Below are 144179 nucleotides of genomic sequence, written 5' to 3' on the forward strand. Positions count from 1 at the left end.
CACGCAATTTTTCCTGGAATTATCTCGAAATCCTTCCTATTTTTTTTCTGGATTTTCTCATAGGTTCCTTCCAAAATTCTACCAGAAATATTCCAAGCATTCTTCCTGTAATTCTTTGAAGATTGGTCCAGCATTTTTTCCAGAGACCTTCAGGGTTTATTTTCAGAATTCTTCCCTGGATTTCTCTTGGATTTGTTTCATGGTTTTGTCATGAAATCCTATAAAAATCTTAAACGTTGTACCAGAAATTATTTCAGGGATTAATCCAGAATAAATGGAAATTTATATCAGACGGCAGTTTTTCTTCAAGGAATTCGTCCCAAAATTGCTTCTGAAATTGAAATTATCTGCTGAAACAATAAAAGGATTTTCCCAGTAATCTTCCGGGGATTTACCATTGATTTTTTATTTCAAAGCTATTGATTTTGCAGATTTCGGACGTTTTTTCCCAAGCATTGCCACTGGAATTTTTCCAATGCTTTTAATGATATTCTCTCAGGGGTTCCACTTGAAGAATTTCCATAAATTTTACCGGGGGCATTATCATGATATTTTGCAGTCGTCCGCCTACAATTCTATCAAGAAATTCTCCAGGTATTCTTTAAGTGATCACTCTTAGAATTTTCACACACTCTGGAATGATTTCAGGGATTCCTTCCGTTATTGTTCCGGGGAGCAGCTTCGGAATTGTTCCGAATAATTTTCCGTGACACTAATAACGATTCCTTGAAAAAGTATTAATTGGATTCCTTTGGAAATTATCTCAAGATTTTTTTTAAGAACTGTTCCCGGAATCCTCATAATTCCCCATATTTTTCCCGGATTTTTTCTACATTTTATTTCAAGGTTTAAATTTCGGAACTCTTTCAGTTGTTCCTCTCGCAATTCTTAAAGCATTTCTCCCAAAATTCTTCAAGGATTTTTATTCGAAAATTTTCCTCAGATTCCTTTATTCCATCCGGAAATGATCCTTTGATTTTCTGTTTAATCCAATCCAATCCAATCCAGAGAGCATTTCGCGGAGAACATGCTTATCGGAGTTCTTCCAGGGTCTTCTTACAGAAAACATCCAATAATTCTTCTCCGAAGAATTCGGAAGTTTTCTCCGGGATTTTTCAAGAGAAATCCTCAGGCTTTATTTTCGGAAATCTTCCATGGATTTTTCCGGAAATCTTTCGGGAATTTCTCTCATATTTGTTCAGGATTTTTGCAACGAAATTTTACTAAAATTTCTCCAGGAATTCTCCCAGGGATCAATCCCGAAATTCTTATTATTATTATTTTGGGATTTCTTCCTAATATTCTTTCCCATAGAATCGTTTATAGAATACAAACAAGTTTTCTGTCCGGAGTTCTTCCAAGGTCGATTTCCGAAATTATTTAAAGAATTTCTTCTAGAACTTTTCCGGAGATTTATTCTGGATTATTTTCCAGAGATTTCACACGGCATTTTCCATGAATTTCTCCTGGAAATTTTTAAGTTCTTCTTCGTCATTCTCCCAGGTATTCCGCTGGAAGAGTTTTCATTGATTCTTACCAGAACTCTTCCAATAGTGTCATCCAGAAATCATTGCAGAAGTCCTCCCACAATCATTTCAAGAAATTCTTAAGGCATTCTCCCTGTGATTTCTCTCTGAATTCCCAAAGAAGATCCCCGTGGAATTGTGCCACGGATTCCTCCCAGTTTTCTCCTGGAATCAGTCTCGGAATTGTACCACAGATTCTTACAGGAATTCCATCTAGAACTCTAAAAACGATTCCTTGCGAAATAATTCATAGCATTTCTTTTGGAATTCTATCACGGGCTTCTTCCAGGGATTTTTCCCGGAATTTTAAAAATTTTCTGTATTTTTTGTGGAAAGTTCCCAATTTTTTTTCAAATATTTTTCAGTTTATTATGTATTCTGCTCTGAGCAATCTTTTTTTTTCATTTTTGGGTAATTACTCTTTTTCGAATCATTTAAAATATAATGGTTTGGTTATTTTTCAGGTATCATTGTTTCTTTTGGTAGTGAAAAACAACATTTCAATATTTAAAAAATTCCGGAATCATGTCATCATAGTAAAAGAGTAAAGAAGAATTGTTTACAATTTAAAATTGTTTTCCTAAAAATTACACGTGCATGCAAATAAAATAAAAGTGGTCCAATAATAATCATAAAATCTCAAAATGTTTTCATCTTTAAATTCCGTATCCCATAAAGGCTTCTTGGAAAATATAAAATTGTAGGGATGTTCAAACATAAAAAAAATCCTAAACCAAACTATAAAAAAATCACAAATAAAACAGAACCGTTGTTCAAAAGAGGTTAAAATCGATTTCAGATGAGAAAAGATGTCATTTAGATCAAAATAAAAAAAAAAAAAAAACTTAGGTATAAGAGGGTGACTCCAGGAATCAATTCCTCTCGAAAACATCAAAAAAAAAGATTCCACTGGATATATATAATTTACAAAAAATTCTCCCGATTTTTACTGGAACTTTTCCATAGATTTCTCCCGAAGTTGTAGGCATTTATTTCAGAACTCTTACAAAAGTGCAATTCAACTTTTTTTCTAACGGTTTCTTCCTGAATCTGAATCCATTCCAGAGATTAATTCCTGGAATTTCTTCAGGTACTCTTACCGCAATACTTTAAAGAATTTCTCCCAGAATTCTTCAAGAGCTTTTATCCAGAAGCTTTTTCCGTAGTCTTTCTGGAACTCTCCTCACAAATTTACTAAGAAATGCTGGAATTCTTCCAGGGATTTCGTACTGAAATTGTTATAGAAATTCTACAGGAAATCTTTCAAAAAATCCTATTTAATGTTTATTCAACACTTTTTTGGAATTCTTCCAATATTTCTCTCCGGAATCCCTAGATTTTTCCAGGAAAATATCATAGAATTTTACCAGCAATTAAAACTCGTAAAATTCTCAGGAATCTTCTTCTGATTTCTACCAAATTTTGTTTTTTGAAGAGTTTATGTTAGAACTTTTTTTCTCGGACATATTCCTAGACTTCCTCCCGAAATTCTTTCGTGTAATCTTTCTGGAAATTGGTCAAAGGATTCCCCTTGTAGTCCTCTCAAATTTTTTTCAGGAAATTATTCAAGAATTCTAGTGGTTCCTTTCGAAATAATCGAAGAAATTCTTCCAGGAATCCTTGGATTGTTCCCGGCATTTTTCCTAGGATCAAAACCAAAACTATTCCAAGGTTTCCTTCTGTTTCTGTTTCTTTCGAAATCTCAAAGCGATTACTCGCGAAATTCTTCACGGGGTAGCTTCGGAATTATTCCAAAAAATGCTTTCGGGACTATTCCAGAGATTGTGTTTGGAATTTTTAAAAAGGGTCCTTCATGAATTTCCAAGATTTTTTTTCCAAAGTTTCTTCCCAGAAATCATGCAGAACTTTCTAGAAGAATTCTTCTGGAAGTTATTTCAAGATCCTCCAATAGATCTTCATTTCCTTTTTTTTTCAGGGATTTGTCTCAGAATTCTTCCAGCAACTCCTCTAAGAACTCCTGGAAGATATTTCAGGAAACATTAACTTCGGAATTCTTCTAGAAATGTGTCCAGAAATTCTTTTATAGATCCCTTTCCTGTTATGCTTCTTCAAGTGTTTCGGGAATTTTCAAAAGATTCCCTTTGAAATTCTCAAAAAGATTCCTCCCGTAAATTTTTATTCGATTATTTCTGATATTCTTCCAAAGATTTGTCTCGGAATGCCATTTGGGGTTCCTTCTAGAATCCTTGAGGAGATTCCACCTGCTTTTCCCCAGAAATTTCTATTTGTCTACGAAGGATTTTTTCCATCGGTCTTCCGGTTTCTTCAAAAAAACCGGTTGGGTTGAAAACCAAATTTTATTAGCATGAGCAATTAAAAATCTTATACATACAATCAATATTTCTGAAGATGAACACAATATTCCGAAAAGCAGCATACATAGCTTGGATGATGTTTTAACAAGGACTAGTAATGTGCGACGCATTTGTTGCACTCGTCGAAGTCGTCGACGACGACGACAACGTCCGTCCTCCCGAAAGACAGCACACGTTAACGTTGACTAGGTCAGCTAACGGCAACAGGGGCGCCACGTCGCTGCCACGCGAAAGAGAGTGACGAATGCATCTGGTCTGGAATATGGGGTACTTCACGGAACCACTTTAACTGATGAGGGTGCTCACCGTAAATGGCGCTGGGCTGGCCTTGCTACCAACCAACAACGTGTTCTTCAGGTTCTCTACGGCGCAGGTCGGCAGCAGCGGAATTCTGAAAAAAGACAACTCCCCAGTTAGGTGGTTTGTGGTGTGGCGCTGGAGTGCTCCAAATGACGATGCAAATAGACAGATGTTTTCTTTTTTTCCGGCGTTAATAGACGTTAGAGTAATGCGGGAACTATGATGGCGAATGGTAGTGATGGTCGAGTGACAGCGATAGACAAAGTGAGATGTGCGGTTTCTAAGGGACTACTCTGCCGCACTACTGGGCGTTGCTTGCAATTTCAGAATGCCATATTCATTATGTGCATTAAAACGTGTTCTAATGAAACACGGACTTCAAGTTTTGTCTTCTTGTCTTCTTGTCTTCTTGTCTTCTTGTCTTCTTGTCTTCTTGTCTTCTTGTCTTCTTGTCTTCTTGTCTTCTTGTCTTCTTGTCTTCTTGTCTTCTTGTCTTCTTGTCTTCTTGTCTTCTTGTCTTCTTGTCTTCTTGTCTTCTTGTCTTCTTGTCTTCTTGTCTTCTTGTCTTCTTGTCTTCTTGTCTTCTTGTCTTCTTGTCTTCTTGTCTTCTTGTCTTCTTGTCTTCTTGTCTTCTTGTCTTCTTGTCTTCTTGTCTTCTTGTCTTCTTGTCTTCTTGTCTTCTTGTCTTCTTGTCTTCTTGTCTTCTTGTCTTCTTGTCTTCTTGTCTTCTTGTCTTCTTGTCTTCTTGTCTTCTTGTCTTCTTGTCTTCTTGTCTTCTTGTCTTCTTGTCTTCTTGTCTTCTTGTCTTCTTGTCTTCTTGTCTTCTTGTCTTCTTGTCTTCTTGTCTTCTTGTCTTCTTGTCTTCTTGTCTTCTTGTCTTCTTGTCTTCTTGTCTTCTTGTCTTCTTGTCTTCTTGTCTTCTTGTCTTCTTGTCTTCTTGTCTTCTTGTCTTCTTGTCTTCTTGTCTTCTTGTCTTCTTGTCTTCTTGTCTTCTTGTCTTCTTGTCTTCTTGTCTTCTTGTCTTCTTGTCTTCTTGTCTTCTTGTCTTCTTGTCTTCTTGTCTTCTTGTTTGGATTTCATATTTGTAATGCAGCAATCATAAGAATGAAGTCTGTTTCAGCATGAAATTTCTTTGAAATATTCGTCAAGGATTTCTTCTTTTTTCTCCCGCTCATTTTTCAATCAAGCATTCGTCTTGATTAAACAATCAAGTCCAGATTTCCTCTATACAAACAACTTTCATTTTCGGAAACTCAATTCCATAAACCTCAGCCTCAGTTCAAATCCATTTTCTTAGGAAGCCACCTGTTCCATTATTTGATTTGACCAAAGTACTATATATTCTCCCTTCTTTTTTGAAACCGAATTCGTTCCTCGGACAAAAAGCTCCTCAAGCCGCTCACCCTAAATAAAACCGAGGGTACAAAATTGATTGGATATGATGGCAACCATCTATCCTGGCAAAAAGTCCAACCGCCTTCGGTTGGAAAATTGACGACTTTCGCTCGAAGACAATATTGCCCGGGAAGTAAGATGCTAAGTTACTGCACAGCCATAAACTGAGAAAGAGATAGAGCTTCTTTACGGGAATCATCCATTCCACAGTTCTTCGAGAAGGCGTTTTCTTTTGGGGCTGGGTAGGAGGAACCTTAGCTTCTTGATGCTTTGTGGCTGGACCTGTTAGTTCCCTGTCCCGCAACCATTAGTGGAATGGCTGTTGACTGCTGCAGCTTCCTGTAGCTTGCGATATGGGGGAAAGGATTTTGAGACTCATGAATTCTAGGAAAGGTGGAGTTTCTTTTATGAGCTTTTTACCTCTTATTATGAACCCTTAAACATTGTTACGAAAAAATGTAATTTAATATACTCTGGATACTGAGTTTTTCAAGGAAATTTCCTTTACGAAAAGTTCCTGTACTGACCGGGAATCGAATCCGACACCCTCAGCATGGTCATAGCATAGAGAAGCTGATCTAGCAAAACGGTCAAAACTGTAATTCAAGACGTCACTCGATATCCTGCCTGCTGAAGTAACTGCACGCAGATGGAGAGACTGTATCTCACCTTCCCCGCCGTGTCGTCGACACCATCACCACCACCACTGCCACCACCCGAACCCGGACGGGACGGAACGCTTTTATTGTTGTGTGAGGTTTAAGTTTTAATTAAATATTTAATGGAAACTATTTCGCAAACTGAGATAAATCAGATAAACGAGCGAAAGTTTTCCCATGCGGACGTCGGTGGCGGGATGTGGGCGGATAGATGTCTTCTCGGTGGTGGTGGTGGTGGTGCTGACCGGTGGATATCTCGTCGGCTTCTGGTCTTCTTCGCAAAGTGTAATGTACCTTAGTAGTTGGTGAGGTTTGTTGGTTGGTTGGAGGTAGTTTGGTTCATTTTTTCTTCGTTTTCGATCTCCATAAAACTAACTTTGTTCGAGTTTGCTGCAGCCTCCAGAAGTGCAGAGATAATAGCAAAAATGGAGGGGTGGTAAAACTGATTAGAGAAAATTTTGATTTATCGCTCATTAGAAGGAATGTTTCCCACTAAGAGCCGCCTAAAGTAATTAAAAAGCATGATCCAGATTGTTATGTTGTGAAGTAAATGCGCGAGTGGGAGTTTGACTTCTAGAAAGAAGTGTGAATGAACAAATCTCTAGAGAAACCACAGAAACCAAATGCGATTCCTCTAAAAAATCATCTAACGCAGGAGATCCTCCAGGGCTTCTTCCAAGGGATCTTCCAATTTTTTTTCAAGAAACTCTAGGAATTCTTCCAAGGAACCTCTCAGGGACTTCCCAAAGATTTCTCCAGGATGTTTTCCTAAGATTTATCCAGGATTTCTTCCAAAGTAACCTCCATGAATTATTCATTTTTTTTTACTCTTTTTATAGGTGAACTTTAACTTAATAGCTTCCCAAACTATTCAAATGATTTTTGCTCGAATACATTATTGAACGAATCTTGAAAAGTTATCAAAAATTCCTCAAGGAACTCTCCGACTGATTTCTCTAAGAAGGGAGTCCAGGGAGTCCTCCAAATCCGAAACTTTGTACATAATGTCTTCTCGAGTACTTGTAATTAATTCTCCAAATAACTTTCAAAAGGTTTTCTCCTGCAATTCTTTAGTGAATTTTCCTAAGCATTCCACCTATAATGATCCCGGAAATTCTTCCTACAATTTATTCAGGATTTTTTTAAGCGTTTCCCTTGATTTTTTTGTAAAAGTTCGACAAAGATTTTTTCTTGAATCCTTTTATCACACGTAATGAAAACTCGGTAAAGACAGAAGGATTCTTCTATAAATTTCTCTAAGAGGTTTTTTTTTCAGATTCCTCAAGGAAGTCTTGTAAGGATTCTCACAAGTAGTCATGTATAAATCTTTCCAAGCACTTATTCAGAAACTCTTCTAATGACTTTTCTGTTCTTTGATTCTGCAGGATTTTTTTCAAAGACTTTTTTGGGATTTCTTTCCAACATTTCTTAAAAAACTATACCATAGTTTTTCCCGACTTTTTTTTTACTTCAACACTATTTTTCCATGTATACCTCCGGTTACTTTTAATCAGGTTCATCCCAAAACTTTTCCATTGAAGATATTCTCCCAAATATTCATCCAAGGATTCTTCCAATATTTTTTTTCTCCTAGAGATCTCTCAATGAGTTTTTCCTGAATTCTTAAAAGTAACTCTCCTTGATTACTTTTGAGAAATTTTCTAGGGATTTTTCTGCAATTTTTTTTTTTAGAAATTCACCAGTTATTTGTCCAGAGAAATGCTTTACATTAATTTATTTGCATTTATTTCAATAAATTCTACAGGTTTTCAAAAATCTCTCAGAGAATACATTCAAAGATGCATTCAGAAAATCTTGTAATGATGCAAGGGTTTTCCAATGGTTTCTCTTTCGATAGTTCCTCCAGAATTTCTATTGATGATTTCTAAAATATTTAAAAAGGATACATAAATAAGCTAAGAATTAAGAATATCTAAAAGAACTCATTCAAGGATTTTTCCGAAAATTATATCAGTTATGATGGATTTTCAAATATTCATACACAATTTCTCTAATACTTCTCGTAGAAATCTTGCTGTCATTAATCTATTAATGCCTATGAGAGTTTCTATATATTTTTTGGGTAATTGATTAATGATCTTGTTGCCCTAACCCTATCTAACATTTTGAACTTTTAGATTTCCTAGGAATTCTTCCAAGAAATTACCATGGGAACCCTTCACGAATACCTGCTGAGATACCTCTAACAAATGCTTCTGGAAATTGACAGATCAAAACGAGAGTGTGTTGTGGGTTGGCATCAAAGCCGAAAGAGAAATGAGTTTGTGAAATAGGAGTGTTCATGGTGTGGCTTCAAAGTCAGTTTGGCTTTCTCTTCCGCAGAATCATTACTTGTTCTATGGCTAAGTTGGTTAAAAAACCGGTCTAGCGAATACGGAGCCGTGGGTTCGAATCCCACCAGGACACGATTTTTTTCACAAATTCCATCTCTCAATTTGTCAATTAGCAACATTTCGTGCCTTCTAATTACAAATTTCACCAGTATGTTCCAAATTTTGATCTTGGAATTTTCCTGCATTTAAATTAACTAAGCTGGGAAATTCCAAGATCAAAATTTGTAATGGTAGATCTTACGCCGTAACGCACCATTATAAGGTGATCTACCCACGTTGCGGGTTTGGAAATACACTCAAACCTCCATTTAGGTCGAATCCATTAAGGTAAAATCTATTTAGGTCCCTCTATTTAGATAACGTTACCTAAATAGAATCTGATTGTGTTCACAGCAGTTGGAGTGTTTTAGATTAGGGATAAGGTTGGTTTAAGGTTAATAAGTTGCAAGTGCAGTTGAGGGGAGTTCAGGGCGTGCTCACAAGAGAGCAATGAGACCCCGCGAAACCCCCGAAAACGTCTGCTTAACGCCTCTGAAACCCATCAAAAATCATCTGAAGCTTCCTAAAACGCTCTCGAAACCCCCTATCAACTCGGACACCATGTAACGCACCTGATACCCTCTGAAACCCCCCAAAATACCTACGTAACGCCTGAGTAATGCTTCTAAAACTCGCCAAAAATCATCTGAAGTTGTCTGAAATACCTTCGAAATCCCCCTAAAACCCCCTCGGACCCCATGTAACGCACCTCAGACCCTCCGAAACCCCCGAAAACGCCTTCGTAACGCCTCTGAGACTCGCCAAAAATCTACTGAAGCTTTCTGAAATGCCCACGAAATCCCCTTAAAACCCCATCGGATCCCATGTAACGCAACTGAGACCCTTCGAAACTCCCCGAAAATACCTCTGAAGCCACCCCCCCCCCCCCTTCTCATGAAACTCCCTTAAAATCCCTCTGAAATCTCGCATGGCCCCCTTTAAATCTCCACGTCACTCGTCCTTCCTTAACTTCTTTGCAATCTTCAATTCCATTTAGGTAATTAACTAAATCCATTTAGGTAAAAAATCTATTTAGGCAGTCCCGACTCATTACCGAAATGAAGTAAATAGTATAATACTATACTTACTTAAGTAAATACGATACATTAACTTGTACCGACTTTTCGAACCCTCTAAGCAGAATACCCTCCTCGAATGAATGTAATCAGTTTCGTAATTAAAAGGTACGAAACTGATTACACTCATTCGAAGAAGACAATACATAAAGAGAAAACTACTAGGTTATTGGGATGCTTCGTTGGCATGAGGGGACTATGCCCATCTTAACAAAAACCAAAAGCTTAAACAAACACGCATAACGGGAAATCGGAAAAGCTATGCGTCAAACAATTGTAACATTTCAAGTTACGCACTTCAGAGCATAACAATGAAATAAAAAGGCACCTTGTTTAAGGTTTAGTAGCCATGACTCTTATGGCTTAGTGAGTAGTCTATACACATGATCATAAATGGCATGATTCTGGGATAAAACAAATTGACTTATCGATAACTGAACATTTAATGCGACGGTAAAAGACGCTATTTTGAACTTGTAGTTTTTTTTTCAACGAATAACAACTATTTTACAAATTAAATGTTGAGGACATGTTTTTTACAATGTACCCAAATCTTGGCTCATTAAAAACATTGCTTGCGTATGAACCAGAGGGAACGAAATGAAGAAAGATTTTGTGTGCGGTGACTGTAAAAATATAACGCAATAACTTAATTGCGTTGATTTCGTTACTAAATCAATTTAAAAAAAAATTGGTTTAAGTGATTTATTTATAGTTTTGTGAAAATTTGACTATATTTGGCAAATATTTGAAATATTTGAAAGTAATATTAGTGAGTACTTCAGCAGAAATATTGAAAAAAATTAGAGAATAAGTGGTAAGACTAACGTTGCATACCATTCGGGCTGAAAATCTCCATGATAAAGAGTCAATAATAGTAATAGTCAGTTTACTACCAATTGGTGAAACATGCATTACCTAGTATGCAATATAGGGGCAACATATCATTTCTAGTGTCATTAGTTCATGAGTTATTGTCTGTCGAAATAGTCAAGGCGGCTTGCATATTAGGCCAAGGAATGGTACAAATACCCTATATATAATACTCTCCACAGGCGAGGAGTTGCTGAACACAGAGTTAATACCATACGGATAATTAGCAAACTCGATTAACTACCGTAAGTTGTTGTAGCTTTGTAAAATGGTCACTAAATTCTAACCAAACGATACATTGTTTGCGCTTTAGGGTTACCACTGTAGGGAAATAGGATGTTCGTGGGTTGAATTGCTAGGTTCAATACTAAATCTGTAAGTACAATTAACACAGAAATCCGCAGTGTACTTAAATGAATATATTTTTAGTTTTGATTATGCCGATCAACATTATTTCAAAAACGGTGTTTCAATATGCTGCCCCGTACTCCACCCAACATCGGATGTTTGCATTACATGCGACATTATCTTCTAATTATTATAAAAACCGCTTCGATCGCTCCCTATCATTATTTACTATGCACCATGCATTCATTCTTTTTCGATTCAAACTACGAACGAACAGCAACGAATAACAATGCCACGCCAATAGGGCATCGCATCACATTGATGATAGGGTTGCGTATTCGTTCCCGTTTGTTGTATCTTTCTCGACTTGCTTTAGCAAAGAGAAGTGAATATGAATAGAATGAGATGGACATACTGACCCCTGCCTGAAACGATACGTGGAATAGTTCATTGAGAAATCTTTGAAAGAAGAAGAAAGAAAGAAAAAAGCTTTGAGGAATCAACGAAAAACGAAAGCACCCGTCTAGTGAATTGGGAGTTGTGGGAACTTATTACTTTAATGGCAGGTGCTGCTTATGTCATTTAGTGGTCTCGGTATGTTCAACAAGTAGCAATATCTAATACGATGAATCAAGAAGGGTAATCCCTAGTGTAATTAATAATCCAACCTACTAGTGAGTAATTCTTCATCCTATGTTATTTTAATCATAAAAAAAAGTAACACCAGAAGAACAAGAAGGAAAACAACATAATAGGGGGATTCACTTAACAGCGTAAACTGATTAAACTGATTAAACGTCGCAATCACCAAGGCAATCTTTGATTATTTCATTCGCAAAATCACGAAACATTTCAAATAAGCGGAAAAGCATGGCTTACGCAGCAATTTAATCTGTTTAGTGAGTACCCCTAATATAAACTAATATTTACCTGACTTCTTTAAGCTATTGGTTTCCCCCAAATTCCACAGTTTAGATAATTTAAAGTACAGATACCAGATCTCACCTGAAAAGAAAAATTGAAAAGGGGGAGAATTAGTTTTGCATAGAAATTGAAAGCATGTCGCTTTACTTTTCGAAACATCTTTCTGTTTGATCAGGTAATTAAACTTATTTGCCTATCATAAGAGCCCATCTATAAAGAAACTAAACAAACAACCCAGTCCTTCCTGTTCGGTCTGAAACAACATTCATCGTTCGACAAGTTGGTCACTAGAGGAAAATCTGTCCCCTCGCCTGCTGGTAATCACTCATCCCGAGTGAATTCCCTCGGATCATACCTTATCTGTTATCGTCCCAAATCCCCAACGCTGTCCTAGGGAATTCCCTAAATTCCCCGACACAAATGCCACTCAATTTTTCCGATAAACAGCTCTCCCCATCCTGATTCCGGGTTTCCTCCCACCATGCTGAATGAGGTTGGAGGAGTGGGAGCAGTGTACACTAAAACCTCCATTTAGGTAATGAGTCAGGACTGCCTAAATACAATTTTTACCTAAATGGATTCATTACCTAAATGGATTCAGTTTATTACCTAAATGGATTACAAGGTTGCAAAGAAGTTCAACAAGGGAGAGTTACTAGGAGATTTAAAGGAGATCATGCGGAGTTTCAGATGGCTTTCAATGAGTTTCAGGAGGGGGTGGGTTTCAGGAGGGGAGGGGCTTCAGGGGCGTTTTCGGGGGTTTTGGAGGGTCTTAGATCAGAATTGTCATTCAAATGACTAGCTGGGCACGAAACACGAAAAACCTTGCGAAAAACCCTGCAAAATTCCGCCAGACTGAAAAATTATTGAATGTCGGGTCAAAGTCGGGTCAATTTTTATCGTATGTTGGGCCATTGTTGGACCAACATCGAACAACTGTTGAGTCTATATTGGGTTTGGTGGCCAAAAGGTGAATGATAGGTTGATGTCGGGTTTGACGTCATCAATGCTGGAGCTGATATCAATGGAATGATGGAAGGATGGTTGATTATCTCAATTTCAGCTGGAAATTACGCTGGATACTGGCACTTTTCAACACTGCATGGGGGGGGGGGTGTTTAGGGGGCAACATTGCACCCCCCTCCCCCCATACCCACCCCCTAACACCACTCACTACTTCTTTCCCATAATCCAGTCTTATACCTAATCTTAAGTACTCCAACTGATTTGAACACAATCAAATTCCATTTAGGTAACGTTACCTAAATGGAGGGACCTAAATAGATTTTACCTAAATGGATCCTACCTAAATGGAGGTTTGAGTGTAAATCCCGATAAACAGATTAGCCATAATCGAGTGGATGTGGTGTGGAGTTTTTACTTCTGAGCCTTGGCTTACCAGTGCAGTGACTGGCAGTGTTGGTTCGGCTGATCCGATGATGGTTTTAAAAATTCACACGCTGCTACATAGGCTCAGGAAGTTTAGCAATCTCGGTCGGAAAGTATTTCGGTCTCCAGGGTAGGATTCCGTCGTGGCTCCGTTTGTGGGGTGTTTGATTCCAATCGCTTGCTTGGCAAGGAAATGGAAGAGGGGGTTTTATCTTCCCGTGGAGCTGGAGGAAATGGGAATTTGCTTTAGATGTTTTCTTTTCCATGCCAAATGTTTACTTTGGTTTGTTGGCTTTTATCAGGTTCTGTAGGCACAGTGATGGTCTTTCAATGGAATGCTATGGTACAACATGTAAACATGCAAATCGATTCTGGTCGTTGGATTTATTGCCAAAGAAATATGAAGGAAAGTGTTTCAGTAGCTTGACAATCCAATTCGTTATAACTACGCAATGCAATGCAAACAATAAAATAGAAATATGATGAAGAGCAACGAAACAAACAGAAATCGAAATAGCAATACACAGGAACTTCTTTTATGCACTAAGCCAAGAGTGTATAAGTTGAATCTGTGCACACTTAGATTTTTTACGTATTTTGGTAATTTTTTACCGAATTTTTGAAAGCTGATCATTTTTTGGTAATCAGTTCGGTGATCGAAATGAAATTTTCAATGCAATGTTAAAACCTTCCGGATTTCTCCGGTAGTGATCAGCAAGTATTGTTTTTCATTTGCAGGATTTTGCGGATTGTCGGTGATTATTGGGAAAACGTGTAGACGGTATTATTTTTTTTTTTATTCATTTACAGTTTGCAAAGGCTATTGCCCTTGGATGAATTTCGATCTATGGAAGCTACTTCGAATTAAGGAAAATGTTCTGGCCAGCTGCAAACGGCGTCCATCTGCAAGGAGACCGAGGGAACTTTTAGCTCACGTTTCTAAAATGGTGCAAAGAGCTAAAGATAAATGTAAAAAAGAGTACTACGGTAACCTATTTCGCTCCAACAACCACAAAGAAAATTGGAGTAACCTAAACAAAGTCCTTGGAAGATCTACCGGCGACGCAGAAGAAATAAAGTTGATATTGGACGATCAACTAACAACCGGCCGTCCGGTAGCGGATGCGTTTAACAATGTCTTCAGCACTATTGGGCCCAGCTCGCCTCAACGATCAACAGCCGTCGAGAAATAAGCAAATATGATACGCTTATGATACTCTCAACACTTCAATCTTCTTACGACCCGCAAGTAAGCAAGAGGTCGTGGTCGAGATAAAAAACATGGATGCCAAAAAAAAGCAATGGTCCAGATGGAATACCGGCAAAATTCGTCAAGGATCATCATCGGACCCTTCTCAACATTGATTCGGGACGTCTTCAACAAAGCTATTAGCACGGGAGTCTTCCCTGACTGTTTGAAGGTTGCACGTGTGACGCCTATTCATAAATCAGGATCTAAAACTGATATCAACAACTACCGACCTATACCTGTACTGTTTGTCCTGAGCAAACTAATTGAAAAACTACTGGCAACTAGACTGCAAAGCTTCTTACGAACAAACAAAGTCATGTACAGTCACCAATACGGTTTTACACACCAAACGCTTTCAGCAATATTTTGCTGAATTTTGCCGAGCTGAAGAGTCCAGCAAACTTTTTTGGCGAACTTTCAGCAAAGTTTGCTGAATTTCAGCAAAACGTTACTGGTGATCAGCAGAGTTTACTGAACAAATCAGCAAAATTTTGCTGAATTTCAATTTCAATATTATTTCTCCTTTATGTAAACGATCTACCGAAGCTTAACTTGCATGGAAAGCCACGATTATTCGCGGATGATGCATCGCTGTCGTATAAAAGCACCAACCCAAATGACATCGTGCGTCAGATGAAGGAAGACTTGGTAAAGCTTCAGAACTATTTCAATGAAAACCTGTTGTCTACACACCAAATTTTGTTTACTGGTATTCAGCAAACTTTGCTGATTTTTTTTGTGCTGATTTCATTCAGCAATGCGAATTTGCTGAATATCAGCAATTACTTTTGAACTTGCTGAACCATCCAGCAATTTTGACAGTTGATCAGCAACGTTGTGCTGAAATTCAGCAAAAAAATTGCTGTAATTCAGCAATTTATTTTGCTGAATTTTTTTGTGCTGGAAGCGTTTCAAAAAATTTGGTGTGTACCAAAGACGAAATACATGATACTCCTCTCCCATCGCCGGAACATTTTGCCGCACTTGGATCTAACAGCTCAAGCAACTACGATAGAACAAGTAACCAGTTTCAAGCACCTAATAATTGATTCTATTCTTACATGGAGTGATCATCTCAATGCATTGCAAAAAAAAACACGTCAGCTCGACGTGTGGATTACTATGGAAGGTTAGAAAGTTTTTGCCATAAAAATCACTGTTAACAATTTACCATGTCTTTGTTCAATCAAAACTGCAATATCTTGTTTCGCTCTGGGGTGCTGCAGCAAAATCACGATTGAAACCATTGCAAACGCTCCAAAACCGTTGTCTGAAAGCTATTTTCAAGTAACCAAGACTACACTCGACCGTGGATTTATTCAGAAACTGCCCTCCGCCCATACTGCCAATACTTGCCTTGCGAAAACTACAGTGTCTGCTGCAAATACACAATAACATGTTCAACCAAGAGGCGCATCATAATCAGAGCATAGAACGTGTTTCGCATAGATACCTACTACGAGACACATCAAATTTAGTTACCTCGCGCGTTAACACAGAGATGGCCAAGAGATCGGTGTCATACTTCAGTAGGTAATGTTTTAATTCATTACCAGTTGCCCTGAGACTTGAGCGAAACCCAAGTAAATTCAAGCTTGCTGCGAAATCCCTGATGCGTCTCGAGGTACACAGATACGTAATCAAATTTTTCCCAACATCTGGACAACTCCGCTCACCCGTTGGTCAAGGAAAAGCTTCAGAGGTCTTCCAGAATTGGAGAAAAAAAAACACAACTACTTGCTACCAGATCGTGTGAAAATATCACCGAAATTGGGTTCCGTATCTGCAACTCTATTGTTATGTGCTGTTGGACAACCATCCAATGTCCGCTCATCCGTCGGCCGAGAGGATAGTCCAGTTCTTCTAGACCACATGCGCGTCCGAAAGGGGCTCATCTGCCAGCCGAAGAGATTGCAAAACCCGCCAGCCGTATTTCTTCACCACCGTTCCCAACAGCCATCATCATCTCACAAATGAATTTAATATATTTTTCAATAATTGAATTGTAGTAACTTATGCACTTCCTTCAAAGAGATATCATTCTCACTGGAAGTGCCATTGTATTGTATTATTGAATAGAAGAGGAGGTTTTATGCCTCTGGGAGAAGGGATTCAAATGGACATTCCACTCCCAGGGGCTTTTCCCTGCTCCTAATAAAAAAAAAAGTTGGCAATTTTGTATAAACGAAACGTTTGTCAGTTTAGCAAGATTTGAACCAATGTCTGCTCATTGATTAAAAGCGTAAAATCTCAGCTTCTAGACATTTTTTAATCAGAAAATTATACATGTATTTTTGGTCAATTTTTATGAAAAATTAGAAAATTTGCAAACGGTACAAAAACATTATTTCGTCAATATGAACACAATATTTCAAAAACCAATACAATGCTTAATGGTTCCTAGATACAAAAATATATTTAAAAAATAAGAAGTTGGAAAAGTATTTTTTAATTTTTTTTATTACCAATTTTAAATATTCAAATTGCCCTGGCGAAACCTATAAAAATGTTTTGTTCTACAAAAATGCTTATACATATTTGAATTTTTCTTATTAGGGTTGAGCTCCTTGACTATTTTAACATCGATGTTTTTGGGACTGCCTACTATCTACAGGGGATAGACAAAATGATCGGGACAGTCAAAATTATCACTTTCCAAAAAATGTTCAACTAGCTATAACTTTTCGAAAAGTGCATGAAAAATTCTTAAATTTTCACTGTTAGTTGACCAACTAGTTGTGTATCAGTGGGTTCAAATATGAGAAAGTTCGGGCCATTCTGCCCGATGCTATAAAGATTCTTGGAAAATATATAATTATCCGATAGCCAACTTTGAGCTGTTATATCTCCGGATTCAATGGACCGATTGCAATGAAATTTTGACCATTGAAGACATATATAATGAACTCTGAAAAACGTTTAACTTATCCTGAAGTTTTCTACAAGAGAAAAAGTTATAGCAATTTCATTATTTCACGCTTTTTTTAGTAAAATGGTCTATTTTTAACCTTCCGTAACTCGCGCGGTTGACTACCTGCGTCAGCACCACGCTAATGCTGAGTACAAAATGCGAGATTTTTTCAACGTGTTGTACAAAATACAACAGCGCGATCGCTCGTGGGTTAATATGCATCCGATTACTTTTTCAATTGATTGGCGGCTAAGTTGTTACTTTTTATCATATCACATTTATATATAAGTCAATGAGAGGGAAATTAAATGAACTTTAATTTATATCTTGAATTTTGAAACGATGTTGAAGTTTTGGAAATTTTGGTGTTTTATTATAAAATAATCTTATCGTTATTATTTTCTCCCGTTTTAAGAATTTCAAGTTAAGTCAAAGGTTTTTCATAGCTTATTATTCAAGTCATTAATGGTCAAAACTTCATTGCATTTGGTTCATTGAATCCGGAGATATAACAGTTAAAAGTTGGCTATCGGATAATTTACCTTTTTCAAGAATCTTCATGGACCGATTTTTTCCAAATTATACAACTGATACACAACTAGTTGATTAACTTACAAAAAAAATTTAAGAACATTTGGAACACTTTTCAAAGAGTTACAGATAGTTGAACATTTTTTGAAAAGTGAAAATTTTGCCTGTCCCGATCATTTTGTCTATCCCATGTATGTTTTGAAAATTTCCATGAACTATCTTTGGGATCTCTCCAGGTGTTTCGCAAAAAAATATCACAAAAGATTCATCTTTAAATTTGTGCATGGGTTTCCTCCGAAATGCCTTTATAAACTCCTTGGATTCCTTAGAGGATTTTTTTAGTTCAAGTTCAAGGGACTCCTCCAAAAATATTGCCAGAGTTTTCTTCAACAGATGCAATTTTTTCTCAAAGTATCGGAGATTCTTTCTGAAACTCCTCTAGGGTTTTTCCATAGATATTCAATTTTTTTTCAGAATCTTTTCCAGAAATCATTGCTTGAATTTCTTCAGGGGTTGTTACAAAAATTAAAGAAATTAATTATTACAAAGTATTAACACTTCACGATAATCATAGAGCCTTACAAATGCACAAATTAGGAACATCACAAATTGACGCAGCACAACACATAACATAAATGTGCCCTGTTATCCAGATGGATAACTCCTTCCGATCACAGGATGGCGAGGTTTCATGTATTGATTTGGGTCCATCAGTCACCCTGGAATTGTTTTTTAGTTGACAGTTTGCCTTTTAGTTCACAGCATTTGTTGCTGTGTTCATAGCTTGGTTTTGTCTAGGAAAACTAATCCTAATCGGGCATACCGTTTCGGGGTTCGATACTTGAGATCAACAACTTGAAGTCCGTGGCACGGAAAGGTTTACATCTCTAGTACTTGACCGCTGCCAGAAATGGCCTGAAAGCAAGGTTGCAACCATTCATTTGCAAAGATTTACATTCATTTGCTATTATCTCAGTTCAGAATCATGCTATCGAAAAACAATGTATGGATGAATTTAACCTTGTAGTTTTATCTGAAAGTTTGCCGAATAACATTGGGGTCGCACACGCATTCCAAAGTCGTGAGCGAGCTGTGAAGGCAACTTTCCACAGCGTGAATGAAATTTATATTCACCACGTGGAGAGTTGCCTTCACAGCTCGCTCACGACTTTGGCATACATTTGCGACCCCAATGTTATTCGGCAAATTTTCAGATGAAACTACAAGGTTAAATTCATCCATACATTGTTTTTCGATAGCATGCTTCTGAACTGAGATAATAGCAAATGAATGTAAATCTTTGCAAATGAATGGTTGCAACCTTGCCTGAAAGTTGGCAATCAAAGGAGAATAGGACAGGTCGGTGAAGTACTAGATTTGTAGTAATGAGCTGAATTTTAGTATGGTGAGAAAGTCAATTCTCTGTTTCTGCAATTAAATTGTGCAAAAAGCGTAGGTATTATGATTCCTTGCCTAATTTGATGCTGTTTGAGCAAAAGTTTAGGCAACAATGTTGTTGTTTTCTCCATTTCTTGCAACATAAACAACATAGTTATCCAAAGTTTTGCTCAAACAGCATCAAATTAGGTAAGGAATCATAATACCCACGTTTTTTGTACCATTTCATTGCAGACACAGAGAACTGACCTTCTCACCACACTAAAATTCAGCTCATTACTACAAATCTAGTACTACACCGAACGTGCCCCATTGCATCTCATTGGCCTCTCTTTTCAGAACCCTATAAATGTGCATTAAAATTATGGGAATATATACAAGTTAAAATAAAACATATATCACAAAGAACGCACGAATAATAAACTTATAACATATTAAATTTTTTAATTGTAACAAATATTTATACCCGTAACAAGATTCCTCCCGGTATGACTCAATTTATTCAGGGTATCGGCCATTTTTTTTTAATTCTGAAGAAAATTCTTTTGATGAGTTTCTCCTGGTTTTTTTTTTCAATAGTTTCTCCAGGAATTCATTTCTTTCTTTTCTCTCAACAATTTCTATAGAAATCACTCCAGAATCAATTCTTAGGAATTTTTCAAGGTATTTTTGAAGAAATTATTCCATTAAAAACTGCCAGTTCTTCCAGCTATTCTTTCAAATCCTTTGTTATGTATTTTCTCTAGTGACTTCCGAGGAATGTCTTCAGAATTTACTTCAAATATTTCTTTGTTTTTTTTTTCCTGAAATGTATCCAGCATTCTGGAAAAAATTGTAGTTAGAATGTACGAAATGTTGCTAATTGACAAATTGAGAGGTTTTATTTCATTTTATTATCGACACTTTACACATGAAAGTGCATTCGTGTCCGGTTCATCTTCAAATAATAAAACAATTCAAATGATATAATTAATTTTCATACATGGTTTGTCAGCGAATTCACTTATGAATTATTCTACCTAAATCAATCAAAGTTCAATTTTTATCTGTTTCCAACCCGAATCAGAAGATTCACATCGCTCTTTTCCTTCTTGTTCTTCCTGGTTCTTGACATGCGTTTGCTCTACACAGTTAGAAAAAATCACCGACTTCGGTAATGTTTTACCGAAATCTCAACCGTTAAGTTTGTTTTACAGAAAAAAAATCGGTAATGGTAGTAACTTTTACCGAAGCTCGTTAGAGATTGACAGATAAACGATAACATTTTACCGAAATTTGTTAGTTTTTTACAGAATTCCGTTAAAAATCCATTACCGAACGCTCAGCGGTTGAGATTTCGGTAAAAATTACCGAACGCGATTAGCTGTGTACGTCATTATCTTCACTCGATGTTCTGGTGGACAGTCGCCGCTTCGTAGTTGTTTGTAGTTCGTCAGTTTCTCTATAGTCTATTTTACGAAACGACAACAGTGTTGATATTGATATTAACACTCACGGGCTTGGGCGCAACCTCCTGTCAAATTTTCATTCATGAAATGAGCGATCAGCTGATCCGAAACGTCTCGTAAAATGGCTCATTGTCGTTGTCGTCGTCATCATCATCATCATCGATTTCAATCGGCAGTTTTTGTTGATCATCACCGAGATCATCGCCGTTCGCGGGATCGACAGCAGCAGAATTGGACGTTTGTTCTAGGCGTTGCTTTTGTTCTTCTTCCTTCTCGTGGACAGACGGCGATGGTTTGGGTTTCTCGCCGTTCGGGTAGGTGACAAGCGAAGGTTGATCGTCGATTTTGATGTGTGACGGCACCGGCTTCTCCATCCTCATGCGTACCACTCTTACACCGTTTGGTAGTCCAGCAAAATAGTTTTTCCACACTTCGTTGGTGATAGAGATGACTTTGCCGTACTGTTGCAGGTAGTCGGAGATCGTTGTATTGGGCATTTGTGGAGAAAGATCGTGAATCCGAATGGTGGTAGTGGGACCGTCTACATAAACTGGAATGTAGTAGATGGTTCCTTTGTAGTCGATTGAGTGCCGTAGATGGTGTTGTTTTGCCAGGCGAGGAGGAACGCCTGCATTGTGCATTTCGAGGTACACACAGTTCCTTAGAGTATGCAGTTGGACGCTCCTTACATCAGCCATATCGATTTTCACGAAATGCTTGAGGAACTCCTCCACCTTGTCCGTTGGTAAGCGCTTCGGCAAGACACTGAAGTCCACTACAAGAGTATTCTTCCTGTACGAAGACATCTTGTGCTTCAACAGTGATCGCGGGAAGTTTGAGTTGCGTGAACAGACGTCTGTCGCGCGCGAATGGAAACTGTCGACTGAAATTGAGAGGTGAATTTTGTGAAAATAATCGCGTTCTGGTGGGATTCGAACTCACGACTCCGTATTCGCTAGACCGGCGCTTTAAGCCGCAGAACAAGTAATGATTCTGCGGAATAGAAAGCCAAACTGACTTCGAAGCCACACCCTGAGCACTCCTATTTCACAAACTCTACACAAATTTCTACAAAATATTTCAATAGCGTTTTGTCCGTGATTTAACCCGTAAACACCCGGGATGGTCTACTTTTGGTAGAAATGCAATATCTTCTTTGTTTTGAAACATTTTACCCAGGATTATTTTATAGTCAAGGGAACAGTTGTGTTATGAAATGCACCCTCCCCCTTTTGCTGGGAGCCGAAAATACGAGGCTTTTTTTGTATTTTTTATAAATCCTTAAAAAAGGCACTACACCGTCTTCTACCATAGGTTGCACAGACTGAACGGTAACACACGAAACACCCAGTGGTCCAGTGGAGAATTTTCCGTTTGACGAAAAGTTTTCACGGGCTGGAGCGGGAATCGAACCCACACTCCGAGGCTTACGCACGGCCACGAAGCCCAATTCCACATGTTTTTGCTGAAATTTCATCGTTTTGCTAATCATCAATAGTTTTCACTGATCCTTGACATGCAATGTATTACTACCTATCATAGTCTGTTGAAGTTTTGATCCCAGAGCTATTCTAAGGCATCCAAAGTACTCCGAAGTTTGTGACACAAATCCAGCATTCTCGACCAAATTTTATACACGATGAATGATCACAGAACATAGTCTACGGTACTCAAAAAGGCTTTGAGGCTCTAGAAAATTCATGGTACATGAAATGAGTGACCTAGGTCATCCAAACTACTATGGAATTCATTTTCTCAAGATCTAAAACATCTACCAACGTTTGTGTTCACTCTGTTCAAGAAATGAAGTCACGTTGATGTCCATTAGACCTCGCAATGCTATGAGCAACTTGATATTGTGGTAGTTGGACATTCCGTGAAATACAAATGGCCTCCAATACACTTTGAAGTTTGGGTTACGGTATCTACTAGAGGTGGGCAAAACTGCTCACTTCAGTGATCGGAACCGAGTCGGATCAATCACTCTAGTGAACCGGATCTTCTGATCGGATCTGCGGCTCAGTCATGAATGACCGAACCGCCCTGAGCAGGCATAACTTTACGAAACGTGCTTTTTCCTAACGCCAAGCAAACACAGCTAAATAGCCAGCGGTGGCTCCGAACCCTCACCACTACAGTCGTATACAAACCGCGTTCTGTTCCCTACACCCTTGAATGAAACAACACAGCGCACGAGTAACTTTCACACAGCGAGCAAAAAGACAAAGGATTTTTCACTCATATTTGTGTAAGACTGGATCAACACAAAAAATGGTGTTGCACAAATCTGCGTGAAAATTCTTTTGTCTTTTCGGTCGCTGCGTGAAAGTTACTCGTTGCGCTGTGTACATCGAGTTCTGCGTGTAGCGAAGAATTCACGCATGCGGTCCGCTAACAACGCACACGATGCTCAATCGGAAGAGCGCAGATCCGACTGTACTGGGAGGCCTGACTCGAACGACCCAAACACGCTGCTAGGGGGTAAGGTGGATGCGGGAATGCCATAACACATCAAGAGAGTGAGTGTCGTGTGCTGTGTCTGAGAGAATTTGCTGCAAGTAATCCAGAGAGCGATGCAAAGAGGAGCGAACGGTTTTTTTTTTTCGCACCCTTAAATGAAACAACACAGCGCAAGAGTAACTTTCACGCAGCGAGCAAAAAGACAAAAGAATTTTCACGCAGATTTGTGTAACACCGGATCAGCACATATTTTGTGTTGATCCGGTGTTACACAAATCTGCGTGAAAATTATTTTGTCTTTTCGGTCGCTGCGTGAAAGTTACTCGTTGCGCTGTGTACATCGAGTTCTGCGTGCGGGTCTTTCGCACAGAGGCACACGGACGGGTGATCCGGCTCTCTCTGGAAAAGAACCACGGTTCGCTCACTCACTGCACGGATCCGGATCTTTTCAACGGATCCGGATCTGATTGCCCATCTTTAGTATCTACATTAGACCTGTTCACTTTTTTTGACCTACCCGTGTCACATCAAATTATCAATCCACATGCAAAAACAAGTCTTCAGTCCAAAAATGAGCCAAATTGATAAAGGTTTAGAGGTGTATCAAATCGATTTTGTGGTTTATCGAGCATTTTCACGAAAATGTACTCCAATATCCAAAAAATTGCACCGAAAAGGTACCAAAAACACCGTTAAAATATAGTTGGAACAATACTCTACAACTTTGCCGAAGACACTACGGTGTTTAAATTGCTTATTTCAAAGTTATTCAACCATTTTCGTTAAAAAATCGCGAAAAAATACAATATTTTTACGGTTTTTCAGGTCAAAGTCATGTAAATTTACATTGTTTTAAGTAACTAATTTAATTAGCTATTGCTCCTACGTGTTACAAACATTTCCTCCATACATCATTTTAGTGTAGGAATTCGTTTTCATTGACTAATTATCAAAAGTATGTCACGTTGATACTAAAAATCGCATAGAGTTGCCAGCACAAAATTAAACAAAGTTACCCATGATTAAAACGTCATTACATTTCTTTGTCGCATCTGCATCAGTTTCAATTTGGTGTAGATGGTTGAGCATGAGACTGCCGATTCGAAGATTCAAGGTTCGAGCCCTGGAATCTAGCCTGGAATAGGATTTTTTGCGTCTCGATCCAGCTATAAGTTAATGAGACTACGCTCTGCATCTCATTGCAATTTGGCATCATAGCCTTGTTTCGAAACCGTAGAGTGCATAGTAAGATTGAAGTCTCCCTTTATCGTGTAGTTGTGTTGCTTGTGGCTAGATAGATGCAAGTAATCCCCATAGTTGTATGATAAATTTTGCATCCAGAAGCAGTTCCATCATCGTCTCTCTCTCTCTCTCTTCTTGGCGTAACGTCCTCATTGGGACAAAGCCTGCTTCTCAGCTTAGTGTTCTATGAGCACTTCCACAGTTATTAACTGAGAGCTTCCTCTGCCAATGACCATTTTGCATGCGTATATCGTGTGGCAGGCACGAAGATACTCTATGCCCAAGGAAGTCAAAGAAATTTCCATTACGAAAAGACCCTGGACCGACCGGGAATCGAACCCGTCACCCTCAGCATGGTCATGCTGAATACCCGTGCGTTTACCGCCTCGGCTATATGGGCCCTATAGTTCCATATAGTTCCATCATCGTATTGAATTGTTTTAGCTAAATTAATAGGTATCAAACAGATGTCCAATATTTCGTCCAGCTGATCTCGTCGACACGATTTCTTGTCAATAAGTAAACTAAATATCTACACAGATAAAAATAATGAGATTTACAGGCAGTCTTCGCTCACCAGTGATCGTAAGCAGACGTGTTTTCAATCTCTCTCGTGGTCTGTAGTGTGTGCTGATTTATTGTTCACAAACCATTGTTGGAGTATCTTTATTCAAGCTAAGTATTGTTCGATTCGCAGTGAAACAAAAGAAGATTTTGTTAGCTTCCGCTCGTCCATTGCCACAATGGACGGGGACGGAGAAGAAGATGATAGCACTAAAACATCAGACCCACAGCCAAGATTCCCCCGGATCCGGCAATACCCGATTGGTGCGAAAGGCCCTTTCGTGGTAAACTTTCGTAAGATGTCAGTACCGCTCAAAATGTTGCTGATATCAGCTGAATTGTACAGCAAGTTCACTTCTGTCAAAGAAGTGAAGAAAATCAACGAGTTCAAGGTCAGGGTCATCCTTTCAAAACGAGAGGAGGCAAGCGAAGTAGTCAAAATGAAGCGCTTTGAGGGAGTTTACAGGGTTTACATTCCATGTGAAGACGTAGAGATCGATGGGGTCATTTATGACGAAACTCTTTCGCCGGAGGTAGTCATGCAGCACGGTGAGGGGGGGTTCGATAATAGGGCTCTTCCTTCGGTACCTGTGGTCGATTGTGAAAGACTTACTACACTGAGTTCCGACAAATCCAGCAGGGTGAACTCTAGTGCCCTCCGAATAACTTTTGCAGGAACCATGATTCCTGATTTCATCAATGTCAGTAAGGCTATTATTCCGGTTCGGGTTTACACTCCCAAAGTCATGCTCTGCAGTCGTTGCAATACGTTCGGTCACACGGAAAAGTTTTGTTCCAACAAATTGAAGTGCATAAAGTGTGGTCAAGATCACGAGTCCGCAAAATGTCCTGGAAATACAAACACGTGCATTCTATGCAAAGCTAGTCACGATTCGCTCACGACGTGCAAGGTGTACCAAGAAGTAAGAAAGCAGGCTAAGAACAAACTGGTGGTTCGCAGCAGAGCAAACCGCGCTGAGTTGTTAAATGCTGTTCACGGTCCTATCCCTACTTCAAACGTGTTCTCCCCGCTCGGAAATGAATCTGTGGCAGATTCAACCGAGAATGACGTCCAAAATCAAGCTCACTGTAGTTATCGGCCCCCTCTGCGTAAGCGTAAAGCTAATTCAGGAACAACAGGTTTCAAATCTCTATCAGTTGATCATCCAGAGGCTTTCGTTCCATCGCTGAAACATTTCCCTTCGCTTCGTCCTACAAAAGATGTGCCGGGATTCAGGAGGGTAGAACAAACAGAGGTCGCTGCCGATTCGGTGTCCGATATATTGAAGTCGTTATGTCGTCTGTTCGGTGCCAATCCAACGTGGTGTGAGCTCGTTGAATCCGTTGCCCCTGTATTGTCGAAAATCTGGGAAGCTCTCAAGTCTCTTCTGCCCCTCCTCTCGCCGCTCATTGAATTCTTCGGTTGCAAAAATGGAGAGTAGTAACCCTAAGCTCTCTCTTTCCGTTCTTCAGTGGAATGCTAGAAGCATTATTCGAAGATTGACAGGCTTACATGCAATGCTAGCCGAATTCGAGGTTGACGTTTTTTGTATCTGTGAGACATGGCTGACAGATGCTAATTTCCTTAACATCCCTGGGTATCATATACTTCGCAAAGACCGTTCAGAGCCGTACGGAGGTGTTCTAATCGGCATTCGAAGAGGTATTGAATTTCATTCTCTTTCTGTTGCAAACGCAGGGTCAATCGAGGCAGTTGCCTGTTCCATCAAGATGAAAGATTTCACGTGTTCCATTCTTTCGGTGTACATTCCTCCGAATTGTCCGTTTAGTGCAGAGCCATTACGACAAATTCTAAACTCATTACCGCAACCTTGCATGATTCTTGGGGATTTCAATGCGCATGGAGTGGCATGGGGGTCATGCAGAGATGATGGGAGGTCAAAGATCATTATGGAAATTCTAGATGATTTTCGCTTCAGCATTTTGAACGACGGCTCTTATACTCGTATACATCAAATCAACAATCCATCATGTTTAGATCTCTCATTATGTTCTTCAACAATCGCTTTAAATTGCTCGTGGAAAACCGTAAGTGATCCTTTTGGCAGTGATCACCTACCAATTGTGATAAAATATTCCAAATTAGGTCAGATACTACAGGACAGGTGTGTTATGTTTGATTTGACAAAACATGTTAACTGGCAGTTATTCTCCATCAAAGTTTCTAAAGTAATTAACGACATCCAGGACACTATTAATCTCAATGATAGTTACTCCAGATTTGCTCGTGGCATCGTTGATGCCCTTTGCGGCTCCCAAACAAAACCTATTCCAACTGTTCAAAATTTCAAACGGCCCCCAACAATATGGTGGGATGCAGAATGCACAGATGCTTTGCAGGCCAAATCAGAGATGTTCAAAAAATATCGTCGTACTGGATTTCAAAAAGATTACCTTGATTACAAAAGGCTAGAAGCTCGTTTTGTCAGAACTACGAAAAAGAAAAAACGCGGATATTGGAGGTCTTTTGTTGAAAGCCTGGATAAAGATACTGCTTTGGCAACTTTATGGTCGACTGCTCGCAAGCTTAGGAATAGTAGCCTAACATCAACGCCAATTGATAATTATTCCGAAGAATGGATGACACGATTTGCTCAGAAAATTTGTCCCGATTTTGTTTCTACCGATAACATTTACCTTGATGTTGAAAACTCTCATCACTCCATGAACAGTATTGCTTCTCCATTCACGATTCAAGAGTTCGAGTTTGCGCTAGAATCATCGAAAAATTCATGCCCGGGGTTGGATGGCATAAAGTTTAGTGTGTTGGAGAAACTGCCGAAAGAAGTGAAATTATTTTTGCTTCATATATTTAACAGATTCGTCATTGAAAATGTATGCCCAGAGGAGTGGCGGGAGATCAAAGTTATCGGTATTTTGAAACCTAGCAAAGATCCTTCCTCTGAAGATTCGTATCGCCCGATTTGCTTGCTGCCCTGTCCGAGAAAACTGCTAGAAAAAATGATTCTGAATCGTTTAGAACCCTTGATTGAGAAAACAGGTGTGCTGTCTAATACCCAATATGGTTTCCGGCGCGGAAGAGGAACACGGGACTGCCTTGCACTTTTAGCAACAAATGTTCAAATTGCATTCAACAGAAAAGAAGAACTAGCCGCGGTTTTTCTTGATGTCTCCGGAGCCTATGATTCGGTTCGAATCGATAAGCTGTGCTCGAAACTAAACAGTATTGGCGTTCCTATATTAATTTCGAATTTTTTGCTAAATCTCCTTTCAAAAAAGAAAATGACATTTTACTTGAACAACGTCGCTAAGATTTCCAGGGATAGCTTTTTCGGTTTACCGCAAGGCTCATGTTTGAGCCCGTTCCTGTTCAACATATATACGAATGATATGGACAATTGTATAGTAGATGAGTGTTACCTTGTTCAGTATGCTGATGATAGTGTCATTTGGATAACTGGAAATGATAGGATAGCTATGCAAACATCACTTCAACAAACGATGAATAATCTTGTTCTCTGGGGAGACTCGCACGGCTTTTCGTACTCAAACGAAAAAACAGAACTAATGGTTTTCTCACGAAAACGATCGCCTGCTAGCTTGAAAATTTTACTCTACGGCTCAGAAGTTAAACTTGTATACGAAACCAAATATCTTGGCATTTGGTATGATCCTTAAATGACTTGGAAAATTCACATTAATTATTTAATGAAAAAATGCCAAAAACGTGTAAACTTTTTGAGAACCATCACGGGTACCTGGTGGGGTGCTCATCCCAAACTCTTGTTGACGCTATACAAGACTACAATCCTGTCTGTATTGGAATACGGTAGTTTTGTGTTTAATCAAGCTGCAAAGACGCACATGTTGAAGTTATGCAGACTTCAGAATCGCTGCATCCGTATTTCTCTTGGACTGATGCAATCAACTCATACTCAATCGTTGGAGGTTCTAGCTGGAATTCCTTCGCTTTCGCTTAGATATTTTGAACTAAGTTGTCGATTCGTTATTCAGAGCTTCGGTGCTAAAAATGACGTTGAACGTGTTTTGGATAAGCTGTTTGAAATTAATCCCTCAAGTAAGATACTCGCCGCATACAGACACGTAGTTACCATTGATGTTGACAAAACACCCTCACTGGAGTATTTCGATTACGCGATAGACATTCACACTTTTTCTTTGACAGTCGATATTTCCATCCATGAGACAGTACGTGATATACCGGTTTGGTTAATACCTAAATTTGCTGCTTCCGCACTCCGGAGCAAGTTGATGAATGCAGGAAATGCTCAAGTGTTTTATTCTGATGGTTCCAAATCAGGAACTGCTGCCGGTTTTGGTGTATACAATGATCAGAAAGGCCATTCGTTCAAACTAAGTGAACCTTGTTCGGTGTTCTTAACAGAAGTACTTGCCATTTTTTATTGTTGTCAGCTGATAACGCAGAATGCCCCTTCTAAGTATTTTATCTGTTCAGATAGTATGAGTGCTCTAAATGAACTCAGTACTAATCGTTTTGACACAAAGGCGTCCCATTTTCTTTTGAAAATCAAGGAAATCGTATACAATCTGTCTCAGGCAGGATATACAATTGTTTTCTTGTGGGTTCCTGCCCATAGTTCAATCTATGGGAACGAAGAAGCCGATGCACTCGCAAAAGAAGGCGCGGTAAATGGACCTCTATACCAGAGGGAAATTCAAACAAGGGAGTACTTCACTCAAATAAAAGAATATGTTCGTTCAGAGTGGCAACAATCTTGGTGTTCGGATCAGATGAGTAGATGGTGTTTCTCCATCTGCCCAACAGTATCATGGAAACCATGGTTCGATAGTCTTTCCGTCTCTAGAAATTTTATACGTAACATGTCTCGCATAATCTCCAACCATTATGGCTGCAAATCCCATCTGTTTCGCATTAATATTTTACAGGAAAACATATGCTCGTGCGACAAAGCCTACGAAGATATAGACCACAAAGTATGGTCCTGCGAACGTCACAATACCAAAAGGAACGCGTTAATCAACAGTTTGAGGAGAGACAAGATGCCTACTGGAGTGCCCATTCGAGACGTGCTTGGATCCCGTAACATACCGTATTTGAAGCACGTGAATAAGTTTCTTCAATCCATTGATCAAAATATTTGATTCCATACCCTTAGACCCACAGTTATATTTTATCAGTATTTATATTGTAATTTCCCATCCCGTTTCCTAAATTTCCCTTTATAAAATATAATCATTTAAAAATGTTGTAATATAATTGAAAAAATGAAGCACGGCTCCGTGATGGTGCTAATTGTCGCCGAATGAGCCAATTAGGTTAAGGTTGTAGTCAATAGTTAGTAAAAATAAAAAAAAAAATAAAAAAAAAATGAGATTTACACGTCATGTAAACTTCATTTTAGTCATGTAAACTTAGTGCTATAATGGTTTACATGATATATCAAGTAAGTTTATGTTATATGTCATGTAAAAACTCAGAGTCATGTAGAATTACATGACATATAATGGAAATTTACATGATATTTTATGACTTTTACATGATATGTCATGTAAACTTCTGTGATATCCCACGCTCCAAACATGTGCATCATATGACACAGAATTTTACACTCCTTTTTCGATCTGTGTAGCTAGCCCTGGAATGGGCTTAATTGGCAGGTCCCGATCATCATTATTTGGGACATTGCGTGTAAGTCATGGGCCATGGCTCATGGCAAATTCATCATCCTAACTGCTACAAAGAAAGAAAAAAAAGTTTATTATGTATTTGAGCTTGAACCTGGGACCTTCTGATCCGCAGTCTCGAGCCTTATTATCTGCGCCATTTCTGATACTTGAATCAAAAGACATTAGAATACGATGGCATGACGTCTTAATCATGGGTAACTTTGTTTTAATTCGTGCTGGCAACTCTACGCGATTTTTAGTATCAACGTGACATACTTTTGATAATTAGTCATTGAAAACGAATTCCTACACAAAAACAATGTATGGACGAAATGTTCGTTACACAAAGGAGAAATAGCTAATTAATTTAGTCACTCAAAATAATGTAAAATTACATGACTTTTATATGTTAAATCGTAAAAATATCGTGTTTTTTCGTGATTTCTCAACTAAAATTATTGAATAGCTTCGAAATAAGCAATTTTAACACCGTAGTATCTTCGGCAAAGTTGTAGAGCATTGTACTAACTATATCCTAACGGTATTTTCGGCACCCTTTCGGAGCAATTTTCTGGATTTATGAGTTAATTTCTGTGAAAACGGTTAAAAAAACACAAAATCGATTTGATACACCTTTAAATCTTTATCAATTTGGCTCAATTTTGGACTGAAGACTTGTTTTTTCATGTGGATTGATAATTTGATGTGTCACGGAGAATCGGAGAAAAAAAGTTTCAAAGTGAACAGGTCTAATCTACATACTGTATCATGCTTTAATTGTGAAAAAAAAAATCGGATGGAAGCTCAGTGCACATCTATGATGCCTTTGGTACATTCATGGGATATTCCAGGCTTTCCAAACTATTCTGGAATTAGGAACTTCAAGGCTTACAGGCTCTACTCTTGTTCCTCTTCAATCTATCGGCATAATTCTTTCACGATTGTGTCTGTTGCACCTTATTATATTACGAGTATCTCTATTTGTTGCTTTTTGGGTGTCTACTGGCATACAAATGGACCCAATGTATTTTGAGGTATGGGTCGCAATATCTGTAAATCTTAGGATATTTTTATTGTAGCGAATGCTTGCGGAATGTAATCTACGCTACCCTTAGAACCTCAGAGTGCAATTCTGATTACTTAGTAACATTCACTTGGTGACGTAGGTCATCCAAACTATTCTGGAATTAAGACCTTCAAGCTCTAAAAACTCCACTCTTGTGTCTCTTTTCTTTGTCGATGTAATTCTTTCACGATTATTTTTGTTGTATCTCATCATATTTTGGGCATTTCTTTGTGTTACTTGTGCGTCCACTGACATACAAATGGTCTTTATGATATTTTGAAGTGCAGGAAATTACCCAAGAATTCCTTCAGACGTTTCTCGGAAATTCCTCCAGGAGTCTCTTAGAAATTCATCGTAATGTTCTCCGAGAATACCTCTACGAGTTACTATGGAATACCTCAGGACTTCCCGTGAAATTCTTCATGAGTTTCCCAGCAGTTTCTCAAAAATTTCTTCAGCAGCTATGCTGCAATTCCTTTAGGAGTTCCTCAGGAATTACTCTACGAAACTTTCGAAAAATCCTGCAGGAGTTCTTCGGGAACTCCTTCGGGAGTTCTTCAAGTTTCTCAAATTCTACGAGGATTCCACGGGAGTCCCCCAAAGATTTCTCCAGGAGTTCCTTGAAAACTCACCAAGGAAATTTTCCCAAGAGTTCCTCCAGAAATTTCTCCTGGGATTCCCCCAGAAAGTTTTCCTGGAATTCCTCCAGGGATTGTTCCAGCGATTTCTCTAGAAATTCTTCCAGGGATTCCTTAAGTGATTCTTTCAGGGATTCCTTCAGGAATACCCCCAGGGAAAGAGGAGAGAATACATAGGATAGGAAAATTGGATAATGAACATCTTGAAAACAGCAATCAGAATGATTATGTCAATCTGCCTAAATGTTTTAGAGAACAGCCCCATGTAGGCAATCGCAAACTTTTAAGAGAATCCTAAAATTTACTCTCCATTCAAATACTGAAACTGGCCCAAACGTTGCCGTTGTTCTTCTCCGGGACCCAGTACAGGAAACCATAGAATTTGACTTAATTAGCAAATTTACCCATATCAAAGGGCATTCATTGCCTTTCCGAGTCCACCTGCCGCAGCCCCCAAAAGCCATTTGCGTGCAGCCGTGTTCACACATTCAAAAGCCCTCGGAAAACTACGAATCAAATTATATCATTCACCGCGTCCTCAACTAACCCAACCAACCAACCGCTCTTGGGGCCAAACAATTAGAATGCCCTGATTTTCGGGGATGCTGCTGCTGCTGCTGTTGGCGATGCTGCAGGCCTCGATGTGTGTGTTTGTGGGACTGCCCGTCCACCCGGCGTCGACCACGTGTCTGTAACTGAAAAGGCTTAATTAATTGAACGGAGATGTAGCTAAGCGTAAAATTGAAAACGTCATCGCCACCACCAGCAGCAGCAACGGCATTGGTGGACATTGGAGCGCTGATGATGATGGTGATGAAATGGGATTCGTCCTCAATATACGGGAGGGAGCGTGCGGGTCTGTCCGGTAGGTGTGCCAAATGATACGATACGGGTCACTCATGTGCCGGAGGTACGTACCGTAATGTAGCAGACAGAATTCACATTCGCCGGGATGGTGATTTGATGAAGATTAGATGACTACTGTCGGGCTGCTGATGGGGACTATTGAAAATGGTAATGGGCTACTGATGGACGGATACTATTCGTCATGGTGTCTGATAGTTTTCCGGAAGGGTTGGATTCGAGAGGGATGCTTGCCTAATGATGGTCGACATTCATGACAGAGCTGGAGATTCATAAAGGATTCTTGTTATTATGGACAATAGAAGCTCTAGATAGAAAGTATTTCTTGTGAAACTAGGATTGCCCAAGTTATCACGCTGTTGAAGCTGTACGAATTGCAGCTATAACTCACTACCTATAATTATAGGGTGTGTATGCCTATTGGAGATAGTCAAACGATCTCAAATAGGCTTTTCTCTATCAAGCTTCATCAAACTCACAGTAAGATGAAGCATAAAATAAATAAAGTAAAATAAGTGAACTTAATAAAATAGAAAAAAAAATAAAAAAAATAAAACTAATAAAATACCAGACTGAATCAAAAAGGTCGATTTTTTGGAACAAAGCTGAAAAGAGTCGAAATTTCAGCGGGGTGAGAGCGATTGGTTGGCCCGTTTGAGTAACCGGTACATGATTATGTCGAATCACGACCCTCGCCATGTCATATTGAAAACCACACATTCTAAGGACACCACCCAGCTTCATCTAATTTTCCCAGGAAATCGTCTTGAAAACTAAATTATCTCACCCACTTCCACCACTACACTCAGCCAGCACAGCGGCGGCCCAAACCAATCAAAACCACGACAAGAAGCACAGCATCAGCCAGCAGCGGCACAGTAGCGTATAAAAACGTGTGCGCTCTCAAACGATCAACACGGCAAAAGTTGCAACAGTCATTCGATTCGATTTGGGAGCAAAGTTTTCCCAGAGTTTCACTTCACCAGCTAGCACCGTTCAGTTTCCGTGAGGAAAAAGATTCACGAAATGATTTTGTTTATTGTTGGAAAAAGGATTCAGAAAAGTACGGAGTTCTTAGGAAGTCTGGGCTGACTGGAAATTGGAGAAATTTCTTTTATTCTTTCCTGTTTGATTCTTTACTTTGTTTGTTAATTTTGTTTGTTTGCATTGTCAAATTGTTTATTCTTTAGTTTACTTTTCATTTTCTTTCTTTTTTCTCGCAGATTGCTAAAGGAATTGAACATATTCATTAAAATTTATGTATTTCATTGACTTTTTATTGCAGTATTGTATTCATTTTTTTCCGTTTGTTGGTGTCTCCCGCTTTATATGATTATAGTTCGGGCATTGATTTCATCATCTCACTCTAGTGGAATAGATATAAGCTCATGTTTCTTTACGCTTCCCCCAGGATAGCAGCATGAATCGACCTTCTCTACTGCAGTGATTTCCTTAGAAAAACAATTTTCCCAGCGAGAAACAGCTACCGTGCTACCGACAATCGTTTAGCTGGAGCATCCCAACAATAAGGTAGCTGTCTCGTGTACCTCACATATAAAAACAGACATCGAAGCGTAGCGGGTTGAAAACTTTACGCTACATCCGTTTATCGAGATTGGAGATCGAAAACGTTTGCAACGGGAGGTAAGATAGAATAAAAAACGCAAACTTGCTGCTGTGGCCGTTCGTGAAATGGGAAAAAAACTGAATCGCTTCCGAATTTTTCCGTACGCCCCCTGCCTGCTTGATGACATTCACCAGCACCTGTGTGCTGCTGGTAACGCTAACCTAAGGGAAAACTTCTACGGCAAGTGACGCTTACAGGTAACTGCAATTGAAAAGTTTTGACGGAAAAAATCTGGTTCGTAAAATAAAGCAGTAATCGGATTCTGTGAATTTGTCGACGTGGAATTTGTGGCGATGATGGAGTAATAGCTTAATTTAACACAAAAGACTCACAGACAGAACAGACAGAACAGACAGAACAGACAGAACAGACAGAACAGACAGAACAGACAGAACAGACAGAACAGACAGAACAGACAGAACAGACAGAACAGATAGAACAGACAGTACAAATCCAATCCAAATCCAATCCAAATCCAATCCAAATCCAATCCAAATCCAATCCAAATCCAATCCAAATCCAATCCAAATCCAATCCAAATCCAATCCAAATCCAATCCAAATCCAATCCAAATCCAATCCAAATCCAATCCAAATCCAATCCAAATCCAATCCAAATCCAATCCAAATCCAATCCAAATCCAATCCAAATCCAATCCAAATCCAATCCAAATCCAATCCAAATCCAATCCAAATCCAATCCAAATCCAATCCAAATCCAATCCAAATCCAATCCAAATCCAATCCAAATCCAATCCAAATCCAATCCAAATCCAATCCAAATCCAATCCAAATCCAATCCAAATCCAATCCAAATCCAATCCAAATCCAATCCAAATCCAATCAAAATCCAATCCAAATCCAATCCAAATCCAATCCAAATCCAATCCAAATCCAATCCAAATCTAATCAAAATCCAATCCAAATCCAATCCAAATCCAATCCAAATCCAATCCAAATCCAATCCAAATCCATTCCAAATCCAATCCAAATCCAATCCAAATCCAATCCAAATCCAATCCAAATCCAATCCAAATCCAATCCAAATCCAATCCAAATCCAATCCAAATCCAATCCAAATCCAATCCAAATCCAATCCAAATCCAATCCAAATCCAATCCAAATCCAATCCAAATCCAATCCAAATCCAATCCAAATCCAATCCAAATCCAATCCAAATCCAATCCAAATCCAATCCAAATCCAATCCAAATCCAATCCAAATCCAATCCAAATCCAATCCAAATCCAATCCAAATCCAATCGAAATCCAATCCAAATCCAATCCAAATCCAATCAAAATCCAATCCAAATCCAATCCAAATCCAATCCAAATCCAATCCAAATCTAATCCAAATCCAATCCAAATCCAATCCAAATCCAATCCAAATCCAATCGAAATCCAATCCAAATCCAATCCAAATCCAATCCAAATCCAATCCAAATCCAATCCAAATCCAATCCAAATCCAATCCAAATCCAATCCAAATCCAATCGAAATCCAATCCAAATCCAATCCAAATCCAATCAAAATCCAATCCAAATCCAATCCAAATCCAATCCAAATCCAATCCAAATCTAATCCAAATCCAATCCAAATCCAATCCAAATCCAATCCAAATCCAATCCAAATCCAATCCAAATCCAATCCAAATCCAATCCAAATCCAATCCAAATCCAATCCAAATCCAATCCAAATCCAATCCAAATCCAATCCAAATCCAATCCAAATCCAATCCAAATCCAATCCAAATCCAATCCAAATCCAATCCAAATCCAATCCAAATCCAATCCAAATCCAATCCAAATCCAATCCAAATCCAATCCAAATCCAATCCAAATCCAATCCAAATCCAATCCAAATCCAATCCAAATCCAATCCAAATCCAATCCAAATCCAATCCAAATCCAATCCAAATCCAATCCAAATCCAATCCAAATCCAATCCAAATCCAATCCAAATCCAATCCAAATCCAATCCAAATCCAATCCAAATCCAATCCAAATCCAATCCAAATCCAATCCAAATCCAATCCAAATCCAATCCAAATCCAATCCAAATCCAATCCAAATCCAATCCAAATCCAATCCAAATCCAATCCAAATCCAATCCAAATCCAATCCAAATCCAATCCAAATCCAATCCAAATCCAATCCAAATCCAATCCAAATCCAATCCAAATCCAATCCAAATCCAATCCAAATCCAATCCAAAACCAATCCAAATCCAATCCGAACGCACTTTACAACAGTGATCTGGATTGTTAAATTGCTTTTCCTTTCTGTCGGCTGCTGCTCGGAATGTACTTGATCAGCTTAATCTTTTACCCATTTGGGTAAACTTACCAAGCTTTCAGTCTTCCCAATCACAAACAACTATCCTTCGCGCACTTTTCTCTGAATCATTGCCACAGGAATGCTGGAAAGCGCTCTTCTGACCAAACGTTCCAAGATGCTATTAAGGGATTTTTCAATTTTCAATCCCGTAAAACTAGATCTTCATCGTTTTCCCAGCCCACGCACAGGCAGACACACACACACACCTTTTGCATTTCCTCCGCAATGGTTCCAAGAACCGGGGGCTGCAAAAGTGTGTCTAATCTCCAGTTCAACCCCAATGCCAACAACGAACGTCACCATCACCGTCATCATCATCATGGTCGTCCGAGAGCGATAAGGATTTGCTCCTTTCGGCGCTCCTCCAGTCAGTAGTGTCCATTTTGACCAAAGATGGTTACACAGATGAAAATCGGACGATTTACTCTCCAATTTACGGTATTAAAGGAATGTTGATCGTTTGGAATCACTTCCCGCTCGACCCCGACAGTAGGAATAAAAGGACCAACGGAGACCGTTCAAGGGTGGGCACGTGAATGGGTAGCGTGAAAGGTACCGTAGAAAGGGGTATCTTTGACAAGATAGAAAAAAATAAATTAAGAATTTTGTTTAATTTTTTTGGTTTGTCTTCTGGTTTTTTTTTCATCCTATACTCTTCATTCCTGCTCGTGTACTGATCTCACTTAATTTTGGTTTTCTAAATTCCTTTTCGTCTAGCCTACTGGTTGTTTAGCTTTTTCGGGTTTTTTGGTCTTGAGGGCATCTGTTCTCTTGGACATCTGAGCCTTTTTTCTGGATTTATGATCTCATTATATTCTAGGTCTCAGTTTTTTGGTTTCTTGTTTTTGTTTCTGGTTTTCTGATTTTCTTGCCTTTTTTCTCTGGGCTTTGGATCTTCTGCGCTTTCAACCTTCCTGCTGTCAGGTCCTATGGTCTTTGGTTAATTAGTTTTCTGCTTTTCTGATCTACCAATCTTCTTGTTTTTTTTTTGTTTTTTTTTTTTTTGTTATTTAATTCCCCAAAAGGTAATTAATTACATCTCATCTATCGATCTTCTTCTGTTTTGGTTTTCTGAATTTATAATCACATTATCTTCAAGCTTTCTGGTATTTTGGTTTTATTCTGGTTTATGGTTTTCTGGGCGCCCATTTTTCTGGATTTGTGATATTTGAAGCTTCTGGTTCTATGTTATTTGAAGTCTTATTTGGTTTATGACTTTTGGTCTTCTAACTTCTGGTCTTCTGTTCTTCTGCTCCACCGATCTTCTTGTCGTCTGATTTTTTGGTTTTCTTATATTTTGGATGTCCATTCTTCATGTCTTTTCAGCTTCCTGATGAGTACTGGATTTTTGAACTTCTTTTCTTCTGATTTTAAAGTCTTTTGTTTAAGTTATATGGAATCCAGATTTCCCTAGTTTTTAGATCTCCAGGTTTGATTTTATTTTCTATCTTCTTCGCCATAAGTCTTTTGGTCTTCTAGACTTTGTTCTGCAGGTGTTCTAGTCTTCTTGTTTTCTGGTCTTCTGGTCTTCTGGTGTTCTGGTGTTCTGGTCTTCTGGTGTTCTGGTTTTCTGGTTTTCTGGTCTTCTGGTCTTCTGGTCTTCTGGTCTTCTGGTCTTCTGGCCTTCTAGTCTTCTGGTCTTCTGGTCTTCTGGTCTTCTGGTCTTCTGGTCTTCTGGTCTTCTGGTCTTCTGGTCTTCTGGTCTTCTGGTCTTCTGGTCTTCTGGTCTTCTGGTCTTCTGGTCTTCTGGTTTTCTGGTCTTCTGGTCTTCTGGTCTTCTGGTCTTCTGGTCTTCTGGTCTTCTGGTCTTCTGGTCTTCTGGCCTTCTGGCCTTCTGGTCTTCTGGTCTTCTGGCCTTCTGGTCTTCTGGTCTTCTGGTCTTCTGGTCTTCTGGTCTTCTGGTCTTCTGGTCTTCTGGTCTTCTGGTCTTCTGGTCTTCTGGTCTTCTGGTCTTCTGGTCTACTGGCCTTCTGGTCTTCTGGTCTTCTGGTCTTCTGGTCTTCTGGTCTTCTGGCCTTCTGGTCTTCTGGTCTTCTGGTCTTCTGATCTTCTGGTCTTCTGGTCTTCTGGTCTTCTGGTCTTCTGGTCTTCTGGTCTTCTGGTCTTCTGGTCTTCTGGTCTTCTGGTCTTCTGGTCTTCTGGTCTTCTGGTCTTCTGGTCTTCTGGTCTTCTGGTCTTCTGGTCTTCTGGTCTTCTGGTCTTCTGGTCTTCTGGTCTTCTGGTCTTCTGGTCTTCTGGTCTTCTGGTCTTCTGGTCTTCTGGTCTTCTGGTCTTCTGGTCTTCTGGTCTTCTGGTCTTCTGGTCTTCTGGTCTTCTGGTCTTCTGGTCTTCTGGTCTTCTGGTCTTCTGGTCTTCTGGTCTTCTGGTCTTCTGGTCTTCTGGTCTTCTGGTCTTCTGGTCTTCTGGTCTTCTGGTCTTCTGGTCTTCTGGTCTTCTGGTCTTCTGGTCTTCTGGTCTTCTGGTCTTCTGGTCTTCTGGTCTTCTGGTCTTCTGGTCTTCTGGTCTTCTGGTCTTCTGGTCTTCTGGTCTTCTGGTCTTCTGGTCTTCTGGTCTTCTGGTCTTCTGGTCTTCTGGTCTTGTAGTCTTTTGGTCTCCTGGTCTTCTGGTCTTCTGGTCTTCTGGTCTTTTGGTCTTCTGGTCTTGTAGCCTTCTGGTATTCTGGTCTTCTGGTCTTCTGGTCTTCTGGTCTTGTAGCCTTCTGGTATTCTGGTCTACTGGTCTTCTGGTCTTTCTATCTTCTTCGTCACTTAGCCTTCTGGTCATCTGATTTTTTGGTTTTATTGAAGGTTATTTTTTGATCTTTTTGTCCACTAGTCTTCTTTTTTTTTCAGTTTGACACACACCTTCAGTGATATATGCAAAATTACGCCATCTAACGGTAAACTCTTCAAAAGAATTCGGCTATGCTATCTTTGGACGAAAAGTGGCACCCGAAGTCGCTTCCGGACAATCTGTGCCCACACTGTTGCGACGATACTGCTGCTGCTGGCTGGAAAAGTTGCGAGCGCTTAAAGATCGAAAAGGGCGGCGATGATGTCGAATGATGATGCTTCGCTTCCATCGTGTTTCGGTACTGTTGATGCTGTTGTTGTTGTTGTTGCCTTTGTCGGCGAAGGTAGATTAGATGAAAGGAAATCAGTGATTCAGGAGTGGATTTTCCTTTTCTGCTTGAGCACCTTGCCGCTCCGATGATGGTTGCCTGCTTGCTTGCTTGCTAGATCCACGTTGGACCTGGTTAAGGGAATGGGGGCATTGTTGTTCGAAAGCTCTCAACTACGCGCTCGCTGTGTTCGTTGAAGCGCTCGACATTGATTTCGAATCTGTTTTCATCTGGCGTTGTGTATATTCGTTTCTTTTTTGTTTACACGATCCAATCGGAAGGTCATGACAAGGAAAGCGATTTCGATGGTAGATGGTTCGATAGCACGTTTCGGCGTTAGATGAGACGTGATATCGTTAATAGTGCTGCTTGAGTGGAATGAAATATGCGTTTCAAAGAAGTGAATTCTTCCAAAGTTCCGAATTAGCCATCTAGTTTTGATTGTACCCAGGTAACCAATAAGCAGTTAAAATTGCATTTATTTAGCACTATATGCGCCTTTACTGCTGGTTATTAAATGCTTATATGTCGTATATGCGCCATAAGTGCTAAATTAATGCAGGTTTTGGCCCAATATACGGCTGATTAAATGCTTATCTTTCCTATCCCCAAAAAATCGAACATAAACAAAAATATTTTCCCCTGCGCATTTCAGTCGCTTCATATTCTTCCCTTTCTATTTTTACTCACACTCTCCTGTGCGACTTTGGGGCTGTTGTTTATTTTTGCAGTTGTTTTTTGCTGTTCCCGCTGAAATTGGGATTCGATCCCACAATCCTCTGGCAGATGATGATGCTGAGCCGCGCTACAGGATGAGCTATAAACGATCAGATAATGTGCGTTGATTTTTTGATCTATTAAAGGCTTGAGTACCACACCGGCAGTTATTTTGCTGTGCCCGGACAACGGCTCGGACAAGTGCTGATAATTAAACCATCCACATAATACACGATGGCATAATTGGTTTCTTATTCCATGCGATTTATTTGGAAAATATTTGTTCTCTCATTGATTTATTTTGTTGCTACCAGTAAATGATAGGACATCTGAATGGTAATGGATCCTAGATTCTAGATCCTAGATCCTAGTCGTAGTACATGAACTGAAAAGTTGAAATGTGTAACAGTTTTAGCATCGCTCATCTCTTTTAGCAGTTTTTTGGCAATAAAGTAGCAGTTAGGATGCTTGTTAACCAAAAAATATCGTGCATTTGAAATGCTACACAACAGCTGTCAGATTTTAAGAAGCATTTGAATTGCTTATTCAGAGCAAATCAGCAGTCGAACTGCTATGATACAGCAGCAAGCAGATATAATGCAGTTTTATAGCTGAAATACAGCTTATTTAAATGCTTATTGGTTACCTGGGTAATATAACCAATATTTTTGAGTTCAGTTCTAAAATTTGTTTCTCAAACACGTCTTATGTTAAGTTCTTGTCGCTAGAAACATTTCTTTACCTACTGGTACTATTTGTAAAGACAAATTTTCAACTCTCAGAGGAATATATTCAAAGTTTGTTATGACAAAGCTACTGACACAATTTGTAAGGATGAGGACAAATTCTTCGACAATTCCTTGAAGACACTATGTTTAGGAACACCTCCATACGATTGATTTGGTAATTTATTTGGGAATCATATTGAAGAGTTTCGACAGTTTATTTGGAAATGTCTGTGGCAATTGATTTTTGAAATTTTTCTGGAAATTTCTTCTGACATTTGGGGATTTTTTTTATTATCGTCGTACAAACTGGAACGAAAGTTCTAAGAATTTATTGACTTTTTTTTACTCAAGTAGGGTTCACATATATATGAACGAAAACAAAATTGATAAAAATCAGGGTCGCCTAATTTTCCGGAAAAGTACAGTGGAAAACAAACAATTTCCACAGACACCTCCTACTTTGAAAAATCATAACTCAAGAACGAAGCATCGTAGACACATTTTTTTTAAATCGTAAACAAATTTTCTTAAAAAATATACAAAATACAAATTGTTTTCCACAAATTTTTTCACTTTTGAGGAAAATCGGCTGGAAAAGTCGAAAAAACTAGTAAGGAAGGCTGAAAAAATTCTCAAAAAAAAATTGGAATGGAATTACATAAGCTATATTCTGTGATATTTTCAAAATGTGTTTTTTTTTTCATTCCTAGGTTATGAACAATTTTGTGAAAATTGTCCAGATGCTGGTTGATCGTCGACCGTCTTGATTATTAATTTTTATTTCACGCAATTCAGCTTATGTAAATCCCTTCCAAAAATGTTTGTTTGAGAACTTTTCCAGACTTCGATAATTGTTCCGACTTTTCCAAACATCTGGATAATTTCCACAAAATTGGTCATAACTCAGGAAGGGAGGAAAACCATATCTTGAAAACTTTACAAAATATAGCTTATGTAATTTCCTTCAATTTAGTTTTTTGCGAATTTTTCCGAACTTCTTAAATAGTTTTTCCGACTTTTCCAACCGATTTTCCTCAACTGTGGACAATTTTGTGGAAAAAAATTTTCATTTTGTATTTTTTTTTCAATTACTGAGAAAATTTGCTTATGATTTAACAAAAAAATGTGTCTACGATGCTTCGTTCTTGAGTTATGATTTATCAAAAAAGGTGGTGTCTGTGAAAAATGATTGTTTTCTACTGGATTTTTCTGGAAAATTAGGCGACCCTGATTTTTTCATATATATGTGATCCCTATCTGCGAAAAAATTTTCTGAGAACCGCATATTTGCTCCTGTTTCTTTAGGCATTTTTTAAGGTGAGTGATGAACTATAATAAGTGGTTAATGAAAAAATGCATTAAGAAGCACGCCCAGCAGGTTTGTTTACGGGATTCCATCGATAGTTTTTTTTCTTTTTCATTTTTTCCAATTTTTAATCCAAGAGTTTCAAGAATCTCTCCGACAATTTCTTCTGGAATTTCTAATGCAATCTCAAGAGGCATGCCTTTGTCAATTCTTACACAAAATATTCAGACAGGTTTTTGTACTTCCCAACGGTTTGCTGAGACATTCCTCAGGCATTTTTTTTTTTCAAAAATTTCTTCAGAATTTCTTTTTTTTTCTCCATTCATTTTTCTCATGTTTCCTCTAGCCATTTAAAGGAAATTTTTATTCATTTGCTTAGGATTTCCTTCGACTTTTCGTTTTCAAAAAAATCATCCAGTAGCTACTTAAAAAAACCTTCAGCAATTTCATTACGATTTTTTTGACAATTTGTTCAGCAATTCTCTGGATTTTGATATGGATTTTCATCAGCCAATTCTTTAGGAATTACATCAATAACTTCTTGCGATACGCCTCCAGCTATTTTATTGAAAAAAAAACCTAGTCAAACAGTTTCTTAGCCACTTTTCTGTGAAATTCCGGAAATGGCATTTCGGAGATGTTACGGAAGAAATTTCTTTAACATCTGCTGAATGAATATCCAAAGAAATTGCCGGAAAAAAATCCCAAAATAGGTACCAGAGGATTTCCTGAGGGTATTGTCGGAAGAATCCTTGCATTTATTCCGATCGTAGACATTCCTGTAGGAATGACCAAAAGTTCATATTCCAAAATATACCAATAGAATTTCATAATTAATTGTCTTGGAAATTCTCTTTAAAAATAGCTGCAAAAGATATACCGCATTTAGTTCACCACTGAACTGCGAACTGCGACTTCATAAGTGCGAAAACGTGAATAAAAGTGCGCGATAGTATCAAACCAGGTTGATGTCTTCGGCGCACTATTTCTTCAATCTATGGTGAACAAGTGCTCTGAAGACACCGAGTTGATTTGATGCAATCGCGCACTTTTATTAGCGTTTTCGCACTCGTGAAAACTAGTGCGATAGTCCAGTGGTGAACTAAATGCGCTATATTGTCATAAACTTAAAGAACGAATTGCCGGAGAAATTCTTCGTGGAAATTACTGAAGATTTGCTCACTAATGCAAGAAATTCCTTATGGAATTGTCAGCACAATTCCCAAAGGTTGTATCTAAACTGAACCGGATGTATTTACTCATATTTTGTTTTTTTTTTTTTTTTGTTAAACAACGGAGCAATAATATAAATATCGCTTTTCATACACATTAAGAAGAGGGATGGAGGTATCTCGCATTTTTTTCCTGTTCATAATTTTTCCAGAAATATTGCTCAAACATGGTTTCTGTGGAACCAAAAACATTTTTCACCAAGAAAAAAAAACAAATCTGGAATCTCTGGAAGAATTTTTGTGAAATTTTAGAAAACAGTTCCCGATAAATTTCCGGAGACGATTTACTAAAGGGATTCCAGAAATAGTATTGATGATTTCCTCCTGCATTTTTTGAAGGTATTTCTTTGGTAAACTTCTCAAGAATTCCTCCATAAATTATTTTTTAGGAAGTGATCTCTAAATGTATCTAATTTATCATTAACTTACACTCCCGTTCAAAAGTTTGGGGTCACCCCCTCAAAAACATGTCATTTTTTTAGGCCCATATCTCCGCCAATTTGCGTCCGATTTCAAAACCCTAGGTTTCATTCAAAAGATAATAAGTCAAAGAAACTTTGAACATGATTTAAAAGAAACTTTTTCAAAAAATTTTGTATGTAAACTTAACCCAAAGTTGCCAAATTTTCTAAAAAATGAATATAAACTTACGGCAGTGTCGCTGGAAGTTGGGTCGACCAAATTTTAAGATGAGAGCGGTAATATGACCCATTTTCTATTAGCTTTCAACTGCTTTTTACAGAACTTAGCTAAAAAATCTAGAAAAAAAGTTATTAAGTAAATTAATCCTTGATGTCATCGACCAAAAGTTTGGGGTCACACCTCAATATGATGTATCGGCCAAAAGTTTGGGGTCACTTTCGCAAAACATGGAAAAGTGATTTGATGATATCTTCGTCATCTATAGTTCAATTTTAATTATTTTTGGCTCATTTCAAAGATAATTAACTAAATTTACGTTTGATGTCTTCAACTTAACGTATTTAACGATTTTTGTATATAAAAATGTTATGTAAAGTTAGCACATTTTACCACGCTTCAAAAAATGAGGCAACTTTACGTTAAGTTTTAGTATGTAAATTTCAACAAATATGTGTGGTTCAATGTCTATGCAGTAAGTATCATTCATTTTGTTTCAAATAAGCCAAGAAGAATTAAAATTGAATGAAAGATGACAAAGATATCAACAAATCACTTTTCCATGTTTTACGATAGTGACCCCAAACTTTTGGCCGATACAGCATTTTGAGGGGTGACCCCAAACTTTTGGTCGATGACATCAAGGATTAATTTACTTAATAACTTTTTTTCTAGATTTTTTAGCTAAGTTCTGTAAAAAGCAGTTGGAAGCTAATAGAAAATGGGTCATATTACCGCTTTCATCTTAAAATTTGGTCGACCCAACTTCCAGCGACACTGCCGTATGTTTATATTCATTTTTTAGAAAATTTGGCAACTTTGGGTTAAGTTTACATACAAAATTTTTTGAAAAAGTTTCTTTTAAATCATGTTCAAAGTTTCTTTGACTTATTATCTTTTGAATGAAACCTAGGGTTTTGAAATCGGACGCAAATTGGCGGAGATATGGGCCTAAAAAAATGACATGTTTTTGAGGGGGTGACCCCAAACTTTTGAACGGGAGTGTATCTAGAAATTTGGGAATTTATTTGAAAAGATCTTTCGAATCTCCAATCGGTACATCCTGTGGAAATTCTTTCAGAATTATTTTTTTCTAACAGTAAGAAAACCCTTAGGTAGTTCTATAAGGAACTCAACCTTAAATTACCTGAGAAATCCGTCTAGAACTTTTTTCAACAATTACATTGAAAACTCGGCAATTCATTTAGAAATTTCCTCGAAAAATACTTGAGAAATATCTGAAATGTGCTCCAGAATGCTCAGGAATCAGTTCACAATTTCACTTCCGGTAAGTTCTTTGGGAACTTCTTCAGCAATGCCTGGAAGAAACATACGAAGACATTTTTGAAGAAATAATGCGATTTAAAAAAAATGGCGTATTATTTTAAGATTTTGCCAATTCTGGAACTATTGTAGGAAAAAAGTCAAAACAGTTTTAAGAAATTACAAGGGATACTCCACAAGAAATTGCGAGAAGAACTTCAGAATAACTTGCAGTAAAAAGTTCTTGAAATAGTTGCCTGAGAGATTCCAGAAGAAACTATTGGAGAAAATCATTGAGGAATTTCCCGAGAAAAACCCTGAAAAGTTTAGTGGGGGAATTCAAAAGTAATTGCCGGAAAAAATCCTCAAGAAATTCCAAAGCTCTTAAGGATTTTTTGAAAAATTCCTGAAATTTGTTTGGAGGAAATCCTAAAACACTTGTTTTAGAAATTTCTATGAGAATGGCTGGATAAATTTCTAAAGAATTTATCCCAAAATTTCTCAAGAACATTTCGAAATAGAATTTTTTTCTAAAAAAATCTGGAAAACTTTGAGAGGAATGTTTGAAGCAATCACCGGAGGAGTTTCTAGAGGAATCTCTAACGAAAGTCTCCGAGGAATTTCCGAAGAACTTTTTATAGGATTTCTTCAAATAAATTATCGAAGAAGTTGCTAAAGCATTCCTGAACAAAAAGCCAAAAGAATAAAAAAAAACCTTTCTGAGGAATTCCTGCAGATAATTCCAGAGATGTTTCTGAGGAAATAACGAGGGTCATTCTACAAGAAATTGCAAGAAGAATTTTTAAGAACTTGCAGGAGGAAATCCTTAAAATAATTGCCAGAGAAATTCCGGGAGATACTGTTGGATTACATTTTTACGGAATTTCCCGAGAACACTCTGAAAATAATGGTGGGGAATTTAAAAAGTAATTGCCGAAAACATTCCTTAAGAAATTGCAAATTCTTCAAGAAATTTCTGAAAAAAATCCCAAAAATATTTTTTAGAGCAAATCCTTAAAAACTTGCCGTAGATATTTCTAAAACTTTTTATCCCAAGAATAATTAAAAAAAAAATCTTTTACCCGAGTAGCTGGAAAAATCTGATGAATTGCTTATTCAGTTATGATTGATTGAATTACTGAAGAGCAAAAACTGATATTGGTTTGATTGATATAAGAGGTAAAAGAACAGAAATAATAGCAAAATCTAATATGGTGAACTACTCAATAATAGCTCGTTAAGATATTACAAGATCAAAACAATAGCAGCCAAGATTTGTCACTTTTTTCTTGGAAAAAAAATTCCAGCATCCAGCATCGAACCTACGACCTAAGGATTCACAGGCGGCGATGCTTACCACTCGCTCGCTGGCTCGCTGTTGTAAATCACATAGGAATAAGAGCATGCGGTTCTTCGTTTCCACAGTTAGAAAGGGGCACATGGCATTTCACTAACATCGAGCCATCTCTATCGGTGTATGTGTTCCATTTCGTGCAGAAGAGCTAAACTAGTTCTTATGTTGAAATTTTCAGCTATTTCGACAAGAACAAAAACAGATATCATATCACTTTGAGCTATTCGTGCGATATTCATAGACTTTTGAATAACACATCAAAATCACATCGAGCTATGACAGCAAAAAATGTTTGATTTGAAATATGATTTAGATATTCTCGTTTACCCCACAGTTTTTAATTGAAGGGCTTACTTTGCCTGCCATTGCGTGAATTTGTATATTGTAAGGCAAGTACAACGATACACTATGCCCAGGGAGTCGAGAAAATGTTCCCAACTGGAACGGGTATCGAACCCGCCATCTCCGGATTGGTGATCCGTACCCAGCCAACACACGATCGCATATGATGTTGAATAGGATGCTAAAGTGGAGGCGATATGCGTACATTTTACACACGGTCAAATGGGAGCATGTACGCATATGGCCTCCACTTTAGCATCCTATTCTACATCATATACGACTTCGTGTTAGCTGGGTAGCCTTAACCACTAGGCTAACTGGAGACCCCAGTTCAGGAACTTCTGCAACCCGAATAAACGCTGAGCTTCTACCAAAACTCATAAGGATATTCTTTACAAATTTTTAAAGAAAATTTTAAAGGAGATATTATTGATAGCATCTCCGAAATGTTCTTCAAAATTTCTCAAGAAAATGGCATAGGAATTGTTTCAACTAGTCGTTAAGGAATTTCTCCATTTTTATCAGTAATTCCTATAAAAGCTTTTTTTAGAAATTACACGGCTCAAAAAGGCTTTATTTCAGACATTAATGCAGGGGAAGATTTCTTCAATAATATCTCAACCAATCATGTTTATTCACAAGATACACAGCAGATCCCATAGTAAACCTAATTTCACGGATGCTCATCTCTTGTTTCATCTGCATTCCTTTGTGGTTCCATGTTAGCGAATCAACTATGATCGTGCTTCCGTTCCCGTATAAATAGACCCAACCACGATTGATGACAGTGTCCCTTGGGGCACGTCGTGATCCAAATAGCATTTACTAGGCAACCACCAGACTAGTAGATGTTGCATGTGTTCCGCTGCTAACGTACCGACCAAGTGCTCCCTGGTGGGTAAAATTTGTGTACCGTGACCTGCTCGCCCCCCATCACAAAATTCCAACCAAGAAACGAAAATAGGCAAAAAATTGTTTTTCTCAGCCGGTGCTCAACGGGAGCACTTGAGTGTACTATAACATCAACCGGCGCGGCCTCCCTGGTCGAGACAAATGGAGGGTAATTTTTACCTAAACCTTGGTCATTTGTTTCCCTGTCGAACACCTTCAGGCGGTTTCCCGAAATTGAATAACGCTCTCCTTCCGCGCTCCGGAGACCGTAAATCAATTTTCGATGGTTTAAACAATAGAATTCCTGGACAATTACTTCGGTTTCCAATCCATTGGGAGCTGGCAGCATTAATTCAAATATTCAAGCGCGTAAATTCTCGCAGCAAAAAAAAAAATCATTTCGCCAAAAGAAAACCAAATTGAATTCGATTGGGGCTTTCTGTGCTGCTCCGGTGAAAAGAAAATTGGTCAACCAGCGCTAGCAAATGGTCAGCCCTGAATAAAAGCCGTAGCAGCAGGTGCTATTTTTACGACACCAGTAGCGACTGGATAGTGCTGCACATGGCCTCCGGGGGCATGGGTTTGGAATAATCGATTCAATGGAATTCAGCTGGATCCCAAGAAGGGAACGAGAGCGGTGCAGTTCAACCGGCAAATGGGTTGAAATACGGTTCCGGGGTGGATTTAGGATTAGGCCGGTTCGTTGGTGGAAAAAGTTTGAGAGAAGGTGTTGCTCCAAGCAATGCACATGCCATATAAGAGTCACTTCAGCGCAAGTTTTGGTTGTATTTAAGCGAAGACGGCTAATAACAAGACAGCCAGCTCCCACCCTGTAGCAGGCGACATGGTTGGAACGCCCTCAACGATTCACAGGAACATTAAAACATGATTGTGTGCGAGTACATGCTAATACGTACACGTAAATTGTAGTATCGCACGCACGCTCATTCATGATGTTGTTCCCTGAAGACGTTCGCGGCGCTAGTGTGCTTGTAGCTCCCAAAGTATATGGAGTAAGAGGGTAGATGTATGTCTTGTTATAAGCCGTCTTCGATTTAAGTCACTGTGATTTACTTCCTGCAAACACTGTACTACTACACATCGCTAAAGATCGTTCTTAGCATGCATCACTCGAAAACTCCAAGTTGCCTGAAGGTCCTCCTCGAATTTGGTTCATGTCGTGTGTCCGTAAAGGATCACCAGTCTTTATAAGCGTTTGGAACATGATAAAAGGACATAATAAACAATTGTACACCACAATACTCGGTTCGTGGCTGCCGCTTGTCATCCTCGGTAACGCCCAATGCTCGCCAGATCACGCTGCACCTGGTCCACCCATGGTGCTCTATGCACTTCATGCTTTCTTGTACCAACCGGATCAGTAGCGATCACTAACTTTGTACACACTAAGATTCAGATGTTCCAGCTCAGTAATTTTTTCACTGAATTCAGTAATTTTTCCATCTTTTTACTGAGTTTTCAACAGCAGATTTATTTCGGTACACTCGGTAATCGTATTTACCGTTCACCAGTAACAATATTTAGGGTAATTCGCTAATTGTTGAACACTACCCAAATGTTGAACAGTTTCTGAAAATTTTATTATAAATCTAACTTAAGTAATTTTTGCTCAACGTAAACGTATGATGTAGATGCATATACATGTGTGTCACAATATTGCTTCAATTAAGTTACTAAATTATACATATTTTACGTCAAAAATATTGATTGAAAACTTTGTACCGCTGATGACACGAGAACTGCACAATTCTTAAGATTAATTTTAAGAAATTGCTGTTACGAAATAAGCTTTGCGGGCAAATTGACCACAAATATCAAAGTCACACCGTAGTTACAAGAACTAGAAGGATGTCCTTAACAGTTTAACATTGTTTAAAATCATATTTTCATTGTAATTTAATTTGAAAAAAATATTTTTCTTATTACACTATCATTATGCATCCATGATCCAATTGTTGAACACTGGCATAACCTACCATGTTAGCATGACTGCCAGATTTTTTTTTCACTTTACCTAACCGTGCATTTTATGGGGTTTCAAGGGCGTTCCAGGGATGTTCCAGGGGTGCTCCAGAGGGCTTCAGAAAGGTTCCAGTGGTTTTCAACGGGTTTTAAGGACGTTCCAGAAGTGTTCAAGAGGAATGCAGAGTGTTAAGGGGATCCCAGGAGTATTTTAAGGCGTTTCAGGGGGTTCAGGAGCAACCCACGGATTTTCAAGGGATTTCAAGGACCTTCCATGAGTGTTCTTGGGGGTTGAGTAGATCCCATGGGTTTCCAGGAGTGTTTCAGGAGCTTTCAAAGGCGTACTTTTCTTTTGTCGTTTTCGCTTCTAATCAAATCTTTTCAGCCATGTTTGCATCTAATCATGTTTAAAACGATTTCAGTCCACTAGAGCTGTCTTCAAATCAGTGATTCCTTGTCATTTAAATGAATTGTCACTAGCTGGGACTAGCTGGGCACAAAACACGAAAAACCCGGAAAAATTCCGCCAGAGTGAAAAAAATATCGGATGTCGGGTTAAAGTCGGGTCAAATTTTATCAAATGTTGGACCACTGTTGGACTCATATCGGATAACTGTTGCGTCTATGTTGGGTTTGGTGCCCGAAATAAAAACAGATGAATGATAGGTTGATGTCGGGTTATACGTCCTCAATTACGAACAAAACTTCAACCGTTCAACAATTGGCGAGAACCGTCCAACATTAGGATGAGCTAGCTTAAGGAAGCGTTCAACATTTGGGTTACAGACTTCTCATACAAATGTTCTATTTTCTCTTAGAAAATGGAATTTAAGGGAATACAAATTCAATGGGCAGTATAAGGGATAAGTAGATCTAGACGTTCACTGGATATTTTTCAACTAAAGTGGAATTATGCACGGAAAAACAAACGAAAACCAAAATGCCGGTACTAACCGTTCAACAATTGGCGAATTACCCTACCTTACTTCAGTAACTTTTGACAGTTTGTGAGCTGAGCTCGGTAACTCATTTACAGAATATCCGCAAAATAAATAACCGAGCGTACCGAGTTAAATCTGCTGTTGAGAACTCAGTAAAAAGATGGGGAAAATACCGAGCTGATCTTAGTGTGTAGGGTTCATGTCCGGCATTGGCCTACCAGCGTTGGCCTCTTTCTGGATGCTGGGTTCGCCGTTGAGCGCAATGAGCTCGTGTTTCATCATTCCCTGCCGCACACCGCTGAGGATCATCTTTAGTACACATCTCTCGAAAACTTCGGTAGCTTGCAGGTTATTCTCTAGATCATCTATGCCTCGTGTCCGAAGATGGCTACCGGTCTAATAAGCGCTTTGTATATGGTGAATTTGGTGCAGGGGTGAATCTCTTCTGACCGCAGTTACTTATGGAGCCCGTAGTAGGCACGACTTCAACTGATGATACACATTTGTTGAACTGACAATGTTGTCAGCCGTCAGTAAGGATCCAAAGTGGGCGTATTCCTCTACTACCTTGAAGGTATCCCCGTCTATCGCAACGTTTCATGCTAGATGAATCCTGTCTTGTTAAGTTCCGGTTACTAGCATGTACCTGTGGAGCCTCTTAGATGTGCGGTTAGGGTCACCAAGCTGCTAATCGCACCATGGGGTGAGGGTTCGATTCCCGCTCCGGGCGATGAAACTTTTCGTGAGAATAGTTTCTTCTCCGTAACCACTGGTGCATGCTCCGTGTGTCCCTTGTCTAATGTTAAGTTTCATTCAGTCTGTGCAGCCTCTGGCTGAAGACGGTGCCCGTATCTTTTTCTACTTCATTTTTGGCGCATAATGAAGCGGAAAATCTTCACAAACACACGCTGAGAAATCCGTTCTGTTTTTCGTGAACAAAAAATCATGTGAGGTGGAACAGCCGATTACCTCGATTTTGTGAAATAGTTCTCATTTCCATGATTTGTCGCATCGTAATTTTAAAAATTGATTTCCGTATCTAGGAACATCATTCACGCCTATTTACGAAGAATATAAGAACCGAAATCACGGCTTCGTTATATAAAAACTCATTGCACGTGATATTGTGCGCGTTAATGCGAATGGCGTGAAGGTAGTTCATGGTTGTACCTCGCTGTCACTTTTTGTAACGCTTGCATTGAGAAAAAAGTAAAAAAAAATGAATCATCAGCAAACTGGAGACGGTTCGAAAATGTTCTCCAAGCAGGAAATGCTGGCTGCATTGCTTCAATTTCAATCCGGCGAGATGCCTGAAACAACATCCACGTCGGAACCAGTTCCAGGTTACTCCGGTGGTACAGACAGTGTATAAGATACAATAGGCGCCGATGCGATCATACAGCAACCGTAAGTATAGGGACAAAGTGCCGTACGGGAAATCAACGGAGTGGACAATTTAGGTATCCGTTACGTTGTAGTTGATAAACACGCTATAACGGAAAAATCTGCGGAAGGCAAACAAGCTGGGTCTGTGGGAGAATTTCTCCAATCCGCAGGTCTGGAGATGTAAACACACACCCTGCGAAACGACCACGACGGCATCACAACTTTGCAGATTTTCGCTAAAATGGGCAAGAAAGACGTTCTGCCAAATGATCAGCCATCCAATTACGTTTCGAAAGCTGTTGGTAGAGCTGGTAATCTCCTTCAGTCAATAATGGTGTCATAAGCTTGTCATAAACCATACACACCAAAACCACTAAATGTTTTCTGCTACTACTGGCATTTTTTGCTGATCAAGAACGAATTTCTCCCTGCCGTTAACAGAATCACGACTTTCAGAACTTAGTTCTTGAATCCGTGACATTTTCTCCTGAAATGTCAAACTTTCAACTGCAGACCATGAACTGTGTTCCTGGTGCCGTAATATGAATCACGGCTGTAAGAACAAAAATCACGGTTTAAAGAATGTTGTTCCGCTGTTGCTGCCAGGCACTGCGTTACGTGTAGCAGAACAATGTTCTTGATCCCGTAATTTGGATCCATGGTGTTCGAAATCGGACCACCCTATTCAAACCGAATTTTCAGAGCAGCACTTGTTTGTTGTGTGAAAGCTTGAAACTTTATTCAATGATAGCGAGATACAATCAAACATTTGATTAATATTAATTTCTTTTCAAGCTTATTCCTAATCACTTACATTTAATGATTTTTCTTTGATTTCTCCTTCCAGGTATGGCGGTTTTCTAGCGCGAGGTTGGGTCCAGTAGGATTCTATAAATGGACATCATACATTTCCAATAATAAGCCCCACAAATTTATTTAGTTTTGCTGACCCTGATTATTCAGAAAATAACGAACAAACAGCCACTATATTAACCGCTTTCACTATCAGTTCGATATACAATTTCAACTAATTTAGAACTACACACTGAAAGACGACTTGCGGTTGAAATTACTATTCTGAGGGTCACCATAAATGCACAACGCCATTTGATTTGCAGACTGAGTTTCGTTTCAATTCAACAGATTAATGTTTTCAATTTTACCATGGACCCGATTTACAATTAAAAAAAGCTTCTGTTCTCAACCGGATTCGAACCAAGAACCTTGACATCACCAGGCCCGCACGCTACCACTCGGCTATCGAACCGGTTGATATGAAAATGCACACAAGAAGCGTTTATGGGTTGATGATTATGTTTTGCCATAATAAATTTGAAAACATTTTTGTGCTTGTCATAACCGCAAGCCGTCTTTCAGTGCACTTCACTTTTAAATATCAAATTGGCTTGAACCTAATCTTTCTCTTATTCGCCTTTTAGTCTTCTTCTTCTTCTTCTTCTTATTTCTGGCGAGCCGACACCGTTCGGCATCAGCTCTAGTTTAACGTCCGCCTATTTCTGGTACTAAGCCTAAACACGGACGGTCAGGGAGACATCCACACACACCTGACACCCTACATATCGAACCCATCAACACATGGGCCGGGACCTACGGCTTTACTTCCTATCCGAGGGAAGGCGTGATCAGATATTTTTGTCTCAGAAATACCGACGGCGTCGACTAGGATTGAACCTAGACCGACTGGGGTGAGAGGCAACCACGCTTACCACTACACCACCGACGCCGTTCGCCTTTTAGTCACTACAAACCATTTTGTTTATCGCGAGTCTTTCAATGTTTATATTTACCTTTCGCCTTCTCACTTTCTCTCTCTTCCACACCCGCTGACAGCTATGCTCAGCTCACGGTTCACTCATCAACCGGTGTTGTCTTGTCCTGGTGTGGATCGAATGTTGCGCCCTGGTTGCGCTGTCGAAGGGTGGTACGGAGCTGTGCTAACACATGGTGTATATTGCGAATCTTTTCTGAAATCCACATACTGGCCAACAATTTGTGCGCCGACAGCCCATGCGCCGGGTTGTGTGCCATACAAAATGTAAATAAACAAGTGTCAAAATGGTTCGCGCCAAGAGCTCTATCTCTCTTAAGGTTCGGATCCATTTTTTGTCTAAAACATTGAACTTTCTTATGTCTAGAAATATTGTATGATATTATTGACGGTAACAACGCTTATACTTCATTAAACCACTGAACAATAGTGATTTGGCTAGTTAAAAACTTGGCGCATAGGCAATCGGCGCGCAAATTGTGCGCTGGTGTGTGGATTTGAGTTAATCGTCACAAAGTACCCAACACACATTATACCCTGGCGCGCAACCTAGAGGTCTAAGAGAAACTTGTCGAAATGCTAAAAATTCTCGAGAAGCTCAATATTTGTGAAAAGAGTTCACGTTTGTTCCAGTATACGTGACTGGATATGGACAATTTTCGGAACGGTTTTTTTTTTTTCAGAGTGCAGCACTATCGTAGCCCCTGGCGAGATCTGAATGAAGTCGATGGTTCACCCATAGGTTTTACGCAATTTTACCCACCGTCCATCATTGCCGTTTTCTTTCGTCAATTGATTTGCGCTGAACTCTCCAAAGGTCGGTCTGAAATCCTGCTTCTGGCTTTCCCAAGTGTTCGATCATTTCAGAAGATCTTGACTCCCGCGGAAAAATAAAATCGAATAAAATACTGTTTGGTTCAATTTAAGCTATGTGGTTGCATCCGATGACAAATACGTTTTTCGACCTCATTATTCGGAAAGCACGCAAAATCCAGCCATTCTGAATGTAAGTTATTTTTAGGGAAAATGAAGTGTAAAATACTGAAAACGAATTCTATTTAATATAGCATTGAAGCTGCCGTGAAATACGCTGCTTTCAGTATGTGTTTCGTTAATCTGAAAGAAACTCGCGCCAACACTGAAAGTTGCAAATCAACCCAAAATTTCCTTCACAAAGATATCTCCAGATATTCCTTCAGACAGGCAGAATTTCCAGAATTTCTCAAAAAAGTGTTTTTATTTAAATTTTTTGTTTTTTTTTTCTGGGAATTCCTTTTGTAATTTTGTAAGCCCGAATTCACCTGAAGTAATTCCTGACCTAATTCCTGAAGGAATCTCCGAATAATTTCGGGGTAATCCTGGGAGAAATTCCTGAACGAATCATTGCAGATATTACTAGAGAAATCCCCAAAGAAATTCTGGAATGAATCCCAGAAAGAATCTCTGGGACGGCTCTTGAAAAATTCGTAGTAGAATTTCTAAAAGGAATCCCTAGAGAAATTCCTGGATAAATGCCTAGAGGAATTTCTGAAGGAATCCCTGGAGAGTTTCCCCAACCAATCCCCGGAGGGATTCCTGATGGAATTCCTGGCGGAATTTCTGAAGGAATCCTTGGAAAAATCTCTAGAAAAATTCCCCGGAAATATCCATAGAGGAATTATTTGAGAAGATTCGGGAGGAACTTCTGAAGCAATCCCTGGAGGAATTCTTGAAGGAATCCTTGGAGCAATTCCCGACAAAAAATTCTAAAGGAATTCCTGAAGCCATTACTGGAGAAATGCTTGAAGGGATCCCTAGAGGTATTCCTGAAGAAACCCTGGATAAATTCCAATGGCAAACCCTAGACACACTCCTGAAGCAATCCCTGGAGGAATTCTTGAAGCAAGCAATTCCAGAAGGAATTTCTGAAAGAATCGCTGGAGGAACTTCTGAAAAAATCCCAGGAGGAATCACATGAAGAATCCCTGAAGAACTTCCTGGAAGATTTTTTTTTTTTTTGAATTCCTGTAGGAATTCCTGGAGGAATTTTTGAAGAAAGCCCTGGAGGAATTTTTGAAGCAATCCTGGAATTCCTTAAGGAATCCCTGGAGGAAATCCTGAAAGAATCCCTGGAGGCACTTCTGAAAGAATCCCAGGAGGAACTACATGAAGAATCGCTGAAGAACTTCCTGGAAGAACTTTCTTTGGAATTCCTGTAGGAAATCCTGGAAGAATTTTTGAAGTAATTCTGGAATTCGTTAAGGAAACCCTGGAGGAATTCTTGAAAGAATCCCTGGATGAATCCCTGAATAAACTCCTGATAGAATCCCTGAAGGGATACCTGGACCAATTCCTGGAGAAATTCCTGAAGCAATCTCTGGAGGAATTCCTGAAGGAATCCCTGGAGAAATCCTGAAAGAATCCCTGGAGGCACTTCTGAAAGAATCCCAGGAGGAACTACATGAAGAATCGCTGAAGAACTTCCTGGAAGAACTTTCTTTGGAATTCCTGTAGGAAATCCTGGAAGAATTTTTGAAGTAATTCTGGAATTCGTTAAGGAAACCCTGGAGGAATTCTTGAAAGAATCCCTGGATGAATCCCTGAATAAACTCCTGAAAGAATTCCTGGAGGAATTCCTGAAGCAATCATTGGAGAAATTCTTGAAGGAATTCCTAGAAGTATCCCTGAAAGAACCCCTAAAGGAATTTCTGAAGCAATTCTTGCAGGAATTCTAGGAAGGATTACTGAAAGAATCCTAGGAAGGATTACTGAAGGAATCCCTGGAGGAATTCCTGAAGGAATCTTTGAAGGAATTTCTTAAAGAATCATTGGAGGAACTACTTAAAGAATCCCAGTATGAACTCCTGAAAGAATCACTGGAGGAATTCCTGAAGCAATTCTTGCAGGAATTACTGAAGGTATCCCAGGAGGGATTACTGAAGAAATCTCTGGAGCAATTCCTGACGGAATCTTAGGAGATTTTTTTTAAATAATCCCTGGAGGAACTCCTGAAGCAATCCCTGAAGATATTATTGAAGGAACCCCTAGACGAATTCCTGAAAGAACTGCAGGAGGAATTCCTGTAGTAATCCTTGCAGGGATTCCTGTGGCAATCCCTGGAGATGTTCCTGAACCAATTCCTGGAGGAATTCCTGAAAGAATCCTTGAAAGAACTTTTTTTTTTTATTGTTATTACTTTGTCTTCGATAAAAACCGTACAGACTGATACTTAATCTAATTTGATAACTGATTCCTAAAATTTTGCTTTATCATACCAAATTCAAACAAGCTGCTAACTTCGTTGAATACCCGTATGCAGGAGCTCAAGGGATTATTGTGGCCGTAGTCTGTTCTATGCCCAGGTACAATAAAGAAATCGTTGTGACGTAATTGACGCATCGGTGCATTCAACGAGAGTTGCAGAATATCTGGACGGTCAATATTGTTCTCCAAAATATCGAACACGACTAACTGCTGTAACTTTTTTCGGAGAGCAGTTCAAGATCAATTAAACGGCAACGTGCTGGGTAGTCCGGAAGACGTTCAGGATCGTTCCACGGTAGATTGCGAAGCACAAAGCGTATAAAGCGTCTATGGACACGTTCGATGCGGATTATCTGCGAAGCGTGGTACGGATTCCAAATCGGGGCTGCATATTCCAGGATGCTACGCACCAGGGCACGAAAAAGTGACTTGAGTGTGTATGGATCGGTAAAGCGCGCTGCATTACGGCGTATAAATCCAAGAATGGAGAATGCTTTCGCAGTTGTTACGGGCACGTGATCGTTGAAACGAAGTTGGCTGTCGATGGTCACACCCAGATCACGAATTGACTGCACAGTGCACACGTTCTAACTGCATGGATCCCATCTTGTACTGGTGGATTACTGAGCTGCATTTACGACTAAACGTTTTCTTGGCACCAACACAGCAGCTCGTTTATGTCCATTTGCAGTGCAAGGCAATCTAGAACTGTGGCAATGACTCGGAACATTTTCATATCGTCAGCGAACAGCAGCTTTCCTGAGGAGATCCGAGTGCACAAATCGTTGATGAATAGCACGAAGATTAGGGGACCTAGAACACTACCTTGCGGAACGCCAGAAGGAATGTCAAAGGAATTCGAGCGTGCAGAATTCACTTTAACGAATGCTTTGCGGTCAGAAAGGTACGACAACAGCCATTCAAAAAACCAACCAGGAAAACCAATATGTTTGAGTTTTTCAACGGCGTACCTGTGAGGAACAATGTCGAACGCCTTTGAAAAGTCTATGTAGATTGAGTCAACCTGCATTCGACGTTCCATTTCGTTGAATAGTACGGAAGTGTAGCATAGTAGATTTGTCGTAGTAGAACGATGAGGTACAAATCCATGCTGGAACTCCGAGACTAGCGGTTTAGCCGCATTGATCACAATATCGTGCACTAGAGATTCAAAAACTTTACCCAGGCAGCAAAGAATCGATATACCACGGTAGTTTTCAACATGACTCAGTGTTCCGGTTTTATGAATGGGTATCATGAAGGCGGTTTTCCATAAACTTGGGAAACATTTTTCGTCTATGGAACGGTTGGACAACAGCATTACAGGAACCACCAACGATCTGGCACAATTTTTCAGAAGTAACGGCGGCAGACCGTCAACGCCGGCACCTTTTGAAGCATCCAACTTCGTCGTCAATGCTCGCAGCACATCATCGTAAGAGAAATGGCAAGGCGGTAGATGAACATCGTAAGATGGCACTTGACTAAAGCTTCCTGGATGAGGCTGCGGGGACGTCGCCCTGTACACGCTTTGGAAATAACTGGAGAACAGATTTGCGGCTTTCTCGGGTGTGTTAGCTGTAACATCGCCGTATGTCACATTGATTGGGATGCGATTACCAGATCGTTGGGACTTGACATACTTCCAAAACATCGTTGGGTTTTGCTTGAGGTTGGATTCTAATCTACTTACGTGTCCTTGGTAGGTTATGAAAGAATCCCCGAAGAAATTCTTAAAGGAATCCATAGAAGTATTCTTGAAAGAACCCCTGGAGGAATTCCTGAAGCAATTCTTGAAGGAATTTTTGAGGCAATCCCTGTAGAAGTTCCTGAAACAATTCCTAGAGGAATTGCTGAAAGTATTCCACAAGGGATCCCGTTGGGATCTCTGCCGTTGGGATCTCTGGAGGAATTCTTGAAGGAATTCCAGAAAGAATCCCTGGAGGAACTATATGAAGATTTTCTGAAGAATTTCCTGGAAGAATTCCTTTGGGAACTCCCGTAGAAGATCCTTTAAGAATTCCTTCAAGAATTCCTTAAGGAAGCCCTGGAGGATTTTTTGAAGGAATTCCTGAAAGAATCCCTGGAGGAATTCCCGAAAGAATCCCTGGAGGAGTCCCTGGAAAAAAAAATCTGGAAGAATTCCTGGAGGAATTCCTGGTAGAATCCCTGAATAAATTCCTGAAGCATTTCCTGCAGAAATCCCTGAAGGAGTCCCTGAAAGAATTCCTGAACCAATTCCTGACGAAATTGGTAAAGGAATCCCTGGAGGAATTCCTGAAGGAATTCCTGAAAGAATTCAATATTTATTTTCAGGAGAAATTCCGGATGAATTGCCTTAAAAAATCATGAAACAATCTCTTGACGAATTCCTCATGGAATCTCAAGAATGGTTTTTGAAATAATCCCTGGTAGAATAATTGATGGAATCCCTGGACGAATAACTAAAGTTATCTCCAGAGGGATTCTTGAAGGAATATTCGGAGGAATTTCTGACGACACCCCTGGAAAAATGTCTGAAGCAATCCAGGGCGCAATTAATGAAGGCATGTTTGCTATAACTTCTGGCCGGATTATTAAAGGCATTCGTGGATGAATCCCTCAATAATGTCTTAGAGAAAATTTCAAAGGGATCCTTGGAGGAATTTTGAAATAATTTATGGTGGGATTTCTTAAGGAAATTGTGAAGGATGCTCCTGAAGAATTGATTCGAAAAACTTAAGATATATTTATAGATTTATTGGAGAAATAATGTTAAGGAATCTCTGGAAAGTTTTCCCTGACGAAATATCTGAAAATACACAAATGTCTGTGTTGCGGTGATATTTCGATTTGAAACTGGCAACACTGGTTCGATCGGGAAAGAGTATAGAAGTTTATTATACATGATTGGGTAAAGAGGTGTCTTCGGAAAGGCGTTAGTTAATATACCAAGATGTAAGTTATTTAAAATTATAGCAGCGTTGAGGCTGCTCCAATGAAAAGCTGCTTTAAATGTTTGTATAGTCGTGCCGAAGAAAGTTTTCCACCTCCCAACAGTCTGAAAAAATCTCTGGTAAATCCTCTTGAGAAATTCTAGAGCACATCCTCGTAGAAGTACTGAAATAACCACTGGAGGATCCTCTCATGTGGAATTCTTGAATAAACGCTTGAGGAATTCTTGAATGCATCCCTACAGCCGCATCTGTAAGATTTTTTGATGGAATCGAAGAAGATGGAATTCCTGAAGCATTTCTAGAAAAAAAAATCTATCCAGGTCTTTTTTTTCGTGATAATTAGTTGGAATTCCTTGAAAAAAGATAATTAAGTACAGATGATAGGAATATGATAAATGAGACATGAAGTGCGTGGAGTAGATTTTGTCGCAAGTTGGCTGCATAAGCAGATGGTCATGGGATTGATTGCTATTTTTCGTTAAAGTTACTCTTCCCCGCGCACGACTGACACTGACCCTCTTATAAGCCCATGACTGTTACAAACACAGACCCAGGCAAACGGTACGCATAATCCCTCAATCGGACTTGAATAAGGAAGAATGGAACTTTTTTTTTAATTTTCTAAACCATTCTAATGTGCAAATCCATTCTGTTCCAAGTTCCGTTCCCGGCGCCGGACTCCCAACTCCTGCAGCGATCTGCACTTCACCGAGTAGTTCCCCTCAGTAGCATCGCACGTTTCACTTTCTTCTGCCGCCACCACCACCCGCACCCAAACAGACTGTACCATTATCATGAAAGCGTGGTACTTGCCAGCAACAACGCGCGGGTGGTGGTCCCGGGTATCCTCTTCCCGAGAACCGCTTCGGATTAGCAGTCGCAAATGGTTGGGACTTATTCAAAGCACGAAATTTATTGCTTTCAGTTGTAAATTCGGGGCGCGCTTCATCCCAGTAGCAGCAGTGGGCAGAGGTACTCCCAGTCGGTGCATCTGAACCCGAGTCTGGTCGAACTCTTCTTTTCCGAGGAAGCCCCAGAAATAGCACCGTAATGGAGGCCACAGCCCATCATCCCCGATCTCGCCGGGTCCGGTCCATTGTACGGACCGCCACCACCACACCGTGCCGATGCGATGATAGCAACGAGTGGAATCTTCCTAATACTTAGGGCCTCTGGCTCTAGCTAGCTGGAGCTCAAGTTCGCTTGCGAAGCGAAGGGTCAGAGATTTTATCCCTTCTTCAAATATGAATTTCAAATTTCGGACCTCGGTCTGTCCTCGCGTGTGCTTTTACAATGCAAAGTCCACTTTCACTCCGCAAAATGCAAATTCGGACGCACGTTGATGGGCTGGTTGATGGCGCGACGGAGGTTTTGAGGACGATGAAATCGATTTCCATTTCTGGCGTTCGTTGTTGGTGATTGCCTGGCCCGGTGGTGGTGGACTAAAATTCAACAGTGGAAAATCTTCTGTGGGCCGGCTCTTGAGGGGTAGGTATGTGCATTGGCTGTTAAACCGAGTGCAGTTTTTGAAGAGTCATTCAATTGTGAAGTTGAGTTTAAAAGATACACAAAAAAATTCGAAATGGTGCGAAACAAATGGTAACCAGGGGAAATTATTAACGCAGGCATAATTGTCTTCCATTATTGACTAAAAAAAAATAAACAAAATAAACATATTTTTTCCTGAATATTTAAAAGCTCTAACACATTCAACATTTCGAAGTAGTTTCATTCCATTTAATATCTCATATCATACTTGATATTGAACCAAGTAGGCACAAATCAATAAAAGGTATTAATCAGCATAATGAATCCCATTCGTCTCTGAACCCAGAATTCAATTTCGCCTAAAACCAGAAACCGTTACGATTAATCCAGCTCATTTCATTATCAATTCTCTCACACCGACCACACCACTTCCATCAGACCTGAGCTTGGCCTGGTTTCTAAACTGATATTGCTTAACCATCAAACCACTGCCACAACAACCGTCTTTCAACCTATAGAGATAGCTTAGGTACTGGAACGACAATGAAGGCAGCAAAAGTTCAATGACGACAACGACGACGATTGCTTTCACTGATTGTTGAGTTATGGCTCTGTTTATTTACTTTTCAGGGGATATGCTGCTGCGTACTGCTGGCTTTCACCACATCTGACATCGAAAAGGGCAATCACTATTGCGCCACCCACCACCACAACAAGGATTCACATTGAACCAGGAAGAGGAGGAGTATTATTGGAGGAAGATCCCGTTACAACCTTCGGAAGTGATGCCGTTTTTGAGGGAGAAGTATAATTAGATTAGATTAAGCGGGAAAATATGCAAAAATAAACGATACATGTATAAATTGACAAGCAAACCAGCATGTTTATCTCAGTTGGAACTTTAAATAGGTAAAAAATAAGAATAAAACATTTAAGATTATCCAAAAGATGATGAACCCTTTCAAGCCATAGGCTAAGGGTGACATTGAAACCCCCTGAGACCCTCTGGAACTTCCTTGGAAGCTCCTGAGTGCTCTTGATGTGCCCCTGAGATTCCATAAAGCTCATCTGAAGCCCCCTCAGACTACTAAAAATGCCGCTGAGACCACATGAAAACCTCCCACAAAACACTACGACCTGGAGCCTCCGTGAAATCACTCAAAATGCCCTTGAGGCCCCCTGAAGCGCATGAGCGTGAGTATAGATGACCACACAATTCGTAGTTGCTACTCCGTGATTGACCAGGCCCTTGATGCCCCCTAAAGCGTCCCATAAAACTCCTGAGTCCTCATACTCCCTGAAATACCATTGAGATCATCTAGTTCACCCTTAAATGACCTTGGTATTCTACAAAATGCCTTTGAAACCTTCTGAAACGCCCCTGGAACCCTCCTGAGATTCCCTGAAATGCCCCGGAGGCCCGCTGTAGCGCTCCATAGAGCCCCTGAAGTCTTACGAGCCGCCTTGATCGCTCCTAAGACCTTCTGATAATCCCTGAATTCTCCTGGAATAATCCTGAGACCCCCTGGTCCTCTCAAACTTTATGGAACCACAGAAACGCTCCAGAGACACTCCAGAGGCACCATCTAAAACTCCCCTGAGATCCTTGGTAAATCTCCCACAATCCAAAGATACCCCTTGAAGCACCCCTGATACTCTCAGGAATCCCCCCTGAAACGCCCTTGCGAACTCCCTTTGCTCTCTTATAAACGTCCTCTGACCGCGGTTGCCAATGTTACCATCACTATTACTTTTCCTTATGCACAATATGGACTCTGAAAAGTTCTCCCTCTTTTGATGCAGCGCATCAAAACAGAATCATTTCCTCACATAGCTCTTTCAGAGATTTCTCCTAGGATTTCTCATGGCTTTTCCTCAAGCATACATCATTTCTGTTGGCGTTCTTTCAAGTACTTCTGAAAGAATTTTCCCAGATATTCTAGGTATCAGAAACTCCTCTTCAAGAATTACTGCAACGATATCGAAAAATTTCTCCAAGGATTCTTCAAAGAGTTTCTCAAAGGTTTCACTAAGAGATTTAATTTTCAATTTCTCTAAGGTTTTCTAGAGATTCTAGAATTTCCAACTAATCCATTGAAGAATTCTTCCAAAGATTTCTACAGCAGTTCCTTTAAGAAAATCTACAGGAATTCCGAAAGAAAATCTATGAGAATCCATCTACTCTAAGAGAATCCCCATTCCTCTAGGAACTCTTTTAAATATTCCTTATGCAACATTTGAGATGAATCTCACAAAATTCTTTCGAGAAACTTTCTGAAAAAAAAACTTCCATTGAGTATCTCAGTAGAGATGTCCTTCAGGATTTATTGATGATTTCTTCAGAAATGCCTCTAAACAATCGTTGAAAAAATTCAGTGAAGATCAGAGGAGGAATTCGATAGGATCACCTCACCGTGCATCGTGGGATCTTACGATCCCAAATCCATATTATTCGAAAACAAAGCCATCATGGCACCGACTTTTGTTATCATTGGTGGCCACTTTTCCCAAAAAACATACAAAAAAAGCTTAATTCTGTTGTTTTAAGAAGGATGAAAATGGGAGCGTATATGCTTAATAAAGGAGGTGCCCTATCTTAAAAAATCTAATTATTTCTTCAGAAGTTTCTCCAAGGATTTCTTCGGGAATTCCTCCTAAGATTGTTTTGCCACTTTCTTTAGGAATTATTTGAGAATGCATAGAAGCATCGTTTAAGTGATTGATGCAATGCGAATACTCATAAAGGATATCCATCGAGAACCCGTCAGGAATTACTTTAGGAATTTCTGCGGGAATTTTTCCAACGATTTCTTTAGTATTTCTTCCAAAAAATCTCTTGAAAATTATCGAAAGATTCATCCATAATTTCTTCAAAGATCTTCTGCGAAGGATTTATCAATTATTTATCCAAGCATTTCTTGTATAATTTATTAGTTAGTTTATCTAGTGAATCCTCTTACGATTTCTCCAAAGATTTGTTCAAGAGAATACTTCATTGTATTCAAGTATTCTCTTATTTTTTTAATAATTTCATCAAGCATCAAGTCTTTAAGTATTGCAATGGAAATTGCATACATGATTTCTCCAGGAATTTTACCAATAATTTTGTACAAGAAATCTTTCGGAACTTCTTTCATTCAAGGTTTTCTTTATGTATTCCTACAATAATTCATGCAAGATTTTTTTTTTCGAAGATTCTTATATTTAGAAATTCCTCCATAAAATTCTATAAAAATTCCTCCAGAGGATCATTTGAGTATTTTTGCTAGAAATGCTTCAGAAATTTCCCCAACAATCGTTTCTAGGCTTCAGCAATTCCTCCAATGAATACTTCAAAAACTAAAACAAAAAAATGCAAGAATTCTCATTCCTCAAAGAAATTGTACTGGAATTCCTACACTGCATTCTTTAAGTATTCTTCCAAGGCTTCCATCAGGCATTTTTCTATTGATATCATCAAAGATGTTTTTTAACGATAACACCAAGGGTCCTTCCGGACTATCTTAACGAAACATCTAAGAAAAGTTTCCAACGATTTCATCAAGTACGTTTTTCCAAGTGAGGAACTTCTCCAGGATTTTTTTCTTAGATATCTTTGACATTTTATCCAGGATACACAAATTCATCCAAGATTTTCTTTAGCGATTGTTTCGGGAACTCCTCCAAGCGTTTCTGAAGGTGTTTATTGAAAAGATTTTTAAAAACAACGATTTCTTTGGGGCTACCCCATCACGGTGTGCCAAAAACCGTTATTAACAAATAAAAAGTCCACCTAAATGGCACCCGGCATTCGAAAGATATACTATTCTAGTATTTACTCTGAAAATTTGAAAATGTTTCATCGAGGGAAACTAAAGTTTTTGTGATTTGAAGAATTTTCTTATATCCCTTTCGTGACGAACCAGCACAATTGTGCTGTTGAGCGGTAGCAGTTTAGCATATTTTTTTCATCTGTTTAGACTTCGTTTTATGTGATGTAAACTGTCTCAATAATTCAGCCATTACTTATACTCGTTTGTGTGTAAACAAACTTTTGTTTACGTTGCCTGTGAGATTTATCACAACAAGGTAAACAAAAAGTGGACAAAAACCGTAAAACATGAAAAAGTTTTGTCTGTCGCATAATTTTTATTTCCGATTTGTCTAGGTTGTCAAAGCAAGAAATCGAAAGATAAAGAGTAGTTCTTTCAAATGAAGTAAAATAATTGTTGTTTTGTTGGGAAATCTTAGAGTTCTGGAGAGCCAAAGTTGAGCCATTTGTATGGAGATTCCATGTTTTTGCGCTCCGTCACGAAAGGGATATGAGTAAATATGCACGCACGGTGTGTCTGGAACCACTATGAACAAATAAAAATATACACTATATTGCCACCCAGCATTCAAAAGATATACTATTTTAGCATCACCCCAGATAATTTGAAAATGTTTCATCGAGAGAAACGAAAGTTTTTACTGTTTGAAGATTTTCCTCTTTTTTCATAGAATTAGCTCATATATGGCAATATTGTCATAGGATGGCTCTTCAAATCATAAATAAATATTAATAAGTTTCACAAACACCATTCCAAAGATACAACATTCAAGCAACTTCTCTGAAAATTTGATAACATTTCATTGAAACGATTGCAAATAACAGTGATTTGAAAATATAAGATATGATAAAGTATATTGAAAATGTAGTATGTAACTTCATAGAATACTCTTTCAATTTCTCATGTTAATCATTAATCGCAATGAATACATATTTTGTAACTCATCTAAAACTTTGATATCACACTTTTTGCGAAACTGTTACAACACGCAGTAGGTGTTTTAACGTGGTTATAGACAAAGCTATAGTATGCATATCTCCAATGAAATTGAAATCAAAGCTAAAAATTGTTGTTACTGATGAACATTCAAATGAAATATTTCTAAATTCACGGCAAACACGTTAGTAACATGACGTATACTAGTAAAACGATCAGCATTTAGATTTACTTCAAAAGCTTCAATATATTTAACATTATACCAACGATTTACAAAGCTTCCTAAGAATACCAAAACCTTGGGCTGTTAATTTACTTTAACTCTCGTTTCACCATGAAACGTTTTCAAATTCACCGACAAAATACCAACATATAACGTGCTTAAAAAAAACGGGTCCCAATCTCTTACAAAGCTTATGTAATCAACGCTCACGGCGTGCCACATTTTAATTTGTATTCGAGTACGAGTGGAATATTAATTAGATTCTCAAACCACGGTAATTGACATTTCTCTCAATGAAATGTTGTCAAATTTTCAGAGAAGTTGCTTGAATATTATACTTTTGGAATTTGTGAAACTCATTACACCGTTCAACACAAGTTCTCGTTATGGGATGAGAAAAAATAATAATAGGGGTTTGAGACCCTAGAAACCCAAATGCGTATATCAATTGAACACCCGTAGTTCTCAATTCAAACTTCGGTCTTGAACTGTGAAGTCCCGTTCCAATATTTTTCGAAAATTCTTTCACTATGACACTTATAGGGTTCCAAAACCCTGTTCTTTTTTCTCATCTCATGATAACTTTTTTTAAATTTTGTTGAGCAGTGTTATTTTTCAATGATATGAAGAGCACCATATGACAATATTCTCATATATGAGCCAATTCTATGAAAATAGAGGAAAGCTTTCATACAGTAAAAACTTTCGTTTCCCTCAATAAAACATTTTCAAATTTTCGGAGGAAATACTAGAATAGTATATCTTTCGAATGCCGAGTGTTGGTTTGGGGTACATTTTTATTTCTTAATAGTGGTATCAGACACACCGTGCGTGCATATTTACTCATATAAGAAAATCCTATAGAAATGACTTAAAATTTTCAAATCATAAAAACTTTAGTTTCCCTCGATGAAACATTTTCAAATTTTCAGAGGAGATACTAGAATGGTATATCTTTTGAATGCCGGGTGCCATTTAGGTGGACATTTTTTTTTTTGTTAATAACGGTTTTTGGCACACCGTTCCATAAGATCCCATCAACAATTTCCCTGAGGAATCCTTTAAGGAATTCCTTCAAAGATTTTTATAGAAATTCCTTCAAGCGTTGTTTTTGCAAAGTCTCAAACATTTTTTTCTTAAACTCCTTTCAAGGGTTTCTTAGGAATTTCCTCAAGCATTTTCTTTAGCTATACCCGCAGGATTTATTTTTTAGAAATTCTTCGAATATTTGCTGTAGGGAATCGACCAAAGATTCCTTAGGCCATTTTTTCAAGTCCTCTTTCATAATGCATTCAAGAACCCTTAGGGCAATTCCAGTATGGATTGAATCTTGTATCGACTTTTCGAACCCTCTAAGCAGAATACCAAAAATGGGTTGAATCTTTTCCCTTAAGTATTCCAGGGTGTCTCCAAGAATTTCTTGAAGATATGTAACAAAGATTCCTTCAGGAATTTCCCAGAGTTTTCCTCCAGGTAATCCTACAAAGATAAACACATTCATCCTTAAAGGATTCCTGGCCAAATTTTCTCAGGGAGTCCTACAAAAACTCCTCAAAGGCATCCTGTAGAAACTTCTTCAAGAAAATTTGGGTATTATTTTAAAGATTGTTTTTCATTATATCTGCTACATAAAATTTTAGAGCAATAAATTGGGGGTATCGCCATTGATTTATTTGAAAAAAAAAAATCCAGACATTTCTTCCAAAAATACATATGATTTCAAAACTTCTTTTAGAATCCTTTACTAAGTTCTCATAGTACTTCTAGTCTAACGAGTGAAAAAGTCGTTGAAGAAATTGCTATAGAGTTTCTCCGAGGGTTTTCTGTATAATTTTATATGAATTTCTAAATTATTACTTGAGGGAATTTTTGAAGGAATTCTCGGACGAAATATTGAACGAAGAGATTCACATTTTTACGGCTCAAGTCCATTAAGTGTTTTATGAAAATAGAATATTGCCGCAGAAGTACCGTAAATATGCAAAATGATTTAAGGGTTATTTCAATATTAGACGTATTTTAGGATGAAGCTGGTGAAATAACAACACTACTCTATGAGAATACAAGATGTAGTCATAATCTAGCACCCATTGTGATCCACTAGCCTCTGCTCAGCAACTCCTATCCCTACCTCCACGCGGTACCGGCCGGAAACTATGAGCAACCTTAGGGAAGATCGGGTAACCAACCCCGGTGGGTACTTTGGTCGTAGGCTGACAGGGAAGGGGGGGGGGGGGTTTGCTTCGGCAAACCTGAGCGTCTGTTCTCCAGGAGGAGCGGCTCACAACAGCGTCTGATCCCCATGTTAGGGGCGCCTGATCTACGTCCGAGTGCCGGGGACGCTCAACTGTGCACCATGGTCCTCCGGAAAGTAGGGGGTTGGTGTCAGGCCCTACGAGCCAGCCGTAAAAAAAATGTAACGGAAAATCAGCAACAGAATAATACGAACCGAGACCAATGGCAACGAACGACCCCAGTGAACAAAAAGGACTTGCGATTGGAAACTCGGTACGTGGAACTGCCGATCTCTCAACTTCATTGGGAGCACCCGCATACTCTATTGAAGGACGGCAGACAATTAAACGTTCCATAATAAATACAAAATTTCCCATAAATAATTCAAAAAGTCCCAGTGAAGAAACAGGGCTGTAAGCAGTAATAAATAACAAAAGTTCCATAAACAAATAAAAAAATGCATAAATAATTCAAAAGTTTCAATAAATAATTGATTTTTGAGCAATTAAAAACGTCAAAAATGCAATGAATAAATCAACTGTTGCAATAAAAAAAGCCATTTTTCCCACCAAATAACTTCGAATTTTCCATAAATAAATCCGATTTTTCCATAATAAATTAGAAAATTTACAATAAAAAAATATCGAATAAGCAATAAAAAATTCAAAAAATGCAATAAAAATGACGAAATTACCCATGAAAAACAAATGCAGGAAATTATGAGACAGTGAAATACTGAATCGCACTTATATGACTGAAACGACTGAAAAGCTTGCGTAACTATGATTGCAATTTATCGAGCAATTGCTTGCTGTCCGAACTCGCTATCGCTCGTCGGACCTAAAAAAGGGATAACATCTATGTTTGCATTACACCGGGCAAATTCTTGGATCTGTGGTTTGCCTAGAACTGAATCGATGCAGTTACGGTGCATCGGATATCGGAAACTTCGGCGGCCTTCTGCCGCCTCAGTTCCGCAATCCTCTATGCGGCTTCGCCGCATGGTCTACTTGATTTTTTGGCTCAAAATGCATTTACGTTTTGACGCATTTTTTGACATTTATTGATTATTTATTTTTTCGTTTATTGCACTTTTTGAATTATTTATTGCTTTATCGATATTTTTTTATTGTGAATTTTCTAATTTATTATGGAAAAATCGGATTTATTTATGGAAAATTCGAAGTTTTTGGTGGGAAAAATGGCTTTTTTTATTGCAACAGTTGAATTATTCATTGCATTTTTGACGTTTTTAATTGCCCAAAAATCAATTATTTATGGAAACTTTTGATTTGTTTATGCATTTTTTTATTTGTTTATGGAAATTTTGTTATTTATCACTGCTTGCACCCCTGTTTCTTCACTGGGACTTTTGGAATTATTTATTAAGAATGATGACTTTCTTATGAGTCGTTTATATTTTAGCCATTGAAGGACCGCGGGTTCGGCATCGTTGGACAGGATCCATGGTGCGAACGTTTAGAGATAATCATACCATCTACCAGAGCTGCGGCAACACACGCGAGCTGGGAACAGCTTTCATCGTGTTGGGTGATATGCAGAGGCGCGTGATCGGTTGGTTGTCGATCGACGAAAGAATGTGCAGGTTGAGGATCAAGGGTCGATTCTTTAACTTCAGCATAGTAAACGTGCACAGCCCACACTCCGGAAGTACTGGTGATGACAAGGACGCATTTTACGCGCAGCTCGAACGCGAGTACGCTGCCCATGCCATGACGTCAACATCATATGAGATTTAAACGCTCAGGTAGGCCAGGAGGAGGAATTCAGACCGACGATTGGTAAGTTCAGCGCCCACCAGCAAACGAACGAAAACGGCCTACGACTCATTGATTTCGCCGCCTACAAAAATATGGCCATACGTATCACCTTTTTCCAACACAGCTACCCTTAGCGTTACACCTGGAGATCACCACAGCAGACGGAATCTCAAATCGACCACGTTCTGATTGACGGACGGCACTTCTCCGACATTATCGACGTCAGGACCTATCGTGGCGCCAACATCGACTCCGACCACTATCTGGTTATGGTCAAACTGCGCCCAGAACTCTCCGTCATCAACAATGTACGATACCAGCGACCGCCACGGTACAACCTAGAGCGACTGAAGCAACCGGATGTCGCCTCAGCATACGCGCAGAATCTCGAGGCCGTGTTGCCAGACGAGGGCGAGCTCGAGGCCCTCTAGAAGACTGCTGGAGTACAGTGAAAGCAGCCATCAACGACGCAGCCGAGACCACCATCGGGTACGTGGAACGGAATCGACGGAACGAATGGTTCGACGAAGAGTGCAGAACGGTTTTGGAGCGCAGCGAGGGCGGTAATGCTGTAGCAAGGTACTCGATAAAACGTGGAACATTATAAACAGAAGCGGTAACAGCAGACCCCGTGCAAAGGAGAAAATCAAATTCATAACAACAGAATCGCAAAGCCTGTTTTTATATCATAATTTGTAAGTTTTTAATTTATCGAAGTATTACTTTTTATAACATGTTTTGCTGGGTAATTTTTTTATGATCAAGTTATTGAGATCCATCGACTGAATAATATTTTAATAACACACTTTGTTGAAGACCAAGTTTTGTTATTTTTCTACTTTTAAAATTTTGCAAATATGTGATGAACTATAGCACAATAATAACAAGTTTTGAAATTCACTGCAAGATTCATTGTTATTAAGTTGTTATTGAATCTAACAAAACATGTCATTGAATTGGTCTTCCAGGAACATTTTTTTGTTATGATTTTTGTTATTTTGCCGCTTATGACAGACAAGTTTATAACATACTATGTTATTCTAATAACATAAAAATTGCTGATTCCATTATACAGTTATTAAGCGAAAATAACATATTTTATTATGCTGTTGATATTTTCTTCTGCTCGGGTCTGTCATCATTTTGCCAACTCGTATATCTAAGTAAGTGTCGCGGGTTGTTTTTCTAATCGCTCCCTTTTATATTGGAATATGTGTTGAGTGTTACGCCAGTGTATTCTTGGTAAAAAAAAGAATATTCAAGTATCGAATATCAAACTGTTTTAAACCGTTCCGCTAAATGATCCGGTGGAAGAACTAATTGATAGTGCCATCCTCGGTGCCAATTAAAGGATCCGCTAAAACTGCTGCTGCTTCTGGTGTCAAAGTCGACAGGCTCGCTTCTGGTGGAGAAAAGGTGAGTCAGAATATTTTCAGTATAATTCAGAAAGTGTTTAAAGCTGTTGCTGGACGTTTATTTGAAGAGCAAGTCTATGCTGAGCCGGGGCCCGTAGCGTAGTTGCTACACGTTCCCTTCATAAGTGGATGGTCAAGGGTTCGATCCCAGCCCCGGCACTTGAAATTTTTCGTCAGTTGCTCTTCTGAGCATATGCTTTAACGGACCCGGAAACTTGGATATCGGCTAACGGCAACTCATAATGGACCCCCAATCGGACTGGAAATTGAACATAAAACCACACAGCAACATCGTGTTCATCATTCTACCATGGACAGGGTAGAAAAATGACAGCAGCGCAAAGGCTACCAGTTCGAATTAGAATAAGTGGAATTAGAATAGAATACATGTAGGCGCTGTACAAAGTGTAAGTGCAGCCGCCAATTGGAATCGCTCACGCAGTGCCGTAGTGGACAAAAGAGCTGTAAATTAGGTTAAGTGGTTGAAGAACAAAAGGAACAAAGTCTATGCTGCCACAGATGCACTTGTTAAGCTACTAATCAGCTTTCTGTAGTATCTACCTAATGGTTGTGTGCAGAGGATATCTACCTACATGAAATACTATTTATTACAGTACCTAAATGTCTAGGTATGATTCATTATGTCTACCTAAGGTAGTATAAATACGGGTGGTCATTGGACCGCACAGCAGAGACTGCACAAGCCTTGGACTAGTCTACATATTTAATATTCTTCTTTTGAAGGATATAAAACTTTCAAGTTTACAAAAGTAAACATGATGAACAGTAGCAACTAAGTGACATTTGTCCACTACTGTTCAACGATGTTGTTTAAAAGTTTAACATTATTCTAAAGAACGCTAATTTCATTATACTGTTCAACGATATTAGTGCAGCTGAATATAGTAACTAAGCAAGTGTTATTACACTTTGTTTAAGCTACGTGTTCCATTGTGCATCATAAGTGGAATAACGGCATCTTACGTGGTGGAAACAACTAGTGTTCAGTCATTATTACAACACCATTAAGTGTTTGATTGAGAGTTTTAAACAATTTTCTTTAAACTACTGTTCAATTAGTTGTTCAATTGAAAGAAATATATTAAAAAACAGTACTGTTTTCGCTGTATGCAAAATTTAATCAAAACTTTGTTCAACACATGCACTTGTTCGACTGCTGGCGCTCTTGTGGAGCTCCTGTTAACCCTCGAGCAATCGCGCTGTTGTATTTTGTAGAACACGTTGAAAAAATCTCGCTTTTTGTACTCAGCATTAGCGTGGTGCTGACGCAGGTAGCCAACCGCGCGAGTTACGGAAGGTTAAACAAACATGTTCATTAATGACCCCTAATTGTTTCTTGGGTGAAGCATGGTTCCGCAGGAAATTAATTAAAGAATATATTATTGAAGAATGCTGATGACTAACGATGTTGAAGGTCCTTCCCGAACTCTTGTGAATATAGGCGTCAAGATCTACAGGCGTGATCAGTAAGTTTCTATTACATTATTGCTGCTATGCAACATCCTACAGTTTTGAGAAAGATAGAACCACAGATTTCAGTCTCCCAATGTACAGTGCTCCTGGGAGCTAGCTTGCAATGCGGCTCTCGTACATGGGACTATAGCACGTCCCAAGCAGCACCTGCAACATCATCCAAAATGTTGTTTTCTATGCTTTGGTCTAAAAGAGTTGCAATAAAAGCGCACGCAACTTCCATCTTGTCAGTTGAGTTGCATTTAAACTCCGAATATCGTTAAGTTGCAGCTTTGTTTCATAGGAATTATAAATAACATCGTATTTAACATCGATTTATGGAGGCGGAGCTTACATATTCCTCACAAGTGGCAATACAGTCAGCTTGCATTAAATGTGCTATGTAACACACATGAAACATCTTACTCTGGTTTGTTTGTTCAGATTAGGTTCCAAATGTGTTGCGGAAAACTTGTGCGTCTTTTCATTTTGACAGCTTTCTAACTTGTGACAAAGACGGTACAATGAAGTAACGCGTAACTTCAGTAGCTTTTATGGTGCATTGAGCAGCAAATCTTTCACAGAGCTTCTGGTGTAGTGTGTAAGGTGAGTGGATAATATTCCTGGTGTCCATGGTTCGAGTCAGAATATATTTTTTTTCATTTATTTATCATTCCCCCTAGCTCAAGTTGCACAACGATTTAAAATTTGCGCTTTTTGCGTTTCAAAGAAGAAGCAATTGTGTTCTGTTGTCCTTAATTTGAACAGTGAATAAATTGCACTGATGTTGCTGGTACTGGCTTTGAAACAAGTCGTGTTGCTTGGGGTGTACATTAACTCTGGGTTCATCTTACCCCATCCGTTTCAACTTGCCCCGGTGGACCTTATTTTTCGTAGCGCCCGATCCCAAACTTAAACTACCTACTCATCTTTTGGATTCTTTTCCAATTCAAGAACTCAATAGTGAGTCCGAAGCTGATCGACGTGCATAGCTATCACGGTAGCAGTTGAGTATAAGTAATGTAACTACAATCCATCGATTACGCTTGTTGAACTTAAGGCCCTAACTCACGGAAGTTCTTGGAGTCTTTGAAAATAACTTCTCTTCGCCATCGTGCTCCTTGGATCAGATGTTGCACCGCACCGATAATATAGTAACAACCCACTGATAACGGATGCAGATCATAAGGTCCTTACTCGTGGTGGATCTACAATATCTTCAAAAAGTTGTTCTCTACAATATTATGCCTTATGGACCTACAGGACATTGCACCGTAGCACGTATTTATCAAAAACCTTTAAATTGTACTTGAGGATTATATAGGCTTCAAATATTCTTGAGAGTTTACAGATGACCTTCATGAAGGGCCCATATAGCCGAGGATGTAAACGCATGGGTATTCAGCATGACCATGCTGAGTGTGACGGGTTCGATTCTCGGTCGGTCCAGGATCTTTTCGTAAAGGAAATTTCCTTGACTTCCTTGGGCATAGAGTATCTTCTTGCCTGCCACACGATATACACATGCAAAATGGTCATTGGCAGAGGAAGCTCTCAGTTAATAACTGTGGAAGTGCTCATAGAACACTAAGCTGAGAAGCAGGCTTTGTCCCAGTGAGGACGTTACGCCAAGAAGAGAGAAGAGAAGAGAGAGAGCGCTAGTGAGTTTTAGAAATTCATATCTGCTGAATCTCAAAAATCAGGATTCATAAAAAAATCGTCTTCAGCAAAGTTGATCAGTACATTAAATGCTAACGGAGAGTGAACTAGTTCTTGTCAGTTTAACCGCTAGATGGCGCAAGTGAGCTCTACAAATTCTAAACTTCTGTATCTCGAGAATCAGACTTCATAGAAAATGTTCGTCGTCGGCAAAGTTGATCAGTACATCAAAGGCTAAAAGATAGTGAACTAGTTGGTTCTGGGTTTAGCTAGTGCTACCTAGTGGATAATCCTTTAACCAACTAGTTCACTATCAGATAGCTTGTGATGTCCTGATCGACCTTGCCGAAGACGAAATTCTGCTATGTACTCTGATTCTCGAGATACAGTAGTTCAGAATTTTTCGGGCCCACTTGCGCCACCTAGCGGACAAACCTTCAACCAACTAGTTCGCAATCGGAAAGCTATTCATATCCTGATCAACCTTGCCGAAGACGAAATTCTTCTATGTAGTTGGATTCTCGAGATACAGAGGTTTAATTTTTTTAGGACTCATTAGCGCCACCTAACGGATAAACCAAGAACCAACTAGTTAACTATCGGATAGCTCTTGATGTCCTGATCAACTTTACTGAAGACAATATTTTTCTATGTTGTTGGATTCTCAAGATACGAGCGCAACAGTATTGGCAATGGGTATTGACGAAACACCTATCAAAGCACAATGTTTCATGATCACTAGTGCCACCTACTGGAGCGAATACGTACTAAATGACGTACTATCGGAGAGTCCTTGATCTCCTCAACAACTTTGCTGAAGACCCCAGTCTTCCAAAATGCTTCATTTCTCAGCAGTTACCGCAAAAGTTACTGATCTATAAATAGATCACTGGGCGTAAATGGGTTAAAAAATGACCTTAGTGTAGAACCATCAAGAAACAGACTGTAGAAGGCACTATGGCCAAAACTGATGCTTTTTGAAATTTGTTTTGAAAAAATAAAAAAAAAATATTTTTAATTTCTTTTTCTGATTTTTTTTCCCCTGTTCAAGTCCATGTCATTGTATCAAGTAGCAGAATGATTGAACACCAAACTAAAAATGTACCTCCCCTTTAGCTGCTGCTTAGATTAAAAGAGGAATTGTTATGCGTAACCAAACCAAACATTATCCAAACCAACGCCAAAGAAGAAACCTACCGACAAGCTCCAGTCATAGTAGAAGCCCATGGAGCAAGTACCTACCTACCAAATGGAATAGGAAAATCATACCAAAGCGTAATCCATTTTAGAGCACTGACTACGCAAGACTCGATGTTGGATGGTTTCTGGGTGTGTGATGTGGTTTATGCTATTATTTTTTTTTTCTCGTCTTCGCAAAACATGGAAGCTGAATCGATAAAGATTAATCGGATCTGGGTCGTGATTTATAACCCGTGAGCCACCCCACCCTCCCTTTGCAATGATTGCCAGAAGAAAATTGAAGGGATTATTTGTTGTTGGCTCGCGTCAGCCAGTGAGTCAGCCGGTTTGACTGGAAGAGATCATCAACGATTTGATATTGATTGTGGGTGGTTTTGGGTGGTTTGAGTGCATCACTTTCTCTGCTGCTCATTTAGTGGGTTGATGGCGGGCAGGGTTGTGGTGGAATCGTTAATGGGTTTTGAGATCATTGGAAATGCGGCATTTGAATGTTGACTTTTTGAATTCCTCAATTGTTGAGCACCATTAGGTGATTAATCGACTTGAAGTTGACAGTTAATGGCAAAGAGCAGTAATACTGCAACATTTTAACGAGGATGTCTTATTAGAAGAGCTTTTCTTCTGGCCTATGTTTGAAATCACAGCAAAGTGTTGAACATTCACATCAAGTCAATTACAACTGGTTTCAGACGAGTTGTAGGAAACAGAATTTTGATTCGTCCTAAAACCCAGCTTGGTGCAAACTTTGAAATTTCTTCACTATGAGTTTCCAGATTTGAAAACCGCTAAATAGGGTTTCCACCGCCTTACCACTAACCATTAGGGTCAAGCCACGGTTCCGTGGAAATGGATTTGCTCTGCTGTTTTTCTCTCAACTTACCATAAATTTCCCTTCATCTACCAACCGTGCTCAACTGAACCGTAATAACTTATTTTCCTGTTGGGTTTCAGCCCAAGTAAGCGCGCCACGTCGCGTTTACATAAACACCTCCTTCACGCTCTCGGATGCAACTCTGCTACTGAACTTCTAACAACACGGGCCGCACACGGGCACAGGGAAAGTTACATAAAAATCTGCATCTGCTAGCAGAAGGAAAGAACGAAACATGTTATGAACGGCAAGCGGACAGAAAAAAAAAATGTGAGTATTATCTTATTCACAGGGTGCTCCGTGACCCAGCAGCATCCAAAGCCATTAGTGCAGCAACCGGGGACCACACCGTTCGCAGAGCTCCTCAGCCGTGAGGTCCTTTCTCCTGCAAACACGTCCTCCACGATTGCGACGACGACGGCGACGACGACGACGACGACAAAGCGATTCGCTTCGGTGGGGCGGAAAAAAGCACTTCGTTACGGGGTAAAGGTTCCCTACGCGAGAGGTCCCAAGCGATTGGCAGGGGGGGGGGTGGAAAAATAACTAACTTTATATTCCAGCATCAACCAACTGTTGTTCGTTGGCCGCGGAGAGGGGGGAGAAAATAGATTTTCCTCCATTCCCGAAAACAACCAGCGCAGAGACGTTGGAGAAGCTCGCGACAAGCAACAACGCCTTGGTGCTTAGTGCTGCCACGTCCACCGTTTTGCTGCACTACTGCGACCTGATGCTTGAATCCCCGGTACCCAGTCAGCGCTGACTTCAGACTATGGCGCGCGGTGACTGCAGCGAGCACGTTTCCGAATATGTTTTCAATTTTTCCCGCCCCACTTTCCTACGTGCTCTCATTATTTTCCTCTTTACACACGGTCTCGGAGGGAAACAGGAAGTGGTGATGTCTATCAGGAGTTATCGGCGAGTCGCTGTGGAAGGAAGTCGAAGGACCACAAGTAAGTCACAAGTAATCATGCAGATCGCGTTCCTGATGATAACGAATTTTCAGGTGAGAGCTGTTGAACGCTATGAGAGCAAAATGTCATTGCTTGTTGTAAATCTTTCGAAAGATCTAATCGAGAACGAAAAAGCTGAATAGATAAAGACAATCGTATGAAAAACAAGAGAAAGAAAAACTTAAAAACATTTAAGGAGAGTACGAAGAGAACTGAAGACAAGAAGACAAGAAGACAAGAAGACAAGAAGACAAGAAGACAAGAAGACAAGAAGACAAGAAGACAAGAAGACAAGAAGACAAGAAGACAAGAAGACAAGAAGACAAGAAGACAAGAAGACAAGAAGACAAGAAGACAAGAAGACAAGAAGACAAGAAGACAAGAAGACAAGAAGACAAGAAGACAAGAAGACAAGAAGACAAGAAGACAAGAAGACAAGAAGACAAGAAGACAAGAAGACAAGAAGACGAGAAGACAAGAAGACAAGAAGACAAGAAGACAAGAAGACAAGAAGACAAGAAGACAAGAAGACAAGAAGACAAGAAGACAAGAAGACAAGAAGACAAGAAGACAAGAAGACAAGAAGACAAGAAGACAAGAAGACAAGAAGACAAAAAAGACAAGAAGACAAGAAGACAAGAAGACAAGAAGACAAGAAGACAAGAAGACAAGAAGACAAGAAGACAAGAAGACAAGAAGACAAGAAGACAAGAAGACAAAAATACAAGAAGACAAGAAGACAAGAAGACAAGAAGACAATACCCTAGGTCATCCAAACTGTTATTGAGTTTAGCTTCTAAAGTCTACAGGTGTAACGGTAACTTTTTTCATTATACAAAGCTACGATCATATCCAGTAAATGTTCTGAAAGTTCAAAATACAGTATCAGAACAGTCGGGGTATCCTAGGTCATCCAAATTGTTCTTGAGTTAAGATCCTAAAGTCTACGCGTGTAACCGTATTTTCTTTCATTATACAATGCTATGGTTTGTAATGTATCATGTCCAGTTAGTCTTCTGAAAGTTCAAAAGATAGCATCAGAACAGTCGGGATATCCTAGGTCATCCAAACTGTTCTTGAGTTTAGATCTTGAAGTCTACGCGTGTAACGGTTATTTCTTTCATTACACAAAGCTTTTTTTTTTTTTTAATTTCTTTGTATTTGTGAATTTTAACTTATTTGCTAATTCTTCACACATTACACAAAGCTACCATTTGTAATCTATCATGTCTAGTAAATCTTCTGAATGTTCAATAGACAGTATCAGAACAATCAGAATACCCTAGGCCCTAGATCATCCAAACTGTTCTTGGGTTTAGTTCCTGAATTCTACGCGTGTAGCGGTAACTTCTTTCATTACACAAAGCTACGATTTGTAATGATATACAGTCGATTTGTAATGTAGAAAGTCTTCTAATTGTTCAAAAGATAGTATCAGATCAGTCGGGATATCCTTGATCATCCAAACTGTTCTTGAGTTTAGATTCTAAAGTCCACGGATGTAACGGTAACTTCTTTCATTATACAAAGCTACGATTTGCAATCTATCACGAACAGTTAGTTTTCTAAAAGTTCAAAAGACAGTATCAGAACAGTTGGGATATTCTAGGTCATCCAAACTTTCTTGAGTTTAGATCCTGAAGTCTACGGGTGTACAGGTAACTTCTTGCATTATACAGATCTACAATTTGTAATCTATTATGTCCAGTAAGCTGTTTTGAGTTACATAACATTGTCAACCGTAATGATTGTATAATTGATTTAATTTATTTAGCTTTAATAACAATTATAATAAAATTGAATCAACAATTCTTCACCACAACACTCGATTCGTGGCTGCAGTCCTTATCCTTGGCCGTATCCCTCATTTGCCTTCATATTTGTGCTCGAGATTGGTCAAGCCAAAAAGCTGGAAGCTCTTAGTTGTAGGGAAATTAAGTAATCTTGAAATATCTCAAAGGTATTTTGGAATGGCTATGAATTTCACAGATGTTTGCGGATCTGAGTGGGTTAGACTAGGTAACGTAACTTTTTATAGCACAAATGTTTCACAGGTACAGAAAAATACCCACTAGCCTTTATTCAGTGTAAGAGGCTAGCATTGCAAGTGAAGATATAAAATTGTGTACTCCATGAAAAATTGGATGAAATAAATTATTACAAATCTTTCATGAAGTGACCCTTGAGAGTTTAGATGTTCATGGATCGTATTGGGTTGTGTAACGTTACTATCCAAAACGAAATCACCTTGTGTTACAGTGAATGTGTTTATCGACTAATCTCCATAACAGTAAGAATGTCCCATAATATCCCACAAATATATACCAAAGGTTATTGTTCCTCGAACAACTTTTGTTAATACAGTGGAAGCTATTATCACAATTGTAGACCTGAAGCTATGGTCACTGAAGTAGTTTGGTTGATCTGGAACATTCCAAAACTATATTGGAATGACTCCTGAAATGCCAGGGGACTACAGATTACAGTTAGATGTGTAATGGTACAGTTCATTGTGAGAATAACTACTGTTGCTGTCAAGAGCTAAACTTCAGGACATTCTGGACGACGCTCAATATCCTAAGGTTCATAATAATATATGGTATACTTTAGGTTGATCCAGTCACCACGATTGATTATGCAACGTTACTCAGTATATTAAATATGGCTGGTGTTACGAGTGTAGACCTGTAGTTCTGAACTCCAAGATAGTTTGGCTGACCAGGAATATTCCTTGTTGATTTGAAGGACTTTAATTGTACGACAGTTTAGACGACCCTGAAACTCCCGAAAATTAATAATAATTTCTAATAGACTTCAGGTTTGTCCAGTAACAATAGTTGATTATGAAACGTTTTTGCAGAGATGGCTACTGTCACCAGTGTTGATCTGAAGTTCGGAACTCCAAGATAGTTTGACTGGCCAGGAATATTCCTATTATGTCTCTAAATGATATTCGAGATTTCAAAAGTTTCACGGATCCCACCAGATTATGCAGTGACATAATTTATGACGAAAATACATAAAGTTATTCTTGTAAATTTGAAGGACTCTACTGCAAGACAGTTTGGAACACCTAGATCATCCCAGAATATAAAACACCTTCTGATATTCTTGACGAAGGTTAAATGAATAATATGAACGTAACTCATATCCAAATTCAGCTTTGAGAACAATTGGTATGTCAATTAGTTCGTTTCCCAAAACTTAATGTTATGTAGGATGTTTGAGGTTGTCAGTTAAGTCTCAAATACAAATATTCTCATTTGTCCTTAATGCACTGAAACCTCCATTTAGGTAGGATCCATTAAGGTAAAATCTATTTAGGTCCCTCCATTTAGGTAACGTTACCTAAATGGAATTTGATTGTTTTCAGAGCAGTTGGAGTACTCAAGATTACAGATAAAATTGGTTTACGAAAAAAAAAGCAGAATTAAGAATTAAAGTACGTTTACGGATTGTTCAAGGATTAAAAGTTCAAGAGTATCCGAGATCTTTCTGGAGTTAGGCCATCTGATCTACAAGCGTAATCAGTGATCTATTGGAGCATTATGAATCAAATTTATGCTTACACAGCCTCAAGTTGCTATGTGTTGTCAAGTGATGAGTTCGTTGTCAGTTTAAGGATCTTCAAGAACTTCTTTGAGTATAGGTCATCGGATCTACTAACGTATTTGTTTGTCTCCAAGAGATCTACGACTGAGGTTCATACTCACACAACCTCAAGTAACTATGATCTATCAAGTTTTGAGTTCGAAGAATCTTTAAGGGTCTCCAAGAGCTTCCCTGAGTAAAGGTCATCGAAACTACTAGGGCTAAACCCCGAAACGCCTTGGAACGCTTTGCAACGCTTAAAAACGTTTCTTAAACCCCTATAAAACTTCCGTGAAATTCACCTGAGAGCTTTTGAAGTTCCCTAAAACCCCTTTGAAACCTTCTGAAATACCCTGAAACGCGTTGAAACGCCTTGCAACACTTTGTAACGCCTCTCAAACCCTCATTTAATCTCCGTTGAAATTTACCTGTGAGCCTCTTAAACACCTTCAAACTCACCGAAAACCTCCTGAAATGCCACAAAACGCATTGAAACACTTTGAAACGCCTCTGAAACCGCTTCAAAACCTGCGTGAAAGCTCCCTCAGAGCCTCTGAAGCCCCCTAAAACCCCTGTAAAACCTCCTGAAACGCATTGAAACGCTTTCAAACGCCTCTGAAACCCCTACGAAACCTACGGGAAATTCACTTGCGAGCCTCTGAGACCACCTAAAACCCTCCTGAAACGTCATGGGACACCCTGAAACACATTAAAAGCCCCTAAACGCTTCGAAACGCCTTTTACACCACTATAAAACCATCATGAAGTACACTTGAGAGCCTCTGAAGCCCCCTAAAACCCCTGTGAAACCACTTTAAATGCTCTGAAACGCCCTGAAACGCATTGAAATGCCTTGTAACGCTTTTAAACGCCTCTGAAACCCCCATTAAAACTCCGTTAAATTCACCTGCGAGCCTCTAAAGCCCTCTTAAGGCATCCTTAACCTCCTGGAACGCCTCCAAACCCCGCCCTGACACGCATTGAATCGCCCTGAAACGCCTTGAAACGCTTTGGAACGCTTTGAAGCGCCTATAAAACTTCTATTAAACGTCTGTCAAATTCACTTGCGACTTTCTGAAGGCATCCTTAAACCTACTGAAACCCCCTGAAATGCCATGAAACGCCCTGAAACGCATTGAAAAGCTTTGGAACGCCTCTGAAACTCCCGTAAAGTTTACCTGAGAGCATATGAAGCCCCTAAAGGCCCTCTGAAATCTCCTGAAACGCCCTCAAACGCCTGGAAATACCTCTGAGCCCCCCCTCTTCTGGCCTAAAAACTTGTAATGCCTGTGGAATGTTCCCTTTATATCTGAAAGCCTTGACCCCCTCCACTTTGCATCTGCAAGTCACTTGCCCTTCTCAAACTTTTTGCAACCTTGAAATCCATTCAGGTAATGATTACATTTAGGTAAAAATTCTATTTAGGCAGTCCCGACTCGTTACCTAAATGGAGGTTCGGGTGTAGAGGACTCAATTTGCAACAACTTTGCCGAAGACAGTATTCTGTTTTATTGAATGTGTGAATTAATACAGCCGTTTCTATGTTGGGGTCACACATGACTCCTCCGACTCCAAAGGGTTAAGACTACTGTCATCTCTGAATTTATTTATTAAACAACTTTTTCAAAAAGTCTTTGTTGCATCAAAATTGGACCTTGAATATCTCTTCAAGCAAAAAACAGTCATCAAAATATACATCTCCACTTCAGCTCAACGAATGCTACCTTTCACAGGCAAAAAGTAGCTCAAAGTCCCATTCCCGATTCCTAAACAAAATTCAAATCAAATTACCCCTGCATCCACGATTTCCACCAACTTTTCGATGCTTTTTAAACTCCACCATTCAACAACGTCGAAGCACCATCCACTGAGGCATTAAATGTGTAAGTGTGAAACAATAGACACCGCCCGTTGGTTGTGGTGGCATTTGTGAGTCTACCAAACTTGTACCGAGTCGAGTGTGCTTGAACAAGCTCCGTCACCACACTGACTGGAACAACGACAGGAGAGAGAGAACCAACATTTCTTTTGACAATGTCTTCGTTTCCTTAGTTAACAATTACGGTGCGGTTTGGTGACACGTGGTCGGGTATCGTTGTCGGGTGAGGCAGGTCATATTGGAGGCAAGAAGAGTGGTAATTAAAATCGGAGATTGGTGACAATGGGTGTTGACAATCTTGGCAGACCACAAATGTAAAATTTAACTTTTATTGCTCTTGTGAACATGCGGGAGCACTTGAGAAGTTTCTTCATTTGAGTGGTGCTGCTACACAGTCGTATACATTTTGGATGGGTATACAGATTTCAAGATTTGATGATGCCTGAGGTGAAAGTTGTATGTACATTGATTTGATGGGTAAGAAAATGATGCTTCATGAAAGGGTTTGAGTATTGAAAAGTTAAATGCAACAAATCTCTGAATTCATAAAAAGAAATATTAACTAGAATATTTATCCTTCCACCTATTATGACTTCGGATTAGCTATTCAAAGTCTGTAGTTAGCCATATTTATCGCCATTTTGATGTAAGCAAAATTAATGTCGAGTTATTAAATGGTACAACTCATGTTTGCCCGTTGGTAAACGAACTACCAAAGACAGATACTACAGCTCAGTCGTTTCTGATCTTATCGTCTTATGCCCGTTGACTGCCGTGATAGTAGCAATTATCGCCTGACAAATGGCACTAAACATGCTATACTACGACGGTGACTGAAAGAGGTTAGCAGCTACAGGGGATACTCAAAATAACTGGGATAGGTAAAATTTTCACTTTTCGAAAAATGTTCAACTCGCTGTAACTTTTTGAAAAGGGCATCAAAAATTCTCAAATTTTTACTGTGAGTTCATCAACTAGTTATGTATCAGTGGTCCAAATTTGGAAAAGATCGAGCTATTCTTCACGAAGATATAAAGATTCTTGAAAAGGGTATAATTATTCGATAGCCAACTTTGAGCTGTTATATCTCCGGATTCAATGAACTGATTGCAATGAAATTTTGACCATTCATGACTTATATGATGAACTTTTAAAAACGTTTAACTTAACTTGAAATTTTTAACAAGAGAAAAAGTTATTACGATTTCATTTATTTCATGATTTTTTAGTGAATTCAACAATTTCTAATATGCATCCCATTACTTTCTCAATTTATTAGCGGCTATGTTGTAACTTTCTTTCAAAACACATTTATATGTGAGTCATTTAGAGGGAAATTAATTGAACTATAATTTGCATCTTGAATTTTGAAACGATGTTGATGTTTTGGATAATTTGGTGTTTTATTAGAAAAATAATCTAATCGTTATAATTTTCTTCCGTGTTAAGAATTTTAAGTTAAGTCAAAGGTTTTTCATAGCTCATTATACAAGTCATTAACGGTCAAAATTTCATTGCATTCGGTTCATTGAATCCGGAGATATAACAGCTCAAAGCTGGCTATCGGATATTTTTACCTTTTTCTAGAATCTTTATAACTCCGTGGACAATGGTCCAATCTTTTCCAAAATTGGACTACTGATACACAACTAGTTGATGAACTTACAGTAAAAAATTGAGGATATTTGATGCACTTTTTGAAAAGTTACAGCGAGTTGAACATTTTTTGAAAAGTGAAAATTTTACCTGTCCCAGTTATTTTGAGTATCCCCTGTATGTGGCATAAGCTGGCAAATAAATTCACTTTGTCGTTTAAAGGTGATAAACTGTACACTGCAAGCGCTTTGTTCGTTCAGCAATGAAATATTTAAACGGCGCCACCCTTTATCCTTGGTTACTGGCAGAACAGTAAACGAATTGGCAAAAAAGGCTATTGACTGACTGCACGTGGTAGAGGTTGATGGATTGGAACTGATTATTATTAGTGGGCCAAACGAGGTGCTAACATGCGATCCACATGAATGCAGCAATGAAAGGGTTCTAGCTTAGGTTACTGTTTTATGGATGACGGCAACGCTCTTGTTTACGAGTAACACCTTATTCTTGGTAAGTTGATTCACCAATAAAACCCCTGCCGCCCATGAACAACTGCATGGTTGTGAATGTTCTACTCAAATGATCTTCAGTGAAACATGTTTTCACTAGATGGCGCGATTTGAAAGTCTGGAAATGTAATCATTCAAAAATCTGGCACGTGTGAATATAAAGATGGTGTTAGTTGTTAGTACTGAATTAAAACTTATAGTTAGTATTGAATTTGAACCTAATAGTAACCTAAAGCTAGCATGCAATATCTCTAAACAGTCCACCCTAGTATTTCAACTGTTATAACTAAACACCCATAAGAGACACTCACAAAACACATACACTATTGTAAAATTAAACACGAATCACTACACAAAAACACCAAGTGATGAGACTCGGACAGCACAAACTGAAAACATCCTAGATAGTATTAAAACGATATCCATGCAATAAACACGGTTAGTGCACGCGCGCGAGTTTTCCTAAGCCAATAAAGATTGTAGTTATTTTTTACGAAGAATAAAGTTTCGGTTTAATTTCAATATAAATTGTGTGGACAGTGGAATTATTCTGGTGGAAGAAAAAGGAAGATTGGGAAGTGCAAGGAGCGGAAGGATTCTGGTGGACAAATACTAGGAGGAATTCCGTGGAATTAGGAAAGAAAGTGTCTCGCGAAAGCACAAAAATTCAACAACACAGCGTAGGATTGTTAAAAGGTAAAAACTCAACCCACGAATCGCGATCCCCCAACAGATGGCATATTCAACAAACCGTTCATGTGTATAAAACCCTTGACAGACAGGGAGGTACAGGTAGGGTGGGGCTAAGGCCATCTTCTAGAAGAAAAGTGAAAGCCAGGACTACTCTCTCCTTGAACCACTCAACAACATTCCCAAACCCTTCATCTTTCCGGAACCACCAAGAAGGCATTGCTTCAGGCAGCGTAAATTCCACTTCTACGATCGATTCACCGTAGACCTGCAGTGTAATGTCGTCAGCAAAGCTGATGACCTCCCCTCCTACCGGGAACTCTAACCTCAACACCTCGTCGTACATGACATTCCATATCACACCGGACCCAGGATGGAACCTTGCGGGACTCCTGAGGTTATGTGAAAGCACTTCCGACCCACCTCTTTATCGTAAACTAGTACTCGATTCTGGGGAAGTAGCTTCGAAGAATCTTGTTTAGGTACCCGGGTATCCCCAGACGCAAGAGCGCATCGGAAATAGCTGGCCATCTGGCACTATTAAGGACATATATGAGCGAATCCAAAGATGGCCGTCACAATGGCTGCCTTGGAAATACCGAAAGCACGGATCTCGTCATCCAAGCAACAAACAGAGGTGAAAAAGCAATGAGTACTCTTGCTCACTCGTGATAAACATTGAGTAGCATTTTCGTTTCCGAACATTTTGTGAATGACGAGATCGGTGCTCTCAAAAACGCGAGTCAAAATTGCACCTGGACGCGCTCCCATTTCACCTTAAACGCATTCCTTACATCCAGAGTAACTACTGCACAAGCGAATCCCCCTTCTCTTAGGCTCAAGTGCTTTCTCGGCGGTTTTTGTAACCGACAAGATAGCGTCTACGGTCGACCTCCCCTTCCGGAAGCTGTACTGGCTACTCTAAAGACCATTTTCACACTCGGTGTACCTCAACATTATATTGAGGATAATCTTTTCGTGCACCTTCCCCGCCATGTCGATCACGCATATTGGTCTATATGCCGTTGGGTCTCCGGGTGGATTCCCCGCCTTTGGCAATAGAGCCACGGTCTGCCTCTTCCAAACTTCTGCATAGCAAGTCCTGAACATCTCGGGAACCTCTGCAATAGCTACTTTTAAGACCAGGTTCGGAACTCCGTCTGGACGTGGGGCCGTACTTACGCTAAGCGACTTTTCCTAAAGCATCGTCCAGTTAGAATCCGGACGCAGATAATCACTTATATCTCAGAGGTGGAATAACAAACAGAAAAGGTGAAGCCCTCAAAACAAAGATAATTTACTGTAGTTTCATGGAAAAATATCATTAAAATTAATTAATTTAATTTTTAGTACATTTTCTCATTTTTTCCGTGATTACTTTCTTAAAAATCTGCACAATGGTAGTTAATTTTAACATCAACCCCTTCGGCGGATTTGTTTAACGATCAGGTGATCTCTGTAGTGTCCTGAGACCCTCTACCAATCTGATTAGGATTCCAAAAAAAACTTTGCCAAATATTTCTCTTCTTGCGAAATTAAGGGCTATTCACCCAAGTAACACAACATGTTAGGGTAATTCGCCAATTGTTGAACGGTTAGTACCGGCATTTTGATTTTCGTTTGTTTTTCCGTGCATAATTCCACTTTAGTTGAAAAATACCCAGTGAACGTCTAGATCTACTTATCCCTTATACTGCCCATTGAATTTGTATTCCCTTCAATTCCATTTTCTAAGAGAAAATAGAACATTTGTATGGGAAGTCTGTAACCCAAATTTTGAACGCTTCCTTAAGCTAGCTCATCCTAATGTTGGACCGTTCTCGCCAATTGTTGAACGGTTGAAGCTTTGTTCGTAATTGATGACGTATAACCCGACATCAACCTATCATTCACCTATTTTTATTTTGGCCACCAAACCCAACATAGACATGACAGTTACCCGATGTGGGTCCAACACTGGTCCAACATTTGATAAAATTTGACCCGACTTTGACCCGACATCCGATATTTTTTCACTCTGGCGGATTTTTTTCGGGTTTTTCGTGTTTTGTGCCCAGCTAGTCCGAGCTAGTGACAATTCATTTAAATGACAAGGAATCGCACATTTGAAGAGAGCACTAGTGAACTGAAATCGTTTTAAACATGACTAGATGCAAAAATGACTGAAAAGATATGATTAGAAGCGAAAACGACAGAAGAAAAGTACGTCTTTAAAAGCCCCTGAAACTCTCCTGGAAACCCATGGGACCCACTCAACCCCCAAGAACACACATGGAACGACCCTGAAATTCCTTGAAAACCCGTGGGTTGCTCCTGAGCCTTCTGGAACACCTTGAAATACTCCTTGAACCCCCTTAACACTCTGAATTCCTCTTGAACACCTTTGGAACGCCCTTGAAACCCACTGGAATCTTTCTGAAGCCCACTGGAACACCCCTAGAACATCCCTGGGACGCCCTTGAAACCCCATGCAATGCACGGTTAGGTAAAGTGAAAACAATTCTAGCAGTCATGGTCCTAACATCGTAGTTTATGCCAGTGTTCAACAATTGGATCATGGATGCATAATGATAGTGTGATAAGAAAAATATTTTTTCAAATTAAATTACAATGAAAACGAAATTTTAAACAATGGTAAACTGTTGATGACATAGTTCCATACTATGGTGTGCCTTTGATATTTGTGGTCGATTTGCCCACAAAGCTTATTTCGTAACAGCCATTCCTTAAAATTAATCTTAAGAATTGGGCAGTTTTCGTGTCATCAGCGGTACAATATTTTCAATAAATTTTTTTGACGTAAAATATGTATAATTTTGTAACTTAATTAGAGCAATATCGTTACCCACATGTATATGCATCTACATCATAAGTTTACGTTGGATGAAAATTACTTAAGTAAGGTTTATAATCAAATATTCAGAAACTGTTCAACATTTGGGTAGTGTTCAACAATTAGCGAATTACCCTATATAATAGTTTAAAATTCACTTTTACTGCTTATTTGGAAGTATTTTTCTTGATATATTGACTTAAAACCGAGCACCTATATAATCAAAACAGCGCAAAAAATGGCGGCTTATAAAACATGTTACTGGTTATATAATATGTATTTGAATACACATATGGTACTAAAAATGACGTCTACAGTGCGTTCAAATCAACGCTTGAATAATTATAAGTTGTAATTTGGTTATTTATCAACAATAAAAACTGGGAAAATACGAATATAATACAATTATATTTGATAGTTGTAAATGAGCTGCTTGCAAGTGATATAACTTATAGGATACACTTATATGACATACGATATGCAGTCGTTGATATTAGGCTATTTCTAAGTGATATAACTAACGATCATAACTAATCAAGAAGAATAGCAACTTCAAACGTAGAAAATGTCAGAAAAAATATTTATAAACATTTGATTTCAACAACCCGAAAAAATGGTTCAAAGTAATGGCTTCTTTTCATTACTATTCGGATAACAAATTCTGGATTGGGCATAACTCGATGGCAGTACAGATGTTTTTCTTGCGGTTCGAGATTTATCGTGAAACCGTTGTTTTTAGTCGCCCATGAATTAAGCGCCACCAAATTAGATTAAAAACGAAACATGTCCCAACCAATTAAAACTGATTTGTAAAGATTAATTTTATATTTACGCGCAGAATCAACATGGCAGACTTTCCGAAATACTTACAGTGCCGTTCAAAATGCCATAGACTATTTCAATCACAATTTTGATTCAACTTCAATCCGAATCAAAACTATTATCACTGACAATGCCTCAAATGGTTTATGAAAATTTCATTTATGAGAAAATTGCAATATGAACATATTACATTAGAACTGCTAAACACAGTTTTATTTGCAAACAAGGAAAGTAATAAGGCTAATTTATTTTACACTTTCAATTAAATAAAGTATATGAAGATATGTTTTTGACAGGTACTGTTACTAAAAATTTATACATTTCAACAAGCCTTCATTATCATTATTAAGTTGAAACGACGTTAAAATAGCATTATTCCAGCAATAAAATAATGGACTGTGGATGTATTTTTCTATAACTTTTATAATACGTCTCGATAACGTTAATTCAACACCCGCATGTCAACATATGTTTTGTTTGTTCTGGGGCAATCATTACAACATAAAAATAACTTTATTACAACTTATTCTTTAGTCAGGCTAGGGTAATGCCAAATGTCAAAATATTTTTCTCATGCATGTTTGATTTGTTGATGGTCAATATAACCTCGTCAGTTTTACAGTTTCCGTGGAATTTGATCGTCTACGATTAATCTGTTCAACGCGTTTAGAATAATCCGCGGGTACATGTCCTACATGTCAACGAAACGGAATATAATGGTAAGGAAACTGATCAGCGGTGGAGGGGCGCTTAGAATAGTGATCGGATCCTTGTGGCAGAATGTCAGTGCACTGCACACTCACTGGCGGATGGTTCTATGAAAATCGGTACGCAACAATCGGCAATCGGCAGTTATTATCAGTACTGATGAAATGGGAAGGTGAGAAAAAGTGCCACATTAGGAAGCTGGAAAATCCACATAGACGTGTAGATCTTCATTATAGGGCAGTGCGTAGAACATTAACTAATGCTGATGGATCGTTGATTGGGTACTTGCTGATCTGGTCTTACAGTTAGAGCAGAGTACTGAGTTGTTTATGTTGAATGTTGGAAGAACGCTAAATAGTATTGCTTGCACAATTTGTTTAAGTTTGATGCTCTAGTATATATATTTACAAGTATATTTGCTATATTTCATACATAATGAAGTCGATAAGCAAAACAAATTGTGTATTTGTTGTTTGTAATTGACAAACACAAATAGAGCCTAATATTAACACAAGATGTTTTCTAATGCTCATATATGATGTTTATAATACATCTTTTGAAATGTATATTCCAAAAGATGTTTTCTGTGTTACTTGGGCAGTGAATTCCAAAGAAGCGAAATTTGAGTGTTTTTTCGTTAATAAACACTATCCAACAGTGATGACACCACTACAGATCTCAGGCTGTCGTGATAGCTCACCAAATTAGCTCAAACCTCTACAGATCCCTTATGTGCATTTTTGAAAAGCAGCACGCGATTCTTGAGGTTATCATCTTCACACATTTGGTGTCAAAATCGTGATGTGAGAAAACGATGTCCAGAGCTCGAACTTCCTGGCAAATCTTGGAATTCCAAGCAGATTTATCCATGAACATAAACTTCATTCTTCCTTGGGCGCTTCCTCATGGCATGGTTAACAACATCTGTGCACATCACACATAATGGTTATGGAGACATTAACATTTTTCGCGACTGTCGTACCTGACCACGCTTAATTTTCAGCGTGTTTGTGCAAGATTTTTTTCCTTCACTTGTCTTCAATCTGAAATAACTTTTCACTCGTAGCAAGATAATCGATGAAATTTTCACCATCAATAGAGGACTTGTTTATGATCAGACTGCTGTAAAAAAATATGATTATGATCATTGAGAGCGTCACAATAAATTATCCTTTGCGTCCGGATTCTAACTGGACAAAGCTTTATCCCCTCAAGTTCCACATCGGTGACCTTCTCCTGATCGTCAGCCCCAGTCCCCGGCTGTCCTACGGAAGGAGGCCAAGCACCAAGGATCATGACGCGGAAAAAAGCCCCTTAATGATCCCCTCCAACATCTCTGGAGATGGCTCTGTAGGAGTCATTACACCTCTAGTCTTGACTATGACGATTCTGTAGGCATCACTCCAGGGATTCGCATTGGCACTCTGACAGAGACCCTCAAAGCAGGCCTTTTTGCTTGCCCTTATTGCGGTCTTCAGTGCGGTTTATGCAGCGACGATGACCTCCAGCCATTCGTTTCGTTCTTCCTCAGATCGTGCTCGCTGCATCCGCTGCCTAGCCCGTAGACAAGCGCGGCAGAGGTCCGCAATCGCGTCGGTCCACCGGTAAGCCGGTGGCCTCCTATTTCTAGGGTGGACTCGCCTAGGCATTGTCGCATCACACGCACGTGAGAGCACCGCTACCAGCTCGTCGCCATCTAAACCGGTTAAGTTTCGCTCACGGCGGAGCATCTTCCTAAATACCCCTTCTTCGAAGGGGTCTTCCACCTGCGAGGGCTTGGCCTTGGCCTAGCCGCCTCTTCCTATACCCGCTGCCTGCTGTTGTTGTAGACGATACTGTAGCGAACCGCCAGGTGATCACTATGAGTGTACCCATCGTCTACCCTCCACTTTGAACTACTTGTTAGGCCAGGAATACAAAAAGTAACGTCAATGATTGACTCTGCACCGTTCCGACTGTAGGTACTCTGGATACCGACGTTAGCCAGATCGACATCTAGCACGGCCAGCGTCTCTAGCAGGATCTGACCCCACTGGTTCGTGAAACGGCTTCCCCATTCCACGGCTCAGGCATTGAAATCACCCGCTATTACCACCGGCCTTCGCCCTGTCAGCACGGTCGTCATACAGTCAAGCATCTGCGTGAACTGCTCGATCCACCAACGCGGAGGCGCATAACAGCTACAGAAGAAGACTCCGTTTACTTTGGCGACCACGAAGCCCTCATAGGTAGTAGACACCAACTCTTGGACGGGGTATTTACCCGTCGTCCATATCGCCGCCATTTTACCGGACCCATCCGCGACCCAATTGCCGTTGCCGGCGGGTACACGGTAAGGGTCTGCTATGATGGCGATATCCGACTTTCACTCAGAAACTGCCTGACAAAGCAGTTGCTGAGTCGCATCACAGTGGTTCAGGTTCAGCTGCGTTACCTGCACTGTGATTTGTTCCCAGCGGCTTTCTTGAAGGCCGGGCACCTAGCACCACCCGTTAGGTGTCTATTGTTTGTGGATTCCCCAAATCAGACACGTGGGTGGACTCGTGCAGCCTTGTACCTTATGGCCTTCGCCGCCGCATCTCCTACACAACTTGCTCCTGTCAGGGCCTTTACAGTTCCACGCCTTGTGCCCTGGTTCAAAGCACCGGAAGCAAGCACTCGGTGGCCCATGCAGGGTCAGATGGCAAACTGACCAGCACACCTTTAACTTCCCTATTTTAACGGACCTTTTCGCGTCCGCCACAGGTAGCTGAACCAATGCTACTTGCGTCCCTGCCGGGCCCTTCCGTAGCCGAATGGCTGCAGCGGCCACCTCTACCTCGCACTGTTGCCGCAGTGCCATGACGAGATCCTCGGCGTCTGTTGACTCGTTCAGGTTTCTCACCTTCAGAGTCGCCTCCGCCGTCAGAGCCCTCACCTCCACACCTTAACCCAGGACTTCTTCCGCCAACCGTTTGTAGGCGGCGCCCTTTCGCTGCTTGTCCCGCTTTAGCTCGATAACACTAGTTTACAAAATAACGGGTGGCCACTAAATAACGGGAATGCTTTGAATGTGCTCTTAAAAATATATGATCTTTAAAAATGACAATCTGAATTTAACTATCATAAAGGTTTAACAATGTACGTCCATGGAAAATATAAAATTTAAGAAAGTTGAACGTAGTAATTTGTACAGTATTTTTTTGCAGTGATGTTGGAGCAACTGCTTTGTACGACTTTTCAGAGTTTACTTTCACGCATTTTCTGCGTCTGTGAAATCGTTGGTCAAAATAAATGGTTTCTCAGCTACCTTTAGCATCTACACACTCAAACAGTAATTAGAAAAAATGGGGATACTGACTTGTTTTTTTTTTGCTTTGGTTGTAGCTTTTTCCCGTAAATGACATTTATAGAAATTTCCAAAAAATGTTATTTTTCTGTATCACCAAAACGTGTCGATGTAATTTGTGCACTGCGGTTCATTGTTGAACTTTTTTTGTGCTATTTTTTTTATAACGAACCATTTACATGTTGTTCAATGTGTAAATGTGATTTGATGTAAATATTTGTTATTTAACAAGGCATTCTATTGATTTATCCAGCCCATGTCACAAAAGAAGATTTTATTATGTGAAATGATATCATGCTTGTTGGTTTTGCTAGTATTCCTCTATTTCCTTCAGGATTTGTTTCTTGGGATGCCGAAATGTGGAATTCATTCAAAACCGGGCAGGTTCTAGTTTTATAATGGTTTACTATTAACTTTTTTTACGGTTGTTTTGAGCAATCAGTAGAGCCGTCCAAGGCGTTTTGGTAGTGCTTCCTGTTTCAATGTCGTTTTCTGCAGAACAGAATAAGTTGACACAAAATAAAAAATACGCTGACTTTGTGGATAGATAGACGATGGTTTTGTCTAAAAAATGTTTACTCTATGGACGCTTCTATTATTTTTAATCAGCTGCTAAAAGCATTCCCGTTATTTAGTGGCCACCCGTTAAAACGAAAGTCGTGAACTTCTGTTAACGACCAAAATTTTTGAAGCATAATTTAGCGCTGATTTCGAAACCGTGCTTCAAAAAAATTTAAGTAGAGCCGTTTTTGAGTTTTGAAAAAAAGCTCAATATCGAGTTTTACAACTTTTTAAAATATGGAATTTAATAAAATTCAAATATCTTGCGTTTTGTTCAACCAATTTTAAATCTTTTTCCATAAATCAAAAGCTGAATATAATACCATTCGATCATCTGAATGCAGGTATTGCGTCAGATTGATAAAATTCAAGATATTGGCGAGTTCTGTGAACGATTTCCTTAAATTTTAGCGAAATTTCCAAAAATATATGAAGAAACTAGCTGTACCCGGCAAACTTTGTCTTGCCTACTGCGTTTTTTGACGTTTCAAATTTGTTGCCAAAGACCAAGTCCCCGGTCAAAATGAATGAAAGATCGATTTTCAAAAACTCTCAACTTTCCATGTTTTTTGCCTCATAAACCTTCCTTGGGTGAAAACTAACAGAACAAAACTAAGACAACCAAAATCGGACCTTCCGTTCGCAAGATATGCGCGGTCCCACGTATGCCACTGCATTCTTATATATATAGATGTATTTTTTTTTCAATAAGAAAAAAAAAACAATTTAAAAATTCTTTCTCATCGTTTTTTTGACATATCATATGTAGGCGAGATACAGTAAAAAAAATCAGCTCAATCGGAGCATTGATTACGGAGTACAATTCATCTCCCACTGACCGGCAGTGCTTTTATGGAAGAATAATGTCTGCGCCTATTTTAAACTTTTATCCATAGACGCAAACACTTTTAGTCCTGGAGATGGAAGGTGATAGCTCTACTGCACGTCCAACGACCCATTTCAAGTATGACAGGGCTTCCACGTACATCTTAAGGTCGTTTTCTGAAACAGTAAGCCCCGCATTGATGCATCCGGATATCAATTGGATATCTGAAATGCATTAACACTTCCTGAATCAAAAATTTGCATTTTTGTTTCTGGCGCGTATTTGGTATAGTAAATATCGCATGTATGAATAAAATGACGTTTTTTAATTAGAAAGATCTCACCAAGTTCTTCATAGTCTGCCGTGATGAAGTTGTATTCTTATTTCTCCAGCGGTGCAGCAACGACCGAAATAGGATTGATTTCATTGCCGCGTTCACTTAAAACGACGTGAAGCGATCAACCGAGTCAGCGATTGCTGGCATCACACCGAAACTCCCAAATGATACAACGCTGAATAATAACACTTTAACACACGGAAAACTGACTGAGTGGCGTAATACCGGCCGAACCACCAGCGAAATTGTCACATAAAATTCGTTTTGAGATCGCGCAAAAAATGACAAGCGGTTAAAGTAGACACCCGTTCGCGCCCAAGTAACAATTTTACTTTTGTGGCAATCCTGAAGTAGTTTCTAAGATAGAATCATAAAACTTAGCAATAAAGCTCGTTGTTCTGCAAATCTGAGATGAAATAGGTATAAAACATCCATAAGACTAATCTGGCCCACTCTTCAGGAGATCTTCAAAGCTGCTTTTGAAGACTGCTTTGAAACTAGTTGTATTTATGTACATGCGCTGATGATTGATTATAAGAACTTCATGAAACTTTAACAAGAATATCTTGAGGCATGTTGATCTTTAAGCTGTCTTTCTCAAAAGTGTCAACAGTACATAATAAATTAAATCTTTTACCTAAGCATTATGCAGATGAAAACAAGTTTTGTTTCATGGATGAAATATTAATTGAACTGCGATTTAATTTTCATCAAATTGAAATGGCTAAAACATTTTAATTGTCTGACAGATCATTGATGACAGGGAATCAAAATTTTCCGTGCCATACCTACTTTTTCGTTGATACACTCCCGTGCAAAAGTTTGGGGTCACCCTCTCGAAAACATGGAAATGTTTTTCGGTCATATCTCAGTCATCTTTCATTTAATCCACTCGTTCTTAGACTCTTTCGAAAGATAAAGAGTTAGATTTGATTCGTAGGTACTTTTCACAAATTTCATATGAAATTTTTAGTATGCAAAGTTTACTTAAACTAACATGTTTTTCCTAAATCTGTACGAAATATTGTTTTCCGTGTAGTTCAAAATTGGGTCGACCAAATTTCAAAATTAAAGTTGCATTAGAACCCTATTTCTATCCTCTTTGAGAGCCATTCATTAGATTTTAGCGAAAAAAATCATAACATAATTTAAATGATCGAGTTAGGTTTACAAGTCACCGTGCAAAAGTTTGGGGTCACCCCTTAGTATGCTGCATCGTGCAAAAGTTTGGGGTCTCCTTCCAAGTGAAGTCTGAGTCGGATTTTTATTCAAATCGTCATTGTTTTTGGTACAACTCCAATTCCTTCTTTGATATTTGAATGGCAAGACACAAAAATGGTTATGAAATGTTCATAAGCTAAGTTCTAGACTAATTTAAGGTAGAAAACGGTATATAAAATCCATACTAAACCAGCTAAGTTCGTTATATAAAGTGCGAAAGAGGATGGAAGTGAGATAAAAATGACTAATTCGTGAATTCTACCCCATATAACTGTAAGTGTTATAACCAAAAACATACCATTACCCTAAAATCCATAAGTTTCAGCAATGTTACATATTTTATTTTAATAAATATGCCATATCAAAAAATTATCTCTTTGCTTTGCACCAAAACCCAAAATCTCGAATGTAATAGTACATTCCGAGAAATGTCATTCGTTGTTATGGATTTTGGGGTAATGGTATAATTGTGGTTTTAACACTTACTGTTATATAGGGTAGAGTTCACGAATTAGTCATTTTTATCTCACTTCTATCCTCTTTCGCACTTTATATAACAAACTTAGCTGATTTAGTATGGATTTTATATACCGTTTCTACCTTAAATTAGTCTAGAACTTAGTTTATGAACATTTCATAACCATTTTTGTGTCTTGCCATTCAAATATCAAAGAAGGAATTTGAGTTGCACCAAAAACAATGACGATTTGAATAAAATCCGACTCAGACTTCATTTGGAAGGTGACCCCAAACTTTTGCACGATGCTGCATACTAAGGGGTGACCCCAAACTTTTGCACGGTGACTTGTAAACCTAACTCGATCATTCAAATTATGTTATGATTTTTTCCGCTAAAATCTAATGAATGGCTCTCAAAGAGGATAGAAATAGGGTTCTAATGCAACTTTAATTTTGAAATTTGGTCGACCCAATTTTGAACTACACGGAAAACAATATTTCGTACAGATTTAGGAAAAACATGTAAGTTTAGGTAAACTTTTCATAGGGTAAAAGCCCCCTTCTTCGGCCTAGTACCTATATTCATCTCATTTTGTCTCAAGGACTAGAGATGTGCGCCGTCGAGATTTATTACTTCACGCCGCCGGATGTTTTGATTTTCTAGCACGCCGCCAGCTTAAAACTCACCACGCCGCCGAACTTAGAATTTCCCCAATAATCTTCAGAAAATAATCGATTTAAGTTTAAACGCTCCCAAAATGAATGCATGTCATTCATTGCCGAATAAACAAAATATTTCGTTCAATGATCCTGTTGAGATTTTAGTTACTTTTTAGTCACTTATATATCATCATATAAAAATCCTAGCAAATATCATATTCTTCACACAAGGTGTATAAAGCATGCAATGACAGCATGCATGCTTTTCCCCGCGTGACGTCATAACGACGTTCGTTTATAATTGAGGGGTCAATTTTTCATTACATACATACAAAATGTGAGGAATTTCAAAATCAACCCAATTTTCTCCGATGTAATGAAATCTGAAGAATTCAGGTTCTATTAATTCAATTCATGCCATAACTTAAGAATTATTTATGGATTTTTTTTATTTATTATGGAACGTTTGTCTGCCGCACTATATACGAGTGCGCAATTACAAGTTACTACACTAAAACCTCAATTTATGCACATGGCTGGGGGTGAATAAATTAAAAAAGGCATAAAATGAGGGAAATTTGTGCATAAAAAAAACGCTTCCGTAACGCCTCTGAATCCCACCGAAAATGCTCTGAAACTTCCTGAAATGGCTCCAAAATTCACCTTAAACCGCCTCGTACCCAATGTAACGCACCTGCGACGCTCCGAAACCCCCGAAAACGCCTCCATAAGGCCTCTGAATCCCGCCAAAAATGCTCTGAAACTTCCTGAAATGCCTCCAAAATCCCTCTAAAATCCCCTCGGACCCAATGTAACGCATCTGAACCCCCAAAAACGCCTGCCTAACGCCTCCGAATCCATCTAAGACCCACTTGCACCCGTTTAACGCACGTGAGATCCTCGGAAACCCCCGAAAACGTACCAGTAACGCCTCCAAACCCCGTCGAAAATCCTCTGAAACTCTCTGCAATACTTTCGAAAACCCCCTCAGACCCCCGAAAACCCCCCGGAGATCTCCTGGTACCTCGCGGAAACCCCTGGGAACCCCCTGAAACTCCCCTGTGACTTCCATTTGCTCATCCTTATAAACACCCTTTAGCCGCCGTTGCAATAGTTACCGTCATTATTAAATATTCTTATGCACAATATTGGTTCTGAGTAGCTTTCCCTTAATTTATGCAGGTCATAAAAAAGGTGCATAAATTAAAAAGTGCATTAAAATAACATGCATAAATTGAGGTTTTAGTGTATTTACATTCTCATATGCAAAGTATAGTTTGTTAAAATGTTTCGCTATATGAGATGTAAAAGAGCGAAATATTGAATTCTCATTTTTAACGCCGCCGCCGCCGACGACCAAAAATGATGTTTTAACCGCGGCGCACATCTCTGCCGAAGCACCAAAGCAAGCATCACAGCGGTGCCAGACATCAAGAAACAAGTAGTTAATTGAATGAGATTTGGTCACTACAAATACGATGTTTTTTCAATCAGAATATGGTCGTTTCTTGGTTTAACATCTTGGTAATCGAACTTCTACGCAAATCGATCAATAATTTCATTTTCCAACGCCATTTCTTTCAAAATATTTGGTTTGGTTTTCATCTAAATATGCTGCTACCGCTCAAGCTTTACGAACTATCATCCAGTTCGGCAGCACTGATTTGCCAATCAGCTGTGAATGTATGCGACTGCAAAACGTGGGGAGCGAGCATAGACGATTCGTCGCGCTGCACATTGTTATGACTTCTCCTTTGCGAGAGAGGAAAACAATCACAATGAAACTGTCACCTGCTAGGGAAAGGGAGTGCGTTAGTGGGTGAGTGCAGAATGCTCTACGATGAGAAAATGTGAGAGTGGTTGTGGATTTGCTGTAAATACTGTTGAGATGAATAAGGGGCCACCCGGTGGACCGCGATGAGATGAAAATTTTACGGTGTGCTGAAGATAGGTGCGAGTGGCTCGCGATTTGTGATTGCAATTAAATCAAATATTGAAGGTAAATCCCACTCTAGTGCATCGTAAGATCAACAGTGGAAGTGAGCACGTGTGTTAAAGGTTTGTATCATTAAGTTTGAAGCGTATACATTGCGCTGTGAGTGATTTTTCATGTTGCACATCCTTAATGAGACTAAGATAGGCACAAATACCCTACTAAAAATTTCATATGAAATTTGTAAAAACTACCTACGAATCAAATCTAACTCTTTATCTTTCGAAAGAGTCTAAGAACGAGTGGATTAAATGAAAGATGACTGAGATATGACCGAAAAACATTTCCATGTTTTTGAGGGGGTGACCCCAAACTTTTGCACGGGAGTGTATGCCACCCAAAACATACGAAAATTACAAAGCGCATCAAAAATAATATCAATCATTAATATACGAAAACATAAATTTCCTTTAACCCACGAGCGATCGCGCTGTTGTATTTTGTACAACACGTTGAAAAAATCTCGCTTTTTGTACTCAGCATTAGCGTGGTGCTGACGCAGGTAGTCAACCGCGCGAGTTACGGAAGGTTAAAAACAAAAGGCTACGCCACTTTTTCAATTCTTTCTAAGCATGGCTGCCGTTCCAAGCAAACAAAACTCATGCAGCCGCCATCAATTGTTATTACCTTTAATCCAAACCCCCTCAAAACAATGATGGAACCAAGTCACCTTGCATGAACGCTGCAGCCTTTATTGAAGATTGTTTTTACTAGTTATGATCTTAAGGCAGATTTGTTCGTCTTAAATGAAACTTATTCGTTTTATACAAGAGTAACAGCCTTTGACAATTGTTTGTTTACGTTTTCGATGCTAGAAAGTTGTCTCTGTACATTTCGCGGTGTTTCGCGTCAAGATCTGCCAATTCCATTTTGTTTCCCTGTATTTTTGCTATTAATAATGAAGTGCAAATTACTACAATTACACTATTTGGCATGAGCTTGAGCAGAGTCACAGTAAGTACCCATTTCATTTTCGATTCGCATAGCTATGGCCTGTGTGAGAAACTGGTTGAAGGCAGGTCGACAGCTACCAGCTACTCGCATTTTTGATTGGCCGTAAAATCATTATTTCGTTGATATGATTACTTTTTAGCACAAGAATGGCTAAATTATCAGTGAGCAAACATGTTTATGTGTTTATATTTGCATGAGAACGCGGTTTTTCAACCAATTTGTTACATTCATTATTTGGATTGAAAAATAGTTCGTTGTCTTATCATTATTTCGCATAGTTCTTGTTCCAGAGTAATGGCTCTAGCTCAAGAATAGAAGGCTTCAAGAAGTTTTTAAAGGAGGATTAGCCAAATGAAATGCACTTGAATAAACGAAGCATAAACTTTTAATAAAATATGTTGATGTTATGTGTTGAAAATAACTCCAAATAGGGTTTGTGTTCCATCAGTAATCTCACGCTCCCAATTTCATCCTATTCGAAAACAAGCGATTACGGCACCGATTGATTCCGTTCTTTTTGTTTTCATGCGTGCTCACTTCTAACAAAAAATACAAAAATAAGAAACAAAACAAACAGTGCTTCATTCCTTTGTTTTTCATAGGATGAAAATGGGAGCCACATGCTTAATAAGGGAACCAATACCCTACGCCTTAAAACTTATTATTAGATTTAATGCTCTTGTAAATTCAGTTGTTTTATGCGCGAATTTCAAAATTAACTTGAAGACAACTTAAAAACCGCAAACGAACGAAGATTGTTTTCTCTTGATAAAAACAACTATAAATGTTTCATGAATTTGTCATGCTGTTATAAAGCTTCCATAAAAATAATCAAATCTAAAAAGAATTGAAATTGTTACTTGGGGCGGCAACGCTAACTTCGCCACCCGCGTTTTTTTTTCTCACTGGTTTGTCAAAATTCACTTTGCTTCAACAGTTATTCACAATTCAGCATTAAAATCTAAGTAAAATCAACTCGTTCACACGTGACAAAACTTTCCGGGTGGCGTAGTACCGACCAAACCACCAGCGGAATCGTGAAATTTGCTCAGGTGTGTGAAGTGAGCGACTTTGCTTAAAAATAGAACAAAAATCGATTTCAAATCATCTACCTTGTATGGAAAGACGAAAAAAATTCCGCTCTACTGTAATTTTTTTCCTTCGCGTTTTCGAAGCCAGGGCATGATTCTACACCCAAAACGATCATCAGCTTACCGAGTTCAGAAATGCTGTAAACTAGTGTAATCATCTCGCCGTACGAGTACGTCTAATACTTCTCACGTCGGCTCCGAGATCGTCGAGCTAGGCGTTGCTCCGCATCGCCTTCAAGACGTCCGAGTATTTAGACTTTTCCGTCTTGATGACGAGCGCGTCGCCTTTGTCGCGCTTGGCACCTGCTCTATTACGCCGTCGCGGTTTAGCGTCCCTAGCAACCTCTGCCTGCGGATTTTTCTTCTTCTTCCGCTTCCACTCCACCTTCGTCCAAGGAGGGTCCTCCCCTTGGTTCGCCCTAACCTGTGGTACCTGAGGGCCTATCATCAGCCGCAACCCCCCGTTCCCTTCCAACCGGGACGGGCCAGCCTTTTCAGGCCCACCCTTCCCTGCTTTCCGGGACGCCTGGCTGGGGTCCGACTTGCCGGCATTACTGCCGACCTTCGGGATTACTACCCGCCTAGCTTTGCGGGTGCCGCCAGACAGCTCCTCACGTGACGGCTGCCTCACTCGCTTCTGCGATTGCTTGTCACGACAAACAGTCGCACCCGCCGCACATTTGGGACTGCCGGCGAAAGCGAAGGGCTCAGTCTGCGTAGACTTCATAGCTCTTGCTTTATCCGGTTCCGCAGCTGCCACAGCTTTCACGAGATTTTCGTGATTCTGCTTGGCATCATCAATCGACTTCCGAAGTCGCAACAGCTCAGGTCTTTGCTAATGTTGGACTTCGTGGACGCAAAGTCGATGATTTTACCGAGCTGCTGCACAGCAATATCCATCGCGGACATCCCCTCATGTCTTTGGTTAACGGCCCTCGTCATCCACGCTCGGTCCATGATCACCACCGGCTGGCTTGTCGGTGGGATCGGAACATCCACGCTGAAGCTGCGTACGCTGCTTCCCGCTCCTATGTCCTCACTTTTCCTAATCGGACACCTCATCAACCCACTCCTTGCGAAGGGATTGACCTCACCACTTTTGGATTTTCTTGTTCTTCGTTTTCATTACTGCTCGCTTCCATAGCTGTTCAACTGCTTTGGTTTCCACTTACCCTGTTTATTACACGGTTGATGATATTTGCAGGAGGCAGCTTTCGACTGAGGTATCTGGACACCTGGGAGGATTTTCGGCGTGGCAGTCGCAATTGCAATCAAACGATCAGATATTCTCCTTCATCCGACGTTTCGATGTGTATTATATCTTCTTCAGGGAATTAGGGGTGTTAATCGCTTTCGTTTTGAAAGGCTTTGTGGAAGCATAATCCGTCCGAAAAACTATTTAAAAAACGTTGGAATCGACTTCTTGAACACTAGTTATGTTTTTGCCGAATTCGGTTCGCACTTCTAACGCACTGATTGCAATTGCGACTGCCACGCCGAAAATCCTCCCAGATATTTGCAGGGTAATCGTTGGTTCGTAGGAGCCCAAATATAATCGATTTTGTTCTTTTTAGGCTCATGCAGTTCTTCACATTAGAATAATTAGAAGCCACAGAAATCCAATGTCGCGACTGTTAGTATGACCAACATCTAGTTTGCCTCGTCCTTAAAGCGTCAGTAGCGGTACTATAAATGTCAAATAAAATTTGCTTAACAAAACAAAATGTCCTCTACAAGATGGGCACTTAAAAATAGTCAATTATTGCAACTAAAGTTATTAAAATAAATAAATAGGAAAACTGAGTACAGCGCCATTGGCGTTCTAGTGTATTTCTATTTTCTCCACCAACCTGAGCCTAAAAAGAACAAAATCGATTATATTTGGGCTCCCACGAACCAACGATTACCCTGCAAATATCATCAATCGTGTAATAAATAGGGTAAGTGGAAACCAAAGCAGTCGAACAGCTATGGAAGCGAGCAGTAATGAAAACGAAGAACAAGAAAATCCAAAACATACTGCTCGCTCACAAACATTCCAGGACTAACACCGACAATAACATAAACACTGCAGAGGGAACTTCCAAATATAAGCATCGCAAGCAAACAGCACAAAAACATTGGCTCGCTGCTTCCACTGGTCAAGGACCGAACACCAGTCGATGAGCGCAGCAATGTCGTCTACAAAATAGACTGTGCTCAATGCAATGCGTGTTACATTGGCATGACAACACAAAAACTAAAATCCCGCATCTCCAAACACAAGTCAAACATGCGAAAACTGGAAACACTGAGAAATGCAGGACACACCATTGAAGATACCGCATTAAAATCTATATTGGAAACCACGGCCCTCATAAATCACGCAGCACGAGGGGAACACTCATTCAAGCAAGATGATACGAAAATCCTGGACACAACAAACAGAGGAAAACATCTTCCTATTCTAGAGAGCTGCCACATCCACAACACGCACAATACAGTCAACAAACGGACGGACACCGACAACCTCCACGTCGCATATGCCCAAAGTATATAAATATGTACCAAGGTAAGAGATTCCCGCAAATGTCAAAAATGAGACTCACCAACACATCTGCGTTAGTTATGAAAAGTTGGTGTTTTTACACTAAAATGTCATTATTTCAGCAAAGTTTGTGAAGTTTTATTAGTTTGGATGTTTCTAAATGCTGAAAAAACATGTTTAGAACCAATTAAAAAAATTTTGTCACCTATTTTCAAATGGCGATATTTCCTGTTTTATTGCATGGAAGTCACTTTTAATCCAGTGATATGCAGTTAAATAATTGCTTCTAAGATAGGAGTGCTTAATTTCTTAAGAAAGTTTGCTAAATAGTGATGCGCCCATACAAATCAGCGCAAACTTCATAACTATTTTTTGCTTTTTTCCTTTTCTCACTAATCCGTGAATATTAGCGGGAGTCTCTTACCTTGGTATTTAGATACTTTGGCATATGCCGGGGTTTTCCACTGGCTGAAAAACAATCAACATCAACGGACGAGAAACAGATGATCAAAACAAACTCGCACAAAATTGTAAAACACAACACCAATACACAATCCAAGATAATTCTGAACACGCACACTAGCAGCAAAGATCGATTACACGAACACACATGATGAACACGGAAAGCAATGGTGATCGATCAAGCGCGAGATGTCAAATTCCAGTGCGGTAAAATTCCGGAAGGGTTTTTCCACAGTTACCGAATCCCAACCGCTAACTGCTGTGAGGGAGTAAGTACACTGAAGAAAATTGCGTGGGAAGAATGAAAATTGCGAAGAATAACTTTTGTAATTAGGGTGCCTGTACCAGTTATCGCACTACCTAAGGAAAACTACTTCTACAAAAATAAGAAGAAGACCGACGAATGTCATCGATACGTCAAACGATAGATTTACTCTCATACTTAACAGGAAAAATATAAAATCTGAGCCAAACTCACTTTTACTATTTATTACGGCGTGTGCCAATGATAGGAACCCTGTGCCATAACTGGTACACTATGGCGAAATAGGGTGCAAGGACGCCGAAATTTTAAGGAAAATATTTTTTTTCTATCATAATTTGAGCAAAATGTGAAGTTTGAATGAGTGCTATCATCTTCTATGAACGTGATCTTTCGTTCGCATATTTTTTCTTGTTGATTTGCATCGTTAAATGTTGAAAATCAACTATGGCGAATTTGAGGTACTATAGCCATAACTGGTACACTGAGCCTATGTATGTTTTTGATCGCAGAAACTCATTCTGCTGGACAACCTTTATTCAACAGAACACATTGGACGAAGAATATGTGATAATTGGTAAAAATTGTTAATTTCCAATATTTTTGTAAAAATCGCCAGATAAAATAAACAATCATTTTTAGAGTCCCTGATGAAGGTCCTATATGCGACCGAAACGTTGAACGAAATTAAATAGCAGTATTTGAATTTTGTCGAGACTGAAAAAGCCATTTTCAAGTTTGGATGAGAAGAACAATCGGTTGATAACTGAGCTGGTGCAAATGAGTTGAAGGTTTGTATGGGATGGTCAGTCCAAATTTATGGGAAACTAGCTGTCCCGGCAAACGTCGTTCTGCCTGCCTACTGTGTTTTTGACATGCAGCTCTGTAGGGAAACGCCCCGAAAATTGAATTTTAAACTTTCTCGTTTTCGGTGCGTTCCCGGTCGATTTTCCCAATCATTTTTTCGTACGAACACGTGGGAGCCCTGCACAAATGAAATACTGAAAGAATGGTGTAGATCCGTTGGCCCGTTGTTGAGCCTAATCGTGACATACAAACACCATTCCATTTTTATTTATATAGATTGGATGACCTCCAGTCTTTCATACAACACAACGGTTTAGCGAGTTCGATTTGGCCATGGATTTGGCTCAGAATTGAAAGAATGATAGTTGATACCCCAAAAACAATTTTGTAAAATATCATATCATGATAAAACTTAATTTAGTTGCGGTTTCGGCCAACGAAAGCAGGAAGAGGACATCTTCCCCCGTTTACTCTCGGTTGTTATTGCGGATTTTTAGAAAATTTTCCACTCTGCGGTAGCCGCCGAGTTCTACCGCAGCTGTCAAAGTCCTACCGCAGCCATGAAAATGATCGTATCATTGAAAAGTTTGTCAAAGTAAATGTTCTGAAAAGCAACAACAAACAATGATCATCGCCGTCGTATCCAAGGCTCGATCCAAGGTATCCTTGGACTGATTGATGATACATTGGTGAAAATCATCAGTCTGACAGCTGCGGTAGCTTTTCAATCTTCCGTAAAGTGGAAAATTTTCTCTAAATTAGCAATATATGTAGCACGTGTTTGTCGGTCGTAGCTTGCGCGCTACATCATAGGCCTTGGTGCGCCGTGAACATCTCTCAGGTGCGCCGCCGGCTCTTGTGCCAAAACACAAAGAATAAACTCTTATTATTAAAGGCAGAACATATCTTTTGTTGTTTATGTTTATTTAGAAAAACTAGTGTCACCTCACAGACTTTTTTGTATTCTATACCAATGACCTGCCTTTTTGAGGAAGATTTCGAAAGAAGTCACTCAAAGGGGTTTACCCTCCTCTAAATTTCCAATTAAAAAGTAAACATTTCAAAGTCCACGAATGTTTTCCTGAATTTCTAATATTATCATGAAACATCTAGATTTTCACAAAGTTTTTAAATTTTCGGAATTTTGAAATTTTTTGAAAAGACTGAAATTGATAAACTTTTATGATTCTGCTTTGCTTCCGATTGTATCAATAGCTTGTAATTCAAAGTAAATATTTCAACAAGTTTTTTGAAGGTCTTTCCATAATATTGTCATCTATATTTACTGTCAATCTCCAGGTCTTTGTGCTGTCTCAAACGTTCTGGGACGATATTTTTACTTACATCACTATCATATATCACTTATCGTAAAAAAATCTGAGACAATTTATATGCCGATTTTATCCATGATTCTGAAAACCGTCTTTTTTGAGTTGTGTCCCTTCACATACAAAAAAAATGACCTCTCATCGTCACTGTCAGCCGTCTTGACAGCTTCTGAATAATACATTTTTATATATATTTTCCGTAAAATTCGGTAATCTACGTGCTTTATTTACAAATTAGAAAGCTTTGCAATGCAGTTCTCCAGAAACCTAAAATTTGTTTTAAGTCCTGTGAACCATCAAGCATTTTTTCTTTAAAAAGCATTTTAAAAGTATTTTTTTTTTAATTATAAGAAAATATGACAATTTTACGATTTATATTTGAAATTTTGAACTGAAGGTGTTAAAATTATTAAAATTCTATGTAAAAAGTTTTTGGGACGCCGCAACATTTTTGAAAATTTCAAAAGGCGCCGCGGTAGCAAAAAGTTTGGGAACCTCTGCCATATAGAAAAGCTATGGGTCCATTGACGAAATTTCTCATCGTCGTCACATGTGCACACGGACTGGGGGAAAAATAGAGCTCTACTTACAGATCTCGTTTGCGATCGACTTTGGCGGGATCAGTTACCGCATGCCCGGCCGGTTGATAGACGGACGGCGAGGTTGTTGGGGAGACGATTGACGGTTGATGTCTCTTCGCTGCTCGCTACTAGGGCCTAGCCACCTAGCAGGGCGGATCGGTGTGTCGTGTCATCCTGTGCTTCGACTTGCGGTTGTCTTTCCGGTGAATTCACAGCTCGGGCGCGATGGTGACGGCGCGGCCCCTTCTGACCGTGAGTTGACGGTTGGCCAAGAAATTTGCCGACGGATGCACTCGACGGAGAGTTATGGCTACGGTGGTTGGACTGGTGGTTCCTAAATCGAACACAGAAAGCCGTCGCACGGCTGCACGACAAAGGGAATCGTTAGACAACGCACATGGCACGCACATGATTTCTCTACTATCACATTACCTTTCTGTTCTAGCTTCTCTTCTCACAAACGTAACTTGCTTAGCAAACTGTCTACATAAACTCGACTACAATGCTACAATTCACTGAAATAAAACACGGGGGATTAGCACTTCGAAAGATTTGAGTTTCTTAACTTCACTACCTCATCACCGCGGTTACTGGCAGAACCACACTTCCGAAACGTTCTCAAGTCTCTAGGCAAATGAATAAGTGACTCTAATGTCCTCAGATAAGAAACCTCGAAAATTAGGTTTAGCCGAACGAATAAAATGAAATCATCTATTTATGCTCCCCTGATTGAAATGCATCTCACTCATGCAGGCTTCATCAGATCTTACCTTCCCACTTTCCCATCAAATCCAAGGACACGAAGTGAATATGACCTTCGGTTTTCGATCCGTTATTCCGAAAATTTCTTTTCTTGACTTCGAGAATTAAATCGCGTAATGCTGCCTTTCAATTGCATAACTCCCAGGCGCAGTTTTATGGTTTCCTTTCTCAAGCCTTCTTTCTTTACAGTGATGTGCAAACTAGAATGAACGGTTGGAATTCAAAATAATAAGGATTTCCAATTCATTTATCTTTAAGGAGAAACATCAGAGAATACAAATATGGCTGCCACAAATGGCCGACTTGGATCCCTACTAGGTTGTCCCAAAAATTGCACATGGTCAAAATGCTTGGGGGCTCACCCTGCAAATGATAGCTAAGGGTGTTAGAAACAAACTTTTGTATGACGGCAACTTTCAGAAATGACGTTTAGAGGTCGCCCCGGCGAGATTTTTGAATAATGGCCATTTTTCATAATAAATTTCATACAAATATTTTTTACCGTACAAAAATTGGCAATACCCACTATTTTTATATTTTTTGTAGCTTGATATGGATCTAAACTACTTGGGAAAAATAATTAACGACATGTTTTGCAGGTAACTTTTTGATACTGAATTTTTGAGTTCACTAAAATTTTTCATTTTTTGATATACTGTGCCTTTTACCCATCATAAAACGTATCTGAACCTTATGCTAATTTGAAACAATTTCCATATAAAGATCGGAAATTTTATGAGGAAAAACTTTGCCGAAGACAGCATGGCGTTTTTTCTATCCGTTTTAGAGTTATTCACAATTTGCTATTTGGTGAAATTTGAATTTTTAGGTATTTTTCTAAAAATGTCACATAAGAACTTCCCAAAAACACATACAAAGTAAAAAATCACGTATGCTCAACAAGTTTTTGTCCTGATTGTGTTATGGAATTCTGGTGGCATCATTATTTGATTTTTTTTTTGTCAATCCCTTCATATAGAAATTAACTTGCAAAGATTTCTTAAAAAGCTAGCTCTCTTGACAAGCTTCGTACAGCCTACTGATCATGAAGATATTCTCCACAAAATGTTGAGCCATGTTTTCGCGTTTATCTTACTTTCCTGTCGATATTCTCAATTATTTTTCTACATGAAGACGTATGAGTCCTGGACCAGTGAAACAGCCCAGGAAACAATGGCAAAGTGCATGAAGGCGAATACGTTGATCCATGTTGAATTCAAATCGCGATTACGAACATCTTACGTAAGAATACCAATTTTTAGATACTAAGTTCCAATTATATACATTCTGAAAAGCAGGGCATGTCTTTTTTACACCTACTAATTTGAACTGTCTTATCAACACCGAAAATAAGATACACCGAGCCAAATTGAAACGGGTGGGATGAGATGAACCAGTGAGTTAACGTCATGTTATCCAAGGTTAGAACAATTTGATTACCATAAAACATACACGGCATACAATAAAACGAGGTAGGCTATTATTGGCAAACAACAGTTTTAGACATAAACAAGTGACGTCATTTGTATCGTCCTATATGTTGATCAAATTGATAGGGACTACTAGAACGTTTTATTCATGTCTTTGAACGATTAGAACAACATCATTGAACAATAAAATCAGCATGTTTTGCGGAATGTATCACCTTCTAAATGGTATAGAAAATGTGCCGTGCGTTTGATTGTGTATTATGCTCGTATAAAGCATTTTCAGTACATAACCGTTAAAAATACCATGGCCTACTGAGGTATCTTAAAATGGTACCTTATGATAAAGTTTTTCGCTAGTAGGTACCTTTCTGTATCAAAGAAAATGGATTTGTCAGCGGAAACGAAAATTCAATGAATGATGCCACCATAATTCCTAAACACAATCAAGTCAAAAACTTGTTGAGCATACGTGATTTTTTTACTTTGTATGTGTTTTTGGGCAGTTCTTATGTGATTTTTTTTAAATACCTAAAATCCAAATTTCATCAAATAGTAAATCGTGAATAACTCTAAAACGGATAGAAAAAACGCAATGCTGTCTTCGGCAAAGTTTTACACCAAAACCTCCATTTAGGTAATGAGCCGGGACTGCCTAAATAGAATTTTTACCTAAATGGATTCATTACCTAAATGGATTCAGTTTATTACCTAAATGGATTACAAGGTTGCAAAGAAGTTCAACAAGGGAGAGTTACTAGGAGATTTAAAGGAGATCATGCGGAGTTCCAGATGGCTCAAGGAGTTTCAGGAGGGGGTGGGTTTCAGGAGGGGAGGGGCCTCAGGGGTGTTTTCGGGGGTTTTGGAGGATCTGAGATCAGAATTGTCATTCAAATGACTAGCTGGGCACGAAACACGAAAAACCTTGCGAAAACCCTGCAAAATTCCGCCAGACTGAAAAATTATTGAATGTCGGGTCAAAGTCGGGACAATTTTTATCGTATGTTGGGCTATTGTTGGACCAACATCGAACATCTGTTGGGTCTATGTTGGGTTTGGTGACCAAAATAAAAACAGGTGAATGATAGGTTGATGTCGGGTTTGACGTCATCAATGCTGGAGCTGATATCAATTGAATGATGGAAGGATGGTTGATTATCTCAATTTCAGCTGGATATGACGCTGGATACTGACACTTTTCAACACTTCATGGAAGGGGGGGGGGGGGTGTTTAAGGGGCAACATTGCATCCCCCTCCCCCCATACCCACCCCTTAACACCACTCACTACTTCCTTCCCATAAACCAACCTTATACCTAATCTAAAGTACTCCATCTGATCTAAACACAATCAAATTCCATTTAGGTAACGTTACCTAAATGGAGGGACCTAAATAGATTTTACCTAAATGGATCCTACCTAAATGGAGGTTTGAGTGTACCTCATAAAATTTCCGATCTTTTTATGGAAATTGTTTTAAATTTGCATTAGGTTCAGATATTTTTTATGATGGGTAAAATGCAAAGTATATAAAAAAATGACAAATTTTAGTATATTCTAAAATTCAGTATCAAAAAGTTACCTGCAAAACATGTCGTTTATTATTTTTTCCAAGTAGTTTGGGTCCATATCAAGCTGTAAAAAATATAAAAATAGTGGGTATTGCCAATTTTTGTACGGTAAAAAATGTTTGTATGAAATTTAATAAGAAAAATGGCCATTTTTCAAAAATCTCGCTGGGGCGACCTCTAAACGTCATTTCTGAAAGTTGCTTTCATACAAAAGTTTGTTTCTAACACCCTTAGCTATCATTTGCAGGGTGAGCCCCCAAGCTTTTCGACTATGTGCAATTTTGGGACAACCTAATCCCTACTCACGTTTTCAAGAGCACCGATCTTAAAAATTCTTAATCAAATGCGCTCGACTTGGAAAAGCTGCTTCTTTTTGCAAGTGAGCAAAGCCAGGATAAACAAGTGCGGCTTGGTTTGATGTTTCGTTCATCACATTTGTGCCTCTAAAGTTTGTATGCAAAATTGCAATGGGATTTCTTGACGTTCCACCTTAATTCTAAGAAACTTGGAATGCTTTATGTACAACTATCTAATATTTAAAATAATTTATATTTACATAGTGACGTACGCTTGGCGTACCTGTTACAGTGTCGAAGATTAGAGCAGATTGGGAGGTGGTCAAAGTCTAGTATTTTTACCCTACTTGACCCTCCCTAAGGGTTCTATCGTAATCCTTTCGGAACATCTTGGTGTACAAGAAAGGCAAAAATAAGCGTTGACTTTCAGTTTAGGTTCCACTGAAATGCCATATTCTCAACGCAATACAAAAATAGAATTAAAACCACAATCTGGCTAAGCCTGGGCCCACACCCAGACATGCAAATACATACAGATTTGAACCCGAGCAGTGGAATCCGTTTGTGCATCAAGATCTCAGAAACCAGTGCTCCAATGACGACGGAAGGAAGCAGATTAGTACAAACATATATGTACATTTGTGCAATTTTACACCACCCAACGACAACAACGACGTCGTCGAAAACCTCGACGGGCGCGCGATGCAGAAAGCGCACAGAGGCGATAATTCTTGGGTTTCCTTCCGTCGTCGTTTGTCAGCGTGTCTGTGGACCGGAGCACGGGTGGCGGAAGATTCCAACCGCGACAACCAACGCGACAGACGAGCAGCGAACTGAGGGAGAATAATCGTGGCGTTGGATTTCTCTATATCCAGACCATTGCCTTTGAAACGAATAACTCAGCGTACGAAGAACCCAACCGCCGCCGTGTAGACACTATTACACGTGACCTTTTTTGCGGCTTGTTTTCCACTGCGACTGTCTGGGCTGTTGTTAGCTAATGGTTGCCGTTATCGTTGCATAATCGCGTAGTAGACGACTTTATCGCAGCAATAGCGAAGTGGCTTAAATCTAAATTACTGCCATTGTGCGAGATGTGAGTTGGGTTTTAAAGACTCGCCGTTCGGTTTCAGAGCTGGATTATTTCCGGGGTGCCGTTCTGAGTCGACGCTTTCGATGGGGACTCTAGAAAGGAGCCAAAAAGGCTGTTTTTATCGTCCGTCGAACGTGCATGTTCTTCCTCGAACGAACTACACACAGAACCGGACATCCTAACCATGCATGGCCGCCGCGCAACTACAATGGCTTGTGACATGCACGACGTTGAACTTCGGTATGCAATTTGCGTGACATAAACCGGGTAGCCCAGTTGAGCCGCTCGCTTGCTCGCTGCTGCGTTGATGGGTGGCAGCAGCAGTTCGGATCGGTCGTCATTGCCATTCATTCATCGACTAGGTGGTACCTAGGTACTGGCTGCAGCTGGCTGGTTGGTCGGTCATGTTTCAAGTGGACAAGTTTTGCATCAGAAAGTCATGAAATTACTAACTTATCGCGAAAAACCGGAATGAGATTAAATTATGTAGCACCACAGTATAGAGGCAGGGGCATTCGAGGTCGTCAGCCTGCGATGCGATGGTGTGAATTGATGTTGGGGTTTGAAGAATTTCCATCACCTCATCCGGGTGGGAAACTTACAGGTACACTCCGATGCATCGAACATTTTGAACTTCGGATACATATATACATTTATTTGTTCAATATCACATTTAAAACAAGACATAATCAACAATATGGCACCAACATTTCAAAAGGGCGTAACTGCATTTACAACCAATGCCTTCTCACAAAGCTGTGGAGCGTATCCCATCCCTCTCGAGCAATTCACTAGCACAAATAGAAAGATAAAATCCTCCTCTTTCGATTCATGGATGTGAATTGCGTGAGATGAATGAAGTACGACCCACAGCTCTGTCAGAAGGCATTGGTTGCAAAAGCAGTTACGCCCTTTTGAAATGTTAGTATTATACTCGGTTTGTGGCTGCCGCTCTCTACTCTCGGTCGCGCCCAATGCTCGCCAGGTCACACTCCACCTGGTCCGCCCATCGTGCTCTCTGCGCTCCACGCATTCTTATGCCAACCGGATCAGTAGCAAACATCAGCTTTGCAGGGTTGTTCTTCGGCATTCTTGCAACATGCCCTGCCCATCGTATCCTTCCGGCTTTGGTCACCTTCTGGATGCTGTGTTCGCCGTAAGGTGCAGTGAGCTCGTGGTTTATCGTTCTCCGCCACACACCGTTCTCCTACTCACCGCCGAAAATCGTCTTTAGCACGCGTCGCTAAAAAACTCGATGTGCTTGCTGGTCCTCCTCGAGCATGGTCCATGCCTCGTGTCCGTAGAGGATCACTGGTCTTATTAGCGTTTTATACATGGTGCATTTGGTGCGTGGGTGAATCTTTTTAGACCGCAGCTTCTTCTGGAGCCCGTAGTATTTCCAACTTCCGCTGATGATGCGTCTTCGATTTTGATGACTCACATTGTTGTCAGCCGTCAGTAAGGACCCGAGATAGACGGATTCCTTCACCTCCTCGATACCCCCGTCTATCGTAACATTACTACCCAGACGAATCCGGTCGTGTTCAGTTCCACCTACCAGTTTGTACTTTGTTTTTGAGGCATTCACCACCAGTCCAACCTTTGCTGTTTCGCATTTCAGGCGGGTGTACAGCTCTGCCACCGTTCCAAATGTTCTGGCGATAATGTCCATGTCGTCCGCAAAGCACACAATTGACCGGATTTTGTGAAAATCGTTCCCCGGCTGTTGAGCCCGGCTCGTCGCATTACACCTTCCAGAGCGATGTTGAAGAGTAGGCATGAGAGTCCATCACCTTGTCGCAGTCCCCGGCGAGATTCGAATGAACTGGATAGTTCACTCGAAACCCTTACGCAGTTTTGCACACCGTCCATCGTTGCTTTAATCAGTCTAGTCAGCTTCCCAAGAAAGCCGTTTTCGTCCATGATTCTCCATAGCTCTGCGCGGTCGATACTGCCATATGCCGCCTTGAAGTCGATGAACAGGTGATGCGTTGGGACCTGGTATTCACGACATTTTTGTTGTCGACCGGCCGTCGATGAAGCCGGCTTGATAACTTCCCACGAACTCATTCGTTTTAGGTGACAGACGACGGAAGATGATCTGGGATAGCACTTTGTAGGCAGAATTCAAGATGGTGATCGCCCTGAAGTTCTCACATTCCAAATGGTCGCCTTTCTTGTGAATGGGGCAGATTACCCCTTCCTTTCACTCCTCCGGTAGCTGTTCAGTTTCCCGATGCAGACAGGTGGCCAACTTTCCTGGGCCCATCTTGATGAGTGCAGCTGCGATACCATCCTTACCAGCTGCTTTGTTGGTTTTGAGCTGGTGAATGGCATCCTTACCTTTCTTCAACGCGAGAGTTGGTTCATTTACGTCCTCCGCTGCACTCGCATCGTCGTTTTTTTCGTTGCCGTGGTCTCCCGTGCCTACTTTCTCCACGCCATTCAAGTGCTGCTTCAACCTTTCGATCACCTCACGGCAGGGAATGAAATTATCAGAAAATTGAGACGAAAAACGGCGTTTTTCGAGCAACCGATTTTTTTCTGTTTTTACTTTTCCTGTGAGAAATGTTTATCGGTCGTTGCTGTGTGTCCCCGATCAAAGATAGCCGAAAACTGGAAATTGCTCTTTTCATTTTCGCTATCCAACTTTATCGCCTGCAAAGTTATCGCGATAATTATCAGAAGACAAATAACAAAAATTTGCCGCTAACGGGATTCGAACCTAGACCTTCCACAAAAATGTGTATGAGCGCGCACCATAACCACTCGACCACACAAGCTGCTCGAGAGAGGACAGAAATTTTATACATAAAAGCTACAGCCGGTGACGACGGGACTACGGAAAGGCGAACAAAGAGCAGAAAGCAAACCAGTCAACTTTTCATTGTTGATGATAATCGATTTTCGGCGCTGCGGAACGAGCGAAAACACATTCTCGGGAGAAACCCGGGTCTGAATTTATCGCACGTCTTTTTTCGCCGATAATGCGTGTGGGAGAGTTTTCTACTATCGTGATCGTGATCGATAATTTCATTCCCTGACCTCACGTCCGTCCGTCGAGAGGCCTCCGTCTTTATCCCTGCATATTTCGGCTCGCGGCACGAAGCCGTTGCGGAATGCGTTGAGCTTCTGATAGAACGTTCGTGTTTCTTTGGAACGGCACAGCAGTTCCATTTGTCCACACTATTACGGTGTGTCTAAAACCGTTATTAACGAAATAAAATACCCATCTAAGCGGTACCCACTATTCGAAAGATATAGTATCCAGTAGGTACCATCTTTGAAATTTTAAAAATGTTTTATCGAGAGAATTGATAGTTTTAGCGATTTGAAATTTTTGGGCGATTCTCAATGAAATTCTCTTTGAACTGTTCCCGGGTGATTTTTTTTAATGATATAAGAGATAAAAGATCTGAAAATAATATCTGAAAAATGTTCCTGGAACATCTGAACAATATCAAAATTTGATATTTGAAGATCAAACGAATGCTGCTACTGGTTAGATCTTACAAGATCTAAACATGATCTGATGATAATGTTCCAGGAGTAAATTTCTGATATTATTTTTAGATCTTTTATCTCTTATGTCAATCAAATCAATATCACATTTTGATCTCAATATCAAAATATGCCTTTATTAAGCTCTTTTCCTCTACCCGGATTGATATTCAATCGTGGTTGCATAAGGATCGTGGCCATCAACATTCAACATTCAAAAAATATGGTATTCGAACATTCTTTTTGAAAATTTCATCAACGGAATCAAAAGTTATCGTGAATTGAATTTATAATCCAAATCCATAGGTTTATGGCAAATAAACGGCTACCATTTACTACAAATAACCAACATCAATTCAAATACCCGCTATTGTAGTCAATCACAGCATTCAATAGTTGGATGAAATAGGACTTCAATGTCTTGGGCGTACAATGCACCCCCCCCCCCATGTTCCGGCAAAATCGCTGGGAACGCTCTCAGTAGCTTACTAACCAACTAACCAAGTGATTTCCCAGTGGTTCTCAGAACTGCTCTACGTAGAACCACTAAATATGGAACTTTGAGGAAATTCTTTCAAACTTTGCAATCAACGTGAGTTATTCTAGATTCAATTTCTTCATGAAATACGCTCTGTTGTTGTTTTTGAAGAGTTTTAATACCTGAAATATACTGCGAAAAATAACTGAAGCTTGTAAAGCCACACATCCACAGATTCACATTAAGCGAGGTTGCTCAAAACTGGATATCACTAAGCCAAGGAATGTCAAGCGGATGTATAGCAACGCTTATCAGAAATTGAAGAAGGAAAGCAGCATTTTTGCAATGTGTAGAAGCGAGTCAGCACACACACCGTGACTCCGCTTCTTTCAGGCGGCGCTTTTTCTCCCAAAAGAGGCGGGTCTGCTGTTTCCGCTTCTGTTTATAACGTTCCACGTTCTGTCGAGTCCCTTGCTGCAGTATTACCTCCCTCGCTGCATTCTTCTCCTCCAAAAACCGTTCACTCTTCGTTGAACGATTCGTTCCGTCGATTCCGTTCCACGTACCCGATGGTGCTCTCGGCTGCGTCGTTGATGGCTGCTTTCACTGTACTCCAGCAGTCCTCTAGAGGGACCTCATCGAGCTCGCCCTCGTCTGGCAACGCGGCCTCGAGATTCTGCGCGTATGCTGAGGCGACATCCGGTTGCTTCAGTCGCTCTAGGTTGTACCGTGGCGGTCGCCGGTACCGTACATTGTTGATGACGGAGAGTTTTGGGTGCAGTTTGACCATCACCATATAGTGGTCGGAGCCGATGTTGGCGCCACGATAGGTCCTGATGTCGATAAATTCGGAGAAATGCCGTGCGTCAATCAGAACGTGGTTGATTTGAGATTCCGTCTGCTGTGATGATCTCCAGGTGTAACGACAAGAGAGGCTGTGTTGAAAAAAGGTGCTTCGTATGGCCATATTTTTGGAGGCGGCGAAATCAATGAGTCGTAGGCCGTTTTCGTTCGTCTGCTGGTGGACGCTGAACTTACCAATCGTCAGTCTGAATTCCTCCTCCCGGCCTACCTGAGCGTTCAAATCTCTTATGTTGATCTTGATGTCGTGACTTCGGCAGCGATCGTTCTCGCGTTCGAGCTGCGCGTAAAATGCGTCCTTGTCATCATCAGTGCTTCCGGAGTGTGGGCTGTGCACGTTTATTATGCTGAAGTTGAAGAATCGGCCCTTGATCCTCAACCTGCACATTCTTTCGTCGATCGGCCACCGATCAGGCGCCTCTGCATATCACCCATTACGATGAAAGCTGTTCCCAGCTCGCGTGTGTTGCCGCAGCTCTGGTAGATGGTATGATTACCTCTAAACGTTCGCACCATGGATCCTGTCCAACACACCTCCTGCAGCGCTACGATGCCGAACCCGCGGTCCTTCAGTAGATCGGCGAGTATGCGGGTGCTCCCAATGAAGTTGAGAGATCGGCAGTTCCACGTACCGAGTTTCCAATCGCAAGTCCTTTTTGTTCGCTGGGGTCGTTGCCGTTGGTCTCGGTTCGTATTATTCTGTTGCTGAGTTTCCGTTACAATCGTTTTTTACGGCTCGTAGGGCCTGACACCAATCCCCTACTTTCCGGAGGACCATAGTGCACAGTTGAGCTTAGAGTCCTTCCCTGGCACTCGGACGTAGATCAGCCGCCCCTAACATGGGGATCAGACGCTGTTGTGAGCCGCTCCTCCTGGAGAACAGCCTACGACCGAAGTTCTCACCGGGGTTGATTACCCGATCTCCCCTAAGGTTGCTCATAGTTTCCGGTCGGTACCACGGTAGGGATAGGAGTTGCTGGGCAGAGGCTAGTGGATCACAATGGGATCTAAATTGCGCAGCATACCCAGCCTTTATTGTACCATTGGAGTTTCTCCTATGCTTCCATCAAAAATTCCTTCCTGGTTTTCTTCAGAGGTACTTCCAGGGATTCCAGCATTGAATTCTCCCGAGATTCTTCATGGGTTTCTTTCGTAGATTTTGCTGGGATTTCTTTAGCCATTTTGACCGAGAATCATGCAATGATCCTTTCCAAGTATTTTTAGGAGTTTCTCCATGATTCTGTGATGCATTCCAGCAGGAATTCTTTCTAGTATTCCGTTGGAACATCCTTTCGGGATTCCTTCTCTCATTCCTTCCCATCCATGGGTGTTGGCTTCTTTGCTCACTGCTGTACTGACGTAGTCATTTCTTCCGCTACCTTGGTCCTCCATGACTGCGGTCCCCCACATCATACAAGTGTTCATCGTATTGCTGCTTCCTTCTTTCGATCACATCACGTCCGTCCGTATCCCGTATCCGTCCTTATCCCTGCACATTTCAATTGACGGGGTGCGTTGAGCTTCTGGCTGCTGAGCCGTTTTCAAGAAGCATGGAACTTTTATCAGAAGTTCACATCGCCGCGAACTCGAAACGCGAAGAGATAAAGACAGGAGTTGTTGCATTATATCAGTCAGCTGTCATCTATCAAGAATGTAAAGAACAATAAACATTAACAAACGTACACATATAAAAACTTACTTCAAAAAATTAATGAGAACTCTCACGTCAACAAAATACCGAATACCACCTGTGCAGCATGGGGACCTACACTTAACTACACAACTGCCGACCTAGAACAACACCTGCCCTAGCCCCGCGTTTGGTTTGGTCATTTCATCTAGCTGGCAGAAGCAGTTGTCAACGGACGACGTGACGTTTGGCAGATGATGAAGCCCTTTTCGTGAGTACTGGTCTTTTTTATTCGCGCACACCATGCTAAAGCTCACTTTTGGCATCTAGGTACTACCGATTTCAATCGGGTGGCAGCAGCCTTTTCGCGCAAAGCCAACCCAACTGGCTGACTGCAACAAACTGCAGCTTTTATAACAGCAATCAGCGAGATCCATTTAAATTTAATGAACATTGCGGAAGGTGACACTTTGATGTTGGCTTTGGCACCGGAGTACCTACATACCTAGTGAACGGAGCAGGCGATATGGCGACTAACTGCTTCTGGTGGTTTTCGGTGGTGTTATTTTCGGCTGGTTGTTCATATTGGAACTGTGTTGCTTTGCGTACTTAGAGCGATTCAATCATCGCAATGAAGTGGGACAAACGTTGCTGCAAATTATTTTCAACATGCATTGTCTTCTTGTCTTCTTGTCTTCTTGTCTTCTTGTCTTCTTGTCTTCTTGTCTTCTTGTCTTCTTGTCTTCTTGTCTTCTTGTCTTCTTGTCTTCTTGTCTTCTTGTCTTCTTGTCTTCTTGTCTTCTTGTCTTCTTGTCTTCTTGTCTTCTTGTCTTCTTGTCTTCTTGTCTTCTTGTCTTCTTGTCTTCTTGTCTTCTTGTCTTCTTGTCTTCTTGTCTTCTTGTCTTCTTGTCTTCTTGTCTTCTTGTCTTCTTGTCTTCTTGTCTTCTTGTCTTCTTGTCTTCTTGTCTTCTTGTCTTCTTGTCTTCTTGTCTTCTTGTCTTCTTGTCTTCTTGTCTTCTTGTCTTCTTGTCTTCTTGTCTTCTTGTCTTCTTGTCTTCTTGTCTTCTTGTCTTTTTCTCTTCGTGTTTTCTTGTCTTCTTGTCTTCTTGTTTTCTTATCCTTTTATTTAAGCTCTTTAAATATTGGTTTGCGTTCTTTGGTCAAGCTTTAAATCAAGAAAGAGTAAACTCGTTGAATGAGACGTTTCCTAAGCAACAAATGCATAGTGTGTCAGCATAGTGACACAGTTTCGCCCTTTCATCAGGGGTTGCATTGTTCATCAGTTTAGATGGGGCACGGGGCATCGCTATCTAGGTCTAAAAAAAACACAACGCGCAATTGCAGCGAACAAAGAGCAATCGTGCTTTCGCCTCCTCGTTTAGAGAACCGTTCACTTTGCCAAATTGAAACGCAAGCAGCGAAGAACAGACTGCGAGAAAGTACGTGCCTATACGCTTGCCCTCAGTAAATGAGTGCCAGATGCAGTTGAGTTGATTCTTAGAAGAGGGAGCAGAAAAAAAATCCACCTACTGATGGAAATTGCTCCCCCAGGGGGCAACGGATGAACGGGTAAAGAGTTGTGGCAAGGATCAGTTTAATTGTACGGTACAGGACTGCCTTCAGCATCTCCGCCGTAGTCGTCGTCTTCATCGAGTTTAGAGTTGAGCAATGAAGGCGTGGTGGCTCCACCACCAGACGAAGTATAGCAGCCAGTCACTGCTCGCCGCCGGGTGAGTTTTCACTTTATTCGAGATTTTCCTCCTTTCTGGGAAAGTTCACCCCATCGTTGGGAACAAATTTATTAAAACATCAACTAATTAGTTTAGAACAGCAGCAGTAGCAACAGCAATAAACCGGGGCTTCATTAACGTAAACAGCTCAATTATAGACCGTTTCTTTTTATTTTTTCAAGGCAATTCGTGAGAAAACCAAACAAACGCTTCATGCAATTTGCAGCTGGTGCATTTTTTCTATCCTTGAAATTCACGTTCAATGTGAATCGAAACAGTGCAGCATTTTTATGTGGATTCTGTTTTAATTAATTCTCCGAAAGTCCTGTCATTTCATTCCATTTATTAAGTGTTTACGGTCCCATTTCCGAGAAAGCGAGCGAGGGTTTTCCCCGGTTTTCAGCAGGTTGTTTTTGCAAATTTCTTCACATTATACCCGGCCCGGGCACGCTTCCATAAACTTTCTCGCTTCCTGTTCTGACCCATTCAACAACTTGGCTCCAAGTAAACTTCCTGTTCGCAGCCGGAATCCCATTACTTTCCCCGGCCCTCCAACGGGAAACACTTACCCTATACACGGCGAGTTTTACGGCCTTTTCAAGTTTCGCAGTTTCGCTTTCCATTCTAGTCGACTTTTTTCCCACACATCACCCACTCCCTCCGTTCTCGACATAAAGGACGATCATCGCGCCGCGCCATGTAAAGGCGCGCAAAGATTTCCAGGAAGATTAAAACAATACACTTTCTCGTTGCCACAGCCGCACATACAAACACACACACACACACGTACACAGTCTCCTTCCCGGAAATGAAAGTCGCCCGAGCCGAAGTCCACACAATAGCAACTCCTCCGCTACGCCTATGGAAGTGGATGGGGCTGGGGAGTTTCCGTATCTAACCTTACAGCTCGTAGGCGTAGCCAGGCTACGGACGCAAGAGTAGTTGGTCAAATCGCCGGACTAGCGATACGGAGTCATGGGTTCGAATCCCACCAAAACAAGTTGTATTTTTTCACAAATTTATCTCTCTTAAATTATGCCGATGCAAAGTGCCCAGGCTCTGACTACGCCCATCCCAGCAGCAGCGTTCCGTGCCATTCTCCTTTCAAATTAAAATACACTTTCGCGTTTGCTCACGTGTCCTAAATGGGGCCATCCCCCGGTCGACGTGGGTGCCATCGCCTTGCCCTCGTACACTCCCTGGAACAGCCTCAAGCGACAACGTTTACCTGGCCTGGCTGACTCTGAGCCGTTGTTGTTTTTATTTTTGTTGCTGTTGTTGTTCTTGTTGCTGGATTTGTCACGAGCACACGACCATGAACACGACGACGACGACGGTGTGAAAAATGGAAAATTCCTTGTGCAAATAAACGGGCGCGCGCGGAGTGAGTGCCTTGGGAGAAAATGGTGTTTGTAATCAACGAGCCCTGGCCTGGCCCATGCAACCAGCAAGAAGTGGGCCTCGTGCGAGGACTTTTGGGGGATAAGTGAAGTTGTTTCTTGGAAAGCATCTTTCACTGGTGCTCTTCATATAAGAGACGACACGGGGACGACAATGATTTCGGAAGATGGAGATGAGAATAGTAATTAAAAATGCTCAGAGCGTGAACTGTGAATAAAGAATTAGCCCCCCTTAATGTTTCGTTGTGATGGTTTGTTTGCATGGTTCCGTGACAGTACTGGTAAGGTAACAATCACCGAAGAAACAGACTTGGGGTTCAAGCTGAAAATAAGCAATAACTCAGATAAACCCAACATGGTGGGAACTTCTTACTACTTATAAACCCTGAGCATATATACAATACAAGCGCTTGATCTTGGGTATGACCATCGATGACAGAGCAATCCGTTGTTAACCAGAACAGCGAAACCTTGGTATATATAAAGTAACCTTACTCCAGCGATGAAGAAGAGCACCATTCTCGTCCGTCTTGATATTTACCCGTTAACGCCCAAGGTGTCACACAATTTATATCTTTAAATAAATTTGATTTCAAAGGTCAAGTTCCAATAAAATAAGCATGATTTGACGAAAAAAATGGAAGTCTATGGTGTAGTTCCAAAAAATTTTTCATTGTAGGTCCTCAATATCTGACAAATTTCTCAAGTTCTATTTCAGCACAACTTCTACGCTATTGTAATATTCTGATCCGTATAGATACAATACAGCTCTAAACAATTGAGAAAGATGATAACCACTTCTTCTTCTTTTTGGCGTAACGTCCTCACTGGGACAAAGCCTGCTTCTCAGCTTATTAACTGAGAGCTTCCTCTGCCAATGACCATTTTGCATGTGTATATCGTGTGGCAGGCACGAAGATACTCTATGCCCAAGGAAGTCAAGGAAATTTCCTTTACGAAAAGATCCTGGACCGACCGGGAATCGAACCCGTCACCCCCAGCATGGTCATGCTGAATACCCGTGCGTTTATCGCCTCGGCTATATGGGCCCTATGATAACCACTTAAAAAGAATAGAAAAAGGACTTATAAATTGAGGCAAAAATCTAATCCGATAAACGCCTAAAAGTATGCATGGACCTTGTAATTTTATGTAGTTTCTACTGCAGTGTTCAACATTTCTCAAATTTAATCTTCTAAAACAAATCAAATAAAGAGTGCTCACTATGTGTAGCTTATGCTAAACGGTAAAATACTGTAGAAGGTAATTTTTTACACAGATAATGATTTTTGATAAGGTAATTAAATTTTTCATTCATTACCCCACAAACTATCTTTAGGTACTCACCATACCTAAAATTTTCAAAAATATTACTTGTTTCAGAAGAATATCGTGTTAAGTACTTTTTTCTTTAATTTCACTAAGAATTTGCATCCTTTGACAGGTACGTATTTCGACCTCAAGTATAAGGTCGTCATCAGTGTCTCCTACTTACATATATGTATAGGGCACTGCATTATTTTGATCTTGTATGGGATTTTGACGTTTCGAATGGGTGACAAAACGTCGAAAAGTAAGTGTTCGCAGTTCAGTGTGTCTTTTATTTATTTTGTGTGATTTTGTTAGCCTGAGAGGGGTGGCAATAGGTAGATCCACCAAGATGGTAGGATGATGAACTAATTAACGAGGACACATTCATTATGTCTCATTATCTCGGAACACTGCCCAAGCGCTGAGGGTCAGTGACTCATTTTGCACTCTGCTTATGAAGCTTCAGACCCGAGTTGGCCACCAGCTGTGTAAAGATTATTGTGTGGATACTCATAGGCGCCAACTTAGGGGGGGGCAAGCATGGTTTTGCTCCCCCAATATTTGACGATTTTTCGATTTTCCCATACAAAAAATCAGAAAAACCAGGCTTTGCCCTCCCCCCAATAATTTGGTCAAGTTGGCGCGTCTGCTTGGCATTGTTGTACTATGTAGTACCATATTCTGGAATACCGGATGAATTGCGGAGACGGACAGCTGTAACCAAACCAGACGCCCTTGAAGAAACAATGTGCCCGATGATCGCCATCGCCATCCTAAAGGTGCCAGGAATACGGCTGACAATAGCTCGAGGCCGCCATCGTAGCCACCCTGAAGGAAGCTATTATGTAATGCTGAAAATTGGTGGAAGGTGCCACTGACATTGTGCCACTTGCAGTGTTGCATTTGAACGCGATCAATTTGCGTTGAACTTCAAACACGGCACGCTGCGATCAAACATATTTAAACATTGTTCAGTTCAAAATTTGGAACGCACGTGAGGTCGAAAGTGAACACAACTTGAGCAAGAACTGCACCCGTAGAACATGGTACCCCCTCGTACCTGGTAAACTGAAATGGTCATGTTTCTACCATTTTTTCACCAATTCTAGCAATCTTGGGCTGATTCGATTCACCGTGGATTACCGGAAAATCCGGATTTTGGTGCAGAATCTTAAGGGAGCATCCATTAAGTACTGTAACATGATGATGTTCAGGCTTTCGGATTACACAAGAAAATCAACTGTTTTAAGCACACAACAAAAAGAGTGCAAACTAAAGGCGACCGATCAACAGACGGTTCAAACCCAGACTGACTACAACGAATGATCGTTCGGGAGATCTTTATTGTGCTGAGCCTCACTAGAACATTCGTTACAGTACGTCACGATAAAAATGGGAATTTTGGACCCCCCTCCCCCCTACGTACGGGTTTTTCCTATACTTAATACATTGCTTGTCACATTTTCACAAATCTCCCTCCCCCCTAGAACCATGACGTACTTAATGGATGACCCCTAATGCCTGATGTCAAAATGTCCCACCTCATTGTGGCGCATATATTCGCGCAACAACGCATGTTATCAGATGCGTCACGAAGCCCTAGGGCAGCACCTTGGTCAGGACGCACATAAGATTTGATGACACATCCAAGCTCTGTTCATTTTTGGCTCGCGTTTAATTCAAATGCAACACTGGGTGCCAGTAGAAGAGGTCCCAAAGAAGTAAGAGAAGAAAAAGCCGGGAAAGTCCAGAAATAAATAAGGTTACACTCCACGTGACGTGATGTGTGATTTTTATACACGACAGTGTGAATATTCCCTACCCGCAAAGAACTGTTCAAGAAACATGCCGACTCTGCGATCTTGTTTCAGGGAGCCTCAGGAAGGCTCCCCTCTGAAATAGTTGGCAGATACAAGTGAAAGAATGAGTATCCTTCGAAAGAATAAAGAAATCACTATTTGCTTAGATTAATCGTTTTCGACGTTTTGTCTTCCGATGTTTTGTCCCTAAGCCCCCACTAACACGCCCATTATCATCATCATTCCATGTTTTGATATCAAATTTCAAGCAGATGTACTCTACACAGTAGAGAAGCCACTTTGTTTGTACTACCCCAAGAATTTTTTTTTAATTTTGAACAATATGTGTGTTTTATGTTATTCTGGGCACTATCAAATGTGTCTATAAAACAAACAAATTTTCACAAAAAAAAGTTATGGAAGTCTATGGTTGTTGGCGAACCCACTGTTGCCAGCGCTCACCTACCATACAGCAACCATGAACCTCACAAATGTCAGCGTACACCGATATGACAGGTAACATTGACGGCTGTCAAACGGTGAGTATGCATAGAAAGAACACCCAAATCATAACAGTGAGTTTGCAGAATATTAGACCCTGAATTTATCGTGTGAATTTTCCCCATAAAACTTAGAATTATATAGTTATAAACGTTATAAATCACACAAGGTAATTCTGAATTAATACTAATGTGCATAGGAATAATGAAATTCATGTTGTACACAAACTAGGTGTAGTTATCTATTTCAAGTGGATACTGGTTCTAACCTTAGCCTTGTTGGTACCAATCGCATCTCTGCATACCAACGTATTCCCAACCGCTGAAGCGACTACGACCCGAAGACGATCTTGACTAGCTAGAGGAGACTAAACGTAAGTCAACTAAAAATAAGACAAACACAGACATACACAGTGCTACTAGACATTTACGATGCTGAATCATGATGCTATGTACACCGAAACTATAACTAATCCAGTATGTATGCTTGTACGATTATTGTCCCTCAGGAAAATTATAACCTACCGCATTCCTACGTCACATTTTGGTGTTTTATTCGACGGTGATTATAATCTTGGAAATTAACCCTTGCAGTCCTAGTGTCGGTTGGTTCAAAAAACCAACAATGATATAGTTCCAAAAAATACCTTTAATGTGAGTCCTCGACATCTGATTTGTTTTTCTTTTTCAAGCTCTATTTTAGCACAAATTTTATACTATCGTTTTGTTCTGATTCGTATAGATACAATGCATCTATAATTAGAGAAAGAGAGGATAACTACTGCATAAAAATAAGAAAATGACTGTCAGTTGTCATCATGGTGTACTAAATATATCTAAGCCATTAAAAAGCCCATTTTTTCCCTGTTTCTATATTTTTCTCTTATTCTCCCACTCTCATTAGTTGTAATTCACGCTCGGAAGGAATCCCTGAAAGTCACAAATGAAATCCCGCACAGAGTCCCTGATAGTGTCCTTAGAGGAATCACGGAAAAAATCCCAGCTGGAAGCTCGGCAGGACTAAGTGAAAGAATAATTGAAAAAATCACAGGAGGAATGTAAAAAAAAGGGAAAGAATCTTAGCAGGAACCCCGGCAGGAATCCTGGCACGTATACCTAAAAGAATCTCACCATATCCTCAAGATTGAGAGAAATCTTTAAAAGAATACATGTTAGAATCCCTGGTGCAATCCTAGCAGGAACCTCTAAAGGAATCCTGTACGAAATCCCAGAAGGGATCCAGCAGTCCAGTCCAGCAATAATCCCTAAAGGAATGCTGACTAGAACGCTTGAAAGAAACCTTTCAAGATTATCCAAAACAATCCCGGTAGAAATTCCTGGAGGAATCCCAGGAGGATTTATTGAAGGAATTCTGAGAGGCATATCTGGTAGAATCCTGAGAGGAATCTCAGCTGAAAGCTTGGTAGGAATTTCTGAAATAATCACAGAAGAAATACCGGGAGGAATTGTTGTAAAAAACCCGAATGGAATGTCTGAAAAACTCCCGAGAAGCTAGCAAGGATCGCTGATCGTATACCTCAAAGAATTTCACTAGGATTCTCTGAATATATTTCGACAGAACACTTTGAAAGTATACTAGGATGAATCTGTGAAGGAATTCCAGCATAAATCCATTGGGGTAGTGGGGGTAAAGTGGACAACCTAAGCATTTTGGTCGTTTCCCGCGGAAATGCGGCAAAATTCATCTGCTTTTCCGAGAAACATGGAAGGTAATGACATACTCTAGAAATCTTGTAAGGGGTTGCATTTGAAAAAATATTGTTTTCTTTGAATATTTTCTTCATCAAATCGTGCTTCAAAATAGCGTGAAAAAAAATTGGTGGGGTAAAATGGACAATCGATGGGGTAAAATGAACAAGTCGTTAAAAGTTAAATAACAGCATATTGTTTCTATGTTTTTAAATACAAACTATCAAATTTCATACGATACCTTTATTTTGTTGTTTTCAAACTTTTAATACAAACTTTGAAACACACTTAAATAATTATTGTAAAAATAGTGTAAAAAAACAAGTACTGTTTTGGATGAAAATTATATTTTATTGGTATAAAATATTTTTATAACTTTTTACTTCAACTATCTCACGATAGGTATGACGGCTGATAATTCTGAAGTTTGCAAAAAAACACATTAAATTTTGGTGAAATTTGAACCGATTGTCTATTTTACCCCCGGCCTGATTTTGTTAAAAAAATTCAAAAACTTTTTTTTCCAAAACTTATTTTTTTTTCGGTCAAATATATTCTTCTACGTGGACTTTATTGGTTTAGGGTGTAGAACTTGTAATAATTTAGCAATTATAAGCAGATTTTACATCATTTCCGATTTTTCACGTGAGTTTTAAAGTTTTTGTCATCTTGAAGAGGTTTATTTGATTTTAATGTTCAAGATCAGCAAAAGTATAATGATTCATGCTTAGGCATAAGCTTCAATCGTTGAAACATTTTGAAAAACAATAAAAGCCATAAAACTGTATTCTGTCCATTTTACCCCACCTGCCCACTTTACCCCCACCACCCCTAATAGAGCGCTGGCTAGCATTTCTGAAAGAATCCTTTCAGTATTTTCCAAAGCAATTCTGACAGAAATCCCTGAAGTTATTCCTGACGGATAGATGGTTGTAGCAGTCAGGAGTTTTGTAAATAAAATTTGTAAATATAGTTAGTTAACAATGGAATTGAAATAGATTGTAAGAATACGCAATCCCCATTAATGAATTTGAAATGTATATAGTCCCTTAGAGTAGGCAAACGAGCACTTAATGAGGTGCAAACGCTTCCTTGGGTCGAGGCTACATGGTATCATAGCTCAAACTACCATACCGTGGCCGCCATTTTATATATAATCCGCCATCTTGGATTTCAAAATGGCGTCGGATATTTATTTTTGAATTTTTCTCATGAAGCCCGATCGATAGATACCCATATTACATGGTATCATGGCTCAAACTACCATTCCGTGGCCGTCATCTAGGATATGGTCCGCCATCTTGGATTTCAAAATGGCGTCAAATATCGATTATTGACTTCTACTCATGAAGCCCGATCGATAGATACCCGTATTGCATGGTATTATAGCTCAAACTACCATTCCATGGCCGCCACCTTGGATATGGTCCGCCATCTTGGATTTCAAAATGGCGTCAGATACTAATTTTTGAGTTCTACTTATGAAGCCCGATCGATAGACACCCATATTGCATAGCATCCAAAGCAGCATTGGATCCTAAGCCGCCATCTTGAATTCCATTACACCAGCTACCACCAGGAAATCAGCCACTGATTCCTACAGAAATGCTTTCAGCTATTCCTTCTAGAAATCAAAAGCTCAGATTTCCACCAGAAGCTTCGTTAGAAAATCTTCCACGTGCTATTTCAGAAATTCATCTAAAAATTCCTTCAGAAATTCTTCCAGGGATGCCAGGGATTAGAAATTTCGCTGGAAATTCTTTCAGAAATTCTTTATGAGATTTCTCCAGAAATGGATTCCTTTAAAAATTAGCCCTGAAGTTCGGTTTAATAATCTACCAAGGTTACTTTCAGAAACTCCTTCAGCGCGTTCTTCAGAAGATCTTCCAGGTATTCTTCAAGAAATTTCTCCAGGGCTTCTTTCAATTATTCCCTGCAGTATTTCTTCAGAAATTGCTCCAAGAAGTCTTTTAGAAGGATTGCCATTGATTCTTTCAGAAACTCCGATAAGAATTGCTTTGAATTGTTTTCTAGGCATTCGTTTAGAAAATCCTTCGGAAATGTCTTCTGGGATTCATTCAGGAATCTCTACAGGAATTTGCTCAGAAATTTTTTCAATTTCTCAAAAATTCTTTCAATGAGTTTTTTGCATATTTTATCCCAGTGGTGTCTTTCAGAGATTATTTCACAAATTTGTACAGGCATGTTTTCAGGAAGTCCACCAGAGATTTTTTTATCAGAATTACTTTGGGGATTCCATCATTCTACAAATTCTACAGGCATGTGTTCAGGATTATTCAGGGAATCATCCAGAAAAATCCAGCAAGAATTCCTTCAGCAATTTTTGCATTACTACTATCAGTGATTCATGCATTAATTCCTCCAGATATTTCTTCATGTATTTCCCCAGAAATTTCTCCAGCATTTCCTCTAAAGATAACTCTATGAATTTCTCCACCAATTCTTTAATGTGTTTATTCCGATATATTTCCTAGCAGTTCATACAGTGACTTTTTAAGAAGTATCTCAAACGTTTTTTCAAGGTATATTTATATAAGCTTATCTACGCGTTTCTAAGGGTATTATGGGTTTTTAACAGAAATATTTTCACAGATTGCTCCTGAAATACTTTTAGAAAATCATAAAAAAATATTCAAGGATTTCTTTATAAATTTCCCTAAACTTTTCTAAGAATCCCAACAAGGCCAAGGATTTCTCCAGGTGTTGCTCCAGTAGCATTGGGCAAATCTGGCTGAGACATCGATTTTTTTTTGTGAATCGATTCGAATCGGATCAGCAGAATCAATTCACCGATTCAATCGAATGCTTTGAATCGATGTTTTCACATCGATTCGATATTATAAAATATTATAAAACTATAAATGATTCGTTTGCTGCATATAGTTCAAGTTCATGGTTGATATAGCACATCGTACGTTTCGCGACACTGATCTGAAAATTGATGTGGATATAATACTGAGACAGTACATTCTGAAAAAAATGAAATTTAATATTGTTGAATCAAATCCTTAAGAGACTCTTCCAGAATTCTGAAAGGAGTTCCTCTAGAATTATGTGAGAGATTTCTAAAGAATGCTGAGAATGATTACACTAGAGTCCTAAAAAGGGTGGCCCACACTTATATGAAAAACAAAAATTTCGAAAATGCCAAGTCTTACCTACTCAATCAGTTGTTTTGGACTCCCAGAAGTCACGTTCAAAATTTGAGCAATATCGGTTGAGCCTAAGGGGGCGCTCAAAACGCTTGAAGTTTGTATGGGAAAACTTGGCCAAATGTATGCAGAAATTTTAAGTTTTCGAATTTTGCCGCTAGGTAGCGCTGCAAGAGTTCAATAATCAAACCCTTTGGTATTATTGTAGGTGACTATATGCCAAACAACTTTGTCGAAGACCGCAAAGTAATCCAACGTCTGTGAAAAAAGTTATACCCTAGGAAAAGTGAGGATAAACTTTATTGTTATTTTTCCAATACATGTAAAGGAATAATATCAATAACGAAATCTCAATACTTTGCTTCACTTTGCCTAGGGTATAACTTTTTTCACAGACGTCGGATCACTTTGCAGTCTTCGACAAAGTTCTCTGGCATATAGTCAGCTACAATAATACCAAAGGGTTTGATTATTGAACGCTTACAGCGCCACCTAGCGGCAAAAATCGAAAACTTTAAATTTCTGCATACATTTGGCCAAGTTTTCCCATACAAACTTCAAGCGTTTTGAGCGCCCCCTTAGGCTCAACCGATATTGCTCAAATTTTGAACGTGACTTCTGGGAGTCCAAAACAACTGATTGAGTAGGTAATACTTGGCATTTTTCGAAATTTTTGTTTTTCATATAAGTGTGGGCCTCCTTAGTCCTAAAGCAAAACTTTTCCGGTATCTTGGTAGGAATTCCATCTGAATTATTGATTTTTCTAGAATCCTGAGAAAGATTACTCCATAAATATCTATGAGACGGTTTGTCTCAGAATCCAGAGAGGAATTCTCCCTATCTTTCCTATGGAATGCTGCCAAAATTATCCAGAATCTCAAGAAGGATTATCCCAGAATCCTAAGATAAATTCTTCCAGAACCCTGTGAGGAATTCCAAGAGCGGTTCTTTCACATTATTGAGATAAAGTCAGCTGGAATACTAAAAGAGATTCTCACTAAAGATTTTCGGAATTCTTAGTGGGTTTTCCAAGAAACTTAAAAAATATGACCCATAGTTCTGAAAAGGGTAGCTAAGGACCCGAAGAAGGATTACTCCGGAATCATGAGGAAAATTCCCTCAAAATACTGGACAGGATTGCCAAAGGCACCTGAGATATGCTCTCTCAGAAATATGGGAGAAAGGATTCCCTGAGAAGAATTCCTCCAGAATCCTTTTAAGTATTCTTCCAGAATTCCCCTAATATCCTGGGTGGAATCCTTTAGAATGGCGAGAATAGTTCTGCCAGAATCCCGAAAGTATGCCCCAGAATTTTACGAGTGATTCCCCCAGAATCCTGAGAGGGATCATCAGAGAGGTTCTTTCAGATTCTTAAGAGAAATGCTTCTAGAAAACTAAGAAGGATTTTTTCCGAAAATCTGATAAGGTTTCTCCCTGAAATGCATTACGAAAACTTCTAGAATAGACTTCTCCAGCATCCTGAGAAAGATTGTCTGGAATTCTGAGAAAAATCTGAGAAATTCCTAGAAAAATTACCGCAGATTCCTGAAAGACATTCTCCCAGAATCATCGAAAGGTCTTCCCTAAACTCCTGAAAGGGATTGTCCCAGGGATTGTTAAACCAGAATTTCAAAACAATCTTCCATTGTCTTGTCAGGGATGTTCCATGATTACTAAGAGGGACTCTCCCAGAAATCTGGAAGGGATTTATTAGAGCAACTGCTCCAGAATACAGAAAACAGGATTCTACTGGGATTCTCGTAGAATGTTGAGAAGGATTTCTTCCGAATCACAAAATCTATGCCATGGATTCTCAAAAATCCAAATTTATCTAGAAAATTCCGCCCAGAATCTCGTGAGGGATTCATCAATAATTAATAATTCTGAAAGACAGTGCCCTAGAATCTTGAAACATATAGCCCCAGAATCCCAAGGATTTCCCCAGAATCATGAGACAAATTCCCTAGAATCTTGACGGGGATAACCCCAAAAAGTCGAATTTTCAGAGAATACTTAGTGATATTCCCCCAGAATCTTAAAAGGATATAACGCAGAATGCTGGGAAAGATACCAATCCTAAGAAATATTTTCCCAGAATTCTGAGAGGAATTTCGCCACAATTCTGAGAATTATGAGTATAATTAACTAAGAAGTCTGAGAGAAGTTCCTGAGAATGCTCAGAAAAATTTCCTCAGAATTCTGAGTGGGATCCTAAGTAAAGGTCTTTCAGAATCCTTAGACTAGAGGAATCATCCAGAAATTTCTTAGAATCCTGAGAGCGAATTTACCCTTGGTAGGGAACCCTGGTAGGAAATACCCCAGAATCGTGAAATGTATTCTCTTAGAATCAAGAATACTGATCCATATTCCATACAATATTACTGAGAAAAAATCCACCAAAATTTTTAAAGGGACTCTTCGAAAATTATGAGGATTTCTCTAAAACTTTGTGAGAGATTCCTTCAAAATGCTCAAAATGGTTACACCAGCATCCTGAGAGTTCATTCTATAAAGGATTTCCCTACAATCCTGGGAGAGATTACTCCAGTTTTCTGAGATGGATTCTCTCAGAATGTTTAGAAGAATTCTTCCAGTATCCTGAAGGATTTCTTCAGATTCCCGAAATGAACTCTCCCTAAACCCTGTGACGGATTGCATCAGAATCCTGAGAGAAGTTTTTCCTTGGGATTCACCCAGAATGCTTAGACGGATATCCCCAGAACTGCTTGGTGGAATTTTCCAGAATCCTGAGAGGGATTCTCCTAGAATCTTGAGAGGGATTCTCCTGCAATAATGAAAGAAATCCCATTAGTGTCCTGAAAGAGATTGCCCCAGAACCCTGAGATCGATCTTCCACATTATTAAGATAAATTCATCTAGAATCCTGGAAGGGATTCTCAAAACATAAAGAATAAAAAAATGCTCGGAATCTAGAGATGGACTGGCCAAAAATCCTGAGAAGGATGCGCTAGAACCCTGAAAGGGACCCTAAACCATAAACATAAGCAGGACTCAAATTTCAGCAATTTATGCTTATAAATAATTGATTGATTGATTGATTTGTCTTGAGACTTTCAGCCCTTGGCTGGTTCGTCTCTGTCCTAAACACTATAAAATAACCTTCTCAAAAATATTTTTCTGAAGATTCCTGAAAAAAAATGCTTTTATTTTTTTTAAAAAACATTGTTTCTAGGACGTTATGAATTTTCAAAGTAAGTAATGCCAGGGGAAAACAAGGCTACCATGAGTTTTTAAGGAGTGCAATAATTGACTATTTTTTTTTTATTCTTCAATTACTTATAACCTAATTTACAGCTCTATTGTCCACTAGGGCAACGCGTGAGCGATTCCAATCGGCGGCTGCACTTATACTTCGTACAGCGCCTAAATGTATTCTATTCTAATTCCACTAATTCTAATTCGAACTGGTAAGCCTTTTGCGCTGCTGTCACCTTCTACCCTGTCCATGGTAGAATGATGTGCACGATGTTGCTGTGTGGCTCCTGTTCCAGTTCCATTTCCAGTCCGATTACGGGTCCATTATGAGTTTCCGTTAGCCGATATCCAAGTTTCAGGGTCCGTTAGAGCATATGCTCAGAAGAGGGTCAGGGGGAAAGAGCAACTGACGAAAAATTGTACCGGGGCTGGGATCGAACCCATGACCATATTGACTATTTAATGCTCTAATTTCGTCAAAAAAGTACCGAACTGCAATTTGGGATTGAGTGTGTAGTTAACAAATACAAGCAGTAAGTTGAAGTGATAGCTATTGTTATTAATTAGCCAGTATTATTCAGACATAAGCTCTGTGAATTCTTATTTATTATTCTTTAATCACTTAACCTAATTCACAGCTCTTTTGTCCACTAGGGCACTTCGTGAGCGATTCCAATTGGAAGCTGTACTTACACACACCGAGAAAAAATCCTTCTCAATGACTGAGTTGGCCTTACTCAGAAATCGAAAAATTCTTTGTTTTCTTATTCAGCTTCGGCTAAAAATGGGACACCTCATGGCAATGTGTTGTCCCACTTTTAACGGAAACTAAGTAAGAAAACAATGGACTTTTCGATTTCTGAGTAAGACTAACTCAGCCACTGAGTAGAATTTTTTTCTCTGTGCATTGTACAGCTTCGGAATGTTGGCTTTGCAGTCTTTTGGGGGAATCGCCTAAATGTATTCTATTCAAATTTTACTATATCGAACTGGTTGCCGTTGCGCTGCCTTAACTTTCTACCCTATCATGGTAGAATGATGAACACGAGGATGTTGATGTGTGGCTGTTGATTGTTCATTTTTCCAGTTCAATTGGGGGTCCATTATGAGGTACCGTGCCGTTCACCGATGTCCATGCGTCCGGGTCCATTTGAGCCATGGGCTAAGAAGAGGGTCAGTGTCAGCTGCTCTCAGGGGGAAAGAGCAACTGACGAATGTGCTGAGGCTGGGATCGAACTCATGACCATCTGCTTATGACGCAAACGTGTGACCAATTGCGCCACGGGCCCCGGCACTACTGTGAATTCTTATCGCCTATTAATTTTGTGCACGTGGAACTTGACTTCGAAAATCGTCATTTGGATCATAAAGTATTTGGGTAAATGTCGGGTAGAACATTTTCGATAAATGGTATAGAATCAGTAACTCGACGACAGCATATTTTCTCACGAAAACTTAAAACAAGTCCCATCTCAGTGGTCCACGTCATTGGTCACGTCCATCTTGCACGAACCCAATAATAGTCGAGTCGGACAGACCGACAACGAACGGGTTCGATGTCCGTAAATCAACGGATGCCGTAAAGTTTACAAACACAATTTGTCCCACCACTCTGCCATGTTCTATACCAACAACAATAAAGGTAAACCCAACAGCATTCCAGTTCACACTCATCACATTCCAATTCGAAAATTCCCCTGCCTGCTCAAATACCCGAACCCACCAAATCAATCCCGTAAACTGTCGGAATGCAGCAATATTTTATTTATTCCGGACACAAAGTTGTACTCCAATAAACAAATAAATCACTAACTTGGCCCGGTGGGGGTGTGTTCCGAGCAGTCTTTGTTCCGGTTGGGACTACCTAGACACACGATAATCCAGGGTCGGGAGGAGCCCTCGGAATGGGTTTAGAAGCACTTGGAGCCGCACACAAAGCCGGGAAACATATTTGTCTGCGCCTTTCTCCCGAGTTCCTCCCATTGAGCCAATCATCGTGACTTTCTTTTCAGCACCAACGGAACAAGGAACGTTCGTTCCCTAGAGGACGATGGGGGAAAGGCAGCTAACAGCACTCTCGCATGTTCACAACATTTAACCGATTGAAGGGGGATGACACAAGATAACCATATTTTATTTCACACCTCGTTATTTTGCTGGGGCGTTTTCCGGCTTTCCCGGACCCTTTCGCATGCCCGTCCTCGCAATTTAGGTCGATCGTAATCCTGACTGTTTTGCAATATTTACTCTTTGTTTGCCACGGGGATAGTTTCATCAGGGTACCGCGTATAATTTTCAATACTCTTTTTAATAGAAATGCATGTCTGATAAAGATGCTAATAATTTCACAGGCAGGGATGCCAGATTTGCTTTTCAAATATCTCAAGCTTTCCAAAAATATCACAATAATGGAATTCATCTCGCTTCTACAAGTAAACTGGGAATCTCAAATCCTCAAACTGCAATCATAAGAAAAACTCTGGAAATATGGCAACGCTGTTAAGCGCTGCCGAAAGCGAGAATTTCAATCATTCGACATGATAAAAAAATATCCCGATTTATGGATGGACCCACCCTACCTCCCATTCATAAAAACGACAACCGAAACAACGGATTATCGATTACGTCGGGTGTTAACAATGGAGCGAAATTACAGTAATTGAGTCGGAAATGCCATAAAAAGAAATAGCCTACATTCATGTATAAATTTATGCGAGTGTCCCTGTTTCTCTCTCCTGATCCAACAGCCTACCGTTTTCATATTTTCAATGACTGCCCTCGGCAATCGGTGCACTGTGGGAATCTTCCATGAAAGGACACAGTTTTAAAAATGCACAAGATTTTATATCTCTTTTCCCTTTTCTCTTTTATATCTAATTTATTCTCTCTTCTCTCTTCCTTCTTCTGTCTTCTGTCTTCTGTCTTCTGTCTTCTGTTTTCTGTCTTCTGTCTTCTGTCTTCTGTCTTCTGTCTTCTTGTCTTCTGTCTTCTGTCTTCTGTCTTCTGTCTTCTGTCTTCTGTTTTCTGTTTTCTGTTTTCTGTTTTCTGTTTTCTGTTTTCTGTTTTCTGTCTTCTGTCTTCTGTCTTCTGTCTTCTGTCTTCTGTCTTCTGTCTTCTGTCTTCTGTCTTCTGTCTTCTGTCTTCTGTCTTCTGTCTTCTGTCTTCTGTCTTCTGTCTTCTGTCTTCTGTCTTCTGTCTTCTGTCTTCTGTCTTCTGTCTTCTGTCTTCTGTCTTCTGTCTTCTGTCTTCTGTCTTCTGTCTTCTGTCTTCTGTCTTCTGTCTTCTGTCTTCTGTCTTCTGTCTTCTGTCTTCTGTCTTCTGTCTTCTGTCTTCTGTCTTCTGTCTTCTGTTTTCTGTCTTCTGTCTTCTGTCTTCTGTCTTCTGTCTTCTGTCTTCTGTCTTCTGTCTTCTGTCTTCTGTCTTCTGTCTTCTGTCTTCTGTCTTCTGTCTTCTGTCTTCTGTCTTCTGTCTTCTGTCTTCTGTCTTCTGTCTTCTGTCTTCTGTCTTCTGTCTTCTGTCTTCTGTCTTCTGTCTTCTGTCTTCTGTCTTCTGTCTTCTGTCTTCTGTCTTCTGTCTTCTGTCTTCTGTCTTCTGTCTTCTGTCTTCTGTCTTCTGTCTTCTGTCTTCTGTCTTCTGTCTTCTGTCTTCTGTCTTCTGTCTTCTGTCTTCTGTCTTCTGTCTTCTGTCTTCTGTCTTCTGTCTTCTGTCTTCTGTCTTCTGTCTTCTGTCTTCTGTCTTCTGTCTTCTGTCTTCTGTCTTCTGTCTTCTGTCTTCTGTCTTCTGTCTTCTGTCTTCTGTCTTCTGTCTTCTGTCTTCTGTCTTCTGTCTTCTGTCTTCTGTCTTCTGTCTTCTGTCTTCTGTCTTCTGTCTTCTGTCTTCTGTCTTCTGTCTTCTGTCTTCTGTCTTCTGTCTTCTGTCTTCTGTCTTCTGTCTTCTGTCTTCTGTCTTCTGTCTTCTGTCTTCTGTCTTCTGTCTTCTGTCTTCTGTCTTCTGTCTTCTGTCTTCTGTCTTCTGTCTTCTGTCTTCTGTCTTCTGTCTTCTGTCTTCTGTCTTCTGTCTTCTGTCTTCTGTCTTCTGTCTTCTGTCTTCTGTCTTCTGTCTTCTGTCTTCTGTCTTCTGTCTTCTGTCTTCTGTCTTCTGTCTTCTGTCTTCTGTCTTCTGTCTTCTGTCTTCTGTCTTCTGTCTTCTGTCTTCTGTCTTCTGTCTTCTGTCTTCTGTCTTCTGTCTTCTGTCTTCTGTCTTCTGTCTTCTGTCTTCTGTCTTCTGTCTTCTGTCTTCTGTCTTCTGTCTTCTGTCTTCTGTCTTCTGTCTTCTGTCTTCTGTCTTCTGTCTTCTGTCTTCTGTCTTCTGTCTTCTGTCTTCTGTCTTCTGTCTTCTGTCTTCTGTCTTCTGTCTTCTGTCTTCTGTCTTCTGTCTTCTGTCTTCTCTCTTCTAGTCGTCCTAGTCGTCCTAGTCATCCTAGTCGTCCTAGTCGTCCTAGTCGACCTAGTCGTCCTAGTCGTCCTAGTCGTCCTAGTCGTCCTAGTCGTCCTAGTCGTTCTGTTTTCTGACTTCTGTTTTCTGACTTTTGTTTTTTGTCTTCTGTCTTCTATCTTCTAGTCATCCTAGTCGTCCTAACCATCCTAGTCGTCCTAGTCGTCCTAGTCGTCCTAGTCGTCCTAGTCGTCCTAGTCGTCCTAGTCGTCCTAGTCGTCCTAGTCGTCCTAGTCGTCCTAGTCGTCCTAGTCGTCCTAGTCGTCCTAGTCGTCCTAGTCGTCCTAGTCGTCCTAGTCGTCCTAGTCGTCCTAGTCGTCCTAGTCGTCCTAGTCGTCCTAGTCGTCCTAGTCGTCCTAGTCGTCCTAGTCGTCCTAGTCGTCCTAGTCGTCCTAGTCGTCCTAGTCGTCCTAGTCGTCCTAGTCGTCCTAGTCGTCCTAGTCGTCCTAGTCGTCCTAGTCGTCCTAGTCGTCCTAGTCGTCCTAGTCGTCCTAGTCGTCCTAGTCGTCCTAGTCGTCCTAGTCGTTTTTTTTTCTTGTCTTCTTGTCTTCTTGTCTTCTTGTCTTCTTGTCTTCTTGTCTTCTTGTCTTCTTGTCTTCTTGTCTTCTTGTCTTCTTGTCTTCTTGTCTTCTTGTCTTCTTGTCTTCTTGTCTTCTTGTCTTCTTGTCTTCTTGTCTTCTTGTCTTCTTGTCTTCTTGTCTTCTTGTCTTCTTGTCTTCTTGTCTTCTTGTCTTCTTGTCTTCTTGTCTTCTTGTCTTCTTGTCTTCTTGTCTTCTTGTCTTCTTGTCTTCTTGTCTTCTTGTCTTCTTGTCTTCTTGTCTTCTTGTCTTCTTGTCTTCTTGTCTTCTTGTCTTCTTGTCTTCTTGTCTTCTTGTCTTCTTGTCTTCTTGTCTTCTTGTCTTCTTGTCTTCTTGTCTTCTTGTCTTCTTGTCTTCTTGTCTTCTTGTCTTCTTGTCTTCTTGTCTTCTTGTCTTCTTGTCTTCTTGTCTTCTTGTCTTCTTGTCTTCTTGTCTTCTTGTCTTCTTGTCTTCTTGTCTTCTTGTCTTCTTGTCTTCTTGTCTTCTTGTCTTCTTGTCTTCTTGTCTTCTTGTCTTCTTGTCTTCTTGTCTTCTTGTCTTCTTGTCTTCTTGTCTTCTTGTCTTCTTGTCTTCTTGTCTTCTTGTCTTCTTGTCTTCTTGTCTTCTTGTCTTCTTGTCTTCTTGTCTTCTTGTCTTCTTGTCTTCTTGTCTTCTTGTCTTCTTGTCTTCTTGTCTTCTTGTCTTCTTGTCTTCTTGTCTTCTTGTCTTCTTGTCTTCTTGTCTTCTTGTCTTCTTGTCTTCTTGTCTTCTTGTCTTCTTGTCTTCTTGTCTTCTTGTCTTCTTGTCTTCTTGTCTTCTTGTCTTCTTGTCTTCTTGTCTTCTTGTCTTCTTGTCTTCTTGTCTTCTTGTCTTCTTGTCTTCTTGTCTTCTTGTCTTCTTGTCTTCTTGTCTTCTTGTCTTCTTGTCTTCTTGTCTTCTTGTCTTCTTGTCTTCTTGTCTTCTTGTCTTCTTGTCTTCTTGTCTTCTTGTCTTCTTGTCTTCTTGTCTTCTTGTCTTCTTGTCTTCTTGTCTTCTTGTCTTCTTGTCTTCTTGTCTTCTTGTCTTCTTGTCTTCTTGTCTTCTTGTCTTCTTGTCTTCTTGTCTTCTTGTCTTCTTGTCTTCTTGTCTTCTTGTCTTCTTGTCTTCTTGTCTTCTTGTCTTCTTGTCTTCTTGTCTTCTTGTCTTCTTGTCTTCTTGTCTTCTTGTCTTCTTGTCTTCTTGTCTTCTTGTCTTCTTGTCTTCTTGTCTTCTTGTCTTCTTGTCTTCTTGTCTTCTTGTCTTCTTGTCTTCTTGTCTTCTTGTCTTCTTGTCTTCTTGTCTTCTTCTTTAAGTAAGAAATGTTCATGGTTTATGTTTTTTAGGTTTTTATTCCCAGAGAATCCCACTATGCACTGTCATCATGCACCCTACCTTACCCGGGAGAAATACTCATCAACAAGGAATTTTATGACAATCGACAAATATATTGGAATTGGGCTCCCACGCACTCACACCAGCATCAGCACCGGCAATCATAAAGTGCACCTTCCGAGTGTTGTTTCGTACCCTGCCGCGTAAAATATATTAATTTTTGTGAATGTAAAACCAAATTGGCACGCGCAGGTGAACCTGGATTATGCTCTTCATTCCGGGTTTAATCAGTTACCCTAGGAGCGTCGAACTTACTGCTCAAACCAGCTGCTCGCATTTTCACTCGATATAAAATAATGTCCTGCTTTGGCGAGGGCCACCACCGTCGGTCCAATCGTCCATCCTCTCGCCATATAGGGGCATCGCAACCCACCCAGCACACCGGGGGAAATTGCAGATTCCGGAAATCAATTCTGATATTTGAACAATGAAGCCCTGCATCATCCTCGTCTCCATCCACATGGTACGCAGATATGCAGGTATGAATGTTGTGTACATACATAGGAACACGAGTTCCGCTGCAAAATTCACCGCGCTGCAGCAGGGGTTTCCGGTGCACTGCAGTGGGGAAATTCTTCTACAACTTACGCCGCCAAATTCCGAATGGCTTTTATAGGTTGGCAAAATAGTGTAGGATATGGCATGCATCTTTCAGGCTTATTTGATTTCGATTTGCAGATTAGCTTTTCTTCGAAAAAATGTTGCAGAATTATTAGAGAAATAATATTTGAACGCCTAAATTCACAGCGGAATCATCAAACATGCCAGGGTCGGTGGCGTAGTGGTAACACATTCATAAGCGAATGGTCATGGGTTCGATCCCAGCCCCGTCAGCTGCTCTTCCCTCCGAGAGCGGCTGACACCTGTCCCTCTTCTGAGCATATGCTCTAACGGACCCGGAAACTTGGATATCGGCAAACGGCAACTCATAATGGACCCCCAATCGGACTGGAAATGGATCAAGAGTCACACAGCAACATCCTCGTGCTCATCATTCTACCATGGACAGGGTAGAAAAATGACAGCAGCGCAACGGCTATCAGTTCGATATAGTAGAATTAGAATAGAATGCATTTAGGCGCTGTACAAAGCAGTGTTGAAAATGTAATTTTGACATACATATTCATCATTAACATCTCTCCACAAGTTTCTTCAGAGATTTTTCCAAAAGGATTCAGTGATGCCTCCAGGAGTTTCATCATTGATTTTTTTATTTTCAGATCTCGACAGGAATACCTTTAGGGAAAACTCCAGGAGTTTCTTCAGAAATTCTTTCAGAAGGATTCAGGGATGCCTTCTAGAGATACATTAGAGATTCACCCAGAAGATATTCAAGGGATTCCCATAGTCCCATGTCCATCAGAGATCTGCATATCTGCTACAGAAGTTCCTTCGGTGATCTCTACAGAAGGTCGTTCAGCGATCTCCCAAATAGCTCAAGGAGGATTCAGGTATGCCTCCAGGTGTTCATTAGGAATTCCTTCCAGAAGACCCCTAAGCTATTTCAACAGGATTTCACTCAGGTATGCTTCCAGAAGTCTTTTCAGAGATTCATGCAGTAGGATTCATAAATGCCTCCTGGAGAACCTTCAAGAATAACGTAAGACCTTTCTTCAGGAATTCCTGCAGGAGGTCTTTAGAAATTAGTATAGGAGTTCCTGCAGAAGTTCTTACAGAACGTAGTCCAGGGGTTCCTTCAGAGATTCCTCCAGGAGTTTCAGCGGTTCTCGCAGATGTTTCTTCAAAGATACCTCCTGAATTTCTTCTGGGATTGCTACAGAAGTTCCTTCAGAAATCTCTACAGGAGTTCTTTCAAATACAAAAGGAATAGAAATAGGAACACTTAAAAAAAAAACAAAACACTACATAATTGATTTCATTTTTTTTATATATTTTTCAATGTATTTCATAATTATAATATTAAGAAATAAGAAAAAAATATGTTTATGTATAATGTACTAGTCTACGTCGGTTGACGAAATGAAATAAATAAATAAATAAATAAATAAATAGATTAGTCTGAGAGATCCATCAGGGATTCCTTCAGAAGGTCCTTCAGCAATTCCTACAGGAGTTCTTTGCGAGCTACTCCAGGAGTTTCCTCAGAGATTTCTCCAGGAGATTATTCAGGAATTCCTCTAGCATTCCAACATG

At 39.7% G+C, this 144179-nt stretch overlaps 1 long non-coding RNA gene across 1 annotated transcript; it reads left to right on the top strand.

Moving 5' to 3' along the window:
• The first annotated feature begins 17473 nt into the window (after positions 1–17473).
• Positions 17474–102711, top strand: LOC134289425 (uncharacterized). The gene is made up of 2 exons (XR_009998513.1): positions 17474–17592; positions 101644–102711. It is a non-coding gene; the product is annotated as an uncharacterized LOC134289425 (long non-coding RNA).
• Positions 102712–144179: the final 41468 nt, after the last annotated feature.

The sequence above is a fragment of the Aedes albopictus genome, chromosome 3 (assembly GCF_035046485.1).
Source record: "Aedes albopictus strain Foshan chromosome 3, AalbF5, whole genome shotgun sequence".
Classification (NCBI taxonomy): domain Eukaryota; kingdom Metazoa; phylum Arthropoda; class Insecta; order Diptera; family Culicidae; genus Aedes; species Aedes albopictus.